Raw genomic sequence first — 144,179 nt, forward strand, 5'->3', positions numbered from 1 at the left:
TCCCGAGAAAATCGACTTTCACAAGCCGAAGTTCTGCTCGATTTTCATCTCGCTTTCTCCGATCTTTCAAGTGAGTTCATACCCCTTAATCATTGTTTTAAATGATTTTAAATACTTTAATGGGGGGGGGGGGGGGATACAAGTAGAAAACAACATGTAATTAAATCAATCATATGTATTTATAATTGTGTTTTCATTCAGTGGATTTCACATACTACAAAATGTGATGCATGAAATGGTTTCCTATCTTAAAAATACTTTGTTATCAAATGTATTACTTTTGAAATGTTTATTTAAAATGACATCAATTCACTCTTTATTATTGTTCAAAACTCTTGGATGTCTTACAAAATCATTTTTACATTCTAGAATAAAACTATACTTATACACATATGTTCTTATATATGTATTGAGGTTATAGTTTTCATCCTTCATTTAGTTTCCCACACTCTTGGGTAACAAGGGTGTATTAACCAACTTGAACAACCAGTTACCTTCCATTTAATTATCACAGGGATATTTAGAAGATACAAAACATTATTCCTATTCCTATTACAAGGAATCACACAAGAGTAAGTTCATTCATGAGTCTATACCAGTACATTACATGATACATGAGTACGTTTACATATGCTTACATGATACATGAGTATGTTACATATGCTTACATATTACATGAATACCTTACATCAATACCTTACATGAATACTTGTATCGTGATTCACGAGGATGATTTATTAGTACCTTCTGTGTAAATTATCCTGCTTATCCCAGTTCAACGGGATATCTAGACGGGACTAACCATTCCGAATTAGGGATGTCAACGGGACCAAACAGGAGCGGGAATAGCTGCCCCCACTCCCGCCCCCAAAATCAATTGTTGCCCCCGCTCCCGGTCCCGCCCCCGGCACCCCCGTTTACATAGCCCCCGGTCCCGCCCCCGTTCCCCCGGTTCCCCCGCTTAAAATTCGTTTTTTTTGCTAAACGACTACTTTGTGTTAGGCTAAAAAGCTTGTTTTTAATAACTTTAAAAGTTTAAAACATAATCTTTTAGAAACTAAACAAATAAAAATTCAACATTACGAATTCAATATTACAAAACGACAATTCCATCAATCTTAAAAATATAAAATATGACAAATCCAATATTACAAATATAAAATACTTACATATCCAAAAATATATGATTAATTCACTACCTCTTCAATATCTATTAATTGAAAACGGGAAAGTGAAACCTAACCTACACTTAAAATTAGAAAATCTATTTTGTATATGTATTTTATATTAAATATATATTTTTTACATAAATGTACAACCGGGGCCCCACGGGAGTACGGGACGGGAATACCAACTCCCGCTCCCGGTCCCGAAAATAAGCGGGGTTTAATTTTGCCCCCGCTCCCGCTCCCGCTCCCGGTTTTTTTAAAAATTTAGTCCCATACGGGATCGGGATCCCACGGGAGCGGGGTTCCACGGGGGTTTTTGACATCCCTATTCCGAATCCCAGCTGATTAGCACCAGTGGTTGATGAATATCTACGGATGCCTACGGTTACTACTTATATTAGGAGTCAATTACGGGCCTAACCAGTCCTCGAGCCTACTGTTTGCTACAGAGGTTGATGAACATCTACGGATGCCTACGGTTAATACTTATATTAGGATTCATTTACGGAACTAACCCTTCCTCCACCCTGCTGCTGCTACAGAGGACAATTGGACAATCTTCAGATGTTCATTAGGTTATACATTTCCCTTTACGCGATGGCGTGTTAGCCCTAGTACCTCGGGACAACACTTACATTAGTACATTTTCCTATTTACTTTATTTTGTGATATATTCACATAAACGAAGCGTTAGAATAAGTACTCTTAGTACTAGTCAATGGAAAGGAAAAACTATCATTTTACTTACAAAACATTTGGGTCTTGGTAGAAGACTACATCTCATACTAATAGGAAATAGGGGATTTTCTAGGGTTTTCATACTTATATCAAAATCTTCATTTAAAGATTTACATGGAATTCATAACAGCTTTTCAAAACAAGGAAATGACACTTAAATACTTATGAATTCACCAGCTTTAAGGTAATACTCACTTTCAAAATAACTCATATTCTCAGGTCATCAGTAGACAGGTACGGTGGCCAGGTTTTAAGAAGACGGAGCACATACAAGACTCGTCTTTTATTTTGAATTGTATATTTTGGTGTCTTATTACAATGAAAGAACACATATGTATTAAAACTTTACTTTTAATGCAATGGATGATGTTGTTGCTTGTTTACTACTTTACACTGTTGTGATACTGTACATGATGTCCTCCACCCCAGAACGTTTCCGCCATTCTTCGTTTTGGGGTGTGACAGATTGATATCAGAGCTTTGTTTATAGTGAATATAGTATATCAACCCATAAAAGATATACTAACTATAAATACATTGGGATTAAAAACACTCTGTCTAAGATTTATACTTTTAAATAATAAAATATTTAAGTAAGTATACGTGCCTGCATTCATACTAAAATCAGTGTCGCAATGACAAGAACAAAAGTATTACGATTGTTGAATATCACAAGTAAGCCTCGGGATATATGGTCAGTATTAGGAATGGCATAGCCTTATCAACTATGCTGGTCCAAAGGAGTGATTAGCATATGCCCAAGAATGGTTGTGATGTGGCAACAAGTCTAAAAACTTACCAACACAACCATAAAGAAATACCATAGGGGTATTTGGTCTTACTGTAATTATCTTAGTTAGTTCGCCTATTTAGCTATTTCTTATATCATTTTTCTCGCGTAGATTAAAATGGTTGGGTTTCAACATGGCGATCTGTACTTCCCAAACCAAGGCAATGCTGGATGGCTAGTGGCAGCACCAGAAGGTGATCACCAAATCCCTTTAGATGATCACCATGCTGAGGGTTTTTCCGATATTTCTGACTTAGAGCCTGAAGTCAACAACATACCCCTAGCTGCTCAAAACCTAAACCTGAACCCCCGTCCCGCATTTCAAGGACCCACACCTCTGTGGGCCACGAACTTGAATACATGGAGCCAGGAACAAGGTCAACCCATTCCTTACAATGGAGACCGAAGTTTCTACAACCTCACTGAAGGAGGTTCTGCTGACAGAGTCCTACCAATCATGGTTCGTAGGATTTCTCGAAACACAATAATGGCTCAAGCAACTATCAACCAAGTCATGGAGGTTGACGCCAACTCTGGCGTTAACACTGTCTGCATTCGCCAACTAGAGTCTACTCATGAAAGAACTCTAGTCCGTAGTATATCTCTGCAGAGGGAACTTACTGAAACTCGAGCTGAAGTTAGGGAACTTCGAGCTCAGCAAGCAAGAGCTGATAGGCGTATGAGGGACATGGAACGTCTACTATCAGGATCAAGGACTCATGTTAGCAGTTCTCGTCGCCAATAGAATCTCGTCGACTCATCTTTTGGATATAACCTAGTTTATCAAAAAAAAAAAAACTTTGGTCTAATTTCCTATCTTTGTAAATCTTAGACGTGTTAGGTCTTGATCTAGTCATAGTTCTGTCAAAAATTTTCCTATCTTGGTTGATGTAAGGCCTACTTGTAGACAATTTTCCTGAACTTGTTACATCTGTAATCCCAATATTATCGACAGGTATCTAACCATATGGAAATTATTATCCAAATGTTGTCATCTTCATTTAGTCATACTATTCATTTTTTTTGTTGGACTATGGGGAGTTAGTCCATGAGACACATTCATTATTCATTTATTCTTATCCATATCGTCATATTTTAAGATAGTTAAAGATGTCGCCATGCAGGAATCCCAGGCATAACCCTAACAACGAAACACCGATACCACCACCTCAACCTCCTCAACCACCTTTTCCTTTCGATGCCACTATTTTCCAGGCAGCCTTCACAACAACTGTAGCAACTGTTGTGTCAGTCATCAATACTCCTGTCCCTAGTGGATCGGGAACAGCTGCACTTCCCTCAAACCAAGGAAAAAGCCATGGACACCCTTGCGAATGCACCTACAATGACTTCACGAACGCCAAACCCCGCAGCTTCAATGGAACTGAGGGTGTTATGGTGTTGAGACAATGGATCGAAAAGATGGAATCTGTCTTTGAAATTTGCGTTTGCCAGGAGGGAAACAAGGTCAAGTTTGCAGCTTGTACCTTCTCTAACAGAGCACTAACATGGTGGAACGACCATGTTAAATATCTGACTCTGGTGGTGGCATATTCCATCAGCTGGGAACACTTGAAGGACATGATAATGAGAGAGTACTGTCCTCGGGAAGAAATAAAAAAACTCGAGCAGGAACTCTGGAGCTTGCAAATGGTTGGATCCGACATAGGAACTTACACGAATAGGTTCTGTGATCTGGCAATCCTATGCCCTGATATGGTTGCTCTCGAAAGCAAGAAGATAGAAAGATATATCTGGGGACTGTCTCCCTAGATCTAGTCAAGTATGTTAGCTTCCAAGCCTGTCACTTTTGATAGTGCCAAGGAGCTGGCACAATCTCTCATAGATCACAGGAAACCTCAAAACCGAACAATCCCTACATCCGTACCACCAAAGTCCAACCCCGACAACAACAAGAAGGGGTGGAACAAGAGGAAAAGAGGGGCTTCACAAGAATCATCCAAGAGACAATAACTCGTGGCAATCAATGCCGCCACGGTAACTCCTGTTGTCCCTGCGAACCCCTTATCAGCAAAAACTTATGCTGGAACTCTCCCGAAGTGCACCAAGTGCAGCTTCCACCACCACGGACCTTGCCAGGAGATGCAGTGCTCTAACTGCAACATGAAGGGGCATACAGTCGGTTTCTGCAAGACTCCAACAGCTCAGGCCGCCCAGGTTCCTAACGCCGGTATGGGCCAAGCTTGCTATGGTTGTGGCGAAGTGGGCCACTACAAGAGGAACTGCCCTAAAGCGGGGATGGCTGGAGGAGTAGGAAGAGTTATGGACCTGGGCCACGAGGAAGCGGTATCTAATCCTACGATAGTTACTGGTACGTTTCTCCTCGATAAGTCATATGCTTGCATACTTTTCGACAGTGGAGCAGAGAAAAGTTTCGTAAGTAACAAGTTTGCGCACCTGCTTAAACAAAAACCATGTGCATTAGATAACACATTCATGGTGGAAATGGCTAACGGGAAAACAGAGAGTACTAACTGCATTTACGTAGGTTGTACCTTAAATTTAGATGGCCATACTTTTAAGATAAACCTCATGCCGGTCCCAATTAAATGTTTCGACGTTATCGTCGGCATGGATTGGTTGAGTCTTCTTCGCGTCGACATCATGTGCTTTGAAAAAGCAGTTCGTCTTAACCTTCCTAACAACGAAACATTAGTTATCTACAACGAAAAACCTAGTACGAGTCTTCGCATCATTTCGTGCATTCAAGCCCAGAAGTGCTTGCGAAAGGAATATCATGCATTCCTTGCACACGTAGTCGATACGAGTCAAGAGTTGAAAGACATTCAGAAAATCCCCGAAGTACGCGACTTTCCCGACATTTTCCCAGAAGAACTTCCTGGTTTACCACCACAATGCCAAGTGGAATTCAGAATCGACTTAGTGCCAGGAGCTACTCTAGTAGCCAAATCTCCTTATCGTCTGGCACCGGCCGAGATGCATGAACTTTTCAGTCAACTTAATGAACTTCTCAAGAAGGGATTCATTAGGCCAAACTTCTCACCATGGGCAGCACCAGTATTGTTTGTCAAGAAGAAATATGGATCATTTCGTATGTGCATCCACTACAGAGAACTCATTAAGCTTACCATTAAAAATCGTTATCCTTTGCCCCGTATTGATGATTTATTTGATCAACTTCAGGGAGCCAACTACTTCTCAAAGATAGATCTACGATCCGAATATCACCAGCTACGAGTGTTAGAGGAGGATGTTCCCAAGACAGTCTTCCGAACTCGTTATGGACACTACAAGTTTGTAGTGATGCCGTTCGGATTAACTAACGCACCCTCAATATTCATGGATCTGATAAATAAGGTGTGTCGTCCTTACTTGGATCAGTTCGTCATCGTCTTCATTGGTGACATACTCTTCTACTCTCGAAGTAAGGAGGAACATAGTCAACATCTCCGTAGAATCTTAGAAACATTGCGAGCGGAGAAGCTCTATGCGAAGTTCTCCAAGTGCGAATTTTGGATTCGACGAGTCGAATTTTTGGGCCATGTTGTTAGCGAAGAAGGAATACACGTGGAACCTTCCAAAATCAAGGCCATTGAGAACTGGTCAGCACCGAAGACACCTACAGAAATTCATCAATTTCTAGGTCTCGCTAGCTACTATCGCAGGTTCATTCAAAACTTCTCCAGCATAGCGAAACCTCTTACCACCCTGACCCAGAAAGGTGTGGCCTTTGACTGGGAGGAAAAACAAGAAAGAGCGTTCCAAACGCTCAAACGAGCCTTGTGCACCGCACCAATACTATCCCTTCCTGAAGGAATAGAAGACTTCGTAGTCTATTGTGATGCATCAAATCAAGGACTCAGATGTGTTCTGATGCAGCGAGGTAAAGTCATAGCCTATGCCTTGAGACAGCTGAAGACACATGAGGTTAACTACACCACTCATGATCTCAACTAGGAGCAGTTGTGTTTGCTCTGAAGATTTGGAGACACTACCTGTATGGTACAAAAAGCACGATCATTACAGACCACAAGAGTCTACAACACATTTTCGACCAGAAAGAACTCAACATGAGATAACGACGGTGGGTTGAGCTACTCAGTGACTACGAGTGCGAAATTCGTTATCATCCGGGTAAAGCCAATATAGTAGCTGATGCCCTAAGTCAGAAAGAATATGCTTGTCATAGAGTCAAATCTTTGACCCTAACTATCCCTTCACATTTGTCCATGCAAATTAAGGAGTCTCAGCTCGACACTTTGAAACCTGAAAATGTGGCAGGTGAATCCCTTAGAGGGATGGATAAGAACTTGGAAGTCAAGGGTGGCAGAGCCTTATATCTCATGGATCGGATCTGGACACCAAAACACGACGGCTTCAGAAACTTGGTCATGACCGAAGCTCACAACACTCGTTATTCTGTCCACCCAGGTTCAGATAAGATGTATTTGGATCTTAAAAAGTTATACTAGTGGCCTAACAAGAAAACATATATTGCTACCTTCGTGAGTAAATGCCTTACTTGCGCAAAGGTCAAGGTCGAATACCAGAAACCCTCCGGCCTTCTACGGCAACCGGAGATACCATAATGGAAGTGGGAGCGGATCAATATGGACTTCATAACCAAGTTTCCTAAGACAACAGGTGGACTTGATTCCATATGGGTCATCGTCGATAGACTGACCAAGTCTGCACACTTCCTGCCGATCAAAGAAACAAACAAGATGGAGAAACTTACAAGAACTTACATTAGGGAAATTGTAAGACTGCACGATGTTCCTTTATCTATCATCTCAGACAGAGATAGTAGATTCACTTCGAGGTTCTAGCAGTCGTTACAAAGTTCCCTAGGAACTAGGCTGGACATGAGTACGACCTACCATCCACAGATCGACGAGCAAAGTGAGAGAACTATCCAGACCTTAGAAGATATGTTGCGTGCCTGTGTGATTAACTTTGGAAAATCTTGGGATACCCATTTACCCCTCGTCAATTTTTCCTACAACAATAACTATCACACGAGCATAAAGGCAGCTCCATTCGAGGCCCTCTATACCCGAAAGTGCAGATTCCGTCGGTGCTGGGCTAAGGTGGGTGATACTCAGTTAGCTAAGGGGCGAGTTCCCGAGAGCACTCTCACGGGTCTAGAGATCATTCGGGAAACGAAAGAGAAGATCGTTCAAATTCGTGAACGATTGAAAGCCTCTAGAGACCGACAGAAAAGCTACGCTGACAGGCGAAGGAAACCGTTGGAATTCCAGGTGGGCGACTGAGTTCTACTGAAGGTCTCACCCTGGAAGGGCTAGATACGCTTTGGAAAGTGTGGGAAGCTCAATCCAAGATACATAGGGCCTTTCGAGATTCTCACGAGAATTGGCCCTGTATCTTACAAACTCAATCTACCACGCGAACTCAGTAACGTACATCCAACATTCCACGTATCGAACTTGAAAAAGTGTCTGTCCGATCAGACTCTTGTTATCCCACTCGACGAGATTGAGATCAACGAGACCCTCAACTTCGTGGAAGAACCGGTAGAAATCATGGACCGAGAGGTCAAACAAACAAAACAAAGTCGCATACCCATCGTGAAAGTCCATTGGAACGCCAAACGAGGACCTGAATTCACATGGGAACACGAAGATCAGATGAAACAAAAGTACCCACATCTTTTTCTCTGATTCACAAGTATCTTTCTTACATTAAATTTCGGGACGAAATTCCCTCTAACGGGGGGATGATGTGACAACCCGATATTTTGACTCTATGTAATGACCTAAAAAGTCAAGTATTGTAGCTACTTTTGAAATAACGAAATTAACTTCAAAAATAAAATGTGCAAAAGCTTCTATAGGAATGACTGTTATGCTAGATAATGTGTCAAGGTTTATACAAATACTAAGAGCACTAAAATCCAAGTTATAACAAAGAAGTTATGACCATTCTAAGATTTCCGACAAAACCGGTAACACTGATTAAACGAAAAACACGAAGTTTCAATACAATAGTTTTTACGCTTAAGTATCTATATGAAAGTTGTAGATAACATTAAACTTTGAGCGTACATAAAAAGAACGTCCAAATCTGACTTAGTATGAGGAAGTTATGATTTTTCCAAGATTCGAGTATAGCAGTAGACAGCTAAAAACTCGAAATAGAGCTCGAGAGACTTTTGACCAAAACAACCTAAATGATAATCGAAGGACTCAACATTATTAGCACAACGGCGAAAAGTCTGACAAAAACGGACATCGGATGAAGTAGTTATAGATTTTTAACGGAGTTTTCGTGTCCCGACCCGTTAAAAATAAATAATAAAAAATAAAGTCAAAATTTTCTGAAAAAGTCTAAACGAGAGTTGTAGATCATATCTTCATCTACGTGTGCATATAAAGAACGTCGAAAATGGAGCTCGTACACGAAAGTGATGGATTTTACAAGTTTGGTGTCCAAAATCCGAGACTGTCAGGCTTGCCACAACGTGGCACAGTCTTGTCGCGACCCGACAAGTGACTGAGGGCGTCCAATCAATGGAGGAGGATAGAATTGCTCCTCACGATGTGGCACACCCTTTGCCACGACGTTGCACTGAAAAATCCCCCGATAAATAGAACTCTTGGGGGGCTGGGTTTAGGTGCTCCATTCTTCCATCTCTCGTGTCGAAACTCTGCGGTTAAGCTCCCGAAGCCCTCCCGAAGCCCCAGTTTTCACACTCAAGTTCCAAAGGAAGGATTCTACGATCCCGAGACTCCCGAGATTCCCGAGAATCCTGAGAAAATCGACTTTCACAAGCCGAAGTTCTGCTCGATTGTCATCTCGCTTTCTCTGATCTTTCAAGTGAGTTCATACCCCTTAATCAATGTTTAAATGATTTTTAATGCTTTAATGGGGGGGGGGGAATATAAGTAGAAAACAACATGTTATTAAATCAATCATATGTATTTATAACTGTGTTTTCATTCAGCGGATTTCACATAATACAAAATGTGATGCATGAAATGGTTTCCTATCCTAAAAATACTTTGTTATCAAATGTATTACTTTTGAAACGTTTATTTAAAATGACATCAATTCACTCTTTATTATTTTTCAAAACTCTTGGATATCTTTCAAAAACCATTTTTACATTCTCGAATAAAACTATACTTATACACGTATGTTCTTATATATGTATTGAGGTTGTAGTTTTCATCCTTCATTTAGTTTCTCACACTCTTGGGTAACAAGGGTGTATTAACCAAATTGAACAACCAATTACCTTCCAATTAATTATCACAGGGATTGTTAGAAGATACAAAACATATTCCTATACAAGGAATCACACAAGAGTCAGTTCATTCATGAGTCTATACCAGTACATTACATGATATTTGAGTACATTTACATATGCTTACATGATACATGAGTACATTACATATGCTTAAATGATACATGAATACCTTACATCAATACCTTACATGAATACTTGTATCGTGATTCACGAGGATGATTTATTAGTACCTTCTGTGTAAATTATCCTGCTTATCCCAGTTCAACGGGATATCTAGACGGGACTTACCATTCCGAATCCCAGCTGATTAGCACCATTGGTTGATGAACATCTACGGATGCCTACAGTTACTACTTATATTAGGAGTCAATTACGGGCCTAACTAGTCCTCTAGCCTACTGTTCGCTACAGAGGTTGATGAACATCTATGGATGCCTACGGTTAATACTTATATTATGATTCGTTTACGGGACTAACCCTTCCTCCACCCTGCTGCTGCTACAGAGGACAATTGGACAATATTCGGATGTTCATTAGGTTATACATTTCGCTTTACGCGATGGCGTGTTAGCCCTAGTACCTCGGGATAACACTTACATTAGTACATTTTCCTATTTACTTTATTTTGTGATATATTCACATAAACGAAGACTTAGACTAAGTACTCTAAGTACTAGTCAATGGAAAGGAAAAACTATCATTTTACTAACAAAACATTTGGGTCTTGGCAGAAGACTACATCTCATACTAATAGGAAATAAGGGATTTTCTAGGGCTTTCATACTTATATCAAAATCTTCATTTAAAGATTTACATGGCATTCATAACAACTTTTCAAAACAAGGCAATGACACTTAAATACTTATGAATTCACTAGCTTTAAGCTAATACTCGCTTTCAAAATAACTTGTATTCTCAGGTCATCAGTAGACAGGTACGGTGGCCAGGTTTTGAGAAGACGGAGCACATACAAGACTCGTCTTTTATTTTGAATTGTATATTTTGGTGTCTTATTACAATGAAAGAACACATATGTATTAAAACTTTACTTTTAATGCAATGGATGATGTTGTTGCTTGTTTACTACTTTACACGGTTGTGATATTGTACATGACGTCCTCCACCCCGGAACGTTTCCGCCATTATTGGTTTTGGGGTGTGACATTTTTTCACGTCACGGCGATGGGTTGGTTGTGTTAGGTACTTGGGAAGAATAACCACTTCTATTAAGTGCTTTATCAGTTAATTCATAGGCTATAACTTTCTAGAGACCATCTTGGGTGATGTCTAATGGATAAATATCCAAACTTTACCAACATGCATGCCTCTAACTTGTTAAACACTAAAACTAGATAAAAATGCCAAAAGGCTAAGGCCTCATTATATGGTTGAAAGAGAGCTTAACATGCACTTTTACACCTCATTAAGTCCAAAACAGTCATTCAAACAACTCACAAACTTGGAGTTTTCCAAATTCCAAAGAAAAAGGGTCCAACCGTGTAACATCATGATTTTTCACCTAAAATTTTATTTTTATTTTAAACCATCTTAACCAGAGTATGTTAGCATAATTCTTATTTTAGTTATTAAAAAAATCACTAACGTTACTTTATTAACACAAACAATCTCCATCAAAGTTAAAGTTCATAAAACCAACACAAAAACAATTTTTAAAACCAATGTTAATGAAAACTCAATGATATGTCAAAAGTGGTATCATCACTAAGGGTGTGTTCGACTTAAGTTTTTAAAGGCCAAAAGTCATTTTCGGAAAAGTTGCAAAAAGTCAGGTTTTCCTGACTTTTCCAAAAAATTGATTATTCTTCTATTCAAAATCCAAAAGTAGCTTTTAAAAGTCTTTTGCCAAACATCTTTTACCTTTGATCTTTTCCTAAAAGGACTTTTGGCCTTTCAAAAGCTAAGCCAAACACTCCCTAAATGTAACTACCCAAAAGTTCATATCCTCACCGAACCATCAAATCATGATACGAGTACCAAAGAAAGGCAATAACAACAAGAAAAGAAACAAGTGTCAGCATACACTAAGTGAGTCAGTCATAAGTACGTTGTTATGGAACGTATACATTGCAAATGTGTCAAACGAAACATTATATAAATATAAATTTAACATCATTATAAGATAATATTAATATTCTTTTTCATCTTTAATGATTACTATCCTCTAATCACCTTTGCAATTATTCATCATTTTACTTCCTTATTATGGGTGTGTGTGTGTGTGTGTGTATATATATATATATATATATATATATATATATATATATATATATATTTGTTTCTAACCCATGGTAAGTATTCCATTCACTACTAATGTGTCTTTGACCTTTAACTTTGCACCAAGTGAGGCGTAACTCTCAACCGTAACATTGCCCCTAATTTACTATGTTCTCTACTACGACATTACATATACTATTAGGCAGGTTTTCATTAAGGATTGGTACAAGCGGTGTAAATACCATCAACTTATACCTACCATATCTCACGTGAAGTTTGCACCGATGTTCCATCAATTGTCAACACCACACTAGTACCGATAATCCCCAACCATGCTCTGAGTGGTTTTCAATAAAAACCATCTGACGTCCTTTTGGCTTAAGGTCTTATCTTATATGTGTTTTCCAACCTACTACGACATCATATACGGGAATCATACAATGTAGATAGGATACACACCTATATCTTTTGATTTCTACCTATACCCTACTAAGTGTATTCCATTTTTAATTAATATGTTATTATTTCATCATCCAAGGTGTTAGGGATAAAATCCTCAACCCTATTTAGGATCCTAGATCTTCTTAGGATCCCGAACATATCTTAGGATCCTGACCATTATTGTATTTATTTCCTAATATTTCTATCGGATATATTTCTGGTATCTTTCTTGTATGTGCCGAATTAGTCTACATATGAGCCATTATCAATGAAGAAACACTTCAATCAAGTAAAAGACCTAGGAAATACAAAGTTAAACCAATGTGCTCATTTTTCTTCGAGAGCATCCTAAGAATATCAGACTTATTGTTACTTATACTAGACTATAAATACACATGTATTTCGCACACAACACACACCTAGACTCACTACAATACATGTACTCGTATCTTCATCATCTTTATCTATAACAGATCTTTTAATCAATACAAGTTAACAAAGCTGGTGATCATTATCACCTCCTAATGTTTTATGCTAGAGATCCTAGTAAGGATCACGTGCTTTCCTTGTAAATCACTTTTGCAATCTTATTCTAATTTTGAAAAACACTTTACGAATAAATACCATATCCTCTCTTTCAATTTGGTTAATATCCACTTAGTTAATTTTTGACAAAAACAATTTGTACCCATCGTGGGCCATGGTGTTTGTAATACTTGAAAATCATGTCTATACAACAAACGTTTTCTTCTCCTCTATTCTCTCTATTCATCCAATAAATCTTCCACATCCTCCAAGCAAGCTACCTAATCAAAGGAAACTTTTGATGTTCCAAAGAAGAATACTACTTCGGTTACTCTAGTATCACTAGGATCCTAGGATCCTCCTACCTCGATGTCCAATAACAAACTCTTCTCCATCATAAAGACATTGACACAATAGGTGCTCAGCAACATGTAGACAAACTAATGCTACTCACGGAAGAACCGAGGATCCTAAATTTTGACAATGCAGGATCCATAGGGAAACGCCTGGAATATTCAGTTCCAACATTGGTTGCTACCATAACTAGGATAACAATCCCAAACATCCAAACTCCTATGACCCAGGATCTTGTTGAGACCTAAAATACTCCTAATAGCAGATATACTAGTAGCTTCTTTAATAGTAACACATTCAATACGAACTCTATGGATCTTGACGCACGAATAAGTCTAATCATGGCCAAAGAACTCCAAAAACTAATACAAATGATCTAAATCGTACCAGGGGTGGTCAAAACTATACTGAAGGCATCCCCCACTAGTCACAGAATCTCAAGATTTATCCCCTCGATAGCCGATACCGAATTTCCTAAGCGTTTCCACACACCCGACATGAAACCGTATGATGGAACCATCGATTCTAAAGAACATGTCACATAGAGAGATAATGGAGATCATTCCCATTCCCCTACACTTGAAAGAGGCATGTCTATGCAACGGCTTCAGATCAAATCTTACAAGATCTGCCTTAAAATGGCTTCTTAATCTTCGTCCGTATTCTATCATCTCTTTTCCTCATTTAGTTAAGATTTTCAATAATCAGTTTTCTTATAGCAGAATATTTGAAAGGATCACTAAATCTTTATCGGGTGGTTCAGGATCCTAAAGAATCCTTAAGACATTTTGTAAGCAGGTTAGGCAGGGAAGCTCTATATATACCAAACATTGAGACGGCCACTGCCATGGAGGCCTTTAAAATGGGATTGAAGAAGGATTCCCCATTCTACGAAGAGCTTGTGATAACCCCATGAAAACATATGGATGAAGTTAGAAACCATGTTCTAAGGTCCATCATATTGGAAAAAGACAAACAAATACAAAAGAGGGCCAACACACCAAGTTCCTATGACAATACTAACAGGAAGGCTGAGTCCTCAACCTAGAGATCCTATAAGTCAAAATCATGTTCCAAACCCAATGAACACATGGTTAATACCCTCGATGATGATGAAGAAGAAGATAAATTTACTAAAATTACTTATTATTTCTTTTCTATTGATGTTTCAGGTCTAATATTCTCCATGCAGGATATTAGTGACGAAGAAAGACGGTCAAGAAAGGGAGAAAAGTTGAATAGTTGGAAAGACAAATCCAAGTGGTATGCGTATCATGAGGAATTTGGTCACAACACTAAGGACTATATATCCTTCAGGAGGGAGATTAGTTATCTCCTAAGAGAGGTTTATCTCAAAGTGATCATAGGAAGGAAAAAAGAAAGCTGTAAGGAAGAAAAGCAAGACCCTGTAAGATCCTGGAAAATCCAGGATCCCTTGATCGGATGCCAAAGTAGTCAATTTTATGTTCAGAGGATCTAACATATATGGAAATTCTTCTTTTAAAGCTAAAAGGCACGCCAAGGTGTCCAAGTTGGAAAAGGAAGAATGACCATGAAAAACACGTTGATAACAAGCAATAAGAAGATCATCTTTGATGAACAGGATAGAGAAAATATCTAGGATCCACACCATGATGGATTGGTGATTACTCTTTATATCGCTAAAAACTTCATTAGAAGGATCCTGGTAGATGGAGGATCCTTAGTGAACATCATACTTTTAGATGCGCTAACCAGGATGAACTTCCCAGAAGCTGACATAATCAAGAGATCCTCGGTCCTAATAGGATTCAGTGGTGAAGAAAAGCACACCATTGGATAAATCATGTTGTTCATCCACATCGAAAGAGGTAAATTCGATGCAACATTTTTTTTATTGATGCTTTTGTTAGATTATTGTCTAAGTCCATAACTATAATTGGTAAGATTTTACCCGACCCGGTATGGTCCATTTGGGTTGCATGGCATCATGCATTTGGATGGACTATAATGAGAGAAATAAAATTTAAGGTTGCTTAATATATTATAAGTTCTAATATATTGATAAGATTATTCATTTAGTATTGATCAAGAATTAATCTAGGATTAATTAAGTGATCAAAAGAAGACTAATTAAATATATGGGTTGATTGTATAAATCATCCATACTTATATAGTGGGCTAGTGCTCCATGGATTGTCAAGTTGGTCTAAAACCCATAAGATGCTCCATGGATGCTCCATGGTGTATTTGTACCCATGGATCATGGAAATGAAAAACCATGTCAATTAAGGATTACATGGTGTAACACTAACTGTATATGCATCTTATTCTTTACCAAAAATCGGCACTAGTATCATCTAGAGAAGGGCTAGCCGATTTTCATGAAGTCTGGAATTCTCTCAAGTCTTTCCAAGTGCATATGATGTTGTGTGAACCATTTGAGGTGTCACACTTAGGGCAACTAGGCACTCAAGCTTCATGATGATAATCTACATCAAAGAGGTATGTAATTCTAACTTGATATATTCATATGAATCATGTTATTATGCTAGTTAGTATGAATACCTTGGAAAGTTCATATTTGCATGTATAATAGAGAAAACATAGATCCAAGGTATTTAGGGTTGCATGTACACTTAGGAGTGTTAGAATGCTCAAAACCCAGCAGTAGTATCAGAGCCTAGGCTTGTTTTCTTGTTATACTTGCAAAACTACTTAAAAAATCGAAGTTGTTGTTGTCTGGGCATCAGGCTCGGCGAGTCCATCAGGAGACTCAGCGAGTCTATGCCTAAAAAGTGATCAAAACGATCCAACTCGCTGAGTTGGTTCATGCACTCGATGAGTTGGACCCCCAGACAGCATAAATTCGACTTTTTAGCTAGAATTGGACTAGGAACATTACCCTAAGATGTTCTTGAACTTATAAACTTGTTTTTGATGTGGTAATGTTCATGCAAATCCAATTTCAAAGATAATTGCCAATAGATTCATGTTTTGTATTAGTTTAAGGTTTAGACTAATTACATGAAAAAGTTTGATTTGAATTATCTTGTTCTTATGAGTTGCTTAGATTAATAGAAAGGTTGATTGACTGAGTGTCTTTGATCCGTTTTAATCTAAGATTTGAGTGTACAATGTGTTTGTGTAACTTGTCTTCAAGTTACATGAAGAGTCACATTAAAGTCTCTTAAAACTCATAAATATTGGCAAAGGTTACAAAATGAAGAGTCTTGTTTTCATTGAATGCTTTTATGACTCAATAACTTGTCCTCAAGTTATGGAGGTTCAAGAGTCACTTCATTAACTCATTAAAATGTGTAACCTTAGTTAGTTCTATAAGTTACAAATAAAGAAAAGTTATATTCATTTATTACTTTAAAGTCTTCCATAACTTGTCCTCAAGTTATGGAACTTGAAGAGTTTTTGGATTAAAACTACTTTAAACACATAAGTTATGGAATTAATTAGTTTTGAATAGTTTCAAAATTGCCCTCAAGTTTTGGAATTTGAAAAATTTCTCTTATGAATACTTTAATTCCAAGTTAGCCCTTTAGAATTTTAAAAGTTAAAATTCAACCCTTATACTTTATAATATTATAAGTTAATAATATATATATATATATATATATATATATATATATATATATATATATATATATATATATATATATATAAGAGTAAAATTAGTCTTACCGTTAGTAGGCCTCATTCACAAAGCCGGTCTATAAGGGTGGTATAAGGTTACTGCCTATAAAATGGCAGTTTAATGGGTGTCCACTCTCATCCACTGCTTCCCTGACTGGTGGAGGGTCATTAGCCGAACGGGTAGGACAAGGCCTATAATTCTCCCTTCATTAAAAGTATTAATAATAAATACTAAGTAACTAAACCTTTTTATAAATACCTAATCTTAGTTACATAGGAAAAAGTGAATAAGGTTCTAACCCATGAAATTACACTTTGCACTTTGCTTAAGTCGTTAGTGGAGCGTGCGTGGTTAACCGACACACTAACCTGGACATAACAAGGTAGGCAAAGGGTAACTCCATATTTATCATAGTATCCGTGGAGCGTCTGTGGTTAACTGGCACATCGATTAAGGGGTAAATATTAAGGGTACCTAGTATATTTGCATGGTTGCTTCACACCTTGTTTTGTGATCCTCGGCATCCCAGTCAAAAAACCTGAAGGGCACACTCGAGATTGAAACATGCCATTGAAAATTTCAATGAATCTCAAAGATCTAGGAGTTTCAAAACCAATTAAAACCTAATAATACATTTTGTTTATCTTGGTGGAAATTGGTGAATCGTCATTCACCTACCTTCAAATATTTTATAGCTTGGATTACAACATCCCTTTTCTAAGTTATAAAATAGTTTGTTGGGTCCTAGCCTTAATATTTCATATTGGGCGTTATATTAAGGACTTTAAATAAACTATCTTGAATATCTCCCAAAAAGATGTATGGTTTAGACATATATGATCTTCCCAAATCTCTTGAAACAAGCTTTCCTAAATAAAGATGATGACCCATGGATATCATACTTCTTTCACCTCCTCCAATTATTCTCCCTAACCCACAAGTTCCTAAAATGTTTAAGGTCACTCAAGCCCTATTGGAAAGCCAAGGTCTAGGTGTGATCGCATCTTGGAGATGTAGTCACATATTGACAAGCCGGGAGAGTTGGGTGTCAAAGTCTTGAGAAAGTTGGTGGCTCAACTACTTTCTAAGTCACATAGTAAGTTCCTTTGGGACTCCTATGAAACAGACTAAGAGAAGACCCTTAATGATCTTATCTATTTGCTAAGATCAACTTCCTAAAATGTTATGGACATTGACAATGATGACATTGGATATCTATTAAAGCTCTCTATTCCCAATGGAAAGGGATCGGCCATAGTCAAATTGGTTGACCAAATGGTAAAGAGAGAGACTAAGTCTGAGGTAGTCCTATTATCAAGGGTCCATAGGTAACTATTGCCAAAGGAAGAGGCATTGGTTGCGAAGCTGCCAAATTTACCTAAGGATGTTAAAGTCAATAAGGTTGGCTCTACTTCAGGTAAAGTCCATTGTCTAACTCTATTAAGTACATGCTGATTCTGATCGCGATGATGGATTTCAATCGCATGGTTCGGTGATCAGAATTTTGGGCTATTACTTAAGAGTTATGATATTTATATTGCTTAGGAATAGATAACAACAAGGTTTTGCATATGGATTGTAAGGATAAGTTTTTCCGCTAAGTTTTAAAGGTTTTGATTTTATTTATTTTAAGTATCCTTACAATGGAATTTGTGAAAAGTTGTTGCTTATAAGATTCCAATGATAACAATATTGGAAAAATGGATTTGATTCTTTCGGTTGTGGTAATGTCTAATATTACCAAATAAGGAAAGATTCTCATCACCCAAGGTTCAATTGGACCGAAACTTGGAATCATGCAAGTTGTATAGTATGATGAATGAGAACTCTCAGCTTGGAAAATTAAGACTAATTCCTTATGTGAATAAGGAAAGGACTGTAACAGCCCGTCATTTCAAGTCAGTAAAAATCGAGTCATGTAACCTCTTTGAGAAAGGAATTAGAATATCATCGAAAAATGAAGTATTCAAAAACTCTATTTGGAGTACACTATGTGGTAAGTATCGTCTTAAGGTTTCCAAACATATAAATAACACAAAAATCCGAGTTATACCGAAGAAGTTATGACCATTCTAAGTTTTCCGACAAAAACCGACAATACGAAGTTGCGTAAAAACACAAAGTTTCAATAAAACGCTTTCTGACCTTAGGTGTCTAAATGAAAGTCATGGATATCGTTAAACTACAAACATGCATAAAAAGAACGCCCAAATCGAACATCGTATGAATAAGTTATGAGTTTTTAAAGAAATTCCTTAATCACATCATTTTAATAAATAAATAATAAAAATAATTTCGGAATTTGCCAACGGAATCTAAATGAAAGTTGTAGATCGTAGTCTCACCTTCGCGAGGATATAAAGAACGTCAAAAACGGAGTTCGTATAAAGGAGATATGAAATTTTGAAGTTTAATAAATAATTTATATATAATTTTTATTAAAAATTCGGTATTATCCGAAGGGGAGTCAGCCTAGGGCCGTAGTATGCGCCGCGTACCCTCGTACGCCCCGCGTACTCGAGGCCACGGCCTCGGATTGTCCACGTCGCCCCTATGCGAGCTACCCCCTCCCCATCCCGTTCGAAGCGCTGCATCCGAGGATGCGGTCAGCAGTGACGTCCCGTACGCGCCGCGTACGGGAGTACGCCCCGCGTACGCATGCTTCTCAGCCCCTATAAAAGGGATGCGAGGGTTCCCGGGAAAAGGGCTCATTCTCTCTCCATTTTCTAACGTTTTACCTCGTTTTCCGTGCTCGCACTACCCCGAGGCCCTGGTCATTTTGTGCAAGTCCCGAAGGTCGATTTTACTCCCGAGGAATCTCGAGAATCCCGAGGAAAATCCATTTCCCGAGACGAAACTCTGCCCGGTTTTCCATCTTGCTATCTTCAAACTTTCAAGTGAGTTCATACCCCTTTCAAACACACTTTAAATACATTTTAAATGCTTTTATACTCTTTTAGGGGGGCAATACAAGTAAACATACGGTTATTATCGTGTATTTTATAAAGTTTCACTTCACTTGTTTTATCGAATAAATCACTTGGAATTCATTACTACTATGGTAAACTCTTGTCATACTTTGCGTGCATTAGACTTATACAAAGTATATAATTATTTCAAAGTACCTTTCATTGTTAAGTCGTTTTATACATTCTAAAAACTTATGATCTTGCTTTGTCAAACATTGTGAAAAAGGATAAACTTTGCATACAAAACTATCACTTTAATACAGGCTTAGTTGAGAATCCATGAGACGTGTATATCTTCAAACGTTACTTTTCTTTATTAGAAAGTAATGCTGCAAGTCATGTCTATAACCAGAGTCTTCCGTTCGGAGAACGTGTCAAATGTGTATAGATCTATACGGGAAGTCATGATCCCGCGCCCTGACTGTTAGCTACAGTCCGTCTTTTGGGGTGATAGTTGTCATAACGCTGCGACCACTGAAGAACGTCGTTACAGGCATATTATGTTTAGTATGGTTATAAAAGTCATCGGATATACAATTATTATCGTATTATGTTTTTTTTTTGAACAAGTGGCTATTAAAACTATTCTTCATCTAACAAACGCGATCTTCGTATAGCTTTATTATATAAAACTATGACACAACTTTTAAGAACGTCGTTTTCTTGCGGATTTCGGTCTTAGAGACTGCCAGTCATGTTAGGAAAATAAGGGTTTTTCCTGTATATAAACCAAACAACTAATTGGAAGATAAGGGATTTTCCTGGTGCAATTATTTACAACTTAAGACACGAACATTCATATGCATTCCATACTTTTATAAGAAAATAAGGGTTTTTATGGGAAGACACAACAAATCATATCTCAACCATTAAGGAAAATATGAGATTTTCTAGATCTAATACATTCATTTTTCAACACCACAAGTCATAACTCTTCACACTTGAAACACTGAGTTTTCTGGAAAATATACGCCAATTTTGGAATGGCATCAAAATTTTCTAATCTACTTATGAACTCACCAACTTAATTGTTGACACTTTTTCTTTGAATTAACTTGTATTCTCAGGAAACCGCTAAGCAGGTTTGGGAATCAACTTTTGGGATTAACGCACTGGCGTTAATTACTTCTTTTGAATGATGTTTATGTATTTAACTTTTGAACATGTAATGAATACAATTATGTAAACATTTTGGAAACTTTAATATATATATGGTGGTGTGTACTTTCCTTTCTATGAACTGTTATGATACTGAATATGACGTCCTCCGCCCCCAAACGTTTCCGCCGTTCTGGTTTGGGGGTGTCACAGATTGGTATCAGAGCTTTGTTTATAGGGAATTAAGTATATCAAAACCATTTCTTTTTGGTATACAACTATAAAATCAACTGGGCAAAAGCACTCTGAGAAAAGTCATACTTTTGAAAATTAAATTTATTTAGTTGTAAGGTAAGCACGCACTCATTTTATACTAACAACAGTTTCATAGTAAATAACTTTAGAAGTATTATAAATAAGTTGTGCAGTACAGGTACGCCGTGGGACATGTAATCGGAACTGGGAAGAATATAGCCTAATCAACTATATTTGTCCAAGAGCCGACTAACGTATGCCAAGGAGTGTCTGCAGTGGACAACGATTTTAAAAACTTACTAAAAGCACATCATTACATAATACTATGGGAGTGGTTGTGTTGCCGTCAAACTTAAGGGTAAGTTTCATGTGCTCTAGCTTATAGTAAATTTTTAACCCTATTCTCGTACAGTCTAAATGGCGGGATTCCATCACCCCAATGACCCCTACTACCCCAACCAAGGTAATGGAGGATGGATCGAAGAAGATCCTGAAGAAGACGAAGAGCCTATAGAGTTGGAGGGAGGGGATGACTCTGGCACGGATTCGGAGCCAGAAATTATAAATCCACTAATCCCACAACCTCTCGTCCACGTGAGGAACTTCCTGTGTGGGGAAGTCACCTCCATCATTGGAGCCAACAACAAAGCTTACGCCCTCCCTACGGCATGTGCCGAGACTTCTATGATGTGAGAGCCGGGGGATCAGCCGACCGAGCACTTCCGGTCATGGTTGGCAAACTCGCCAACCAGTGCTATCAATCCGGAGTGCAAGCCAACCGAATCCGAGAGGTCAATGTGTAAGTACAAATCCACACGGCCGATATCAACCGCCTAGAGATGTTGCAGAACGACATCCACATTCGCGCTGAAGCATTTCAAGCACAAGCAAATGCGGCCTTCGCAGAATTGAGAGAACAACAAGCTGCATTTGATAGACGCCTCATGGAGTCGAAGCAGTCCGACACGGAGTCAAGCTCCAAACGCAAAGCGCACCGCAAGTAGTACTTGCCCGAATCTCAAATTTTGTTATAAATTAGGACTTCGGATAAAAGTATTATTTTCTTTAAATTGTTCTGTAATCGGAGGCCTTTAGAAAGGCCAAGAACTTTTGTCTACACCCCGCTGTAACACAACTATATGTTTAATATATATAAGGGTATATCCCTTTTCTTTTTGTTGTTAATCATGCGCAATTCGTTCAATTCATTGGTACATCTATTCAAACTTTACTTTCAAGCTCAAAACATTGTGTCGGTCAAACCCAACTTCTTAGAACTATTAGAAGTTAACTCAATATCATTCAACTCTGAACTGCCAAAACTTAAAAATTTTCCATTTTTCTTTTGGCAGTGCGATGCCTCCTCGTCCAAACCTAAGGCCCAGGCCGGGCACGGCACCACCACCACCTCCACCACCAACTTATGATCCAGCCATGGTCCAGGCTGCTATCACAGCAGCAGTAACTGCAGCCCACTCGCAAATAAACTCCCACGAAAATGGAGGGGCGGGAAGCAGCACGAATCATCCAAATCATGGCACTGGTCATGGCCAAGTAAGAGAATGTACTTACAAGGAGTTCTCTAACGCTAAGCCAAAAACTTTTAATGGAACTGGGGGAGTCATTGCACTAATGCAATGGTTTGAGAAGACCGAAACAGTCTTCGAGATCTGCTCATGCCTGGAAGCAAGCAAAGTCAAGTTCACTGCTTGCACTTTTGTAGATCAAGCCCTCACTTGGTGGAAAAGCCATGTGAATTTGGTGACGCTCACTATCGCCAATGCCATGAGTTGGGACGATCTAAAGGTTCTACTACTGGAAGAATACTGCCCAAGGGGCGAAGTGCAAAAGCTTGAGCAGGAGCTCTGAAATCTGAAAATGACTGGGTCTAACCTAGTCACCTACACAGCTAGGTTCAACGACCTCGCTGCACTGTGCCCTACCATGGTCAATTCAGAATCAAAGAAGGTTGAAAGGTACATTTGGCGGTTGTCACCCCAGATTCAAGGGCATGTCCTAGCTTCCGGCCCTGTTACCTACAACAGGGCTAAACGCCTGGCTCAGCGACTCATCGACCACAGAGTAAAACACGGTATCATTTCAACAACTGCAAATCCACCTAGGGAGGCTCAGGGCCAGAGTAGGCCTTGGAACAAAAGAAGGGGACAAACCCTCCAGGAAAACCCCAAGAAACAACAAGTAATAGCGACCCACGCTATGACTGTACCTGCCAACCCTGCCCCCACAAGCTCATATAATGGGAAACTTCCTAAGTGCAACCGATGCAGCTTCCACCACCACGGTCCTTGCCATGATCTTCAATGCACCAAGTGTAATAAGAAGGGACATACAGCCCGCTATTGCAAAGAGCCAAACCAACCATCCATCCCCACTACTAATACTGGGGTAAGCCGTGCCTGCTTTGAGTGCGGAGACACGGGGCACTACCGCAGGTAGTGCCCAAAGGCAAACAACCGGAATATCGGCGGAAGGGGCCGAGTATTCGCAATGGGACAAGATGAAGCCATTGCGGACCCTACTGTTTTTACGGGTACGTTTCTTCTCGATAACTCGTATGCATGCATTTTGTTTGATAGTGGAACGGAAAGAAGTTTTGTGAGTCACGACTTTAAAGGCCTGCTAAAATCAATACCACAATCATTAAGTGAACCATTCATAGTAGAAATGGCCAACGGGAAAACCGAGGGCACTAAGGAGATATACTTAAAGTGCACCCTAACTTTAAACGAAAATCCCTTTTCAATCAACCTCATGCCAGTCTCGATTAACAGTTTCGATGTCATCGTTGGCATGGATTGGCTGAGTTCTCATCATGCAGATATTCTATGTTACGATAAGGCCGTTCGCCTTAATCTGCCAACCGGCGAAACTTTCATTCTCTTGGGCGACAAACCCAGTACCACTCTTCGTATCATCTCAAGTATCCAAGCTCGGAAATGCCTAAGCAAGGAGTGTCACGCGTTCTTGGCACATGTTGTAGATGTGAAACGCAAAGTCCATGACATCAAGAGTGTGCCCGACGTATGCGATTTTCCCGACGTTTTTCCCGAGGACCTTCCGGGAATACCTGCCGCGAGAAAAGTGGAGTTCAGAATCGATCTGGTTCCCGGAGCTACCCCAGTAGCCAAAGCACCCTAACGATTAGCCCCGACAAAGATGCAAGAGCAGTCCAGCCAACTGAATGAACTACTTGGAAAAGGATTCATCAGGCCGAGCTTCTCGCCATGGGGAGCACCCGTACTGTTCATGAAAAAGAAGGATGGATCATTCAGAATGTGCATCGACTACCGAGAACTCAACAAACTTACCATTAAGAACCGATACCCCCTACCGCGAATCGATGACTTATTCGACCAACTCCAAGGAGCCAACTACTTCTCCAAGATCGATCTGAGGTCGGGATATCACCAGCTGCGAGTCCTGGAGAGTGATGTTCCCAAGACGGCCTTCCGAACACGATATGGACATTACGAGTTCGTAGTGATGCCATTCGGACTAACCAATGCCCCAGCCGTATTCATGGATCTAATGAATCGGGTATGTCGTCCATTCTTGGATAAATTCGTGATTGTATTCATAGACGACATACTCATTTATTCAAGGAATAAAGTAGAGCATGGTTAACATCTGAGGCAAGTTTTAGAGACGTTACGGACTGAGAGACTATATGAAAAATTCTCAAAATGTGAGTTTTGGATTAGAAAGGTGGACTTCCTCGGTCACGTGGTCAGCAAAGAAGGAATCCACGTGGATCCATAAAAAATCAAGGCTATCAAAAACTGGTCTGCGCCAACTACACCAATAGAAATTCGCCAATTTATAGGTCTTGCTGGTTATTACCAAAGGTTCATTCAGAATTTCACCAACATCGCAAAGCCTCTTACCGCCTTAACCCAGAAAGGTGTGACCTACAATTGGGGAGAAAAGCAAGATGCTGCATTTCAGACTTTGAAACAGGCCCTTTGCAGTGCGCCCATCCTTTCTCTCCCAGAAGGGACCGAAGATTTTGTGGTGTATTGCGATGCTTCGAAGCAAGGGCTAGGCTGTGTACTAATGCAGAGGGGAAAGGTTATTGCATACGCCTCACGACAACTGAAAACGCATGAGGTCAACTACACCACGCATGATTTAGAACTTGGGGCGGTGGTCTTCGCTCTTAAAATCTAGAGACACTACCTATATGGTACCAAATGCACTATCTTTACAGACCACAAGAGCCTACAACACATCTTCGAACAGAAGGAGTTGAACATGAGACAGCGACGTTGGGTCGAATTGCTCAACAACTACGAATGTGAGATTTGCTATCATCCAGGAAAGGCTAACGTAGTGGCAGATGCCCTTAGTCGTAAGGAGTACTCTGGTCGAAGAGTGAAGTCATTAGCCATGTTGATCCATTCGCACCTGTCAACACAAGTCAAGGAAGCTCAAATAGAGGCCTTGAAACCCGAAAACGTGACAGGTGACACCCTTAGGGGAATGGACAAGAATTTAGAAATCAAGAGTGACGGAGCACGCTACCTCATGAACCGAATATGGACACCCAAGTTTGGTGGACTTAGAGAGGTAGTTATGAGCGAGGCACACAAGACTCCATACTCCGTACACCCCGGGTCAGACAAGATGTATCAAGATCTCAAACAACTCTACTGGTGGCCAAACATGAAAGCAGAGATCGCTAGATATGTGAGCAAGTGTTTGACTTGCGCCAAGATCAAAATAGAACACCAGAAACCCTTAGGACTACTCCAACAACCTGAAATTCCTGAGTGGAAATGGGAGCAGATTTCCATGGACTTCATAACGAAACTGCCCAAAACTCAGGGTGGCCAAGATACTATTTGGGTAATCGTCGATAGATTAACCAAGTCCGCTCATTTCCTACCGATCAAGGAAACTGATAAAATGGAAAAGCTATCGAGAATCTACATCCGAGAGATCGTACGACTCCATGGAGTGCCAATGTCTATCATCTCGGATAGAGACAGCAGATTCACGTCTAGATTCTGGAAATCATTGCAAAAATCCATGGGAACAAGATTGGACATGAGTACAACCTATCACCCCCAAACTGACGGACAGAGTGAAAGGACGATCCAAACCTTGGAAGAAATGTTACTATCATGTGTAATCAACTTTGGTAAAGCATGGGATGTTCACTTACCTTTGGTTGAGTTCTCTTATAACAATAGTTATAATACTAGTATCAATACTGCTCCATTTGAAGCCCTTTACGGCCGTAAGTGCAGATCACCTCTGTGCTGGACGGAAGTGGGCGACACACAATTAGCAAAAGGTCTAGTCCCTGATAGCACCCTCACTGGTCCAGAGATAATCAGAGAAACTACTGAAAAGATCGTGCAAATACGAGAACGACTGAAATCCTCGAGGGATAGGCAAAAGAGCTATACCGACAAAAGACGTAAACCCTTGGAATTTCAGATTGGCGATCGGGTACTACTGAAGGTCTCACCCTGGAAGGGCATGATACATTTTGGAAAACGTGGGAAGCTAAATCCTAGGTACATTGGACCCTTTAAAATCATTTCAAGAGTTGGTCCAGTAGCCTACAAACTCCGACTTCCAATCGAGCTCAACAAAGTACATCCAGTATTCCATGTATCAAACTTGAAGAAGTGTTTGTCCGACGAAACACTCGTAATTCCACTCGATGAGATCGAACTAAATGAAAATCTTAACTTTGTGGAAGAACCCGTCGAGATCATGGATAGAGAAGTTAAACGAAGTAAACAGAGTCGCATTCCAATAGTAAAGGTCCGATGGAATGCTAAGAGGGGACCTGAGTTCACGTGGGAACGAGAATATCAAATGCAACAAAAGTATCCACATCTCTTCCTCAGCCCCTAAGACTCTTCTTTTGTATTAAAATTTCGGGACGAAATTCCCTCTAACGGGGGGATGATGTAACAGCCCGTCATTTCAAGTCAGTAAAAATTGAGTCCTGTAACCTCTTTAAGAAAGGATCTAGAATATCATTGAAAAATGAAGTATTCAAAAATTCTATTTGGAGTACACTATGTGGTAAGTGTCGTCTTAAGGTTTCCAAACATATAAATAAGACAAAAATCCGAGTTATAACGAAGAAGTTATGACCAATCTAAGTTTTCTGACAAAAACCGGCAATACGAAGTTGGGTAAAAACACAAAGTTTCAATAAAACCCTTTCTGACCTTAGGTGTCTAAATGAAAGTCATAGATATCGTTAAACTACAAACATGCATAAAAAGAACGCCCAAATCGGACATCGTATGAATAAGTTATGAATTTTTAAAGAAATTCCTTAATCACGTCATTTTAATAAATAAATAATAAAAATAATTTCGGAATTTTCCAACGGAATCTAAATGAAAGTTGTAGATCGTAGAGTCACCTTCGCGGGGATATAAAGAACGTCAAAAACGGAGTTCGTATGAAGGAAATATGAATTTTTGAAGTTTGATAAATAATTTATATATAATTTTTATTAAAAATTCGGTATTATCCGAAGGGGAGTCAGCCTAGGGCCGTAGTACGCGCCGCGTACCCTCGTACGCCCCGTGTACTCGAGGCCACGGCCTCGGATCGTCTACGTCGCCCCTATGCGAGCTACCCCCTCCCCATCCCGTCCGAAGCGCTGCAGCCGAGGATGCGGTCAGTAGTGACATCCCGTACGCCCCGTGTACGCATGCTTCTCAGCCCCCTATAAAAGGGATGCGAGGGTTCCCGGGAAAAGGGCTCATTCTCTCTCCATTTTCTAACGTTTTACCTCGTTTTCCGTGCTCGCACTACCCCGAGGCCCTGGTCATTTTGTGCAAGTCCCGAAGGTCGATTTTACTCCCGAGGAATCCCGAGAATCCCGAGGAAAATCCATTTCCCGAGACGAAACTCTGCCCGGTTTTCGATCTTGCTATCTTCAAACTTTCAAGTGAGTTCATACCCCTTTCAAACACACTTTAAATACATTTTAAATGCTTTTATACTCTTTTAGGGGGGGGGGGGGAATACAAGTAAACATACGGTTATTATCGTGTATTTTATAAAGTTTCACTTCACTTGTTTTATCGAATAAATCACTTGGAATTCATTACTACTATGGAAAACTCTTGTCATACTTTGCGTGCATTTGACTTATACAAAGTATATAATTATTTCAAAGTACCTTTCATTGTTAAGTCGTTTTATACATTCTAAAAACTTATGATCTTGCTTTGTCAAACATTGTGAAAAAGGATAAACTTTGCATACAAAACTATCACTTTAATACAGGCTTAGTTGAGAATCCATGAGACGTGTATATCTTCAAACGTTACTTTTCTTTATTAGAAAGTAATGCTGCAAGTCTTGTCTATACCCAGAGTCTTCCGTTCGGAGAACGTGTCAAATGTGTATAGATCTATATGGGAAGTCATGATCCCGCACCCTGACTGTTAGCTACAGTCCGTCTTTTGGGGTGACAGTTGTCATAACGCTGCAACGCCTGAAGAACGTCGTTACAGGCATATTATGTTTAGTATGGTTATAAAACTCATCGGATATACAATTATTATCGTATTATGCTTTTTTTTGAACGAGTGGCTATTAAAACTATTCTTCATCTAACAAACGCGATCTTCGTATAGCTTTATTATATAAAACTATGACACAACTTTTAAGAACGTCGTTTTCTTGCGGATTTAGGTCTTAGAGACTGCCAGTCATGTTTGGAAAATAAGGGTTTTTCCTGTATACAAACCAAACAACTAATAGGAAGATAAGGGATTTTCCTGGTGCAATTATTTACAACTTAAAACACGAACATTCATATGCATTCCATACTTTTATAAGAAAATAAGGGTTTTTATGGGAAGACACAACAAATCATATCTCAACCATTAGGGAAAATATGGGATTTTCTGGATCTAATACATTCATTTTTCAACACCACAAGTCATAACTCTTCACACTTGAAACACTGAGTTTTCTGGAAAATATACGCCCATTTTGGAATGGCATCAAATTTTTCTAAACTACTTATGAACTCACCAACTTAATTGTTGACACTTTTTCTTTGAATTAACTTGTATTCTCAGGAAACCGCTAAGCAGGTTTGGGAATCAACTTTTGGGATTAACGCACTGGCGTTAATTACTTCTTTTGAATGATGTTTATGTATTTAACTTTTGAACATGTAATGAATACAATTATGTAAACATCTTGGAAACTTTAATATATATATATGGTGGTGTGTACTTTCCTTTCTATGAACTGTTATGATACTGAATATGACGTCCTCCGCCCCCGAACGTTTCCGCCGTTCTGGTTTGGGGGTGTGACAAGGACTAAGGGATCGAGTACACATTCTTGTGCACTGGTCAAGTCCACCACAAAAGATCAAGAAGACTATTCGTCATGATTTGCGTAATTTCAGTAAATATGGTTATACTTATAAGTTTAAGTATAAGTCTGTAGCATTGGAGAAGTTTCAATGTGAGACAGAACGAATAAGAAGAATCAAAGTATGGCAGAAAGATAAAAGTTTCTCAAATCTGAAAAGATGGGAGAGTACTTTAGTATCATGTTATATGATCATCTTAATGATTTAGAGACCTTATCACAATTCATCCTCTATGTGAATTTTGATAGCTAAGAAGAGGAGCTATGAATTCCTGAAGTGGTTAAATCAAGAAGATGATTCATACATCGTTCCAAAACAATTCTTAGAGTTATACTCTAAGAATGTAACTTGAGTGACATGTCTTAAAGAAGGTTTAAAAAACACTTGTCAAATGTAAGAGTAAAAGTTTTCTACTCTTGTACATTTGAAATTAGTAAGTTGTGATGTTTTGGATAAAACAAAGACCAACTAAGGCCAATTGTGTGAAGTGTTTGCCTCGATTAGAATCCACACTATCTCTTGAATATCTGACAAGGAAATCTTATATGTCAAGAGGACAGTAGAAGTCTTAAAGGTATTGAAAGTCTCTAGAATTAATCATGAATAAACCTGAAGTTCTTCACTAGCACACGACTTGAGGTTCATAACCTATCGTGTTGATATATTATGTGCCGATTCAAATTAAAGTTGGCTTTGCATATGAGTTCTTAGAGTTCTCAATTGGTTGCACAACAACTTGGAAGCAATGGCAGGCCCTTGAGCTGCCAGGTGTCAAGAAATTAAGATTGAGTTCAGTCCATATGAGTTTGGATTTGTCATTAACCTTTTCTTGTGACTATGGTTTTGACAATTCACATGGATAAGAACACATACACCATTAAATCTAAGTGTCATAAGGTTTATCTCCGATTCATGAAAATGATGGCGAGGAAACACTTTCACTAAGTAGATTTTAGCTAGTTAGCAATTGTGATATTTGCATTCTCAAAGTCGTTAGTGGACCATGTGTGGTTAATGGGCACACTAACATGGACTTGTGAGAAGTGGAAAAGGTCTAACCAATCGAGACTATGATTACGACATCCGTTTTCATTGTTCTTAAAATTGTTTAGACACACTTGTGAGCTATCTAAGATAAGGTGTATGATATTGATAAAGTGTTATAAAAGCAATCTAGTATCAGAAATCTGAACTTTGGTAAGAAAGTCAATAAAGTATTGATTTCTAGAAGCCCAGCTAATTTCTGAGTACATGTCAAAGCTAGTGGGAGCATAAGTGTTATGCTAATTATCATCATGTTAGTGGGAGCATGATAATTATGATAAGTATTGCAAGTTAGCAATGTTAGTTATAGAAAAACAAAAGGTTTCAATTGGGAAAAAGTTGGTTTGCTATAATTAAGGGAGAGGAAATTATACTTCACCTCAAATCTAAAAGCTTAGATTAAGGTTTTAATCGTATTTAGTCAAGGATATATATATATATATATATATATATATATATATATATATATATATATATATATATATATATATATATATATATATATATATATATGAATATCATGTTGGAGTGGCTCAACATAAGGAAATTCTGTATATGGGTCCATTATTTGCGTTCTAAAATTCGTTTATGATTACGACATCCCTTTTTATAATCTAAATTATGAGAACTTGGCAAATAGAAATGGAAATGTTATAGTAAAAGACTGGTTTAGTCTTTATGTAAGACATCATGAATCGTGTTCCATATGCTTCGGATATAGGATCGATTACATGTTCTATATTCATCCTTTCTAAAATTTTCCAAATTCCTGGGGCATTAAGAAGGGAAAAGGTCTAGAATTGGTTATGACTAAAAGGATTGAACAATTTTCGAGGACAATATAAGGTTTACCGAATATTGGTTACTCACGGACAATTGGAAGTATACTGATAATTATGGAAGGACCATATTGACATAATCTATAAGGAGGCAACTCTTGTTCAGAAGTGATAGTTAAAATAGAATATGGAACTGTTTCAAAGTTAGAAATTATTCAATCTGTGTAAGATTAGGAAACTTAATGCAAGAAGGATGTTTCCAAGGAGTTAATCTCTTTTGGAATGGTTTGTAATGTTTATTGTCAAGTCCTTGCCATTTTGTGCATAATCATTACAAGAGGATCAATGCATATAAGTTTAAAATCTAACCGATTTTAGTAAATGACATGAATTTGGAATTCTTGCGTTTGTAGTAAGGATTTGGGACTATGAAAAGAGGATCATTGGAGTTATGTTCAATTGATCTAATTCACAAAGAAAAGATCATAGACAAACATAGTATGCATACTTGGTGTATGGCATGACTAGTGTTTAGAAAACATAGTGTACATGCTTGCAGCATGGGACAACTATTGTTTTAAATTCAAGAATAAAGTTGATAGCTGAAACAGTAGACAATGAATAATGTGTAATCATATGGTGATAAATAAAAGGTGTTTTATTTATGTTCATAGGTTTTGATACCATATTGGATTCAATTATTATTGTGTTTCATTTTGCATGTTTTAACTTCCGGAGTAACTAGGTCATTGTTCTGGATGACTAAGTTATTCAAACCATCCACAATCGGTTATATGTTGGAAGTAGATATGAATTAAGATTGTCATAGGTTGGCTTGTAGAGGTCTAAGATGTTGGACAAAGGGCTACAACACTCATGAGTGCTCATAAGTTCTGCGTATTGGATTCAACCTACGCTCATTGGAATCACTTCATGGATTTTATCACGAGTGATCATGAGACGATAATATCTTATATTCTTCAAACCTAGAGATATGAGTTGTTACTATGAGTTGGTTTTACATTGATTGCACGAAAACACATACGATAACTCGGTGTGATAAAACGTGCCTTTTTATATGATTCAACAAGTAGTAGAACAAGCCATATGTGTCGAAGTTTATCCATTCCTTTTACCCTTGGGATAAAAGCGATAGCTGTGGGCCCCTCAATGATTTGATGATGACAAATGGAAGTGCTCGGCCGGGCCAGGACTGATTTGATTTGTTCAATTAGTCAGTCATCATAAATCGGAAATCGGGAAACAACAAATGGACAGAGAGAATGATTATAATCCATGTCTCATTCCATATGATATCTAGAGTGTAGGAATATATGATCCCTTATCTAATGGACAAGTCATTGACAAGGTCAGAGTTCATCTACAAGGTCAAAGTTCGACAGAAGCTTTTGAGAGCTACGATTGCCAGTCGGTTCTTGAAGTCATACACAATCATAGTTTTAGACTTATCCAAGTAGGATACTATTGGATTATTATCTAAGTCCATAACTATAATTGGTAAGATTTGACCCGACCCGACATGGTCCATTTGGGTTGCATGGCATCATGCTTTTGGATAGACTATAATGAGAGAAATAACACTTAAGGTTGGTTAATATATTATAAGTTCTAATATATTAATAAGATTATTTAATTAGTATTGATCAAGAATTAATTAAGTGATCAAAAGAAGACTAATTAAATATATGGGTTGATTGTATAAATCATCCATACTTATATAGTGGGCTAATGCTCCATGGATTGTCAAGTTAGGCTAAAACTCATAAGATGCTTCATGGATGCTCCATGGTGTATTTGTACCCATGGATCATGGAAATGAAAGGCCATGTCAATTAAATTTTACATGGTGTAACCCTAACTATATATGCATCTTATTCTTTACCAAAATCGGCACTTGTATCATCTAGAGAAGGGCTAGCCGATTTTCATGAAGTGTGGAATTCTCTCAAGTCTTTTCAAGTGCATATGATGTTGTGTGAACCATTTGAGGTATCACACTTGGGGCACTAGGAACTCAAGCTTCATGAAGATAATCTACATCAAAGAGGTATGTAACTCTAACTTGATATATTCATATGAATCATGTTATTATGCTAGTTAGGATGAATACCTTGGAAAGTTCATATTTGCATGTATAATAGAGAAAACATAGATCCAAGGTATTTAGGGTTGCATGTACACTTAGGAGTTTTAGAATGCTCAAAACCCAACAAATTTATCCTCCTATAATGTTATATTTGGTAGACGATGGACCGACGATAGGAAAGTAGCCCCATTGACATACCACCAGTGCATCAAGATGCCCACCCCATGGGGGCCAATGAAGATCATCGAGGATCATCAAGAATCTCAATAATTCTACAAAACCTCGATTATATCTTCAACAGTATCATGACACGCATATAAATTAAAGCAAGGGGCATGAGGTGTGCGAGAAAAAAGAACTAATGAAGTTCATAAAGGATAGAAACAAGACCTTCGTTTAAAAGCAAGATGATATGATAGGCATAGATAATAAAATTATAACTCGTAAACTCATTATAGATACTTCTTTCAAGAAAATACACCAAAAAAGAAGGAAACTTGCACCTAATTGGCACCAAATCATTCAAGAAGAAGTTGAAAATTTTCTCAAGACAGGGATGATTAATTAAGTGAAGTTCCCAATATGGCTAGCCAACATAGTGGTGGTCCAAAAGAAGAATGGAAAATAAGGAGTGTGTGTGAATTACACGGATCTCAATAAGTCTAGACCTAAGGATCCTTTCACTTATAACACATTGACTCGATGATAGAGGCCATGGCAGGACATGAGCTACTAACTTTCATGGACACTTCGGAATGATTCCAACGAATACAGATGGAACTGTCTTTTGGTCTTAAAAATACCTGAGTGACATAACTAAGGATATTGAATCGAATGTTCAAGGAAAAACTAGGGAACACCATGGAAGTGTATGTTGATGACATGGTGGTCTAATCCAAGAGAGCTAAAGATCACCTCAAGGATCTTCAAGGAGCCTTCGATATTTTAAACAATATACAGAATGAAGCTGAACCCTTCCAAATGAAACTTTAGGATCAAGGCATGAAATTTTCTTAGATATACAGTCACCAAGAGAGGGATAGAGCCCAACCCTGAACATATCAAATCCATAATTGATCTAAGATTCCCAAAAACAACAGAAGATATCTAATGACTGACTGCAACAGTATCGACTCTTACCAGGTTCATTTCATAATCCTCAAAGAGGTTTCAACCTTACTATGATATCCTAAAGAAGAATAAGAAGTTCAAATGGAACAAGGATCATGAAAAAGCCTTCCAAGGACTCAAAAAGTATTTAAATTCAACACCCCTACTACTGAAACCACTAGATGGAGAGCTAATCCTCCTATACCTTACAATATCCTCAAATGTCGTAAGTACAATCCTAGCCAAGGATCTCGATGGGGACCAACATCACATGTACTATATAAGTAACGGTCTCCTAGATTCTAAGACCATGTATTCTCATCTTGAAAAACTAATACTTACACTGTTTATAGTCTATACTAAGTTAAGACACTACTTTGAAACTCTTACCATACATGTAAAAACTAATTATCCAATTAAGAATGTTAGGAGAAAGGAAACGGTGTCAGAAAGAGCGGTCGAGTGGTCGGTAAAGATCAGAGCATTCGATATATAGTTTGAGCCAACATTTGCGATATAGTCACAAGCACTAGTGATGATCTACAAACCAAATTGGAAATAAAGACAAGACAACTCCTGTATGAAGAAAACATGGGAATATGGACTTTCTTCACGAACATAGCATCCAACCAATGAGGAACCAATTTTGGGATCATACTAAAATCATCATAGGGGACATACTACCCCAATTCGTTAGCTACAAGTTCCATGAAACTAAAAACGAATACGAAGCACTGATTATGAAACTGCAACTAGACAAGGATCTTCAAGTCAAGGATTTTTCATGTATTTGTAGATTCGTTATTAATTACTAACCACTTTAATGGAACCTATGAAGTCAAAGGTGAAAGGCTAGCATCATATCTTCAAATTCTTAAAAAATTATCCTCTGAATTCAAAACCTTTTACTTAAACCAAGTTACCAGGGAAGATAATGTTGAAGCAAATGGATTGGCCAACCTAGGATCTTCCCTTAGAATCCCACCAGAAACAAGGATTCCAATAATCCATGTAATGATCCTAGCGATTAAGAACCCTGCCAAAAGATTATAAGATCTCTACAACCATGATCATACAACCAACATCGCAACAATCCAAGATCTTAACCCTCAATCCACTCATCAAGGTACTAGTAGACAAAATAATCAGGATCCTCCAAGAGCGTAGATAAAAGCCATCATAAAATACATCTGATATGGCATAATCCCAAAAGAAGAGAAAGGCGACAAAGATTTCAAGATGAGAGTCTCATGTTTTGTAATTGTCCAAGGGAAATTATACAGTAAATTCATGGTAGGTCCATACCTTAGGTGTTAGGAAGAAAACAAATCTATAAAATTTCTAAAATACATACATGGAGGAAACTATGAAAACCACACTAGGGGCAGATCCCTATACTCTAAGGTATGAAGGACATGGTACTACTGGTCAACAATGAAAAATGATGCTCTCGTACATGCATAAAGTGTGGTGCTTGTTAAATACATAGCAATATCCTCCAACAAACGATAGAACCCTTACATCCTATCTGTTGGGTTTTGAGCAATTTAACACTTCCTAAGTGTGCATGCAACCCTAATAAACCTTGGATCTATGTTTGTCTAAATACATGCAAAATAATAAATTTTCCAAGGTTTATAACCTATCTAACATGGCATGGGGAACATTTCAACATAAAAGAGTTAGAAGAGATTACATACCTTTTGATGAGTTTGGTTCTAAGGAGTTTGAGGGCCAAGCACCAATAGTTTGAATGCCTCAAATGGAATCACAAAACACCACAAACTCTTGGAAAACTTTGAGAGAGTATACACCCTTGTATAAAATCGGCCACACACAAGCACACACACACACTAGTTCACTAGTTTCCTCATAGGCTCCATTTCATGCTCCATAAGCATGCTTATATAGTGTGCATGGTTAGGGTGAAACCCTAATAACCCATGTCTTTTCCTTTCCAAGGATCCATGGGTTAAAAGCTCCATGGATCATCCATGGACTTCCACATAAGCCTAGCCCATTAACAAATGAGTATTAGCCCACACTATATAAAACAAATAGCCAATAATCTAATTAGTCTTCCTTTTAATCTCTAAATTAATTCATAATTAATTTAACACTAAAACTAATTAAATAACGTAACTTCATATTAATATATTATAACTCATAATATATTAATAAACATATGTGTATAACTCTCATAAAATTATCCATAATAGTTTGGATGAGATGCAACCCAAATGGACCATGTCGGTCGGGTCAAGTATATACCAAATAAGTTATGGACTTAGACACCTTATCCAACAGACTCCCACTTGGATAAGTCTGATAAATGTATTTGCCTATAACTTCAGGAACCAACTAGCAATCGTAGCTCTCGAAAACTCCCTCGAACTATGAAGACTCTGTTGAACTATGAAGCGCCATTTTAGATAAGTGATCACATAATCCTCTGTTCTCATGATATCAGCCGGACAAACACATGGAACTATGTCTTGCTTATTGTCTAGCAGTTGTTTCTCTATTTTCCGATTTGTTTGACGAAGAACTTCACTGAACACATCGGTTTAGTTCTGACCAAGCCTGGTACATGGGTCAACACAAAATCATCGAGGGGCCCATATATCGCTTCTATTTCTAGAAGGAAAAGATAAGCTCCGAATGATATGCTTGTTCTACTACTTATTGAATTGTACACAAAGGCACGTTTTATAACATCAAGTTACTGATGCATTTACGTGCAATCAATGCACAACCAACTCATATGTAACAACTCATATCTCTAGGTTTGAAAATTTATATGATATTATCGTCTCACGATCACTCGAGATAAATTCCATGAAGTGATACAAGTGAGCGTGAGTTTATACCAATCACTACTAGAAAAAAAGCCTTTTACGACGCTCATTGCGCGTCGTAAAACGCTCAGACGACGCGCAAATGCGCGTCAAGGAAGGCCCTGTCATAAAGAGAGACGACGCGCTTTTACGACGCGCATTTACGACGCGCGGTTATGACACGCAATGCGTATCAAGGAAGGCCCTGTCATAAAGGAAGACGACACGCATTTGCGTGTCTTAACCTTACGACGCGCGTGTTTATGACACGCAATGCGTATCAAGGAAGCCCCTGTCAAGAAAGGCCATGTCATAAATGAAGACGACACACATTTTTGCGTATCGTAATTATAATTTTTTTTTAAAAAAAATTTATTTATAGATTTACTGGTTTTCAAATTAAATTTGAATTTCATGTCTCATAATAGAAAATAAAAATCCATATACAAAAAATACAGTACATTGCACAAAAGTTAATGTCATACAAATAATCATTCTAATAGCATCAAATAATCATTCCAATAGTAGACAAATGTAACATTTCAACATTTTTTATATAATTAACTAAATTATTAGCCAAATTTCCTAAAATACCAAGCATACTTTTCTATGAAGAGCATTAACATTATTCTTTTCCATGAAAAATTTCAAAACCTGCATAATTAAATTAATGTGTAATCAGCTACAGGTCAACATATAAGGTAGGTTTAAGAGAAAAAGTTACAAAGCCCTACAACATCAAATATTCATCACACACATCAAATCTAAGTTGGATTTCTCAAAAAGTTAAAGAAGATTGTTTAGGAGAAAAAAAAAATACTAACCTAAACACTTGGGGAGATCCCACACATCTATAGATGTTGGTGTACATTCGGTTTGACAAAGTTGATGATTTTCGTCGTAGTTGACATTCATTGCAAGCATCCATGCACCGATAGTAACATCCTCATTGCTGAACATCCGGAAACTGATAGATAGAATATTTTAATAAAACAGTAACACAAAGATATCTTATACTACAAATATGAATATGGTAAGTGAAAATGTGAATAAATTGCCTGTTGTTTCTAAGAGCAACCAAGCTCGCAACATCTGCAGAGAGAGCATAAATTGGACCATAAGCGTGCAACATATGAAGAAATATTCTGACCCAAGCATATACCCTAGAGGCTCATACCTACAAATATCAATAATTCAGTATCTTTGTCACAACACATATTGCATCGTCTAACATAAAACAAATATAATAAACAAATACTCTTTTAATTAAATTAAACACAATTCAAATGAAATACTTACAGCTAATAATTTCATAGTGTGCAACAGCACAACTCTGTCATCATGATCAATTGTTAACAATAAAGTTGGAGGGTATTGTCAGGAATTATAGAAGATTGCTCCCATGGTCTTTTCACATTATGCAGTGGCGAATACCTAATGAAAATGTTTTTTTAAAGTTATTATTAGTAAATAACTAATTAATATTTTGAATAAAAATTGAGAATTTAATCAGGATAAGATAATGTTAGTCTCACTTGATCAACCATTGGAACTCTTCTTCTTTGTCTGAACAACCATAGTCAAAAGTCCACGCATGACCTACCAAAAAAAGAAATGAAAAACCATGTCACAAGGGTACAATTGTAATTTTAACTAAATTAGTTAAAAAAAAAAAGATTACTCGCCGATTATGAACTCGTGAAACCTGAGCATGTCCATTACGCCAACATGAGCAAGTGCACACCCAAATAAATCAGGCCTCTGTCATAATAAAAAAAAAATCAACTTTTAGGAATAACTTTTTAAAGATTTTAATATTATTGAATTAGCATAATACCTGATTAATGCAAGCTCCAACAAGTAGGCCACCATTGCTTCCACCTTCAATTATCAATATTTTAGGGTTTGTATAGCCTGAAGAAACTTTTGAAAATAATAATTATTATTGCTTCTACCTTCAATTGGGTCTGATACAGGATCAGTTGGAGCCTCATCAGTGGATTTCCGAAGAATAACATTAAATGAGATGGGACAAACTACTCCTATATATCTTTTAATAGAAAGAAATAAGAACTATAATACCCATCTTGTTTGACTTTAGCCACTTAACATCTGCAAAACCTGATTCTAAATAAGGATTATTGAAACATACCATATATACACTGATAAAGAATAATAACCCACACAAAAGAAATAAAGTTATGTTACAGTATTAGAGAGGAAAGATCACACCTCTACTTTCATTCAACGACTATAATCTGATGACCAGACACATTTTAGGAGACCAAAGCTTTACACTTTTGGCATCTTTGATCAAAAGAGATGTCACATCGTCTTCTGACAAAGATTTAAAAAAAGCAATAGTTGCAAAAATCTTTTAACATGGAAAACTAAACAATAGACGACACCTTTTTTTGCTCTAAATGATTTTCAATCAGTTTATGACCATTGCAAATGAGTTGTTAGCAAAACAGAAAAAGATTTAAAGTTGGAGGTAAAAGTCAGACTGACTATATGAAGGGCAATTAAGTCATTTTACTTGGGACTACGATAGAGACTAAAATTGTTATGAAAATCAAAAGTATAAACTGATTCCTTTAAGAACTTATTGGATGGAAGGCCAAAAAAAAGCTTTAGTTAGATATAGATAAAAAGGATTATTTGTTTACTATTTTGTATCTCATAAAGTAACTAGTTAGATATAGATAAAAAAGGATTATTTGTTTGTTTAATAAGAGTTTTATGTGGAATCGTGATTTCTTAATCAAACGATAAATTTGACCAAAAAAAGAACATTATATCTTCTGATACTGGCCAGTAGTAATAGTTGTCACATGACAACAATAGAGACATTGAGTTTATCTCACACCACATTCTTGTACACAGCAACCACACTGGATTTAAGTTTTGGCTTTGTCTTCTTCATGAGCTCGGTTACAAGGGCAACATGTCCCAAACAATCATCTACCTCTTCATCCTTTAAAGAAGATGATGTCTCGCAAAAACATTGGAATATAACACATACACAACCCCCTTCCTCTCAAAAGGAAGATGTGGGTGTCGAAAAAAGTCATGAGCAGCTCCCAGGGACACACTCACATATCCCAGGCCAAGAATCTGATGCTCCAATGAGGGAAACACGAGATGACCAGGAGAGGCAAAGTCAAAGAGAGGAGAAAGAGGAAATGTTAAAAGAGAAGAGACTGAGAGATGAGAAGACAAAAGAAGAATTGATGAAATTGAAAGCTGTGGAACAGGAAGAAGGGAGAAGGGTTAGAAAAGAGCTTATTCAGAGGGTTGTGAAAGAGAGTAAAAGGAAAGAGAATGAGCTAAAGGTTGAGAAGAAGAGAGAGAAAAAGGAAAGAGAGAAAAACAAATCTCTAATAAACAATGATGAAATTATACAAGGGCTGGAGAAGAACGCTTCTGAGAATGAACAAATTGCCACCAAGCAATTGCAACTGGTTCTTAGTGAATTAAGAGAGGCTGAGGAAAAGAAAGAAGAGGAGCGAAAGGAATTAGTGGGAATGTTGCATGAGGAGCAACAAAAAAGGGAAGAGGAAGAGAGGGTCCAGACCACGGATAAACTCATTGAGCTTGCCATCCATTGTGAGAAGTCTTTGGACCAATTCACAAAGACTGGTATGGAATCTGCTCAAGACATGGAAAAGGACTTTGTGTTTGCTGCTGACGATAGACTCATCCAAGACTCTTATTAACATTCCATTATGGAGACACTCAAACCCTCTAAATCTACTATTTTTTGGGAACTTCAGAAACAAAAATTCAGGAAGTTCCCAAAGGAGAGACCAACACTCTTCCAACCACCACTGCCAGACACACTAACTGGAAGAAGAATTCCAAATATGTCTCCACTGGCTATGAAAACAGCAACCACACTGGATTTAAGTTTTGGCTTTGTCTTCTTCATGAGCTCAGTTACAAGGGCAACATGTCCCTAACAATCTGTTGTCCCAAACCCTATATCAGATAACTTATCACAATCAATTATTGAAGCAATCTTTTCAGCTTCTTCCGCTAATACCCCTGTTACAATTATTAAAAAAGAAAAATGAAAAACTATATTTTAACTCTATGTCTCTATCAACAATTGAAAATGAGAAGGATAACGAACCAGGGGTAAGTACATTGCGAGGTGCATTTAAAAGATCTTTTCCCAAAATTACCCCTGAGCAAACATGCTCTGTGTATGTTGAGCCATTGGCTTGTTGAACATTGTGATTTGAGTTGTTAGAAGATGAAGGCATCTCAGGAGTAGACTTATTAACAGAAGCTTGTGCTGTTGTATAAGGATTTTTGGAGGTAAAATCCTTCAAATGACTATCTTTGCTATTTCTAAAGGCATCTTCAAGCCTTATTAACAGAAGCTTGTGCTGCTGTATAAGCACTGTTGCAACCGAACAATTAAAAAAAAGATAAGACTATAATTCTCTAGAAAAAAAAGATTGGTGCTAACTTCTTTAATAACCTTAATATGACCAAAAAAAACTATTTTATATCTCACCATAACATCTTAGTATAGTATGAATCTGTAAGCAATACTTAGATCAAAATTTGAGCATTCAGGTAGTTATTTCTTGAATGGAATATTGAATGGAATATACCAGTTACTATTGTTGAGGCAGTTGTAAGCTTCAATTCAAGAGTTAAGTCTTGTGAAGAAGCAAGAGCAACAACGACATTGTTAGCTTGAGAAGTTTTAGCAGATGAAGCAACAGATTCACCAAGACTTCGATAAGCAGAAATGGAAGAAGATGAAGTTATTGGGGCTTTTCCAAGCCCAATTAAGCTGGCCCGTTTGGTTCCAAGACCTGAAAGAGATCTTTCGTGTTTCAGAAAGTAGAGAGATTATCAGATTAGGATAGGAAATCAGTCAAAGTTATGAAATTAGGATAGTGTCTAATTGTGTATGCGTATTTTTTAATTTCTTAGACAGATAGACGCACACAAAATGATAAGCAATTTGTCGAACAATTTAAGGGAATTAATAATTTCTCATCAATCTGGCCCCTCAGCCAAGAAGAAATCCGATACTGATAAGAAGAAATGAGGCGTCACCCATGAAAAGAAACGAGACCCTAGTACTGATAAGAAGAAACGCAACCTCACCGATGATAAGAAGTGAAACCCTAAGGTTTTTCGAATGTTTCTTGATTTTCCAGAACAAGATAATAACAAGTGTGGTGTGGACTTACATGTAAGGCTGTAGAGGAATGAATAGGAGGCTGAGATCGATCCCAATCGATGATAGAAGTTCAGCTACCCGGGAAGATGCTAAGACCGGAGAAGAACTCTTTTATGAAGTTCAACATCACGAGCGAACCCGAATATTACCTGATGGAAAACCGAGAAGATGAAGGAAGATGAGACGATCATCGAAGCGAAGAATAAAGAAAGGGCAAAGATAGTTAGAGACAGCGAGGGAGGGCGGCATACGACAACGACAAACTTCATCATCTTCTTCTACTGCCTGGCGGTGAGTGATTCTCGGCGACGACGTGATTAGGGAATAGGGAAACAACCATCGAAATCGACAATGCCATCTCCGAAATTGAACGGAAAGCACCTTCATTCATCATCACCGGCAGATCCATCCTAGTCTCCCTTCTTTTTGTCACTTCTCACATAGAGAAACAAAAAGGGGAGAGTCGATTGTGAAGATGAAGAAAAGAAGGTAGAAAAAAATGGCGGGTTTTCAAAATTTTAGGGTTTCGTTTTCCCCCTTTATCTTTTCAAGGCGTGTTTCACTAAAATTATAAAGCGACACCTACAGAAGACGCACGTTTAAGACAAAGCGCCCTTCGTGTTTTTTTTTTCTTTTTCTTGAGACACTAATTTAAGGGCACGCAAAAATGCGTGTCCACTATCCTTCAAATTTTGGAAGTCTGACATTATTTTTTAGGTCGCTGAACAATGCGTAACGTGAATCAGCGAGTGTCATTGTTTGCGCGTCATTAAAGGCTATTTTTCTTGTAGTGAATACTCATAACTTAGGAGTACTCATGAATGTTGCAACAACCATTTCTATGTCTAAACACCTTTAGCCATCTACAAACCCAATTCATGACAATCTTGATTCATACCTACTTCCGACGTATGATCGATTGTGGAGGTTTGAATAAATTAATTATTCTGGAAGTCAAAACATGCAAAACTGAAACAATAGTAAATAATTGACAATGATAGTAACACTTTACTCATAAATAAATAACAAATTTTTTTCATCATCAAACGTCGATTAAATTTTACAAGTTTTAGGAAACTATCTAAACTATAAAACTAATATCATCCCTCAACCCGCGTCAGTCCCTTCGTAAGGGGATCTGCAGGATTCTCATCCGATGATATCCTCCTTGTCACAAGGAGTCCTTCTTCAATCTTGTGTCTTATGAAGTGATATTTTCTGTCAATGTGTCGAGATCTGCCATGATCTCTTGGTTCCTTGGCTAAGGTAATTGCATTATTGTTGTCACATAAAATCTCTATAGGTTCCTTAATAGCTGGTACAACTCCAAGGTCTCCGATGAAGTTCTTTAGCCATATCGCCTCCTTCGCTGCTTCACTCGCTGCTATATACTCTGATTCACAAGTCGAATCAGCCACCGTCTCCTGTTTGGAACTCTTTCAAGAAATTGCCCCTCCATTTAAGGTAAAGATCCAGCCCGACTGAGAGCGGAAATTATCCCTATCAGTCTAAAAACCAACATCACTATACCCTAATACTCTCAAGTCATCACTGCCACCAAGGGTAAGGATCCAATCCTTAGTCCTCCGCAGGTACTTGAGAATGTTCTTTACCGCTGTCCAATGAGCCTTGCCAGGGTTCCCCGGATACCTGCTGACCATACTCAAAGAAAACACCACATCAGGACGGGTACTAGTCAAAGCATACATGATCGAGCCAACTGCAGAAGCATACGGTAATTGGCTCATCTCAGCTATCTCTGCCTTTGTACTTGGACTCTGAGTCTTACTCAGTTTGGTATTGCTTTGGATCGGTAAATCTCCTTTCTTGGAATTCTCCATGTTGAACCTTTTTAACACCTTATCCAAGTAGATACTCTGACTAAGTCCAATTAGTCTTATACTCCTTTCTCTTAATATCCTTATCCCTAGGATATAGGTAGCCTCCCCTAGGTCCTTCATAGCAAAGCAATTCCCAAGCCAGGACTTAACCTCCTGCAAGGTTGGGATGTCATTTCCTATGAGTAGTATGTCATCCACATACAGTACCAAGAAGCTAACTATACTCCCACTAGCTCTGACATACACGCAAGACTCATCTTCGCTTCTCGAGAAGCCAAACTCTTTTACCTTTTCATCAAAACAAAGATTCCAGCTACGGGATGCTTGTTTAAATCCATAAATGGATTTCTCAAGCTTGCATACTCTATTAGGGTACTCTGCACTGACAAAACCCTCCGACTAATTCATGTACACATCCTCAGCCAACTTTCCGTTAAGGAAAGCGGTTTTGACATCCATTTGCCATATTTCATAATCATGAAATGCTGCAATGGCTAACATAACCCTAATAGACTTAATCTTTGCTACCGGCGAGAAGGTTTCATCATAATCAATACCTTGAGTTTGAGTAAAACCCTTCGCAACCAGTCGAGCCTTATAAGGATGCACTTTTCCTTCCATGTCTATCTTCTTCTTGAAGATCCATTTGCACCCGACTGTTTTACGGCCTGGTACATGGTTAACCAAGTTCCAAACTTGATTGTCATAAATGGACTCTATCTCGTTGTCCATAGCCTCCTTCCATTTAGCAGACTCTGGGCCTGCCATGGCTTCCTTTACACTGCTAGGTTCATCCAAATTTACCAGTGTACTATCACTGATGAACGTATCACCTTCCGTAGTAATATGAAAACCATAATAAAATGAAGGTGTGTTACTAACCCGTGTAGAATGCCTTGGAGGTACAGACTCGTCAGCTGGATCAACAGGAGTTTCCTCCTCAGGTTGATTGCTAGTGTCTGAGGTTCCTTCACCAAGTGATTCTTGAATTTCTTCAAGATCAATCTGCCTCCCACTGTCTCCTTGGCTTATAAATTCTTTCTCGCGAAAGATCCCTCTTCGTGCTACAAAGACCACATTCTCACTGGGTCTGTAGAAGAGGTAACCGAAGGATTTCTATGGGTAGCCGATGAAAATACACCTTTCACTTCGGGGTTCAAGCTTATGATGAGTTTCACGCCTCACGAAAGCTTCGCAACCCCAAATTTTGATGTGGTCCAAATTGGGAACCTTCCCAGTCCACATCTCATCAGGTTTTTTGGTAACCTTCTTTGTAGGGACTAGATTAAGGATATGGGCGGCAGTCTCTAAGGCATACCCCCAAAAAGAGATTGGTAACGAAACTCGACTCATCATAGAGCGAACCATGTCCAACAAAGTTCGATTACGCCTCTCAGCTACACCATTCAGCTGTGGTGTCCTGGGAGGAGTGAATTGTGAGACAATCCCACACTCCTTAAGATAGTCAAGGAACTCGGTACTAAGATACTCACCACCTCGATCGGATCGAAGCATCTTAATGTTCCTGCCTAATTGATTTTCTACTTCCTGTTTGAATTCCTTAAACCTTTCAAAGGTTTCTGACTTATGTTTGATTAAGTAGACATACCCATATCTACTAAAATCATCAATAAAAGTCACATAATACCGATTAGCATCCCTTGTGGCGGTTTTGAATGGCCCACATACATCAGTATGTATTAGGTCCAACAAACCCTCACCCCTCTCACAAGTTCCAGTGAAGGGTGATTTTGTCATCTTTCCAAGTAGACAAGATTCATAATTATCATCCGATTTAAGGTCAAATGATTCCAAGACTCCACTCTTTTGGAGTTGGCCTATGTGTTTCTTGTTTACATGTCCAAGACGACAATGCCACAATGATGCTTTATCTAAGCTAGTAGAAGAATCAATATACAACACATTATTTCCTAAGTTGTCTACAATCGACATAGTTTCATACACACCATCACAAAGTAATGCTTTAAAATAAAACACATTTTTAAAGAAAGCATTAATACCACCACATTCATTATCAAACAAAAAGGTAAAACCTTGTTTGTACACAACATGAAAAGAAATAATATTCCTCGCCATTTCAGACGAGTACACACATTTATTCAAATCTAATTTCAACCCATTATTAAGCAACAAGGTATAAACTCCAATCTTGGAAACAGGTGAAGCCATCCTATTCCCCATGATTAAGTTTATCTTCCCGTGCTCCACATCCTTACTTCTTCTTAGGCCCTGCAAATCAGAACATATGTGAATACCACATCCTGTATCAAGCACCCAAGAGTTAGAATATGTTGAGTAATTAGACAATATAGTGTAAATACCTACATGGGTGGGTTTCACTTTCCCATCCTTTAGATCCTGCAAGTACTTAGGGCAGTTTTGCTTCCAGTGTGCCTTTTCATGGCAATAAAAGCATTCAGCATCCTTGGGAATGGCAGAAGGAGTGATAGAACCGCTCTTGGTCTTTGATGAGGAGCCTTCAAGAGACTTTCCCTTGGTACCCTTCGAAGGGTGCTTCCTCTTCTTCCCTTTTCCTTGCCCAATAGCCAAAACAGGGGTAGATGTTGGAGTAGGAGTAGTAGAGGTAACAACCGCCTTACCCTTAAAACCGGATTCCGCGGTCTTCAAGAGTCCTTGAAGCTTGCTGAGGGTAACTTCCTCCTTGTTCATATGATATTTCATTCGAAAATGATCATAACAAGAAGGCAAGGAGTGCAAAATGATGTCAATTGCCAACTCCTCGGGGATGTTAACATTCAGCTTCAGCAAATGGTCCACATACCTTTGCATCTTTTGCATGTGGCCCATGACGAATTCACCGTCCTTCATGCAGGTAGTTATTATGGAGGAGATTATTTCATACCTCTCCTGACGAGCACTCTGATGGTACCTTTCCATCAGGTCTTGGTGCATCTCAAAAGGGTAGAAATCTTCATACGAATTTTGGAGCTCGGCTGTCATCGTGGCCATCATGATACATGCCACCTTAGTAGCATCTCTCTCATGAGTCCTGAATTCAGCGATCTCCTCAGGAGTAGCAGTAGACTCATCAAGTTCTTTTAACTCCTTATCGAGGACATATTCTTTGTCCTCATAACGAGTAACCATCCTGATGTTCCTAATCCAATCCATGAAGTTGGAACCATCAAAGATGACCCTCCCACAAAGATTCATGAGAGAGAAAGAACCAATTGGGTTAGAGCCTGAAGCATTAGTGTTGGAAGACATCTGAAAGAAGATAGTAAGTTTTGATTAGATATTTAGGATCCTTAATAAGACACCCAAATGTAATATTAAGGCTAGGATCCAATCACAATATATTACACTTAGAAGAGGGATGCCGTAATCTAAGTAATAATATATTTGAAAGGTAGGTGAATGACGATTCACCAATTTCCACCATGAAAACAAAATGATTTATTAGGTTTAATTGGATTTGAAATTCCTAGATTCTTTTGAGATTCATTGAACTTTTCAATGGCATGTTTCATTCTCGATTGTGCCTTCAAGTTTTGTGTCTGGGATGCCGAGGATCACAAAACAAGGTGTGAATAACCATGCTAATTCAATCTCGATTGTTCCTTCAAGTTTTGTGACTGGGATGCCGAGGATCACAAAACAAGGTGTGAATAACCATGCTAATTCACTTGGTACCCTTAATATTATCACCTAATCAATGTGCCGGTTAACCACACACGCTCCATTGATCTATGACAAACATTAAGTCACCCTTCGTGATCCTTACTAGTCCTAGTTAGTGTGCCGGTTAACCACACACGCTCCACCAACGACTTGGTAAGGTACAACATTTGAATTCCATGGACTAGCACCATGTTCACATTTTTCCTAAAATAACTAAGATTGGGAATTAAAAGAGTTTAGTTACTTTATAATATTCATTATACTTTTAATGAGGATTTAAAGTCATTGTTCTACCCGTTCGGCTAACGACCCTCCAGCAATCAAGCAAGCGGTGGGTGAGAGTATACACCCATTAAGTCGCCATTTTATAGGCAACAACCTTATACCCACCTTATAGACCGGCTTCGTGAATGAGGTCTACTAACGGTAAAACGACTTATTCTTATACATATATATAATAATTAACCATTAATGTTATAAATAGTATAAGGGTTGAATTTTAACTATTAAAACTCTAAGGGTTGGATTTAAAGTTTATTAAAGTGTGTGAAACATTACAAATTCCAAAACTTGAGGGCAAGTTTTGTAACTTTGCAAAACTCTTCATTTCATAACTTATGAATTAAAGGTTCATAAAAATGAAGACTCTTCATTTTCATGTAACTTATGTATTTAAGTGTGTGTTAAATAAGAGTGACCTTTGGAAATCCATAACTTGAGGACAAATTATGGACTCCATTAAAACACATAAATGATCAAGAATTAATTCTAAACAATTCAGCAAATAATTCCTATCATTTTCTAAATTCATAAGAACATGAACATGATCATCAAAAATTCAAGAATTATATGAACACATAAAATCATGGAATTTTGATATATGCTATTGCAAATGGATTAGAACAACCATTACACCAACTAAAATAAGTTTTATAACACCAAAACAGTTTAGGGTAATGTTTCTAGTCCATTTCCAGCAGCAAAAGTCGAAAAACTGCACTCTTTCGATCCTACTCGTCGAGTGCATGAACTTACTCGTCGAGTAGGTTGAAGTTTTCCTTGGACTCGTTGAGTCCCCCCAATGGACTCGGCGAGTCCACCATGCAGACAGCAACGATTTCGACTTTTTTCACTATTTTGCATCAAGTATCAAACAAGCAAGCCTAGGCTCTGATACCACTATTGGGTTTTGAGCAATCTAACACTTCCTAAGTGTGCATGCAACCCTAATAAACCTTGGATCTATGTTTGTCTAAATACATGCAAAATAATAAATTTTCCAAGGTTTATAACCTATCTAACATGGCATGGGGAACATTTCAACATAAAAGAGTTAGAAGAGATTACATACCTTTTGATGAGTTTGGTTCTAAGGAGTTTGAGGGCCAAGCACCAATAGTGTGAATGCCTCAAATGGAATCACAAAACACCACAAACTCTTGGAAAACTTTGAGAGAGTATACACCCTTGTATAAAATCGGCCACACACAAGCACACACACACACACTAGTTCACTAGTTTCCTCTTAGGCTCCATTTCATGCTCCATAAGCATGCTTATATAGTGTGCATGGTTAGGGTGAAACCCTAATAACCCATGTCTTTTCCTTTCCAAGGATCCATGGGTTAAAAGCTCCATGGATCATCCATGGACTTCCACATAAGCCTAGCCCATTAACAAATGAGTATTAGCCCACACTATATAAAACAAATAGCCCATAATCTAATTAGTCTTCCTTTTAATCTCTAAATTAATTCATAATTAATTTAAGACTAAAACTAATTAAATAACGTAACTTCATATTAATATATTATAACTCATAATATATTAATAAACATATGTGTATAACTCTCATAAAATTATCCACAATAGTTTGGATGAGATGCAACCCAAAAGGACCATGCCGGTCGGGTCAAGTATATACCAAATAAGTTATGGACTTAGACACCTTATCTAACATTATCATCTCCCCTTAGCCATTCATGAAGTGGGGGATGGACATAGTAGGAAAGTTACCTAAGGAACCAAGAAGAAAAGTCTTCATGCTAGTAATAATAGACTATTTCTCGAAAAGGATCGAGGTTGAGGCTTTTATCTAAGTAAGAGACAAAGAGGTGGTCTCCTTTATCAAACGTAATATGTTGACTAGATTCAGGATCCTGACAGAAATCATATGTGATAACGGATCCCAATTGATAAATAAAAGAACTAGTGACTCTTAGACAACTTAGGGAATTAAACTTATAACATCCACTTCTGTTCATTCTCAATTCAATAGTAAACCAGAATCTAGCAACAAAATCATAGTAAAAAAAATTAACGAAAAGGCTAGATGTAACAAAAGGAAGACGGGATGAAGAACTTCCTTTTGTCCTACTTGCAGATAGGACAACATCAAAGACACCCATATGTCAGACTCCATATTACTTGGTATTTGGAATAGAAGTCATGATCCTGAGTAAAATGGTGGTCCCAATGGGAAGTATCAATTCCAAAATCAGGAGACCAATAATGGGATCCTTGCTCAAGATATCGACACCATTGATGAAATCAGGTATGCTTCCAGGATCCACATTGTTGCTTTTTTTAGTTAAAAAATGGACAAGCAAAGATCGACCAGTGTTTATGAGAGGCTGTGATGTTTAGAACAATGCAAGTACAAAATGTTGATCAAAGTGACACCAGTTGTTTACAAGGAAAGCCCTTGATCCTTGCTAGGATCTCCAGCATAATACCTTGGGAGGTGACAATGATCACTTGCATTGATGATTTTATTGATTGAAAATGTTGATTAAAGAGAAAATGTAAATAGTAAAAGTACAAGTGATATTGTTCTATTAAATCCCGTGTGTGACAACCCGTTATTTTCTATCTTGTAAAAGTCAAAAATATTAAATAAATGTCAAACTTATTGATTAATTAATTTAAGGAAGTTAAATTAATGTTTTTGATACATATAAACACTTAGTAAAATTGTTGTTAAATTAAAAGTTGAAAAACCTAAGAAAAACTGAAGATTTTTGCTTGGACCGAGAACACTCGTAGAATTCTTTGCTTTTCTTCTCTCTGACCGAAAGCTCGCACCACAAACTGTTTATAGCCAAGAACTCTCGGGTCGCAAATGTGCGAGGCTGGTTCTAAAAGTCTTATCTCCTCGTGGAAAAGCCCTTATCTTCACGGAAAGAGTTCCCAAGAATTTTAACCGAAAACTCTCATCTCTCCTCAAGAACATGTGAAATCAATCCTCTCTCATGAATACCATGCGAAAATCACTTGATTCTTCCTAGAATCTTGCAAGTATTATTCCTTGATCTTGTTATCACTTCAAAAAAAACCTTCCAATCAACATATATTGGGATGAAAACACCAACCTATACTAGTTTTCATGAAGAACACGAAGAACGCGATGAACACGAAGAACAAGAAAAACACCCACACATTATTCTAAGAGTTATTGTGAGTCTTTTTACAATAATTAAGTGTTATTTAACACTTTAAACTTAATTAGATTATGTAATTTATATTTAATTTTAAATTAATATAAATTAGGATTCGGTCTTTATCACGAGTTTTAACTTGTGGATTTAACTCTACTACACCGTATCTGCAACCGAAAATTTACAAAAAGTAAGTTCATACCCCTGCATTTTTACTATTTTTCACTGTTTTAGAGGTGGAATATGTGACAACCGTCAATTTTCGATCCAATCAAATTCAACCAGTCAAACCGGTCTACTCATCCAACCTTTGTATACTAGGGTTCACTTTATGTAATTACTGTACAACTCACTATTTTAATAAGAAATCATTACTTGAAAAGTTGTATTTTTAGATTTCTTAAACCCAAATCGGTGTAAGTCAGGTAGCAAAGTGATAAAACACTGTTGTGTACCCTTTCGGGGGTGTGTAAGACTCTGAAACATGGCTAAACGGGGTTTGCGGACATTGCATTGCAAAACTAAGCACTTAAAAAGGTCACAAACTAAGTCTCTCTCAATCCCTCTTTATCAATCTCTATCTCTCCTAAACCTCTCCAAGTATGTGAAACCTCTCCCAAATCTCTTCAAGTATGTGAAACTTCTCCCAAATCTCTTCAAGTATGTGAAATCTCTCCCAAATCTCTCCAAGTATAAGAAATATCTCCCAAATCTCTCTCAAAATCTCTCTCAACGTTTGAAAGTCATTCGGGTCATCCCGACCCTTAACTTGGTCAAAAATCACTCAAAAATGAAAGTTTACACGAAAAGTATCTCTAAGGAGCCGAACCCTCTTAGGAGTCGAACCTCCTTAGGAGCTGAACTCCCCTGAACCTAACCCTCCTGAATCGAGAAGCAGCTGAAGCCGAACCTCACAGGGAGCATTGAGACTGAGCCTCGCCTTCTGATCCCTCGCTTCCTTCGCACCTTCAATTCTTCTTTCCCTTCTCTCGATTCCTCTTCAACTTTCGTTTCTAAGGGATGGGACCGAACCTCCGACCCAAAGTTTCGGAAGTTGGCAATTTTTGCCCCGTTTTCAATATTTTTAGCGTTTTAAGCTTGTTTTAGTGATTTTAATGCGGGATTTTCTCCAAAAATCATATTTTAACATATAAGACCCTAAATATTCATAATTTAAACACATTTTTAGGGAAATCTTTATCTAGGAATAAAATCTAGTGGGTAAGATATTTGAGGTGGAGTGTTGACTTTACCTTAGTGTGTAACAAAAGCAACCTCCCATACCCACTCCTTGACCATCCCCAGTCACTATTCCACCATACCTAGTCAATCATTGTCCTCTTTCCATCACTTTCTTCCAGCCATACATTTGAAAAAAAGGAAGAATCATTATCTCTCCTCTCTCATTTCTCTTATTTTCCACCAAAGAACAAACACCTTTCTCTCACTTCTCTCTCTCTCTCTCTCTCTCTCTCTCTCTCTCTCTCAAAATTGAGATTCAAGGGCTGATCATCAAGTTTTCTTATACTTTTCGGTAATTATTATCATCTTCCATATGATTATTTCACTTCCTTCTACTCAAATCATGGATATCTTACACAAACATCATCACATTTGTGGTAGATCTTCGAATCTTCAAGGCATCTTCTAAGGGTTCTTGAGTAGAACACTTCTTTTCTTAAATATCCATCCATTACACTACTAGAAAAATAGCCTTTTACGACGCGCAAATTACGACACTCATTAATTTATGTTACGCAAACGAGAGTGACATTAAAAAAGGGTCATCTCTTCAGAAAATTTAAGGATTTAGGTCACTTATTATTGCGCACCTTTAAATTAGTGTCAAAAGAAAAAAAATTAAAAACACGGAGGGCGCTGTACCTTAAATGCGCGCCCTCTATATGTGTCGCTTTATAATTTTAATGAACGCGCGTTCCTTAGTTACAAGCAGGAAAAGAAAAGCCAAAAAATTAGAAAAGCCCGCTACCCTCCCTGCCCTAAGCATTTTCACGCATCTTTCATTCTCCTCACACTGTTGTGCAACTTCTCAATCAAAGATCAAAGGTTACGATTTCATCTCCATCTCTCGACTTCATCATCTCAATCAAGAAAAAGGGCTTCTGATTTCCATTCATCTACTTCATCGTTGCTGTAATTTCACCTTCTTCATCTCTCTGCTGTTCTTGAGAATACACGCCAACAGTTTTCTTGCACTATTCCTTGACTTGCTTCCTTCTAGATACGCTTCTTCAAATAACTCCAACAACAACAAACCCCAATCCTACACCCCTCATCCTCTTCCATGGCATCATCAATTACCGACGATGTCATATACCACCATCTCTCCGATGAATTCTAATTTTTCGGCTTTAATTTGTAAATATATCCCACGTACGATCTTCAAAAAGCTTCCGGTGGTAGATCTAGCATGGTCAGCGTGTGTGTGCAGGTTGAGGAGTTCAGTAGCTTCTGATCAAGAGATTCAGGTTAGGGCTTTCAAGGCGCCATGGAAACTGTAATGGTGTTCATTGTGGCGGAGGGATTAGGGTTTCTAGAGTGAGAGACGAAAGGGGAAATTGGTGTAAATGTCTGCAGAAGGAAGCATGTAATGTTGTTCTCTATTAACCGACAACTTAAGGTTTTAACTTTCACCACTGCTCCTGCTTCGCCACCTAAGCGAATCGAAACTCATAATGCACCTTCCACTGTGACGAAGCACTAGGATGCTTTATGATTGGCCTCGCATCAAGGTTCCACAGAGCCCAAATCATTCGAACTAGAAACCTTCAGGTACTATCACTACAAGATCTCACCTCCTCTCCCCTTGCCGACAACATCAGGTCCGACGACCTTATGATTACTTCTTCTATTGCTCTAATTTAGAAGCCCTATGTCTTATTAAGGTGTGTTTCGGTTTATTTTTTTCTCTATGTTTTCATTCTTCTACCAGAACCCTATCTTGCTAAATCCTTTTGTTTTCGCAGCTAATTTTTTTCTAGACCAAGATTTTGTAGACAGGAAGCAGGTGGAAGAGAAGCCCTAGACCAAGATTTTGTAGAAAATTTTGGTGTTGAATCAACAATTATTTGTTAACAGGTTTTCCATTTTTAGTCATTCATTTGTTCTTCCCACCATTTTTATTAGGTTCTCAATTTACTTAACAAACTTTAGTCCAGTTCTTCTCAGGAACTCATGCCATTACATGTGCCCTGTTTGCTTTCTTGAGGCCTAGTGATGAGGCACTTAATCTATTCATTTAGAAAGCATAAAATTTATTCATTAACTTTTATTAGCTTTTGGCTGTTGGGTCATCACTGACCAGCTGTACAGTTTTACAATGAAATAATATAATATATATTTGACTGATTACTGATATCATCATCTACTATAGTGAAAATGGTTGATGCAGTTTGATCGTCAAACCTTATCCATTGTAATGCGTTTCTTGATGGCCAAAATTCCAGAGCAAAGGGCAGCTGTTGATCTGGACACTCATTACACACAGCTTAGGTTTCATTCTTTTATACCATATGATATGATGATGATGCTTATATTATCCATTATCCAATCCTACATATAGTTTGAACCTCACCCCATGCATCTATGCAGGAATGTCAGTTCACCTCATTTTCATTTTCATTTTGTTATTGATTCAATAGTAAACCCACCTGCAGTTGATTGGTGACCGATTCGATTTTTGATTTTTCAGTTTTTCATAATTGTGTTCTTATTGATGTGTTCAGGCTAGGGCTTCCAGTTTAGTTTTGGGCTTTATCTCTACATTTCTATTTAACAGTTTCAAGCACAAGCACAAGAAACATAGCATCTTTCCTATCACTTTTAAGGTATCTTAGAACTTCTAATTTTCAAGATTTGTTCTTATTCATTCAGGATTTATGAAATTAGATAATATGTTGTGTCAAATAATTGGAAAATTTACAGGTGTACAATGTTGGAAAGGAGGCAACAGTTGTATTGCAGCTTAAAGGTGATTGTTCTCTTAGTTACCTCCATATCGTGTAAGCCTTTAACCGTCTTCTACTATTTTCTATTACCCATCTCCCTTTTCTCTGTATCCTTTTATCATTCTTGAGAAATTGACACCTTGTCTGGCTTCAGACCTGGAGTTTAAACAATTATTTCATCAAACTACTTACCCTCGATCTGTGTTTGACAAGATTACTAAACTAAAGGAAATAGACATCAAATATTAGGTATTCGATTTTGCTTTTGTTTTGCATTTTTTTTTTGTGAATTTCGCTTCAGGCCCGGATTCCATAAACCCGCCGTCATCAGCATGACGTCTAATTGATCAAAAACCGTGTTTGATATGGGATCCAACAAATTGATTTTTGTATTTTACTCTGCAGCTTCTCACCAAAGAAGAAGGTTTAGAAGTATACGAGGACATGATATTGGGGAGAGATTTCGAGGACATGTGTGCTCAGATGTATTACAGGGGGAAAATGTTTGGTTTTGTCTATTTATACAACGGGCAAGAAGTTGTTTCTCAGGGTTCATCAATCTGTTGAAGAAAGAGGATAGTATTGTGAGCACCTACCGTGATCATGTTCATGCTCTAAGAAAGGGGGTGCCTGCTCGTGCTATGATGAGCGAGTTGTTTGGGAAGAAAACAGGGTGTTACTGTGGTCAGGGTGGATCCATGCACATGTTCTCTACTGAACACAATGTTCTTGGAGGGCTTGCCTTTATAGGAGAAGGCATCCTTGTTGCCACAGGTGCAGCATTCAGTAGCAAGTACAGGAGAGAAGTGTTGAAAGAAGCAGATTGTGATCATGTGACATTGGCATTCTTTGGAGATAGGACCTGTAATGATGGATAGTTCTTTGAGTGTTTGAACATGGCAGCTCTATGGAAATTGCCTATCATATTTGTGGTGGAGAACAATCTGTGGGCAATTGGGATGTCCCATCTGCGTTCAACTTCAGATCTAGAAATCTAGAAGAAGGGTCCATCTTTTGGGATGCCAGGTGTCCATGTTGATGGCATGGATGTGTTGAAGGTGAGGGAGGTAGCAAAGGAGGCTATTGGGAGAGATAGGGAGGAGAAGGCCCAACTTTGGTTGAATGTGAGACTTACAGATTCAGAGGACACTCTTTGGCTGATCCTGATAAGCTTCGTGACCCAAGTGAGTTGCTTTTAGTCTTTTACTCTTGTATATACATAACATTGAGAACACTCAAGGTGAGTTCATACCCCTATGTTTTCATGTTTTCTCAAGTTTTAGGGGGGGGGGGGGGGAATACAACTTGAAACACCAAGAACACAACTAAACTTTTCCAACAGCTTTCCTCATGAAAGTTTAACTCCATTCACGGACTGTTTTGGACAACTTAAACATTTTAGTTTTCAAAACTGTACAAGGTGCAAATATTTCAGGTTTATGCCTTTAAAATGACTACCTGTACATGTCTATACGATTTTCTACAATTTATGGTGATTTTTACAAAACTGCCTATCACTGTAGCTACAGTTTATGAACACACTAGATACATTTTCTAAACTTGCAGAGTTTATGGATTCAGTTTTCGACTTCGTATGATTTTTCTGTGATTTTTCCAAAACAGTGCAAAAATGTTGAAAACAAGTTAACAGCTTACAACTTTCATCACACTTTGTAACGTGTTGAGCAAAGTGTTAATCTTTGATGATTTCATATTTTACCTGTTTTTTCCGTTGTGGTATAATTATATAAGAGAAAATACTCACTAATTGGTAAAGTCCTTTCACATTACAAAAAAAAAAAATACAAGATAAGGCATGATAGACATGTTTATGTTTTTGCTATACATTCGACTCACATAAAATGGGGTTCATTTGCATTACAAACATTTTGGATAAACTATAATAGGTATAGTTTATTCATCAATTATATTTCAAGCTCATAACCAAAGGTTTTCAGTTCAGTTCATGTAAATCTGTTAATGAATAAATTTGTAAGACATTCGTTTCGTGTTACATCCAAAGTAACGAAATCAAAAGTCCTGTAAATTTTAACCAGAGTCTCTTGTACGGAGAACGTGATAGTTGTGTATAGATCTATATTGGGTTTGACAAACCCAAACCTGAGCTGCATATGGTTATAGTAACTTACATGGGGTAGTAACAAAACATAAGATTTACGGGTTTTACGTCTAAATTTAACGAGTTTATGTCGATTCAAACTTTCATAAATTTCTTTAAGTGTGGTAAAATACTTGTACACTTCTGTCTTGACTTTTAAGACTACGATGCACTACATAAGGAAAATATTGTATTTTTCTCTAACAAACATCATTTTTACAAGAAGAGGATTTTAGTATCACTTTCAAAGCTTATGAAATCACCAACTTAATTGTTGACACTTTTTCAAAACTACTTTTATTCTCATGGAATAAATAAACATGTATTCAGCCGCTTTTGAAGATGGAACGCTAAGGCGTCAAACGTTTCATTTCTTATTGTCAACATAATGTAATTGATTTGGAAACATGTAAACATATACTATGATGTAATTTTTTCAATTATATTTATGTTGGTTGTCTATAATTTGAGCACTATTGTAATTGTTGTTATGATACTACACATGAAGTCCTCCACCCCGGACGTTTCCCCCATCCTTGGTTTGGGGTGTGACAGATTGGTATCAGAGCAATGTTTATAGTGTACTAAGCATATCGAACCACATAAGATATACAAACTATAAATGCATTTGGGACTAAAAGTATCTAATTAAACACTTTCTTGTTAAAGTATAAGTACATGCATACATGCTCGCGTAGTGTCATAACTAGGAAAAACATAAAACAAAAGAGGATGAGTTGTGCATTAAGAGTATGCCTTGGGATATGTGGTCAAGTCTGGGATGGATATAGCCTGGTCAACTATATATGTCCGAGAAGTGACTTGCATATATCGGAGGATAGTCTTAATGGGAAACAAATCTAACAACCTAACATTCACCCAATCTTTCCACATCCATAGCAGGTGGGGCTTGGTCCTGCATTGTTGCGGCTATTACTGGTGTTGTTGTTGTTGTTGCGGTTCTTGTTGTTGTTGTTTCCGTGCTGCTGATTTTGGGGAGGATAGGTCCTGCAATATTTTGTTATGTGACCCTTTCGATAGCAGCTGGTGCAATGCATCTCTCTGCATTCTCCATTATGATGGAGACTCCACTTGTTGCACTTTGGAAGAGTTCCAGAATACTGCCTAAGAGCACTTGGGCCAGCTGATACTGGAGCATGTGGTGTGGATGGAACTTGGGTGGTTGTAGCATTGACTGTCACTGTTTGTTGCTTCTTGTACCATTCCGAGCCCTAATGTCCTTTCCTCTTGTTGTTCTTTCCTTTCTTGTTGTCACTTTCCTTCTTTCCTTCAGCCTCCACCGGCTTCTCACCCTTCTTGTTGTTGTGGTCCTACAGTTTCTTGGCCAATCTCTTGGCACTATCGAAGGTTTCAGGATTTGCAACTATCACATTTCCTTGGATTAGGGAGGTTAGTCCCCCGATGAAACATTCGATTTTCTTTCCTTCCGAAGTAATCATACCAGGGCGCAACAGAGACATTTCGTTAAACCTCGGTATGTATGCATCAATGTCGGAATTTCCGACGGTGAGATTCCATAACTCTTGTTACATATTCTGGATTTCACCTCGCGGGTAGTACTCGGCCATCACCATTTCTTTCATCTATGCCCATGGCATAGAGTTGGCTACGGGAAGAGTCATGGCTTCTATGTGTCGGTTCTACCAAGTGAGAGCTTGATTAACGAAAGTGCATGCGACAAACTTCACCTTCATTTCCTAAGGGCATTCGCATATCTCGAACACCTATTCCATCTTTCCAATCCATCTTTTCAGAGTTAACATTCCTCCAGTGCCATTAAAGGTTTGTGGCTTGGCGTTGGTGAAGTCTTTATAGGAGCATGCCTTGGTAGGTCCTTGATTCATCCCGTTGTTTGAACTTCCAGCCCCTTGTCCATTGACTCCTCCATTGTTCCCTTGGTCAATTTGCGCCATCGTTGTAGTGACTGCAGCAGATACAACTCCCTGGAATGCGACTGAGTTAACTTCCGGTGGGGGTGACCCAGGGTTTCCGCGGGTTGGTCGTTGAGGCATCTTTCTGTCATGGAACGGAAAGATGTTGAGTGCCTATGGTTTTTGTGTAAAAACCCGGGTCGGCGAGTTGGAGCCTGAACTTGCCGAGTAGGATCGCGGTTCTGGACGCGGGTTCGTGCCTGGACTCGGCGAGTCTGCGCTGTTTAATTAAACCCTAATTTCCCGGTCCTAAGCCCCATTTAAAGGACCTTATGGCACTTCATTGCGGCTACCTTGATCCTTGAGAGCACCAAAGCAGCTAAGGGTTCCTGTGAGTGAGATAAGAGGCCGTTGTTCACCAAATTTGTGTGTATTTGCAAGAAAGGAAGGGGAAAGTCAAGCTAGAAGAGTAGGGGAGCTTGGATCTACTTCCATTTCGCCAGGGGAAGCTTCTTGAGGGACCATTCAGAGCTTATTTCCGTATTTTTGTTGATATGGTCAAATCTAGGGTTTCTTCTTGCCTTGTTTGCTTTGTAATTGAAGTGTGAGAGGTCCCATGGGGATATGGTACGTAGATCTGGACCTTAACAGGTCCAGAAAGTTCCTAATGATATGCTTTATGTCCTTCCTTTTGGGTTGGAGACTAGGGTTGCCATCTTAGAGGTCATTTCTCCAAAAAAGAACCTTGTAGGTGTTGCATGGTAGCCAAGACTGTGACTTTACGTGATGAATGAGCTTAGGAGGGCCAGATCTATGAGTGGATGGAGCGGATCTGACCTCAGAAGCGAGATTGAGTTGATGCATGTCATGGACTCGCCGAGTCTGAAGAACAGACTCGGCGAGTAGCATCAAGATTGTCCTTAACCACTCAGTGAATGGTCCTGCCGAGTTATGGTTGACTCAGTGAGTCATGGAGAGTTAGAGAGGGTTGACAGGTGGACTTAGTCGAGCTGGAACTCGCCGAGTTGTCCTGGTGACTCGGCGAGTTGAGTCGTGGTGGCCCCGCGATTCATGCCAGGTGGAACTCGTCGAGTCAGGGGAGTACTCGATGTGTCAAAAGAGAATCCTAGAGAGTTGGTGAAAACGCTTAGACTCGCCGAGTCCGATTAAGTTGACCGTTGACCAGAGTTGACCAGTGTTGACTTGATAGGGGTAGTCAAACTTAGTGGTAAAAGTATTAATTATAGATATATGATGTTATAGGAGGATTATAGCTCGGGGAATCGAGCACGAGTGATTTCCAGGATTCGCGAGTTATCGAGATAAACGAGGTGAGTCTTCTCACTATACTGTACCCGAAAGGGTTTGACTGTGTGACCGGAAGGTCGGATATGATATGAGATATATGCATTATGTGTGATAAGTTAATCGTTATATGTGGCATGTATGATATGCTTGATATGGGCCGGAAGGCATTATGTTATGGGCCGGAAGGTGAATATGTTATGGGCCGGAAGGCGTTGTAATGTGGACCGTAAGGTCAACGTGGGTAGGACCGGAAGGTTTACCCAGTTAGGATGGAAGTCCCCTGAGACACATGGACCGGAAGGTCAGGACCTGGAAAGGCGTATGTGCGTAGGTTGTATTTTGGGGAACTCACTAAGCAATTATGCTTACAGTTGTTGTGTTATTTGTTTCAGGTACTAGCGAGGACTGTGGGAAGGCGCCGGCGTGATCGTAAACATTATCGGGGAAAACTATTTTTATGATCTTTGTGATGTATTCGGTTGTGAATTTAAAATATTAATCGATGTTTTGATGTTAGCAAAAATGAAAAATTGGTTTTAAAATTTACGTCGTTACAAGTTGGTATCAGAGCCTTGGTTTGAGGGATTCGGATACACCTTCGGGCGTAACTGAACTCAAAGCGGGGATTTGAGAAATTTTTAATTAATAAAATCGATAAAAATTTGATAAGAGATTTTGAAACAATCAAGGAAGGGTAAGTGTGTACGGTCAGCCAGCGCCCGAACGGTAAAATCCCCAATATACTCTTACAATATGTGTTATGAGATATGATATGATATGATACGCATGCTAGTAGACTAGGTATTCATATTAGGACTAGAGTGGCTTGATTTGTGATGCCTTAGTCTAGGGAAATCTGCAGCTATGAGGTGCTTTGAGAGCGAGTGGGTAGCTAGTGCATGGCAAGAATAGAGTACTCAGGATCCGGGGTTTGGGGGAGGAGGACTTGGGGTGAATGTTGATGCGGTGTAGTTGGTAGTATTGGGCCCGTACTACTGAAGACACCGGGTCAGTGGGCAACCCAAGTAAGAATCCCTGGGTATCGGAGACTGAGTAGGGTTGCGTTATCGAGAACGATTTTGCTCGATAGAGTCTCTGATATTTCTATGTTGTATTTCAGAGGCATCATGGTTGGACCACACCACAGACCTGGTACGAGCAGTGTGAGTGACAAGGAGCTTCGTCAGATGATTCATGAGGAGGTGGCTGCAGCGATCCGGGATGAGATTCTGGAGATGTTTGGGTCTATTAAGACCACACTGATGGAGACATTTGATGAGCGGTACGCCATGTTGACTGAGGCCGCAGCCGCTGCAGCTACCGCAGCTGTAGCCGCTGCCAGACCACAGGGAAGTGACTCATTGCTGTTCCAGGAGTTCAGGAACACGAAGCCACCTGAGTTTGATGGGACATACGATCCGATCACTGCGATGAGATGGATTGCTGATATCGAGGGATGCTTCTACACTTGTTCATGTCCGGAGCATCTGAGGGTACGGTTCGCCTTGAACCAGCTCCGCTTGGGAGCAAAGGATTGGTGGAAGTTCGTGACGGCGAACTTCACTCTAGCAGAGGTTTCAGCTGTGACTTGGGAGAGGTTTACTACTATGTTCAGAGACGAGTACATTCCCCCGGTGGAGAGGGAACGGTTGGTTCAGGAGTTCTTAACCCTGAAGTAGGGTAATGATTCTATCACGGTGATCACGTGGAAGTTTCATGAGAGGGTGATGTTTTGCCCCGAGCAGGTTTCCACGGAGCAGGCTCGGATGAGCCGGTATTTGGGTGTGCTGAGGAGGTATATTCGGGAGTTCGTATCGAACTCGTCATACTAGACTTTTGTTGAGCTTCAGGCGAAAGCCAGGAAGCATGAGATCGAGTTGGAGACCCAGGACAGGGAGGAGGCCAAGTCTCAACGGGTGGATCGGCGACCGACTCAGTCTCAGTCGGCAGCCATGCGGACCAAGTCCACCGATTCGAGATCGGGAGGTTAGAAGGGCCGCACTTGCGGAAAGTGCGGCAAGGGTCACGAGGGGGCATGTCGATCGGGTGCTTGCTACAAGTGTGGCAAGGAGGGGCACATTGCTAGGGATTGCCCCAAGGGATTCATGGTTTGCTTTCATTGCAACCAGACCGGCCATCGGAAGGCCGAGTGCCCCCAGCTTCGCCAGGGATCTACGCCTGCTGCCAGGGTTACCGAGACTCGTCTAGTGAAGGCCGAGGCTCCGAAGGCTCGTGGAAGAGCTTTCCATTTGACTGCGCAGGAGGTCCGCGAGGCGCCTGATGTCGTAGCCGGTATGTATTATTTCGTGTATTTACTTTTATGCTAAGATATTGTGCTTATATTATGATATGCGTAGGTACTTTTCTTGTGAATTCTGTACCTGCTTTGGTATTATTTGACTCGGGTGCGAGTCGGTCTTTTGTATCGTTGGCTTTTAGAAAGCACATCAGTATTGATCGGGAGGTGATGAGTCGACCCCTACGAGTTTCTATAGCAGATGAGAAAGCGGTATACGCCACTGATGTGATTCGAGGATGTGTGCTTGAGATTTTTATGGTCGAGTTCCCTATAGACTTGGTTCCTATAGCGATGGGGGATGTCTGCGTCATCGTGGGCATGGACTGGTTGAGCAAGTTTGGGGCAGTCATTGACTGCGAGAGACAGCTAGTGACGATTCGAGACCCTAGTGGGGGAGTCCTTACGGTGTATGGCGAGGGGACCCGGTGTGGGTCGGCGTTTTGTTCGGCTGCCAGAGCAAGGCAGAGTTTGCAGCAGGGCTGCAATGGATTCATAGCCTACATGAGGGATCCTCAAGTGGCCGTGGGGAGGCCCAATTCGGTTGATGACGTTCCTGTTGTATGCAAGTTTTCGGATGTGTTCCACGAAGAGTTACCAGGTGTGCCTCCGGAAAGGCAAGTGGAGTTCCGTATATATTTGGTTCCGGGAGTGACGCCCATCGCCAAGGCGCCTTATCGTCTCGCTCCACCGGAAATGCAAGAGTTATCCTCGCAGCTTCAAGAGCTGTTGGGGAAGGGGTTTATTCAACCGAGTAGCTCACCTTGGGGAGCGCCAATTTTGTTCGTCGAGAAAAAGAATGGTTCACACCGGATGTCTATCGATTACGGGGAGTTAAACAAGTTGACGGTTAAGAACCGGTATCCGTTACCTAGGATCGACGATCTATTCGATCAGTTGCAGGGGGCATCTTGGTTCTCCAAGATAGACTTGAGGTCGGGTTATCAGCAGATGAGGGTTCGGGATGAAGATATCCAGAAGACTGATTTCAGAACTCGTTATGGACATTATGAGTTTGTGGTGATGCCTTTTGGGCTCACCAATGCCCCGGTTGCATTCATGGATCTTATGAACCGGGTGTGCCGGCCGATGCTGGATTGGTTGGTGATCGTATTCATTGATGATATTTTGGTGTATTCGAGGTCTAGGCAGCAGCATGAGGAACATTTGAGGGAAATTCTCGGGGTATTGAGATCGGAGAGGCTGTATGCCAAATTCTCCAAGTGTGATTTCTGGTTATGAGAGGTCCAGTTCCTCGGGCATCTTGTTAACCAGAAAGGGATATTGGTCTACCCGGCCAAGATTGAGGCGGTGTTGAGGTGGGAGGTGCCGAGATCGGCCACTGAGATCAGGAGTTTTCTGGGTTTGGCTGGATATTATCGTAGGTTTATCAAGGATTTCTCCAAGATTGTCGTGCCACTTACTAGGATGACCCTGAAGGGTGCTGCGTTTTCATGGGACTGGAGCAGCAGTCATCATTCGAGATGCTTCGTCAGAAATTGTGCGAGGCTCTGGTGTTTGCCCTCCCGGAAGGGATGGAGGATTTTGTGGTGTACTGTGATGCATCTATATCGGGTTTGGGGGTGGTGCTTACGCAGAGGGGTCATGTGATAGTGTATGCTTCGAGGCAGTTGAAGCCTTATGAGTCGAGATATCCCACCTATGACCTGGAATTGGGGGCTGTGGTGTTTGCCCTCAAGATCTGGCGGGATTATCTTTATGGGGTTCGGTGTACCATCTACACGGACCACAAGGGCCTGAAGTACTTGATGGATCAACCAAATCTGAATATGCGACAGAGGATGTGGTTGGATGTGGTGAAGGATTACGATTGTGAGATCCTGTACCACCCAGGCAAGGCTAATGTGGTAGCTGACGCGTTGAGCCATAGGGCGGAAAGCGTCCCGATCCGAGATATTTTTTTGAGGTTGACGGTAGTGACCCCGATTTTGGATACTATTCAAGGAGCTCAGGCTGAGGCTGCGAAAGCAGAAAACCAGAAGAGGGAGCGGGTTGTAGTTCAGGTATCAGGATTCGTCACGGATGGTCGAGGGCTTATGACTTTTCAGGATCGGATTTGGGTACCGTTTGTGGGCGGTGTGCGTGCTATTTTGATGGAGGAAGCACATCGATCGAAATTCTCGATTCATCACGGGGCTACAAAAATGTATTTGGATCTAAGGAAGGAGTATTGGTGGCCCTGTATGAAAAGAGATGTTGCATGGTTTGTTGACAGATGCTTGGCTTGTCGGCAGGTTAAGGTCGAGCACCAGCGACCGCACGGTAAATTGCAGCCGCTAGATATTCCCGAATGGAAGTGGGAACAGATTACCATGGATTTTATCACCAAATTGTCGCGGACTGTGAGGGGAGTCGATGCGATTTGGGTGATTGTGGATAGATTGACGAAGAGCGCTCATTTTCTAGCCATCAACGAGAGCTCTTCTGCGAAGAAGTTGGCGAAATTATACGTGAGGGAGGTGGTATCGCGGCATGGGGTGCCGATCTCGATTGTTTCAGACTGTGATGTGCATTTCACTTCCAGGTTCTGGAAGAAGTTTCATGAGGAGTTGGGTACTAGAATGCATTTTAGTACCGCATATCATCCCCAGACAGACGATCAGAGTTAGCGGACGATTCAGACGCTCGAGGACATGCTCCGGGCACGTGTGTTGGATTTAGGGGGTAGTTGGGATGCATATTTACCCTTGGTAGAGTTTTCCTACAACAATAGCCATCATTCGAGCATTGGTATGCCACCCTTTGAGCTGTTGTATGGGAGGAGGTGTCGGACCCCCATTTGTTGTGGAGAGGTTGGACAGAGGGTGATGGGCAGTACAGAGATAGTGCTTCAGACGACATAGTAGATCCAACTGGTCAAACAGAGGTTGTTGACCGCCCAGAGCCGATAGAAGAGTTATGCAGACAGACGTCGGTCCGAGCTTGAGTTTCAGGTCGGCGACCTTGTACTCCTGAAGGTCTCTCCTTGGAAAGGAGTGATTCGATTCAGGAAGAGGGGCAAGTTGGGGCCCCGATATATTGGTCCTTTTCGTGTGATCGCGAGGGTAGGCCGGGTAGCCTATCATTTGGATTTGCCAACCGAGTTGGGGCAGATTCACGACACTTTTCATGTGTCACAGCTGAGGAAGTGTATAGCCGACGAATCGGCAGTGGTTCCATTAGAGAATATTCAGGTAGATGCGAGCCTGAATTACGCCGAGAGACTAGTGGCCATCAGAGATCGGTATATCAAGGTTTTGAGGAACAAGGAGGTACCCCTGGTGTTGGTTTAGTGGCAGCATCGGAAGGGATCAGAGATGACCTGGGAGCCGGAGCGTGAGATGCGTGAGCAACAGCCGGAGCTATTTGCAGAGCAAGACTTCGAGGGCGAAGTCTAGTTCTAGTGGGGAAGAATTGTGACAGCCTGGATTTCCAGGTATCTTTTATTCATATATTTTTGGTGTTTTGTGATGGGACTCGGCGAGTTGGAGCCTAAACTCGCCGAGTAGGATCGCGGTTCTGGACGCGGGTTCGCGCCTGGACTCGGCGAGTCCAAGGAATGGACTCGGCGAGTCGGCGCTATTTAATGAAACCCTAATTTCCCGGTCCTAAGACCTATTTAAAGGACCTTATGGCCCTTCATTGCGGCTACCTTGATCCTTGAGAGCACCAAAGCAACTAAGGGTTCCTGTGAGTGAGATAAGAGGCCATTGTTCACCAAATTTGTGTGTATTTGCAAGAAAGGAAGGGGAAAGTCAAGCTAGAAGAGTTGGGGAGCTTGGATCTACTTCCATTTCGCCAGGGGAAGCTTCTTGAGGTATCATTCAGAGCTTATTTCCGTATTTTTGTTGATATGGTCAAATCTAGGGTTTTTTCTTGCCTTGTTTGCTTTGTAATTGAAAAGTGAGAGGTCCCATGGGGATATGGTACCTAGATTTGGACCTTAGCAGGTCCAGAAAGTCCCTAATGCTATGCTTTATGTCCTTCCTTTTGGGTTGGAGACTAGGGTTTCCATCTTAGAGGTCATTTCTCCAAAAAAGAGCCTTGTAGGTGTTGCATGGTAGCCAAGACTATGACTTTACGTGATGAATGAGCTTAGAAGGGCCAGATCAATGAGTGGATGGAGCGGATCTGACCTCAGAAGCGAGATTGAGTTGATGCATGGCATGGACTCGCCGAGTCTGAAGAACAGACTCGGCGAGTAGCATCAAGATTGTCCTTAACCACTCAGTGAGTGGTCCTGCCGTCTTATGGTTGACTCAGTGAGTCATGGAGAGTTAGAGAGGGTTGACAGGTGGACTGAGTCGAGCTGGAACTCGCCGAGTTGTCCTTGTGACTCGGCGAGTTGAGTCATGGTGGCCCCGCGATTCATGCCAGGTGGAACTCGTCGAGTCAGGGGAGTACTCGATGTGTTAAAAGAGAATCCTAGAGAGTCGGAGAAAATGCTTAGACTCGCTGAGTCGCTCTAGTGCACTCGCCGAGTCCGGTCAAGTTGACCGTTAACCAGAGTTGACCAGTGTTGACTTGATAGGAGTAGTCAACCTTAGTGGTAAAAGTATTAATTATAGATATATGATGTTATAGGAGGATTATAGCTCGGGGGATCGAGCACGAGTGATTTCTAGGATTCGCGAGTTATCGAGATAAACGAGGTGAGTCTTCTCACTATACTGTACCCGGAAGGGTTTGACTGTGTGACCGGAAGGTCGAATATGATATGAGATATATGCATTATGTGTGATAAGTTAATCGTTATATGTGCCATGTATGATATGCTTGATATGGGCCAGAAGGTATTATGTTATGGGATGGAAGGAGAATATGTTATGGGCCGGAAGGCGTTGTAATGTGGACCGTAAGGTCAACGTGGGTAGGACTGGAAGGTTTACCTAGTCGAGATGGAAGTCCCCTGAGACACATGGACCGGAAGGTCAGGGCCTAGAAAGGGGTAATGTTCGTAGATTGTATTTTGGGGAACTCACTAAGCAATTATGCTTATAGTTGTTGTGTTATGTGTTTCAGGTACTAGCGAGGACCGTGGGAAGGCGCCGGCGTGATCATACACATTATCGGGGAAAACTATTTTTATGATCTTTGTGATGTATTCGGTTGTGACAATACTGTTTACGTTTGAATTTAAAATATTAATCGATGTTTTGATGTTAGCAAAAATGAAAATTTGGTTTTAAAATTTACGTCGTTACATTTTGTGAGATCGAGGTCCTATAAACTAGGTGTGTGGCACGAACTTAAGTAATTTCACAAATTAGCATACAATCATGGATATATAAAACATAGCAAATTACAACATCATAGTAGAACACATAAAATTTTCCATTAATATTATCCGCACTTTGATACATGAAACTTTTGCTCGAAAGAGCATACATAAGTGGTGCAAGTTTGGCAGCATAGCGACTCTATGAGTAGTGTAATCACTTAAACATAGAGTCGATAGTACATAACGTAGATCATAGTACTAGTAAGGTAAGTATACTCCTAACACTCTATAGGCACCCTATGACTGCAGGGAGGTCATATACTGAAGTGTTGTGCCAACAACTAGGCCATCTCAGTCATTTCTCCAATGACTTCATCCCTCTCCTGCTCAGCTTGCACTACTCGTGCTTCCATGGCGAATAGTTGTTGCCGCAGAGCACCAATCTTAGCTTCTAGAGAGCGATTCTCCCTTGCGGGATTTCCTGGTGGGGCGAGGTGATCTTGATGTGCCACTCTGACAGATGATGTGGCAGAGTCCTCACGTGAGTCTTGTCCTTCCTCCATGTCACCATCGGTCTCATCAAACTCGTAGTCAGTGTCTGTGTACTCGTCAGGCCCAACCCTGTGTGCTTCTCCCTCGGGCTCGTCCTCAATCATCCCGTGGGCCAATAGGGCCTGATAGAACTGAATGCCCTGCTGCTCTCCTTCCATAGCGACTGAGAGGAGGTATATGAATAAACTATTAACACTCCTAAGATGTTTTATCTATTGCATAAATGGAGATGATGTTCTCTTCTTGGGAAAAAAGGGGTATGTTTTTAGGTTTACCTACCATCGCGATTTCCTCGGGGCATGTGATAGTTATACCTTAGAGGAAATGTAGTTGATCAGGCTACATTCACTCCTTAATATGACTATGAATAGTCCCGACTTAACCGAGATGCTAGCATTATCTGATTTGATTTGGTGTTATGTTATTCTTCCTGTGTCTTATGAGTAGGAGTGTTTTTATCGTTGTGTTTTACTTGTTTTGTTTTATTCAGAGTTGTTTTGTCTCTTTTTGGTTCATAGTTGCATATCAATGTGTGGTTAGATATGCTAGTTCACTATCAACAGAGCACTGATACCAACCCGTCACACCCCCAAACCAGACGGTGGAAACGTCCGAGGGCTCGCGTGACTTAAATTGAATATTATCACAATAAATATATACATGAATCATAACATAAACATCACCATGCATAAATATATTACAACTGACACTGTACACATCAAGTACATTGTTTTAACATTACAATTCCATACATAAATTGTTTGATAGTTTTTAAAAGAAAAAACACACTAATATACTTGACACTTATTCCTCAGCTTACCTGTTACCTGAGAATACAAGTTATTTTGAAAACGGTCAACATATGGAATGTTGGTGAGTTAATAAGCATGTTTGGTATGAAAATGTTTTTTGTAGTTTGAACGAAAACAACCCAGAAAATCCGATATTTTCTGAAAAGACCATTGTTTAAAAAAAGATGTGAAGATCCATAAATATATGCATGATGATTTCAAAACATGTATAACTGAAAAACTTTGCATTAACGTACAAATGAAAATGTTGAACTTTCCTGGAAAACCCGATGTTTTCCAAAATAAAACATATCATATAATGGTTTGAATGGTTACTCATCACGTGAATGACTTTGAATTACCCTGTTTACTTGGTTTACATTGGATTTACTTATGTGAGTCGTTATAACCATGCATGATAATGACTAGTTCGTCTTTCTTGGCACTCTGGTGAATGCCGGAATTGATCTTAAGATTTAGTCACCCTAGACTGGCCGAGTCTAACTGTAGCGAATAGCTGAGGTGTGAGGGAGTTACCCCCGTATAGATCTATACACAAACTCTCGCTCTCCCTCTAGGAGACTTTGATTATAACTACAGACTACGACCGACACACGTTGGTACCACCCGTCATTATTCACTAAATTCCAAATAGACTTTGATTACTATTTTTTATCGACCTGTATTTGTTTACTTTGATTACGCATAAGCCTAACAAACGAGAAGAAGAGGAAAGTACAAAGCCCTGCTACTTTCGTGAGTTATTTTGGATTATTGGGTATCCGAAGGACATGTTGGCACAATTCGCATTTGATTACTTGGACGTTACTAGCAATGCTAATGGGCCACTAAGGCCCAATAGCACTTAGAAGCCATTAAGGGTCCCTTCAATATGAAATCGGGTCATAGAAGGTCCAATAACATTTATAATTACCCCTTGGGCCCAAAAATCATGTTAATGTGTCACAAAGGCCCAAAAAGCATGTTTGGAACTTTCAAGCCCAAATAATTTATTGTTTAGTTGTTTTTGGTACAGTATAGTTGTCGGAATGTTTAATTGAATTATTGTTAAATTTGTATCGATACGAGACCGATATTCGGAATTTATGTATATTCATCTTGCCATTTTTCATAAGTTGTGGTTTATTATTTTTGACCCAAATATCTTAATAATAAAATAATTCACTCAAAATATTGGTTTGACCATTTCAGCCCTTCTTGGATAAAAATGAGACTTTTAGCCCCTCATATATATAAAAATACATTTTAAGCCCTAAAACCATTTTCTTATCATTTTTGACCCATAGACTTTGTTTAAGTCGTGGTTTTAGCTCAAAATTTACTTTTATTATTTTTAGCCCTTCCAAAAATGTATTTTACGACTAAGTGCAATCTTTTTGCAGCTCTTACAATCTTGACCCAAAATAAAAAAACTTTACATTTTTTATCCCTTTTTGGTAAAGAAAAGCATTTTAACCCCTGAAATGATTTTGTTTACCTTTTTATCCCCTATTTTGAGAAAATTTTCATTTTAGCCCTTTGAAAATCAGATTTTTCGCAACCTTGGGCTTAATGGGCCGAAAAGCCCAAAAATTGTCCCATTGAGCTATTATTTACATCTCAAGTCCTTTGAAGAGCATTATTGTCACAAAAACATTTATTTTAACTGTTTTGAGTCTTTTGACCCTCAAGGAAACCACGAATAGCAACTTTTCACCCAACTTTTGTTTATTTGACAATTTAAGCCTAAAAATGAGTTTTATGTAGCAATGTTTTTATAATAATCTTATAGATTAATATTTTTACATGTTTAGTGTAATATAACTAGCATCATGTTTTATTTTCTTCTTGTAGCATAGATCTCAAGATTTCTCCCCCTTTTGGTCACATATTTTCCACAAAAACACACACAATCACACATACATGCATAAAATCATACATGACACACATATACACATAGATCTACACATCTTACTTGTATTCTCCCCCATGAAACTAGTAAAAACCGAAAAAGAGGGGTATGAAATCACCTTAAGTTTGTGGTTTTGGTTTTGATGAAGAATAGAAGAAGTTTGATGCTATTCTTGACCTAGAAAGCTTCTTGGAGGATTTTCTACTTAGATGTGTTCTAAAATGTAAGATCACAAGTTTGAATAGATTAGGAGGAGATTTTTCATGAAATGAAGTAGTTAGATCATAAATTTAAGCACCAACTTACCTTAGATGATGATTTTTGTGAAACAATCTCCTTGAAAAGCTCCTAAATCTAGAAAATTTGATGAAGAAGAGTAAGGGATATTCTTGAGTGAGTTTGTTTCTAAAAGTTGGATGAAATTTGTGTGTGGGTGTGTTTCTTCGACCGAGAGAAAAAAAGAGAGGAGAAAGAGAGAGAGTTGAAAGGATGTGCATGGGAACATGAGATGAGTGCATGGAAGTCCAAAAGTTAATAAAGAGGTGGCAAGTGGAAGTCAACTCTTCCTCCTTTTGAGTGGTTGATCCGAGAATGGGCTAAAGAGAAGAATGTGTTGGGCCTTTTTGAGTTTGAGTCCATAATATGGGCCTAATTTGATGGTTTTAGGACCATTGGCTCTTTTAGAGAAATTCACGACCCAAAACTCATCAAGTATGAGTTTTATCGCCCATTAGGGCTAACTAGGTTAGTTATGGCCCAATAAGGTCCATTAGGGTATTTTATTTCATTCTAGGCCCATTATGGCCCAAAACGTTGAAATAAATGGAAGTGAGTCCAATTAGAGCCCATTTAAGAGTTCTAAGCCCAAAATCGTCAAATTGGAAGCTTATTGGCCCATTAGGCCCAATAAGGAGATCCTAGTCCATAATGGACTTAAACTCGGATTTCTAGGGTTTCTAATTATTTGTTGACTATTTGAAGTGCTTGCATGAGCATTTGATGGAAGATTCGTTGTTATTGAATAAGCATCATATATGCTTTCACATTTTTGGTTCACAAAGGTTGTCATTGTTCTTGTTACAGGCATCCAAATTCCTAGTGGTGACACTATCTTTAGTGGTGACACTATCTTTAGTATAAGGTTGTCATTGTTCTTGTTTCAATATTGTAAAGTTACTATGAACTTATAATAAATATTTAGACTATTATTATGAGTTATATAAGTGTCGTTATAATGTCTTTTTACCCACTCGCGGTACGGGGGGTCCGGTTTGGAGGGCCGCTTGGGTTGCTGGATTCAGAAGTGCTTTTATGCCGAAATGATCCTACCCTCCGGTGTTCCATGACTGGCCTTGTCTGTATATAGTGGGTGAAAAGTATTGTGTTAATGCTTATATAATACTAATAATGGCTAGACTATCAATTAGTCGCGATTAACGTCAGACTAAACCCTAGTGATATTGATACTAGGTTTTGTTGAGAAAATTGTTTTAAGAGTAACGAAGTGCTGTCCGAGTGCAGAGTCACCACCTTACCACGTGAGTGCATGGTCCCTTTCATCTTACACATAGATATGAAGTATTTAAATATAAAGTACATGCTATGTGTGCATATTATCCGTATACTTGCTATATGTGTCGGATGAACAATTTTATACAAGTTTTATATGATTTAAAATGTATATGTATTTTTATCTACATAATATGTTGGGTAAAACATGGGTAGATGAAATACGAGTTGGATGATGAGTTGAGAGGTGATATAGACCATGAGGTAAGGGTGAGAGGTGGATGATGTGACAATCATTGTTCCCACATGTTGGCCCCGTCATCTTGCAGAGTATAGATGACAACCATGAACTATTCTAGATAGTCCAGTGGAACAGTAGTAGCTCCTAACCTGTAGGTATTATGAACGATGTGTTCACTGGTGTACTCTAAAAACCCGTTAACATGTATGCTTGTGGACTCTCTAAAACGATACTGTTAATAAACGAGATAACCCTAGCAGCTATGCTCGAAGCACAATACTAGCAACTGCGCCTCATATAGAATGTCACAATTCTGGCAGCTGCACCTACGTGATAGAACTAGCAGTTGTGCTTGACAGCTGTGTCATTGATAACAACGGACTTCGTACCTATTCCCTAGGATAATCCTTACGATTGAATGAATGAGAAATAGATGATTCTTAGGGTAGATCCTTAAGAGTAAAAAAATAATGGGGATGGCTAATTGGGTTAACTGTTTGATGATTAAACATAATAATTATATTATTGTGCGTTGAAAACGCTATGTACTCACCAGGTTTCCCAACCTGAATCACTCAGTTTATTTATATCATAGGTGTTGATATGAAGTATATGAAGTCACATTACACTAAGATATTAAGGAGATATAAATCACTAGTGATAATGAATGTAAGTTCTGTTTATGCTTATGTTTTTGTATTGACGATGACATCCCAAATGTTTTAAAATGCATAAAAATACTTTTCTTTGGAAATGCTTTCCTAACGTATTAATCATGTTTTACTGCAAACAAATTTTGCAACATTTGTATTAAAAGAGGTACATTGATTTTTATATAGCATAAACAAAATTGGTCTTTTCTGGCCGTGAAAATAAGGATGTCACAGTGTTTTGGAATGTTTTCCTTAATACCAAGTCTCCAATTTGGAATCTTCTGAGTCTTATGTTCTTATTGTAAGTCTTGGTGATTCTTTGTTGATGAGCAATAATGGTTATCTTTGTTAGATCCCTGAGTTCAACAATAGTGTGGAGATCCTAGGCTAGGATCATGTCATTATTTTCTTGATTTTGGATCAAGTATCTTGCCTTCGGGATCACTACTTCGGTAAGGATCATTGCTTCTATCCCAAACACCAAAGAGTGGAGGGATTGACCTATGGCTACTTTGGGAGTGGTCCTATCTGCCCACATGATGAAAGGAAGCTCTTCTTCCCATCTTCCTTTCTTCTTATCCAACTTTCTCTTCAAGTTGTTTACTATGATCTTATTGCTAGATTTTGCTTGAGCATTAGCTTGGGGATGAACAGGAGTAGACACCATCATTTTGATTTCCCAACTTATGAATTAGGATACATTGTTGCATATGACTTCAACAGGGATCCCAAACCTGGTCAAGGTATTACTTTTAATAAATGAGACTACCTCTTTCTCTCTTACCTGAACGAAGGCTTCAGCTTCGATCCACTTCGAGAAGTAATCAATCATCACCAGCATGAATAATTTTCCTCCAGGAGCTATTGTTAATGGGTTCAGCTTCAAGATCTTCCAAGCATCTAAGATATGTACCTTCCATATATTTTTTTTATAAAGTTTACCATGGATTATTATGAATATTGAGACTCTTGTTCTGAAGGCTCTTTCGCTTTTTTTTCCCTCTGTTGAGATCGTGCCAATTTGGAGATATTCCATAATGGGTTGGATCCATGATCATGGACTTTTACGAGGATCCTGTTCATCAAGATCCCTTCGAGGAGGGATCTGAGGGATAGGATCTTCGATGGCCACTATGCTTATTGGTTGTTCATGATCATCAGATTTGTCGGAAATGGATTCTATAGTTGGAGTTATTATGTGGGTTATAGGGATCTTCGTTTCTAGTTGGATCCTTAGGGAGGATCCTAAGTTGGCTAATGCATCTGCTTTTGTGTGTTCTTCTCTGGGAACTAGGGTTAGGCTAAATTTCTCAAAATCATAGGCTAATTTTTGGAGGATCTCTATGTATAAAGCTAATCTTTCACATTTCATTACATAAGATCCATTGAAGTGATTAGTTAATAATAAAGAATAAAAAAACACCTGAAGATCCTTGATTTGAATATCCATAGCCAATTGTAGTCCCATGATGAATGCTACATATTCTGCTTCGTTTTTGGTTTTCTTGAATTTGCAACTAACTATGTTGGGTAGGATGTCCCCCTGTGGCCATTTTAGTATGATCCCTATGTTGGGTTTTGAGCATTCCAACACTCCTAAGTGTACACGCAAGCCTAAATACCTTGGATCTATGTTTTCTCTATTATACATGCAAATAAGAATATCCAAGGTATTATCCTAATCTAGCATTCAAAACAATGAGTGTAACAAGATAGAAAACATACCTCTTTGATGTAGAAAGTCTTCATGAAGCTTGAGTGCCTAGCCCCAATAGTGTGGAAGCCTCAAATGGAATCACAATCATCAAAACACTTAGAATAACTTGAGAGAGTTCTACACTTCATGAAATCGGCTAGCCCTCTTCTTCACTTTCTAATGTGATACTAGTGGCTTATTTTGTCAAGAATAATATCTTTATATAGTGTTACAATTAGGGTAAATCCTTAATTGTCATGGCTTTCCATTTCCTTGGATCCATGGGTTCAAATACACCATGGAGCATCCATGGACCATCCTATGGGTTTTAGCCCAACTTGATTATACATGGAGCATTAGCCCACTATATAAGTATGGATGATTTACACAATCAACCCATATATTTAATTAGTCTTCTTTTGATCACTTATTTAATCCTAGATTAACTATTGATCAATACTAATTAAATAATCTTATTTTTCTTATTATTAATATACTAGAACTTATAATATATTAATAACCATAAGTGTCTTATTTCTCTCATTATAGTCTATCCAAGTGCATGATGGTATGCAACCCAAATGGACCATGCCGGGTCGGGTCAAGTCTTACCAATTATAGTTATGGACTTAGACATTAATCCAACAGTCTCCCACTTGGATAAGTCTAAAACTATTATTGAGTATGACTTTAGGAACCAACTGGCAATCGTAGCTCTCAAACGCTTTTGTCGAACTCTGACCTTGTAGATGAACTCTGACCTTGTCAATGACTTGTCCATTAGATAAGGGATCATATAATCCTCTGTTCTTATGATATCAGCCAGACAAATACATGGAACAACGTCGTACTTATTGTCCAGCAGTTTGTTTCCCGATTTTCGATTTGTTTGACAAAGAACTTAATCGAACACATCAATTCAGTTCTGACCGGCTGGTACATAGGTCACAACAAAATCATCGAGGGGCCCAGATATCGCTTCTATTTCTAGAAGGAACAAATAAACTTCGACTCATATACTTGCTCTACTACTTGTTGAATTGTACACAAAGGCACGTTTTATAACATCAAGTTACTGATGCGTTTACGTGCAATCAATGCACAACCAACTCATAGGTAACAACTCATATCTCTAGGTTTGAAAATTTATATGATATTACCGTCTCACGATCACTCGAGATAAATTCCATGAAGTGATACAAGTGAGTGTGGGTTTATTCCAATACTCATAACTTATGAGCACTCATGAATGTTGTAGCAACCATTGCTATGACTAAACCTATTTACCCATCTACAAACCTAATTCATGACAGCCTTGATTCATACCTACTTCCAACATATGAACGACTGTGGAGTGTTTAAATAACTTAGTCATTCAAAAAGAATAACCTAGCTATTTTGGAAGTCAAAACATGCAAAGTGAAACACAATAATAATCGAATCTAATATGGTCTCAGAACCCTTTTGAATATAAATAGAACCACCTTTTATTTATCACCATATTGATTACACATTATTCATTGTATAATGTTTCAAACAATCAACTTAAGACTTGAATAAAAACAACAGTCGTCCCATGCTCCTAGCATGTACACTTTGTTTTCTAAACAATAGTTATGCCATACCCCAAGTATGCACACTATGTTTGTCTATGATCCTTACATTGTGATGTAGATCAATTGAACATAATTCCAATGATACTCATTTCACAATCCCAAATCCTTATTGTAAATGCAAGAATTCCAAATTCATGTCATTTACTGAAATTTGTTAGATTCTAAACTTATATGCATTGATCCTCTTGTAATGATTATGCACGAAGTCAGAAAGACTCGACAACAACCATTACAGAGCATTCCAAAGGAGATCAACTCCTTGGGAACATCCTTCTTGCATTAAGTTTCCTAATCTTACATAGATTGAATAATTTCTAACTTTGAAACATTTCCAGATCCCATTTTGACTATCACTTCTGAACAAGAGTTGCCTCCTTACAGATTATGTCAATATGGTCCTTCCAGAATTTATCACTATACTTCCAACTGTTCTTGAGAAACCAATCTTTGGTAAACCTTAGATTGTCCTCGACAATTGTTTAATCATTTTAGTCATATCCAGTTCTAGACTTTTCCCTTCTAAATGCCCTGAGCATTTGGAAAATTTAGAAAGGATGAATATTATAGCACATGAAATCGATCCTATATCCGAAGCATATGGGATACGATTCATGATGTTTGACATAAAGGCATGATACTAGACCCGTCTTTTGCTACAATATTTTTATTTGCCATGTTTTTCAGAATTTAACTATGAAGAGGGATGCCGTAATCATAATCGAATTTGAAAACGCAATATATATAGAATTTCTTCAAGTTGAACCATTCCAACACAAAATTCATATATATTCTTGACTAAAGATGATTAAAATCTCAATCTAAGATTTAGAATTGAAATGAAGTATAATTTCCTCTCCCTTAATTATAGCAAAACAACTTTTCAACCCTTGCAACTTCACGGATTGAAACTTTGTTTTCTATAATTAACATTGCTAGCTTGCAATACTAATCATCATAATCATGCTCCCACTAACATGATGATTATCAACATAACACTTATGCTCTCACTAGCTCTGACATATTTTTAGAAATCTGTTGGACTTCTGAAATTTAGATTCATACACCTTTCCGTAGATAGCTCACCTGTGTGTCTAAGCAATTTCAAGAACTATGAAAAGGGATGCCGTAATCATAGTCTCAATTGCTTAGGCATTTGCCATTTCTCACAAGTCCATGTTAGCGTGCCGTTTAACCACACGCGCTCCACTAACGACTTTTGAAAATTCAAATAACACAATTGCTATCTACGTAAAATCTACTTAGTGAAAGCGTTTCCTCACCATCATTTTCATGAATCAGAGAGAAACCTTATGACACTTAGATTTTATAGTTTATGAGTTCCTATCCATGCGAATTTGTCAAAACCATAATCACAAGATAAGGTTAGTGACAAATTCAGCCTTACATGGATTAAACTTATTCAATCTTACTTTCTTGTCACCTTGGTAGCACAAGGCCCACCAATGCTTCCAAGTTGAACTCTGATAACTCGCATGCAAATCCAACTTATTTGAAGTAGGTATAGAAATGAGAATTATGTCTGATGGGTTTTGAGCATTCTAACACTTCCTAAGTGTACATGCAACCCTAATAACCTTGGATCTATGTTTGTCTAATTATCATGCAAAGTTGAATTCCAAGGTTATATTCCTATCTAGCATACATGGGGAACAATTTTAACTTAAAGTATAGATAGAATAACTTACCTTATTGTTGTTTGTGTTCCTTGAAACCTTGTGAGCCTAGCACCCCAAGTGTGATGCCTCAAATGTTTCACACAACACCAAATGCTCTTGGAAGAACTTATGAGAGAACACACACTTCTAAAAATCGGCCAAGCCCTCTTGTTTCTTAGTGTAACCGATTTTAGGTGGAGAACATGTTACTTATATAGTGTTGACACATCTAGGGTTACACCCTAATGTGTCATGACTCTTCATTTCCATGACCCATGGGTTTGTAACTCCCATGGAGCATTCATGGAGCATCCTATGGGTGGAACCCAACTTGATAGTCCATGGAGCCTTTTAGCCCACTATACAAGATATGGATGATTTACATAATCAACCCATATATTTAATTAGTTATCTTTTGATCACATAATTAATTCTAAATTAATTCTTGATCAAACTAATCAAATAATATTATTAATATATTAGAACTTATAATATATTAATAATCTCCAAGTGTTATTTCTCTCATTTAGTCTATCCAATTGCATGATGCCATGCAACCCAAATGGACCATGCCGGGTCGGGTCAAGTACATACCAGAAATAGTTATGGACTTAGACACCTTATCCAACAGTCTCCCACTTGGATAAGTCTAATAACTATTACTGCAAGTATAACTTCAGGAACCGATCGGCAATCGTAGCTCTTTACAAGGTTTCTCGAAACTGAGAAGATGATGGTACGCCATTTAAGATAAGTGATCATATAATCCTCTGTTCTAGATATCAGTCGGACAAATACATGGAACAATGTCTTACTTATTGTCCAACAGTTTGTTTCCCGATTTCCGATTTGTTTGACAAAGAACTTCATTGAACACATCAATTTAGTTCTGACCGGGCCCGGTACATAGGTCAAAACAAAATCATCGAGGGGCCCAGATATCAGCTTCTAATCCAAGAAGGAACAGATAAACTTCGACTCATATGTTTGTTCTACTACTCATTGAATTACACACAAGAGCACGATTTATAACATCGAGTTACCAATGCATTTTTCGTACAATCAATGCATAGCCAACTTTTAAGTAACAAATCATATCTCTAGGTTTAAAGACTTATATGATATTACCGTCTCACGATCACTCGAGATAGAATTCCATGAAGTGATTCTAGTGAGCGTGGATTGAGTCCAATGCTCAGAACTTATGAGCACTCATGATTGTTGTAGCCTTGTCCAAGACCTCTACAACCAAACATGACAGTCTTGATTCATATCTACTTCCGACATATGACCGACTGTGGAGGTTTGAATAATATGTTATACCAAACAAAAATTATTCTGGAAGTCAAAACATGCAAAAGAAATATAGTAAACGATCGACAAGAGATAGCAACACTTTACTCATAAATAAAACACTTTTATTCATCATCAAATGTCAATTACACTTTACAAATTTCGAGGTTATCTAACTACTAAATCTAATATCATCCTTCAGCCCTATGCTCCGAGCATGCTGGAGATGCTTAACCCGAGTCAGTCCCTTCGTGAGGGGATCTGCCGGATTCTCATCTGATGATACCCTCTTTGCCACGAGGAGTCCTTCTTCGATCTGATGTCTGATGAAATGGTATTTTCTGTCGATGTGTCTGGATCTCCCGTGATCCCTTGGTTCCTTGGCTAAGGCAACAGCACTTTCACTATCACAGAAAATTTCCATTAGCACTTTAATAGCTGGTACAACTCCAAGGTCTCCAATGAAGTTCCTCAGCTATAACGCCTCCTTTGCCGCCTCGCTAGCTGCAATATACTCTGATTCACAAGTAGAATCTGCCACTGTCTCTTGCTTGGAACTCTTCCAAGAAATTGCTCCTCCATTTAGGGTAAAGACCCATCCCGACTGAGAGCGGAAGTTATCCCTATCAGTCTGGAAGCTAGCATCACTATACCCTATAACTCTCAAGTCATCACTCCCACCGAGGGTAAGGACCCAGTCCTTAGTCCTTCGTAGGTACTTGAGAATATTCTTTACCGCAGTCCAGTGTGCCTTGCCAGGGTTCCCCTGAAACCTGCTAACCATGCTCAGGGCAAAAGCTACATCAGGTCGAGTACACGTCATAGCATACATGATCGATCCTACAGCCGAAGCATAAGGTACTCGACTCATTTGTGCTATCTCAGCCTCAGTGCTAGGGCTTTGTGTCTTACTCAGTTTGGCGTTACTCTGGATGGGCAATTCGCCTTTCTTGGAGTCTTGCATTCTGAATCTCTTCAGCACCTTATCCAAGTAGGTACTTTGACTAAGTCCAATTAGTCTTTTACTCCGATCTCTCAAGATCCTTATCCCCAAAATATAGGCAGCTTCACCAAGGTCCTTCATAGCGAAACACTTTCCAAGCCAGGACTTTACTTCCTGCAGGGTTGGAATGTCGTTTCCTATGAGTAGTATGTCATCCACATACAATACCAAAAAGCTAACTATACTCCCACTAGCCTTGACACACACACACAAGATTCATCTTCACTCCTAGAGAAGCCAAATTCCTTGACCTTTTCATCAAAGCAAAGATTCCATCTGCGAGGTGCTTCCTTTAATCCATAAATGGACTTCTCAAGCTTACACACTCTATTAGGGTACTCGTTGCTGACAAAACCCTCTAGCTGACTCATGTAAACATCTTCAGCTAGCTTTCCATTAAGGAAAGCGGTTTTGACATCCATTTGCCAAATTTCATAGTCATGAAATGCGGTTATGGCTAACAGAACCCGAATAGACTTAATCTTGGCTACCGGAGAAAAGGTCTCATCATAATCCACTCCAGGAATCTGAGAGAAGCCCTTTGCAACCAGTCTAGCCTTATAAGTGTGTACTTTACCATCCATGTCGGTCTTCTTCTTGAAGACCCATTTGCACCCTACAGTCTTTCGACCTGGTACATTCTCAACCAAGTTCCAAACTTGATTGTCATACATGGATTGTATCTCGCTATCCATAGCCTCTTTCCATTTAGCAGACTCGGGGCCTGCCATGGCTTCCTCGTAGCTGTTAGGGTCATCTTGACTTACTAGTGTCCCATCACTAATAAGTGTCTCACCTTCTGCAGTAATATGGAATCCATAGTAATGCTTAGGTGCACTCCTAACTCTCGTGGAACGCCTCAGAGGTACAGATTCGTCAATTGGCTCAACAGGAGTTTCCTCCTCAAGTTGAGGGCTAGAGTTTGATGTTCCTTCACCACTTGACTCTTGAATTTCTTCAAGATCAATTTGCCTCCCACTGTCTCCTTGGCTTATAAACTCTCTTTCTCGAAAGACTCATCTTCTTGCTACAAAGACCACATTGTCAGTAGGTCTGTAGAAGAGGTAACCAAAGGATTGCTGTGGGTAGCCGATGAAAATACACCTCTCGCTTCGGGGTTCGAGCTTATCATGAGTCTCGCGTCTCACGAAAGCCTCGCAACCCCAAATCTTGATGTGGTCTAGTTTAGGTACTTTACCAGTCCACATCTCGTGAGGAGTTTTTGTAACTTTCTTTGTAGGGACTAGATTAAGGATATGGGCGGCAGTCTCTAAGGCATACCCCCAGAATGAGATTGGTAGCGAAGCTCGACTCATCATGGAACGAACCATGTCCAACAAGGTTCGATTACGCCTCTCAGCCACACCATTCAACTGTGGTGTCCTGGGAGGTGTCAATTGTGAGACAATCCCACATTCCCTTAGATAGTCAAGGAACTCTGAACTAAGATACTCACCACCCCGATCGGATCGAAGCATCTTAATGTTCCTGCCCAATTGATTCTCGACTTCCTGTTTAAATTCCTTAAACTTCTCGAAAGTCTCTGACTTATGCTTGATTAAGTAAACATATCCATATCTACTGTAATCATCAGTAAAAGTCAAATAATAACGATTAGCATCCCTTGTGGCATGTTTGAATGGTCCACACACATCCATGTGTATAAGGTCCAACAAACCTTCACCCCTTTCACACGAGCCTGTGAAGGGTGACTTTGTCATTTTTCCAAGTAAGCACGATTCGCAACTATCATTTAACTTTAGGTCAAACGACTCCAAGACTCCATCTTTTTGGAGTTGGCCTATGCGTTTCTTGCTTATATGTCCAAGACGACAATGCCATAATGATGCTTTATCCAAGTTATTATTATTAGTAGAATCAATACACAAAACATTATTTCCTAAGTTATCTACAACAGATACAGCTTCATACACACCATCACAAGGTAATGCTTTAAAATAAAGAACATTATTAAAGAAAGCATTAATTGAACCAACTTCATTATCAAACGAAAAGGTGAAACCTTGTTTGTACAATGCATGAAAGGAAATAATATTTCTTGCCATTCCTGGCGAGTAACAACACTTATTCAAATCTAAACTAAACCCACTACTTAGCGATAAAGTATAAACTCCAATCTTGGTGACAGGTGAAGCTTTCCTATTCCCCATGATCAAGTTTATTCTTCCTTGCTCCACATTCTCACTTCTTCTTAGTCCCTGCAAGTCACAACAAATATGAATACCACAACCGGTATCAAGGACCCAAGATTTAGAATGGGGTGAGTTATTAGAAATGATAGTGTAAATACCTGCATGGTTGGGTTTGACTTTCCCATCCTTCACATCCTGCTGGTACTTTGGGCAGTTTCGCTTCCAATGAGCTTTTTCATGGCAATAGAAGCATTCAGCCTCTTTTGGGTCAGAAGAAGGAGTAATGAAACCTTTCTTGGTTCCACTTGAAGAAGATCCATCAAGGGTCCGAGCCTTGGTACCCTTCGAAGATCTCTTTCTCTTCCTCCCTCGACTTTGCCCGATTGCCAAAACTGGAGTTGAGTTTGGAGTAGGAGTGATAGCAACCGACTTCCCCTTAAGACCTGTTTCTGCGGTCTTGAGAAGTCCCTGAAGTTTGCTGAGGGTGACCTCTTCCTTGTTCATGTGATATGTCATGCGGAATTGATCATAGCACGATGGTAAGGAGTGCAAAATGATATCTATTGCAAGCTCCTCAGGAAAGTTCAAATTAAGCTTCAGCAAACAATCCACATACCTTTGCATTTTCTGCATGTGGCTCGTGACGGAATCTCCGTCCTTCATCATGGTTGTTATCATGGAGCAGATGACTTCGTACCTCTCTTATCTTGCACTTTGATGGTATCTTTCCATCAAATCTTGGTGCATTTCATAAGGGTAGAAATCCTCATAAGACTTTTGGAGTTCAGCTGTCATTGTGGCCAACATGATGCAAGCCACCTTGGTTGCATCTCTTTCATGAGTATGAAAGTCAGCGATCTCCTTGGGAGTTGCAGTGGACTCATCAATTTCCTTAAGCTCCTTGTCAAGGACATATTCTTTGTCCTCGTAGCGGGTAATCATCCTGATGTTTCTGATCCATTTATTGAAGTTGGATCCATCAACGGTGACTTTCCCACACAAACTCATAAGAGTAAAGGAGCCATTAGGATTCGAGCCAGAAGCATTATTTGAAGACATCTGAAAGAGAAGAACAAGTTTAGTATAGATTTAAGAGAGTCCTTAATAAAATACCCAAATGTAATATTAAGGCTAGGATCCAATCACAATATAATATAACTTAGAAGAGGTATGCCGTAATCTAAGCTATACCATATTTGAAAGGTAGGTGAATGACGATTCACCAATTTCCACCATGAAAACCGAAATATTAGATATTAGGTTTTATTGGATTTTTAGAAATTCCTAGATTCTTTGAGATTCAATGAACTTTTCAAAGGCATGTTTCAATCACAAAACGAGGTGTGAAGTAACCATGCAAATCACTTGGTACCCTTAAAGTTTATCACTCAATCGATGTGCCGGTAAACCACACACGCTCCACCGATACTATAATAAACCTTAAGTCACCCTTTACCTACCTTGTTAAGTCCAAGTTAGTGAGCCGGTTAACCACACACGCTCCACCAACGACTTAGACAAAGTGTAAAGTGTAATTTCATGGATTAGCACATTATTCACATTTTCCTAAAGTAACTAAGATTGGGAATTTAATAAACGTTTAGTTACTTTATTATATTCATCATACTTTGAATGAGAATTTATAAGTCCTTGTCTTACCCGTTCGGCTAACGACCCTCCACCAGTCAAGCAAGCAGTGGGTGAGAGTAGACACCCATTAAGTCACCATTTTATAGGCAACAACCTTATACCCACCTTATAGACCGGCTTCGTGAATGAGGCGTACTAACGGTAAGACGACTTTATTCTTATACATATATATATATATATATATATATATATATATATATATATATATATATATATATATATATATATATATATATATATATATATAATTATTAAATCATCATAATATAAGTATAAGGGTTGAATTTTAACTTTTAAAATTCTAGGGGTTGGAACTTAAAGTTTTAACTTAACTTTTCTTGTTCCAAAACTTGAGGGCAAGTTTTGTAACTTTCAAAACTTTTCATTTCTTGTAATTTATGAGATTAATAGAGTAATAAAATGAAGACTCTTCATTTTTCTAACTCTTGTGTTTGTTTTTAATGGTTTTAACTCAAGTGTGACTCTTGGTTTTCCATAACTTGAGGACAAGTTATGGATTCCATTAAAACACATTATGATCAAGAATTAATCTACCACATAGGTTACAAATAATTCCTATGATCATCTAAAACATCATAAGAACAAGAACATGAATATGAACACAATCAAAAATTACATTTAAAACTTTGTAATTTTGATAACTAGTTGTTGTAAATGAATTAGCAAAGACATTACACCACCAAAAACAAGTTTTCAATTACCAAAACAGTTTAGGGTAATGTTTCTAATTCATTTCCAGCAACTGAATCGAAATTCTGCAATCAGTCGACCCTACTCGCCGAGTGCATGAACAGACTCGCCGAGTTGGTTGAAGATACTCATGAACTCGACGAGTCCCCCCTATAGACTCGACGAGTCCATTCGCAGACAGCAAGATTTTCGATTCTGTTTCAACTTTTTAGCACAAATAAGAGCAAACAAGCCTAGGATCTGATACCACTGATGGGTTTTGAGCATTCTAACACTTCCTAAGTGTACATGCAACCCTAATTACCTTGGATCTATGTTTGTCTAATTATCATGCAAAGTTGAATTCCAAGGTTATATTCCTATCTAGCATACATGGGGAACAATTTTAACTTAAAGTATAGATAGAATAACTTACCTTGTTGTTGTTTGTGTTCCTTGAAACCTTGTGAGCCTAGCACCCCAAGTGTGATGCCTCAAATGCTTCACACAACACCAAATGCTCTTGGAAGAACTTATGAGAGAACACACACTTCTAAAAATCGGCCAAGCCCTCTTGTTTCTTAGTGTAGCCGATTTTAGGTGGAGAACATGTTACTTATATAGTGTTGACACATCTAGGGTTACACCCTAATGTGTCATGACTCTTCATTTCCATGACCCATGGGTTTGTAACTCCCATGGAACATTCATGGAGCATCCTATGGGTGGAACCCAACTTGATAGTCCATGGAGCCTTTTAGCCCACTATATAAGATATGGATGATTTACATAATCAACCCATATATTTAATTAGTTATCTTTTGATCACATAATTAATTCTAAATTAATTCTTGATCAAACTAATCAAATAATATTATTAATATATTAGAACTTATAATATATTAATAATCTCCAAGTGTTATTTCTCTCATTTAGTCTATCCAATTGCATGATGCCATGCAACCCAAATGGACCATGCCGGGTCGGGTCAAGTACATACCAGAAATAGTTATGGACTTAGACACCTTATCCAACAATGTCAACACGATAGGTTGCAAACCTTAAGTCGTGTGCTAGTGATAAATTACATGTTTTACTCTTGATTAAATCTTGAAATTCTTTCAGGATCTTTAAGGCTCCCACTGTCCCCTTGACATATAATTTTTCCTAGTCAAGAACCATTCCTTGACAAAACAAATATACAAGGGATAGTGCAGATTCTTATCAAGACTAACACTTCACACAATTGGTCTTAGTTGGTCTTTATCTCATCCAAGACATCACAACTTACCAATCTCAAATGTACAAGAGTAGAAACATTTCACACTACATTTGATAAGTGTTTTAAACCTTACTTTATGTCACTCAATGTTACAATCTTGGAGTATGACTCTAAGAATTGTTTTGGAACGAAGTATGACTCATCTCCTTGATCTTAACCAATCGAACAATTCATGACCTCTCTTCTTAGCCATAACAATACACTAAGACGTCCTTAGAGTATGAATTTGTGATATGGTTTCTAAATCATTAAGATGATCATAAAACTGATACTAAAGTACTCTCCCATCTTTTCAGATTTGAGAAACTTTTATCCTTCTGCCTAATTTGATTCTTCTTATTCGCTCTGCCATACATTGTATCCTTTCCAATGTTACAGAATTATACTTAACCTTATAAGTAAAATCATATTTACTAATCTTTAGTAAATCATGACAAATCAATCTTTGTGGTGGACCTTGACCAGCGCACACCCAGTGTACCTAATTCCTTAGTCCTTCAATTGACTCACATATACATGTGATCAAAGAATTAGTCTTAATTTTTCAAAGATGAAAATTCTCATTCATCATACAATACAACTTGTATGATTCCAGGTTTCTATCCAATTGAAACTTGGGTGATGAAAAACTTTCTTCATTTGGTAAATTCAGACACTACCACAAATGAAAGAATCAAATCCACTTTCCAATATTGCTATTACTGGAAAACATATAAGCAACAATTTTCCACAGATGCCATTGTAAGGATATTTTTTTAAAATAAATAAAATTAAAACCCCTTTTTTTCCTTTTATTTTAAAACTTTGCGGAAAAACTTATCCTTAAAATCCACATGAAAACCTTGTTGTTATCTATTCACAAGCAATATATTATAATTCCTAAAAAGTAGCTCAAGAATTCGATCTTCAAACTACGCGATAGAAATCCATCTACGCGATCAGATTCAACATATTCTTTCTTTAAGTTTCTTTACCTTTTCTTTCATTCTTAAAAAATCACCATGTGACCCAGTCACATCATGTATCAAGAATCTCAGAATAGAAACTTAGCAGAGTTAGATAGTGGACTTTACCTGAAGTAGAGTCAAACTTATCGACTTTAACATCCTTAGGTAAATTATGGCAGCTTTGCAACCAATGCCCCTTTCTTTGGCAATATAAGCATATGGACCCTTTGATAATGGTACACGGGACTATCACAGACTTAGTTTTTCACTTTACCATTTGGTCAACCGAATTGACTATGGCCGGTCCCTTTCCATTGGGAAGAGAGTGCTTTTCTGGATTTCCTGTGTCACTATTGTCAATGTCCATCAAGTTTTGAGGAAGTTGATCTTAACAAATAGATAAAATCATTAAGGGTCTTGTCATAGTCTTTTTCATAGGTGTTCCAAAAGAACTCACTATACGACTTAGAAAGTGATTGAACCACCAACTTTCTCAAGACTTTGACACCCAACTCTCCCGGCTTGTCAATATGTGACTACATCTCCAAGATGTGACCACACCAAACCTTTACTTGCCAATAGGGCTCGAGTGACCTTAAACTTTTCAAGAACTTGTGGGGTAGGGAGAATAATTGGAGGAGGTGAAAGAAGTATGATTTCCATTGGAACATCATCTTCATTTAGGAAAGCTAGTTTCAAGAGATTTGAGAAGATCATAAATGTCAAAACCAGACATGTTTTGGGAGATATTCAAGATAGTTGATTTAAAGTCCTTAATATGACACCCAATATGAATATAAAGGCTAGGACCCAACAAACTATTTTATAACTTAGAAGAGGTATGCCGTAATCCAAGCTATAAAATATTTGAAGGTAGGTGAATGACGATTCACCAATTTCCACCAAGATAAATGAAATGATTTATTAGGTTTTAATTGGATTTGAAATTCCTAGATCATTTGAGATTCATTGAACTTTTCAATGGCATGTTTCAATCTTGAGTGTGCCCTCTCAAATTTTGTGACTGGGATGCCGAGGATCACAAAACAAGGTGTTAATAACCATACCAATTCACTTGGTACCCTTAATATTATCACCTAATCAATGTGCCGGTTAACCACACACGCTCCATTGATCTATGACAAACATTAAGTCACCCTTCGTGGTCCTTACTAGTCCAAGTTAGTGTGCCGGTTAACCACAGACGCTCCACCAACGACTTGGTAAGGTACAAAGTGTGAATTCCATGGGCTAGCACCAAATTCACATTTTTCCTAAAGTAACTAAGATTGGGAATTAAATAAAATATTTAGTTACTTTATAATATTCATTATACTTTTAATGAGAATTTAAAGTCATTGTCCTACCCGTTCGACTAACGACCCTCCACCGATCAAGCAAGCGGTGGGTGAGAGTGGACACCCATTAAGTCGCCATTTCATAGGCAACAACCTTATACCCACCTTATAGACCGGTTTTGTGAATGAGGCCTACTAACGATAAAACGACTTGTTCTTATACATATATATAATTAACCATTAATGTTATAAATAGTATAAGTGTTGAATTTTAACTCTTTAGAATTCTAAGGGCTAACTTGGAATTAAAGTATTCATAAGAGAAAACTTTTCAAATTCCAAAACTTGAGGGCAAGTTTTGAAACTATTCAAAACTAATTAATTCCATAACTTATGTGTTTAAAGTAGTTTTAATCCAAAAAACTCTTTAAGTTCCATAACTTATGGAAGACTTTAAACTAATAAGAGAATTAACTTTTCTTTATTTTTATAACTTATGGAATTAATTAAGGTTACACTTTATTTATTTATTTATTTATTAATGAAGTGACTCTTGAATTTCCTTAACTTGAGGACAAGTTATGGAGTCATAAAAAAAATCAATGACACAAGACCTTCATTTTGTAACCATTACCAACTTTTATGAGTTTTATGAGTCTTTAATGTGACTCTTCATGTAACTTGAGGACAAGTTACACAAACACATTTTATACTCAACTCTTAGATTAAAATGGATTGAAAACAACTATTTCAATTAACTTTTCTATTAATCTAAGCAACTCATAAGAACAAGATAATTCAAATCAAACATTCTCATGTAATTAGTCTAAACCTTAAACTAATACAAAACATGAATCTATTGACAATTATCTTTGAAAATGGATTAGCATGAACATTACCACATTAAAAACAGGTTTATAAGTTCAAAAACAACTTAGGGTAGTGTTCCTAGTCCATTTCTAGCCAAAAACCTCGAAAATATGCTGTCTGGGGGTCCAACTCGTCGAGTGCATGAACCGACTCGGCGAGTTGGATCGTTTTGATCAATTTTTAGGCATGGACTCGCCGAGTCCCTTGATAGACTCGCCGAGTCTGATGATCAAACAGCAACACTTTCAATTTTTTAAGCAGTTTTGCAGGTATAACAAGAAAACAAGCCTTGTCTCTGATACCATTGTTGGGTTTTGAGAATTCCAACACTCCTAAGTGTACATGCAACCCTAAATACCTTGGATCTATGTTTTCTCTATTATACATGCAAATAAGAATATCCAAGGTATTATCCTAATCTAGCATTCAAAACAATGAGTGTAACAAGATAGAACACATACCTCTTTGATGTAGAAAGTCTTCATGAAGCTTGAGTGCCTAGCCCCAATAGTGTGGAAGCCTCAAATGGAATCACAATCATCAAAACACTTAGAATAACTTGAGAGAGTTCTACACTTCATGAAATCGGCTAGCCCTCTTCTTCACTTTCTAATGTGATACTAGTGGCTTATTTTGTCAAGAATAATATCTTTATATAGTGTTACAATTAGGGTAAATCCTTAATTGTCATGGCTTTCCATTTCCTTGGTTTCATGGGTTCAAATACACCATGGAGCATCCATGGACCATCCTATGGGTTTTAGCCCAACTTGATTATCCATGGAGCATTAGCCCACTATATAAGTATGGATGATTTACACAATCAACCCATATATTTAATTAGTCTTCTTTTGATCACTTAATTAATCCTAGATTAACTCTTGATCAATACTAATTAAATAATCTTATTATTCTTATTATTAATATACTAGAACTTATAATATATTAATAACCATAACTGTCTTATTTCTCTCATTATAGTCTATCCAAGTGCATGATGGTATGCAACCCAAATGGACCATGCCGGGTCGGGTCAAGTCTTACCAATTATAGTTATGGACTTAGACATTAATCCAACACCCTAGTCATGTTCCATTTTGGTTTGAAGCTCCATATGTGAACAATGTCAATTTTCCCATGTGTTCATCTTCTAGGAGTTGTTTAGCTTCATTATTTACTTCGTTTTGTACACCATCACTAAAGTCAGCCACAAAGTCTGATAATGCTTGTGACTTTATGGCAGATCTTGGCTCATATTTGATGTCAAAAGTGCTTAACTTCACTGACCATTTTTTCATCCTTCCTGAAATCTTTGGTTTTCTCATCACATTCTTAATAGGATAATTAGTTTTCACATGCATAGTATATGTCTCGAAATAATGTCTTAATTTAGTAAATGCATTTACCAATGCTAGAATTAAATTTTCGAGATGAAAATACATGGGCTCAGGATCTAGAACACTTTTACTTACATAGTAGATATGATGTTGGTCTTCGTTAAGATCCTTGGCTAAGACAACGCTTACAGTATTTGAGGATATCGAGAGGTAGAGGAGAAGAGGTTTTCCATCTATATGTTTTACCAAGAGCGGTGTGGAACTTAGGTATCTTTTTAATTATTGGAAATCTTCTTCGTGTTCTTCATTCCATTCAAACTTCTTTTTCTTCTTCAAGATATCATAGAAGGGCTTACACCTTTCTAAGGATCTTGAAATAAACATATTGAGTGCCGCTACACTTCTGGTTATCCTTCGGTTCTCTTCTGTTGAAGATGGAGATTTCATCTCGATGATTTCTTTGATCAGCTCCGAGCTTGCTTCTATTACTTTCTTGGAATATCTAAGGAACTTTCCCGACTTCATACTAAAGTGGCATTTAAGTGGATTCAACTTCATGTTTTATTCGTCTAGAATTTCAAAGGCTTCCTTGAGATCTCTGAGATGATATTCAGCTTTCATTGACTTCACCACCATGTCATCAATATAGACCTCCATGGTGTCCTCTAAATTGTCTTTAAACATCCGATTCATCGATCTTTGATATGTTGCACCTGCATTTTTAAGACCAAAAGGCATTGCAGTGTAACAATACATACCTTTAGATGTTATAAATGGTGTACCTTCTTGATCGGATGATTTCATCTGTATTTGTTCGGATCATGCTGAAGCATCCATGAAGGTTAAGAGTTTGTTGATAACCGTTGCATCAATCATCAAGGATCCTTCGGACAAGCCTTGTTAATGTCCGTGTAGTCTACTCATACTCGCCATTTTCTGATCTTCTTCTGTTCAACAACCACATTAGGTAGCTATCTTGGGAATTTTATTTCCTTGATCATCCCTATCTTAAGGAGCTTTTCCTCTTCTTCTTGTATGATATGATTCCTTTCGGGTGAAAACTTCCTTCTCTTTTTGTCTATTGGTCTGAAAGAAGGGTCAATATTAAGTTTGTGAGTGATAATACTAATTTCTATACATTTCATATCTTCATGTTTCCATGCGAATGTCTTGCTTCTGGTTCAAAGGAAGTTTAACAGATCTTTCTCGATTTTCTCAGGTATTGAGGATCATATGAGGACTTTGGATTTAGGATCTTCTGTTCTTAGGGGCACTTCCTTCACATCTTTATCCTTTGTTTCTAGAACATTTCATTCCCCTGCCTTAATTTCTATGCTTGATGCGGTTTTCTCGTAGGATTTATAGCGGTTTTATAACATTCCTTTGATTGTTGTTGATCTCCCATGATCTTCACTATTCCACATGGAGTAGGCATCTTTAGACACATATGATATGGTGATGGAACCAGTTTCATCTCGTAGATCCACGATCTACCTAGTATCACATTATAAGAAGATAAAGTGCCAATAAGATAGAAATTTTGTATAGAGTTTACCCACTCTATGTATATTGGTAGCTTAGTCTCCCTAATAGTATGTTTCGTTTCATTGCTAAATACTACGAGGATCTTTTGATTATCTCTAATTCTGGGATGTTCATTCTTTTTAGTGCGTCTAAGAGTACAATGTTGACTAAGGATCCTTCGTCCACAAGGATCCTTTTGACGAACTGGTTGGCAATGTATAGTGTTATCACGAGTCCGTCATGGTGAGGATCCTGGATCCCTTCCCTCTCAGTCTCATCAAATGTGATTTCCTTTTCATTCCTAATCGTGGTATGCTTCTATGGACTATCCTCCTTTTCTTTTTTAGAGACATTGGTGTGTATTTTATCTTAAGAGTAAGAAGTGCCACAAATGTTAGATCCGCCTGAGATAACGTTAATTATCTTGGCGTTTGGAGTTGGATAACCTGGTTTCTCTGGGATCTTGTGACCATACTCGTTGTTCTCCTTGGACTTTTCTTTCATTCTCCCAAGGAATTCTTTGAGATGCCCCTTACTAAAGAGGTAGCTAATCTCCTTTCTTAGGGATACAGAATCCTCCGTGATGTGATTGAAATCTTCATGGTAAGCACACCATTTGGACTTGTCTTTCCAACTGGTTGACTTGGTATCCTTCTTTGGCCACCTTGCTTTGTCTTCGAGATCTTGCATAGCATGGATTACACCTGAAACATTAACATAAAAACAATAGTCAGTAATCTTAGGAAGTTTATATTCCTCTCATTCATCTTCGAGGGCCTTAACCCTGTGATGATTCGGTTTGGAGTAGTGCTTTGATTTGTAGGTTCTTGAGGATGAGGATTCAGCCTTACTAGTGGGATTCTCGTTTTTACTTGAAGGGTTGCTCCTCTTCTGGATTTATTTATCCTCCTCAAGTCTTATGAACCTCAATGCTCAGCACCTAACTTCATCTAATCTCTTGTATGGGTTCATCACAAGATCTTCATAGAAGGGTGAGTCCTTCCTTAGACCCATCTTGAAGGCCTCGTGTAACGTCCCAATTTTCAAAAGAAAATTTTCATTTTTGGATAACCAAACACTATCCACAATCCATGAAATTCCTAAATACAATTGCTTTCAAAATTCATATCATGTACAATTTTATTTCAATTCATCAGAGTGCCCCATAGAAAACACCAGAGAGAGTGCATGTTGTGCCATCAAGCCTAGCCCTTGCCCTTGGGCTCAGATGTACTTGAAACAAATCCACAAACTATAAGCTAATGCTTAGTGAGCTCCGAAGATCATACCACACATACAATCCACATAACACATATTATATTAGCCATAAAGCTACATATATTACATAGGCCTTGCATACAACATATAAGGAAGCCATGGAAACCCTCCAGGGTCTTACACCTAGTGCCACTAGAACCCCCACATGGTCTTACTACTTGCCATGTGAACCTGCACATGGCCTTCTTGCCATGGGAACCCCCATATGGTCTTCCTACCAAGGGAACCCTCACACGGTCTTCCTACCAAGAAAATATTATACAAACTAATCATTCAATTATATTAGGATGTCATGGAAACCCTCCAAGGTCTTACACCTAAATGCCACGGGAACCCCCACGTGGTCTTATTATACTGCCACGGGAACCCCCACATGGTCTTTCATGAAATCTCATACTAACATAACGAATAATTAACTGACAAACCACATATCATAAAATGGGCCAGCCTTGGTGCCTTAGATACATTGATATGGTGAGAATACCCACCTCTCGAATGTTGAACTGGTAAGCTGAGATTAGATATATCCCACACACAGCTCCTCCTCAACTGCATGTAGTCATCATGTGATTAGCTTGTCACAGTCCCATAAATACCCTCAAAGTCAATCATGGTCAACCCTGCTCAAAGTCAGGGTCAATAGTCAAGGTGAACAGTCCATGCTGACCTCAACTCACCGAGTGCATCCAACGACTCGTCAAGTTCCTCCCAAGTTCATTCCAATGAATCCCGATCTAACTCGCCAAGTCACCTTTGTGACTCATCGAGTTCATCAGATATCTAGAAAGCCTAAACACTATTTGGACCAAACCCTAATCATTCACTGCACTCAATCAGAATGTAAAAAAGGAGAAAGCCCCACCCCGACTCGTCAAGTCATCTAACGGACTTGATGAGTTCCTTCAATCCCTTTCATGTTCATCCCTTTCTAGCGGGATCTAAGGTCCCAAACATCAGATCTAACTTCCCATAGTGCAGATACCACACAAAGTTGAAAACATTACGTGCATTCAAGGCCCTTCAAGGCGCTAACATCGAAACTAGGTTTCTTACAAGGTTTTTGTGCATGCAAAGGGGCTAGACTATATAAAGTGAGTAACTTTATGCCATTGGGGACCTAGAGAGGTCTAGATCTAGAACCATATCCTTGTGATAGGTCCAGATCCGAGTTTGAATCAATTTTTCCCTAGAAATTGTCATTTACTTGCAAGAGAAGGGATCTAATAAATTAGAGATCAAATTGACTACTTTATACCTCAAGATAATGGCTAATATAGAGTAGATGTTGAATCCACTGCTTCTCTCCCTTCTCCTTCCTCTTCAAGCTCTAGAATCCTTCACAAATATCCCAAAAATTGCTAAAAAAGCTCTTACTCTCACTCATGAAGGTACAAGGCCAAATTAGGGTTTACTCTAGCTGCTAGGGTGATAAGGGTGGCCATAAGAGGCGGGTTGTGTCATTTAAATAGGGTGCAAAATCTAAAAATTAGGATTTCCCTTTACAGCTCCTACTCGTGGAGTCGGGGCCTTCCGAATTGTCGAATAGGTCCCAAATCCAGCGTCCTCATATCAGTCTCTACTCGATGAGTTTGAGCATTTCAAGTTGCCGAGTCCATACATAAAACCCGAAAAACATATAAATTAATCAACAATCAGAACAGGTGTTACAAGTCTCCCCCAATTGAAGTAGACTCCATCCTTGAAGTCTGTTGACTCAAACAAAACTGGGTAGTCGTCTCGCATCTCGTCCTTCGTCTCCTAAGTCCATTCGGAGCCCCTGCAGCGCTGCTATTGCACCTTCACCAGTTTCACTTCCTTGTTCTGAAGAACCTTGGCCGTCCTATCTAAGATTGCAACCGACCTCTCAATGTAGTTCAGGCTCTCATCCACCTAAACGTCGTCCAGTGAAATGACTGCAGCCTTGTCATTGAGACACTTATGAAGTTGTGACACATGGAAGGTGTTGTGAATCTGGCTAAGCTCATTTGGCAGATCCAAACAATATGCCACCTAGCCCATCGGGGTCGTAATCCTGAACAGTCCTATATATCAGTGTCCTAGCATGCCCCTCTTTCGAAACATGATTACTCAATTCCATAGTGACACTTTCAGTAACACAAAGTCCCCCACCCGAAACTCAAGATTCGATCTCTGACGATCAGCGTATCTTTTCTGACAGCTTTGCGCGACCCGCAGTCGATCGCGCACCTGCTTAATCAGCCTGATAGTCTTGAGCACTACCTCAGTGCTCCCCATGATCTGGTGCCTAACCTCACTCTAATAAACTGAGGACCTGCATCTCCTACCATATAACATCTCGAATGGAGGTCGGTCGTTCTAGCGTGGTAACAATTATTGTATGAAAACTCTGCCAGTGGGACGTATGTATCCCAACTCCCTCCAAAATCCAACACACATGCCTACAACATATCCTCAAGTGTCTGGATCGTCTTGTCGCTCTGGCAGTCTATCTAGCGGTGGTACAACATACTAAAATGCAACTGATTGCCCAGTTCCACGTGGAACTTATTCCAGAACCTAGATGCAAAATGAACATCTCTTTCAGAGACTACTGATATTGTCACCCCGTGTCTGGCCACCAGCTCTCTCACATAAATGTCCACCAACTTTTCAGTGGCTATACTTTCAAAGATCGGGGTAAAGTGGGCACTTTTCGTCAGTCTATGCACAATCACCCATATGGCCTCTACACCCCTCACCGTCCTCGGTAACCTTGTGATGATGTCCATAGTGATTTCCTCCCACTTCCACATAATAATGGGTAGCCGTTGAACCTTGCCATGAGGCCACTGATACTCGACCTTGACCTTTTTATAGGTCAGGCACCGCTCCACATACCAGGTGATCTCCCACTTCATCTAGGGCCACAAGTAACCCAGTCTCAAACCTCTATACATTTTCGTAGTCCCTGGATGTATAGAGAATTTGGACTAGTGTACATCCTCCAATATCTTCTGTCTCACTCCTCCTGTCACCGGTACCCATACTCGACCACACTGTGTCAGAAGGCCCCAACTACCCTTAACTAACAAAGATATTTTCCCCGAATCCGCTAAATCTTCCAATTTTCCTTCTTTACACCCTCGACCTAGGCCTCCTTGATCATATCCAACAATGGAGAGATCACCTTCATCCTCAAACAAACGTTCCCAAACGGGGAACCTACCGCCTTGCGGCTAAAAGCATCGGCCACCACATTGGCCTTCTCGGGATGGTAAAAGATCTCACAGTCATAATCTTTCAGCACATCCAACCACCTCCTCTGCCGCATGTTGAGGTTCTGTTAATCCATCAAGTACTTAAGAATCTTATGATCAATGTAAATAGTGCACCGTACCCCATACAAATATTGCCTCCAAATCTTAAGGGAAAACACTACTTCCCTAAATTCCAAGTCGTGAGTGGGGTAGTTTTCCTCATGTGGCTTCAACTGCCTCGAGGCGTAAGCTATCACATGCCTCCTTTACATCGGTACTGCACCTAACCCTGAAATAGATGCATCACAGTACACTACCAAATGTCACATTCTTCTTGGTCAAGCGGGTCAAATGCACAACACTCTTGGAGAAATCCTAAATGAATCTCCGATAGTACCCTGCTAAATCTAAGAAGCTATGAATCTTTGATGCGTTCTTTAGTACTTCACACGGTATCACAGCCTCAACCTTGGCTGGATCAACTGAAATGCCCTCTTGATTGATGATGTGCCCCAGAAATTGTACCTCTCGCAGCCAAAAATCACACTTTGAGAACTTTGCAAAAGCTACTACGCCCTCGGAGTCTCTAATACCTCCCTCAGATGCTTCTCATGCTACTCTTTGGTCTTAGAATAGACCAATATATCATCAATAAAAACGATCACTGGCCGATCTACCAGCAGTCTACATACTCTATTCATGAGTTCCATGAATGTTATGGGAGCATTGATGAGACCAAACGGCATCACGACAAACTTATAGTGCCCATACCGAGTCCTGAAGGATGCCTTCAGTATATCCTCATCTGATGGTATCCCGACCGAAGATCAATCATGGGAAACCAAGACGCACCCTGCAACTAATCGAACGAATCTTCGATCCTCGGTAATGGATAACGGTTCTTCACCGTTATTTTGTTCAACTCTCGGTAATCATTACACATCCGGTGTGATCCATCTTTATTTTTCATGAATAGGATCAGAGCTCCCCATGGGGACCTGCTCAGACGCATAAACCCTCAGTCTAATAGTCAGTACAGTACCTTCACTATCGGAGTCGCACTTGGCAAATCAATGTGAAACTCCACTTTCCTCTCCGGAGGAACTCCGGGTGACTCCTCGGGAAAGGCATCCCGAAACTCCTGTACGACCGACACAATGCCCACATCCGTCATGGTCTCAACCCTCATATCCGATATATATGCTAGAAATCCCGTACAACCCTGCTGCAGAAATCTCCTAACTCTCGCAACCAAACAAAGGGTTGGCCCCTGTGAGCCCTCTCACCATGAATAACCAATTCTCCTACACTTGGGTTTCGAACACTCAATATCTAGTGCTCGCATTCGATCATGGCCCCACTAGCCCCAACTAGTCCATCCCGATAATTACCTTCAACCCTCGCAACGGTATCAGGTATCGATCGACATGGAACCTCTCCCCAAGCATTCAGGACACAATCCCGATACACCCTTGCTGTACTCACAATGCGATCATCTACAAACTGAAACTTCTTGCTAAGTGCAAGAGACATGGATGATTGGGTAGCCTCTGAATCGAACAATACGTGAGCAGACATACCATTAACCACAAAGGTCCCTATATATAAGAACAATGTACACATAAGCAATGCAAATCAATAAATAAAGAGCAGGTAGATAAGTACATACCATCCACAATGTATGGCACTACCCGAGCCTCCTTGGTGGTCAACTGAAATGCACAAATCCGTCTTAGCAAGGTAGCCATTAGTAATCCTCATTGTGGAGGGCGTAGGTGCTGCCACTGCTCCTCCACCTCCCTGTAACCTCGGACAATCGACCTTTTTATGGCCAATATGGTTACAGTGGAAACAAATGAAGCCTTTCTTGGGGAAATCTCTGCTCACGTGGCCTTGTTGATTACATGTATAACATGTCGGTCCCGTCGCCCGAAACTCCACCATGTGATCTCCACACTTGGCACCCCGGCCACGACACAGCTTGGCCCCTACTAGATGAATCCAAGGTCTTAGGCTTTTTAGCGTGACCTACTACTTTCTGGGCCTGCTCAGGCATCTGCTTCCTACGGAAGTCCAACTCCATCTCCCACTCATGGGCCTTCTTTACCATCTCATTCAGGTTTTTGCACCATGTGAAGCTCACAAACTCCCGGATATCATCTCTTAACATGGAATGATACTGCGTCCTCCTCATGTCCTCATTGGTATCATAATGTTGGTCCAACAATGTTCATTCCCGAAACATGGCAGTGATCTCCGCCACAGTCTCGGTGGTCTACTGGAGCTCCTGAAACACCCTCACTAGTTGTGGTACCTCAATGGTTGGTGCAAACTCCAAATCAAATTGCCGAACAAACTCGACCCACGTCATCTCTGTCACACCGGCTAGTTCCACCTGAATAGTCAGCTCGTCCCACCAGTCCCGAGCTCTATCTTTCAGCATACATGAAGAAAAACCCACCTTTTCCTCATTCGGGTAAGAACTCATGCGTTGGACGTTCTAAATATCTGACACCCAGCGTTACCTAACATGGGGTCCCTAACCTCGAAGAATTCCAGTTCACCACACGCCTTGAAATACCGGAATGAGGGAGTTCGGGCCCCAACCTGGCCCGTAGCAATCTCAGCTCTGAATGCTCAGAGCCTCTCCTCCATAATCTCCATCATGCCGTCCTTGAATTTCCAAAAGATAATTAGGGTAGTGTTAAGGATACCCCTGGTAACCTATGCTGGAATAAGTTCACACAACCTCTCATCCATGGCCACGGTAGTGTCACCTGACCCACCCCTGGATCCGGATCCCGTTCCTGATGCCCCTGCTCCAAATCTTCTCACAACCATAGTAAACTACAAAGCCACAAATCTAAATGATCAGGATTCCCATATAGGGGATCTATTCGCACCGGTCCTCCTAAGAGCTTCCAGGTCTAACATTAGTTTGGGTACATGTCCTCTTCTTTAAGTAGTACAGGCCGAATACTACCTTCCACACCTACATGTACCTTCCCCAGGGCTCTACCTGATAGCTCTAATTCGTCCCAAAACAAATCATATCCTACATACTATCGCATATATTAAACCCTAGACGACCCTAACATTTTCTATACTCATATCAATCAAACTAATCATACACGGTTGCCTTTGTGCATGCAAATTATGTAACATCCCGGAATATCAAGAGTAGATTTGAAGGACTAAAAGTGTAAATTTAGAAGGGCAACTCGGCGAGTCCATGGGTGGACTCGGCGAGTAGGGTCGCGACTTTGGTCGCGTGTCAAGTGGCCTACTCGGCGAGTCCAAATATGGACTCGGCAAGTAGGTGCTGAGTGGACAAACCCCTAAATCCGGGGAATGAGCCCTATTTAATGAACATTATACCCTCTCCCCAGCCTATTTGATCCCCCTTGAAGTCCAGAAACCCTAGAAAGCGTGATTGTGGAATATTGGAGTGCATTTGGAGCTTGAGGAGGTGTTGGTTGAAGAAATCTTGAAGGAGAAGAGGCTTGGATCAAAGGGCTTTGTTTAGGTTCGACTCTCTTGCTGTTGGAGGCTTCATTTTGAGGTAATATCTCGTTCTTAGGTTGTGTTCTTCTAGATTCTTCATTTTGGGGTTGTGTGGGAAGCTTAGATTTGTGGCATCTTGAGTTTGAAGGATAGATCTGAGGTTGCTACCTCAGATCCAGAGTGGAGAAGGTCTTAAGAGCATTAAAGTCCCTGTTCTTGTGTTGTTGATGGAGCTATCTTGTCCCAAACCCCAAACCCTAGAGTAAAAGTGCTTAGATCTTCTTGGATTCACGTAAAGATTGCCACTTTACGTGATGGATGGCCTTAGGAGAAGTAGATCTATGGTTTGGATCATCTGCTTGGCTTGGAAAGCTTCTGTATGGATTCAGACCCGGTGGTACTCGGCGAGTCACATGGGTGGACTCGACGAGTTGCTTGAAGATGAGCTGGAACTCGATGAGTTGGATGAACAACTCGGCGAGTATGTTGAAGATAGCCTTAGATTCGGCGAGTCTGTTCTTGGACTTGGCGAGTCTTGTCGAAGAGTCCCAATATTTTCTGGTTGAGTCGAGAATCGGTGAGTCAAGGGATGACTCGGTGAGATGGGTGCGAGTGGACTCAGAGTTGCTGGACTCGGGGTGACTCGACGAGTTAAGTCGCGGATTGAGGGAAGTTCTGAGTTTGGGGACTCGGCGAGTAGAGTCAGTCAGGGGTTGACTTTGAATTTGTCCAAAGGTTGACCAGTTGTCTTCCAGGGGTATTTTGGTAATTAAGGGTATTCATTGAGTTGAGTGTTTTGGTGTTCAGTGGAGGAGTTCGTGTCGGTGTTTGGAGCAGCGGGATCTTATCCATTGAGTCGGCAGTTTCGAGGTGAGTTATCCTCATTATATCAAAAGCGTCTAAGGCACCAAGGCCGGCCCTTTATCGGATTGAGATCCGGGTATCTGTTGTTATATATTTTCTTGATATGTTTGCATCCGGGTAGTTAGGATGGTATTCATTAGAGACATGGTTAAGTTCGGTATCATGGTATGTTGGGTGAGGCTATGCTAGTGACCGGTTAGGTCGGTATCCTGTTAGAGTATGTTGTGTTATGTGATCTGCTAGATCGGTTTACCTAAATATGAATTGTTTTGTGATTGTATGTTTATGTGCACATGATTGTTTGGACTGGAGTTGGGGTGAGGCGGGTCCTGCTTCGTGCTGTAGGCCAAGATACCCAGGGCGGATTGGTTATTCCGAAGGCCCAACGAGCGGTCCGGATAGGCTGTAGGCCCCATGAGGGCAGACCAGACGTGCCGAGGCTCGGAGAGTGGACCAGGCCGACTGAAGGCCCGGGCGCGGGCGGACCAGTCATACTGTAGACTCAGAGAGTGGACCAGGTGGGTTGAAGACTCGGTGCGGGCGGACCAACCACACTTCAGACTCGAAGAACATTATTGGACTCAGAGAGTGGACCAGGTGAGTTGAAGGCCCAGTGCGGGCAGACCAACCATACTGTAGACTCGAGGGACATGATTGGACTCAAAGAGTGGACCAGGTGAGTTGAAGGCCCAGTGCAGGGGGACCAACCACACTGTAGACTCGAGGGATATGATTGCACTCGAAGGGTGGACCCGGTGGACTGAAGGCCCGACAAGGCGGACCAATCCCACAGTAGACCCGATATGCATGGCTGTTCAGTAATTCTTTATGAGATAGCATGATATGTGTATGGTATATGTGGTTGGTATTTTAGGGGTATCTCACTAAGCTTTCGGGCTTACAGTTTTGGTTTAATGTTTTTTAGGTTCTTCAGGAGACCGTGGCAAGGCAAAGGCGTGATCGTACCGCGCCTCATGATTTTGTAGTAATGTGATTCTGGGAATACTCTAAATGATTTGTATTGAAAACCTTTTTGTAATAATTTAATGGAATCGGGTTGTTTTTGAAAAATTTAAATTGGTTGGATTTTTCGATCGTTACAAGTTGGTATCAGAGCCTTGGGTTGAGTGAATTGGAGGAACACTTGTGTGACTCCAGTCTCAAATCGAGGAGCATTTTCAAAAGAGAATTTAAAATGGTTTTCAAAATAAGTAAAGGAGAATGCGGAGGTACGATCAGCCGGAGCCAGTAAGTAACCCCAAATACCATACATGATATTTGTTTTATTGAGGTTTGATAGAACAACATGCTAGAGTTAGGCTAGGGATCTTCAGGATTTCGTGATGTGTTGCCTGATTTATGATGCCTGCTAACCTAGGGTTTCCTTGTGAGAGATTTCTAGTGTTCCTCTAGTAGTGAGGATAGAGCGTTGTTATGCGTGTTTTCTCTAGGGTGTTGTGGTAGTACTTTATACAAATATGGGTAGGTGTAGAAGGTAGTATGGGCCCGTACTACTGAAAGCACAGGACACATACGCATATCAGGGAAACCATGACCTCTGGGGTTGGGTTGAGAGTTGGTTCTCGGAATAGTGGGAAGTGTATGAGATTTTGGTGGTTTATTTTCAGTAAGGAGATTTCAGGGATGCTGGGAGCGGATCCGGGTCAGGATCAGGAGCAGGAGAGGGAGTTTCGGGTGGGTCCGTACCGCCTGAGGTTGTCGGTCAGATGAGTATGTGTGAGTTGGATGCAAGGATTCGTGAGATCCTGCATGATGAGGTTGCTGCATTGTTCCGGGCCAAGCTGCCGGAACTGTTTGGGTCGATCAAGACCGCCATGGTGGAGTATTTTGATGAGCGTTATGTGGCTCTCATGGAGATGGCTGTCGTGGCAGCTACAGCGGCTGTAGCAGCGGCAGGGGGAGGATCTAGTAGAGGTTTTCAGTATCGGGACTTCGATAATACAAAGCCTCCCACCTTTGATGGAGTTCAGGATCCGATCGTTTCTATGAGATGGTTATCAGACGTGGAGGGGTGTTTCTTCACGTGTTCTGCCCTGCTGATCAGAGGGTGAGGTGCGCTCTGAACCTGTTAAGGCTCGGGGCAAAGGATTGGTGGAGATTGACCACGGGGTCATACTCGGATGCGTAGAGGGCTACGATTTCATGGGATCAGTTCAGAGAGATGTTCAGCACTCGTTATGTTCCGCAGGTCGAGAGGGAGAGGTTGGCTCAGGAGTTCCTTGAGCTGAAGCACGATTCGGAGTCGGTGATGGAAATCACCAGGATGTTTACTGAGAGGGCGATGTTTTTCCCTGAGTTCGCTTCGGAGCAGGCTCAGATGTCCTGATATCTGAGTATGCTAAAGAGAGACATCAGATAGTTTGTGTCCGCGCAGAGGTGCGAGACCTTGTTGGTGTTGCAAGAGGCCGCCAAGCGGCGTGAGTTAGAGATTGAGTTGCAGTTACGTGAGCTGAGGCAAGCTCCGGTTCAGTCGCAGCTGGTGACGAAACGGTCTAAGACAGTTGATTCCAGGATGGGAGATCAGGGCAGCCACATTTGTGGAAAGTGTACGAGGGGTCACGCCGGAGTTTGTCGGTCCGGTGGTACATGCCGCAAGTGCGGAAAGGAGGGGCACTATGCGAGGGATTGTCGGCAGTCAGTGCCGGTTCGGGATTTGAGGATATGTTATCATTGTCATCAGGTTGGACACTTGAGGGTCAACTGTCCACAGCTTGCTGCAGGACCAGTGCAGGCTCCAGCACCGGCCACGTTGAGGATCACAGGTGGAGGTCAGGGTGGAGCGGATCCCCCAAGGGCTTAGGGTCGTGCTTTTCAGCTTACAGCGGAGGAGGTTAGAGCAGTGTCGGATGCATCTACGGGTATGTTTCTTTCTTGTTGTCTTGTTTATTATGATTATTGTGGAGTATCGTTTATCTGCTAGTCTCGTTGGGTGGTTTTCGTTTTGGTATCCGTTTTTCCTTGAGGGTTTGGCATGGGTATGGGTTAGTATTTCGGGTTTTCGCTGGTTATCTTTTGTGAGGATTATTGGTGGATGCGGCGTTGGTTTGAATGTCGGGTAGCTTCTGCAGTCTGAGGAATGGATATTTGAAGATTGGGTTCCTTTCGAGCGGGATGATCGGTGTGGAAATGTGTTTTTGCGAAGGTTGCTAGTGCTAGTGGGAATCAGTCTGCGTGTAATTGTTGGGTTTTTTGCAAGGTTATCTTGGGAGGTCGGTGATAGCGACCGGTGGTTGGTAGTCAGTGCCTTAAGTGGGGGGGAATTGGAGAATTCTCCGGAGGATCGACGAGTATGAAAGGTTGTTTACCTGCATGGGATTCAGTGGTGTCTCGGTCAGCCAAGGGCATTGGTTGGTATGAGTAAATGGTAAGCGCACGGGGCGGGATACAGACCAAGAGATTGATTGTGCAGGGCCTGGGAGCACACCGGGATCGATTATGTATGACGGAGATAGAGTTCGGAACCCCCTAGGGGGGCTAGAACAGTATGCATGGGAGGATTTCCCGGAGAGGTAACTCGGAATGTTGATTGCTAGTTGAGCGGTCTGGGTAGACTAAAGGCTAATAGGCATACCAGTCAGGCCGAAGGCTCGGTGAACGGTCTAGCTAGACTGAAGGCCTTGGAGGGCGGTCCAGGTCTGCTGAAGGTTGTGAGAGTGGTCCAGTTAGCTGAAGGCCTGGTAAGGCGGTCCAGTCACGCTGAAGACTCTGTGGGTGTCGTTAGATCCGTGCGAGGTAATGAATTGAGTATGCTGCGATGTGTTAGCATCAGAAGGTCTCGCCCTGGGTATTGATCTTGATTAATGGAGATGGTGCATGGACTCGAGAGTCCTTGCGAGCAGATTCAGGGCATGTGTGTTGCATGGATAGCGATTATGCTATAAAGGGGTGATGCAGCGTTGGGAGAGCACCGTCGCACTTGTTGTGGTGACAAGGCAGCCAAGTGGATTTCCTTAGGTAAGGAAAGAGGAAGAGAGGAGTGTAGCTCCGAGAGGAAGAGTAAATTCGTGGAAGTGGAAGCGGCAGTGTAGAGTTATGATCGGAGTGGTCCGATGGTGGTCATTGAGCAGCGTGTGCGGCGGCGGTATGGGATGACATCATGAGGGGATGTCTGCTGAGGTTGCAGAAGGAAATTCCGAGGTTGTAAAGTCAAGAGGCTCGTAAGGGATGCAGGTATGGAGTTTTGGATTCCCAGCTTGTTTTCGGTGAAGAAATTGTGTAGCACTGGTTCATCCTGAGGGATGTTTTGAAGGTCATCAGTGTGATGGCTTTTCCTAACCCGAGGGTGCTAGAGCTAGTTCAGCATGTGCACGTGATTGCAAGAAGAGAACTCATGGGAGTTGCTCTGAAGAGTGTGTCTTTCTGTCAGCATGGAATGGATAGAGTGCGATTCAAATCAGGGATCTGGTGGTTCATGGTTTTCTAGCTCATATGGGTCGAGTGATTGTTGAGAATTGGAGCAGTGATGCATCATGGGAAGTACTCGGTTGTTGAGTACGATTATCAGAGGCTACAACCGGTGCCCGGTTTGAGACGGTGGTAAGGACACCGCAAGGAAAGAGAATACGAGTTCGAGTTTCGATGGGTATGCCTTGAGGGACCTGGTCCGGTTAAGGCCAGGTGGCGTGTCGTGGGAGTATTTTTGGAGTCGAGTTCCCGTAGGCTTCGAGGACGAAGCCTAATTTAAGTTGGGGAGAATTGTAACATCCCGGAATATCAAGAGTAGAGTTGAAGGACTAAAAGTGTAAATTTTGAAGGGCAACTCGGCGAGTCCATGGATGGACTCGGCGAGTAGGGTCGCGACTTTGGTCGCATGTCAAATGTCCTACTCGGCGAGTCCTAATATGGACTCGGCAAGTAGGTGCTGAGTGGAGAAAAACCTAAATCCGGGGAATGAGCCCTATTTAAAGAACATTATACCCTCTCCCCAGCCTCTTTGATCCCCCTTGAAGTCCAGAAACCCTAGAAAGCGTGATTGTGGAAGATTGGAGTGCATTTGGAGCTTGGGGAGGTGTTGGTTGAAGAAATCTTGAAGGAGAAGAGGCTTGGATCAAAGGGCTTTGTTTAGGTTCGGCTCTCTTGCTGTTGGAGGCTTCATTTTGAGGTAATATCTCGTTCTTAGGTTGCGTTCTTCTAGATTCTTCATTTTAGGGTTGTGTGGGAAGCTTAGATTTGTGGCATCTTGAGTTTGAAGGATAGATCTGAGGTTGCTACCTCAGATCTGGAGTGGAGAAGGTCTTAAGAGCATTAAAGTCCCTGTTCTTGTGTTGTTGATGGAGCTATCTTGTCCCAAACCCCAAACCCTAGAGTAAAAGTGCCTAGATCTTCTTAGATTCACGTAAAGATTGCCACTTTACGTGATGGATGGCCTTAGGAGAAGTAGATCTATGGTTTGGATCATCTGCATGGTTTGGAAAGCTTCTGTATGGATTCAGACCTGGTGGTACTCGGTGAGTCACATGGGTGGACTCGACGAGTGGCTTGAAGATGAGCTGGAACTCGACGAGTTGGATGAACAACTCGGCGAGTAGGTTGAAGATAGCCTTAGACTCGGCGAGTCTGTTCTTGGACTCGGTGAGTCTTGTCGAAGAGTCCCAATATTTTCTGGTTGAGTCGAGAATCGATGAGTCAAGGGATGACTCGGTGAGATGGGTGCGAGTGGACTCAGAGTTGCTGGACTCGGCGAGTCAACTTGGTATGTAGGGTGAGGCTATGCTAGTGACCGGTTAGGTCGGTGTCCTATTAGAGTATGTTGTGTTATGTGATCTGCTAGATCGGTTTTCCTGAATATGAATTGTTATGTGATTGTATGTTTATGTGCACATGATGGGTTGGACTGGAGTTGGGTTGAGGCGGGTCCTGCTTCGTGTTGTATGCCAAGATACCCAGGGCGGACCGGTTATTCTGAAGGCCCAGCGAGCTGTCCGGATAGGCTGTAGGCCCCACGAGGGTGGACCAGATGTGCCGAGGCTCGGAGAGTGGACCAGGCCGACTGAAGGCCCGGGCGCGGGCGGACCAGTCATATTGTAGACTCAAAGAGTGGACCAGGTAGGTTGAAGGCCCGGTACGGGCGGACCAACCACACTGCAGACTCGAAGAACATTATTGGACTCAGAGAGTGGACCAGGTGAGTTGAAGGCCCAGTGCGGGTGGACCAACCACACTGTAGACTCGAGGGACATGATTGGACTCAGAGAGTGGACCAGGTGACTTGAAGGCCCAGTGTGGGTGGACCAACCACACTGTAGACTCGAGGGACATGATTGGACTCGGAGGGTGGACCCGGTGGTCTGAAGACCCGACAAGGCGGACCAGTCCCACAGTAGACCCAATATGCATGGCTGTTCTGTGATTCGTTATGAGATAGCATGATATGTGTATGGTATATGTGGTTGGTATTTTGGGGGTATTTCACTAAGCTTTCGGGCTTACAGTTGTGGTTTAATGTTTTTCAGGTTCTTCAGGAGACCGTGGCAAGGCAAAGGCGTGATCGTACCGCTCCTCATGATTTTGTAGTAATGTGATTCTGGGAATACTCTAATGGATTTGTATTGAAAACCTTTTTGTAATAATTTAATGGAATCGGGTTGTTTTTGAAAAATTTAAATTGGTTGGATTTTTCGGTCATTACAAATTATACCTAGAAAATGATCAAATAGACTTTCGAATAATAGATTCTACACTGGGACCACAACCAAACAAGGAACATGAAATAAGGCCAAATCAATCATTCTAAGGCTATAAGCTCCTAACCGTATATAATTTTAAAGCATACACATCTAGTTCCATACGATTATCATAACTCAAATATCAGTAAAACATGGGTAACACATTGGGGAAACACTTACTTGGCTCGGCCGATCACACGCGTTGCACTCTCTTCTTTTCCATACTTTAAAAGTTCAACCTTTTATTTATTATTTTTGAAAACGATTTTACTATTTCCTTAGTTTTAATCCCGACACACCCGAGGGTGTGCCCGAATCCCTCAAACCAAGGCTTTGATACCAACTTCTGACGACCAAATTTTCAAAAGTATTTTTTGATTTTTGATTAACCAAACACTGTCCACAATCCATGAAATTCCCAAATAAAATTGTTTTCAAAATTCATATTAAGTACAATCTTATTTCAATTCATCAGAGTGCCCCATAGAAAATGACTTAGAGAGTGCATGTCGCACCATGAAGCCTTGCCCTTGCCCTTGGGCTCATATGTACCTGAAACAAATCCACAAACTATAAGCTAATTCTAAGTCAGTTCCTCAGAGCATACCTCACATACACATAACACATATCATTTTAGCCATAAAGCTACATATATATCACATAAGCCATGCATACAACATATAATGAAACCCTGGAAACTTTGTAGGGTCTTACACCTAGTGCCACTGGAACCCCCACGAGGTCTTACTACCTACCATGGGAACCCCCACATGGTCTTCATTCCATGGGAACCCCCACATGGTCTTCGTTCCATGGGAACCCCCACATGGTCTTCATCCCATGGGAACCCCCACATGGTCTTCATAAATACCCTTAAAGTCAACCCTGGTCAAAATCAAGGTCAACAGTCCATGTTGACCTCAACTCGCCAAGTGTGTCGAGCAACTCGTCGAGTTCCTCCCGTGTTCCTTCCAATGAATCCCTATCTAACTTACCGAGTCACCTATATGGCACGTTGAGTTCATCAGATGTCCATAAAGCCTAAATTCCATTCAGACCAAACCCTAATCTGTCACTACAATCTATAAGAAACTCAAAAACGGGCAAACCCCACCCCGAATGGTCGAGTAAACTAAGGGACTTGACGAGTTCCATCATTCCCTTTCATGTTCACCCCTTTCCATTAGGATCTAAGGTCCTAAACTTCAAATCTAACTTCCCATAATCCAGTTACCATGTAAAGTTGCTAATTTTACATGAATGCAAGGCCCTAACATCGAAACTAGGCTTCTTACAAGGTTTTTATGCATAAAAAGGGGCTAGATTATATAAAGTGATTAACTTTATGTCATTGGGGACCTAGAGAGGTCCATAACTGGAACCATATCCTTATGATAGGTCTAGATCCGAGTTTCACTCTGTTTTTCAACAAAAATGGCCATTTACTTGCAAGAGAAAGGATCTAATAAACTAGAGATCAATGTGACAACTTTATACATCAAGATGATGGCTAATATAGAGTAGATGTCGGATCCAATACTTCTCTCCTTCCCCCGTCCTCTTCAAGCTCTATAATCCTTCACAAATACCCCAAAAATTGCTAACAAAGCTCTTACTCTCACTCAAAAAGGTACAAGGCCGAATTAGAGTTTACTCTGGCTACTAGGGTGATAAGGGAGACCATAAGAGGCGGGTTGTGTCCTTTAAATAGGGTGCAAACCCTAAAAATTAGGGTTTCTCTTTACAGCTCCTACTCATCGAGTCGGTGCCTTCCGAATTGTCGAATACGTCCCAAATCCTGCGTCCTCATACCAGTCTCTACTCGACGATTGTGAGCATCCTAACTCGTCGAGTCCATACACAAAACCTGAAAACATATAAATTAATCAATACCTGGAATAGATGTTACACCTCTACAACAGTCACCATGTTGATGTTGGTTATGCTTAGAGCTTCCCTACCAAACTTGTTAAAAAAATCTCTAAGTCTTTCGTTACGATCATGAACCACCCAATATGGATCAGTAGTTATGTTCTAAAAGGTTGTGCTACAAGAAAACTGGTTATTGAAAATATTTACTAACTGTACAAATCAAGTAATAGAATAGGGAGGAACGTTTAGCATCCATTTAAGAGCTGATCACATAAGGGTTGAACCAAAGCCTTGGCATAGGCAAGCTTCCTTCAAGTGCACTGGGATGGGAATTTTCTCCTTTTTTTTCTCGGTATTGTGCTACATGCTATTTAGGATTCGTAGTTCCATCTTAAGGCTTCATGCTAGGAGTTTGGAATCACTTAGGAGCTTCGATATTGGCTATCGCATAAGCAAATATCGAGATCCTGTGACTTGTTGGAGGTGGTTCTGGTATGGGTTGAACTACCCCGGGTACGCCTGAGATCATCTGTCTCAACTGCTTAAGTTCCCTAGCCATGTTTTGACTTATTCCTACATCAACATTTATAGAGTTAGTATTGATAGTATTGGAGGTTAAGAAGTTACTAGAATCAAGATTTCTAGGAGTAATGAAATGCTCATTGGGATCATTGATCGTAGATGCTTGATTGTTCATAGTTGTTTCCCAGGGTGACATGAAAGTAATAGGAGTTGTGTTCCCCTGGTGATTTCCTGAGGATCCTGCATTATCGAAGTGTCGGATCCTTGGTTGTACAACTGTGGGCATCATTACTTGGGAACTCTGAAATTCCACCATCATCCTCTTCACTTCTCTAAGTAGTGTTCTATTCTCCTCTTGCTGTTGGATCATCTGTTGCATCATTTTCCTTATCATAGCAAAGAGTTCTACAGTAGTGACCGGAGCAGTTGGATCCTCAAGTCCTAAAGATCCCAAACTTCCTTGGTTAGTGACCAAATAGGTGTTTTTCTTGGAAGTGACAGATGCTTTCCTCTAACCAGGGGGTCTACTTGAAGGTGGTGGTAGGTTTTTGGTTGGAATGGAAGGAGCGGATGATGAAGAAAGGATTGGTTATGTTGGCATCATCGAACACCACGGCCCGACAGTGGGCGCAAAATTGTTTTGGTCAAAAATTACACAAGTATTGATCAACCAAATTGAATGAGAGGCTATGATGTTAGAACTGTGCAATAGAAAAAGGTAAAGAGACTGAAACAATTGTTTACAAGGAAATCCCGTGATCCTTGCTAGGATCTCCGACACAAAACCTTAGGATGTGATAATTATCACCAGCATTGATTATTTTGTTAATATAAAATGATGATTACAGAAAATATTTCAGTAAGATAACTTAAAGCATGCATGAGACCATAAACATCATAAATCTTGCACCTCTAAGCTTAAAAATCTCATAATATACCCATATCGAAAAGAATAACCCCCTCAAAGAACTTAACCCATTAAACCAACCCAAAAGGGACCAAAAGCATATCAAATGATAATATGAAGAGATCTAAGCAAAGAGAAGACAATGTATGAGCTTGATGCCTCAAAATACTTGCAAAAAGGTGATCATTGTAGATCAATAAACTTCACACCAATAAAAACACATTCAATCTTCTTTACTTCCATCAAAAAGAGAAAAATAACCACCAAATTCTTCTCAAGAGCTCAAAGACGCAACAATGGAGGTTAAGGGTCGAGATTTAGGGTTTTGGGGCAATAGAGGCTGGTAAAGAGGCCAACCCTAGGCACTTAAGGACTTTATATAGGGTGCAACACCCTAAAGTTAGGGTTTCTTAATCTCCGAGTATGCTAAGCATAACCCTCGTACACCCAACGTACGAGGCATCACATCCAAAACCAGAATCACCTTAGTATGCTAAGCATACCATGTGGTACGTCTGCATGCTAGCTTCTCAGCTAGTACACTAAGCATACTATGTGGTATGCCCAATGTACTACTCCAAGGACCATTATTTCTATAAGCTAAACATAAAGGGAAATTAAGGAACATACCAAAATCCAAGTGTTATACATTAGAAGCCTAGTAGTTTTACCCATTAATATGATAAGACTTATTATTGAAGCCTGGTTGAATTAAATTTGATATTGAGTAGTCCAATTTCGAAAATATGTGTAATTTAGGAACAGAGGGTAGAGCTTTGTTCCATGACATTTTCAGGTGTCGATGGTACAAAATACCTACCGGAGTACAAATTGTATTCCTTTTTGGATGACCACAAATAGTGGGTCTAGATCAAACAACTATAATGGCATGTTTCGTCATCTCTTAGTGTAATGTAAGAACACTTGATCATGCTAGACGGTTTTGTGAATCACATTGCTAGTGTGGGTTCATAACCCACTGACATAGATGATATGGGATGCCATATTCATCATATTCAATGATGGTTTAAGCGCCTTTATGACTTTCACCGTCCAAGGAAGCCCCTAGTTGTGTATCAAACCCTTACTTTAAAACGATTTATCTTCTTTATTATCGTGGACTAGGATATGTAAGGACGAGTTGGAATGGATATGATTGGTTTATACGTATCTAAGGTTGAGATACATTGTTTCGTAACAGTTGGTATTGCAGGATTAAGATATATATATATATATATATATATATATATATATATATATATATATATATATATATGACTACCAGACATCCTAGCTTATTTATAGATTATCGAACAGACATGCACACAATGGTGCACCATGTGTCACTACTAGCATATTAAGTGCCATGATGATATATCAGTTGCCATGATGGCACATCATGTGCCATTGAGTAGCACACCTTGTCATTTGGTGGCACAACCTTTGCATAAAACTTCTTCTTGTACTTTAGTTTTCCGTTAGATGCTTTATTTCAAATAATCATGATATTCGAAGGAGTCTCATTATATTCACATAGTGTCATCATATCCAAAGATTGTTATCATATCCAAATAGTCTCATCATATTGAAAATGATCCATTGGATTGTCAAATGCTCTAACTCTCATTTCACATCCTCAATTCGCAAGTCACATTTAACAGACTCCCTTATTCGAGTTTTGTGTGTTTGATGTTGATTTTCATCATCAAGTTTATATCATTCAAACGGTCAAGGTTACTTGATCAACGATGATTTTTACATCCATGTTTTCTATAATCAGCTAAATAATATGTGATCTCAATCAAAAGTTGAATGTAATATTTATTTAAATATTATATTTATCATTCAAAGTTTTAAAATTACTAAGTAGCTGTTTTTTATTTTAATTCATCTGTGTTTGTTAATCTAATATTTTATTTAAACTATTATTTGTTTAATGTAACCGTAAGACGACTTGCTCTTGAGTCGTACGCAAACCTTCAAAACATTGTGTAAGACGTTGGGTATAAATACAGTTTAAATGGCAGACTTAAAATATATTAGTATTATTGTTATGATTATGTAACCTAAAACTAACTCAAAATTAGTCCACTTTAGTAGAATACATTTTTAGAATTATAAACATAGTAAAAACCTTTTTGTTTTTGAACATTGTGAGGATCGAAGGCACGACTGATAGTGTTTTCGTCGTCCGCTCTGGTTTTGTGGTGGCTTCCCAGTTTTAGCCTTTCAACCGGATTGTTTGATCGTGGTCACCTGTTGTCCACCGTTGTTATGTTCCAATCAGGTTGGAACTAATTACCGTTCTTTCTAAATACTAAATACATATTTGTTTGAATAAAGTTTACGAATTTTTCACCAATTGATTATAGTTTATTTTTAGTAATATTTATTTTCACTGTAGTGGAATTACGATGCAAACGCAAGCTTATTACTCTACATTAGTAGACTTAATGTATTTTGTATCGCATCAACAACTATGATCATTGAGCAATACCTACCAGAAAATCCAAGTTACAAATTAAAGCTCAACAACGTACCATTTACCACCAGATATAGCTATGGTATCATATTGTTGTTGTATCGGTCCCATACAATGCGTTTCCAGGCTACTACAAGAAATGGTTCATGGATCTCCTGGCAGTGGCACACAGTATCCTGCTATTCTACCAAGATCCCAGCATAGTTGTTCGTGGTTTGTGTGTGTCTCATCAAGAAATAAATAATCATTGATTAGTCATCTTGTGCAATTTGTTGATAACTTATTCCTAATTGTGGTTTTCCTTCTACTAGAACACAATAACTTCCATTAAAGTCGATATCCATCAAAATGGATGTTATAAAGCGGTTGGAGTTGATTTTAAGCATTTGATGTTTGCCTTGACGACCTACACTTCATTGGTTGTCCACCAACACTTGCGCGCGCCTCAAGGACCAGTCTTCAAGATCTTTCCCTCAACTGCACGTAGGCATTCAACACAACTACTACTACAAGTCAGTTGGTCACGTGCCTCAGTTGCATGCCTTCAACACTCGTATTCTTGTCTTTGCACTACAAATTAGGTGCTTTTTATAGAACCATCCAGTCGATTATAATCTTGTTTTGCAAATTTGTATGAACTTTTAAGTTTACATCAACACTCCCTTCTTTAATTATAGGATTGAATAAAACATTGCTTCATTATGAACTCAATGAATGGTTTGTAAATTCTTTTATAATTCTACAAACCTTATATACACCTTTTTTGGAGCTGATCAATTACAAATAACTTATATGGGAAAAGAGGAGCATGCTTGGGTGATTGGTCATACCAATATCCTAAGGATGTGGTTGGCCACATGATAATGTTGATAAGTTGTTTATATAAACCTTCAATCCATAAAATAACTAGACAAACTTTAGAGTTATCCCGGCGGAGGACTCCATACTGATCACTTTGTTGTTCTTGTTAATATTGTTATATATAACATGGATGAAAGAGAGCCAGTATTAGAAATCATGAAGAGATATTATGAATATTCACTACTTTTTCTTATTTCTTAAAGCTATTTACATGTTGCATTTGATATCATTACATTGTAAGATGGATCTAATTTTCTCAAAGTCAAGAGTAATAGAAGTCATACCACAGAGACCGTGTGTGAGTAAGTGAATGCTTTCCACTTTAATTTTAGGAGACGAAGATGACTTCATATATAGATTGCATTCTTTAATATATTTATTAGTTTGCATAAAACCCAGTTATTTAAATTTCTTCAAGAGTTTATCCTCTTTTTCTTTCTCTTTTGCTTGTTTGGATAATTAAGACAAACTTATGACGATAAACATGGAATCATTTGGCCCTGTGCATCTTAATAATTGGATGATGGGTATACTGTATTGCGTCCCCTCTTATTGCAAATGATACCTATGGCACTTGTCCGATATATTTTGTTCCCATCCTCAAGTGGTAGGGAAGAAAATGAGATAGAGAGAGAGAGAGAGCCAAGTGTTGCCATCAACACACATAATCCAAAAGCTAGTGTTCCAAAGAGCATATATGTCTGTGACCCTTGATGGAATCCAACGGATGTCTGTCTTTAGACACATTAAATCCAAATACATCCATATGAGGACAAGGGAAATATATAGCATTTGTTTGTTTTAGGAACAATTGATGGATTTTCATATTTTTTTTCTGGTGAAGGCAGGAAGGAGCTGCCATGTAGAACATGGTTGTCTGGTGACTGTAAACGCCAACTTGTCTACTATATTTTTTTGTTTGTGAGATATGATAACAATGTAAATGTATGTGAAAGACTAAGCTCGGGACTCCAACATATATAGTCACTTATAAGAACCGTGTCGCACCGATGTAGAATACACTAACACTCAGCTCCTCAAAGTTGGAGGCTCGATGAGGATTGCCAAGGAAGTGTCGAGCCACAGGTACGAGACGCCGACTCTGATACCCTTTAATTATACATGAAGCCTGAGATAGTCTCTCCAAAAGATCCCTATCTAGAGATAATGGGACTCCAATATATTTATAGCACATATAAGACGAGGTTGCACGAATATAAGATACATGCACTATCAAAGAATGGAGATAGCTTAACAAAGATATAAAGATAATATATGTTCAATCCTTTCACTTATGTATAAACCATTTATATATTTCTTGTTTTCCACATATGGTTTTCGTCTTCAATATAGGAAAGTTTCGTATAGAGGAGACTCCATTCATATAAAATACAGTAAAATTTAGAATTCTATCATAATGAACAAAACCATAAATAAGGTGAAAGTGTATGGTGTAATTTTACAAATGATAAAAAATGTGACACGCTGGCGTCACATAAGTTTTTACCAATTTTACCGTGTCTTACCTATAGGTTTGGTGTGGTCGTATTTTTGTCTACCAACCTTTTTTTAATTCATGCTTGAAGAGCTGTATAATGTGCATTATGAAAATACACATGAATTTACTAAGTAAAAGTAACACATGTCATGATGTCAAACATTTATGCATTTGTTTGTTGTACCATTAGTTAATCAAAAAGTAGATTAGAGTAAGAAGAAATGGTATACGTTAGGTAAATTGTTTTAATGAGCGGTGAATTGGACTATGAATTCTCACCGCTAAAAATTGTCGCCGGCAAAAATTAGGATAATCGCGCAATGTTTACCGTCGATAAATATGTTGCGTCTGCATATCGATGATAAGATTATCACGACATCCCACAGCCTAAGTAAATAAAAATACTCTCAAATAAGTCATTAATATTACTTTTTTTGCCCATGAGGCTACTATAATTTTTGGATCTTTCCACTCCTAATTTTTATGGGTGGGGTTGTACATCAAATCATATAAAGAAGCAAACCGCATCACATAATATGGTTTCCAACGTTTACGGTGCGATTTGTAGTTTTTATTTTTGGTATACAACAATATATAGTGTGGTGTATGTTTTAAAGTTACAAAATCACAATTCAAACTATATATATATATATATATATATATATATATATATATATATATATATATATATATATATATATATATAAAGAGAGAGAAATGTTTATAACAAATATTGTGTTTTTGAATACATCCATCCCAAATTAGAAAATAATTAAATAATTTATTAAATAATGATAGTTTGGACCTTTTATACTTTTAATTAATGAGATCATTTAATTGATTTTCTTCAATTAAGTAAAAAAAATAAAAAATGTTTGACCCGGTCTCTCTTATATACGATGCATTTTCTTCTGTGAACATGACGCTTCATTGACTCTATAGTTAATCATGCTTCTATAATCATAGAAAAACTCTTGATGTTGGCCATCCATACGCCACCAAAATTTATCCGGGTTATTTTTTACTCTTTTGTTGTTCATACTTTCGCAATCTTTAATCACAACCGATTAGTTGTTCCTACTTTCGCAATCTTTAATCACAACCGATTAGTTGTTTGATTTAATATTCAAATTTATTCAATTTGTCACTTTTTTATTAAAATAATCAAATGATGTTTTGTTTTTTGTGTTCGGTTCAAACACAATTGCAAGCTTTTATTCGATTTTTTATTTTGTGTATAGGTTGGAATTATTCTACAGAATCACCAAGTATATTTTCTTATTTTTTTTTCTTATTGCTTTCCAACCATCTCAAGTTTATAGGATATCATAGGAGCTTTAAGAAGCCATTCGTACCATTGTAACAAAGTTGGACTATCGGATTTTTTACATTTACGTCGGTTAATATTTTTGATTCAAACTTTATGCGGAGAACATATTCGATTAAACATATTTAATCGCATATGAGTAAAACATATCCGAGGCCAATTATTAAATCGAAATGAAAAAAATAAATCTCATCCACATAAATTATATGCGATTAAATACATATAATCAAATGGGATTAAATACATGATAACAATTATTGAATAAATGAATCTTTTCCATACACATTATATGTGATTAGATATATATAATCACAAACTTCAAAACAAATATATTTTTAAATTATATGTAATTAGATACATATAATCATATGTAATTATATACACGGTAACAACTGTTTAATAAAGAAAGTGAAAAAAAAAATTTTGTATATAAATCATATGTGATTAAACACATGAGACCAGCTATTAAGTCGAAAATCCTAAAATAAATATTTTCCAAATAAATCGTATGTGATTACATATATATAATAACACATGATTATATGTGGACAAGATTTAATTTTGCTTTCTCGATTCAGTAGTTGTTCTCACTATTTAATCACATGTAATTATACGTATATATATATATATATATATATATATATATATATATATATATATATATATATATATATAATAACATATGATTAAATATGTACAAGATTCGTTATAAGGTTCTTCATTTGATGGTTGTTACCGTGCATTTGATCAATGTCATTATATGTATTTAATCAAATATAATTTAAGTGCATATTTTTTTTGCATTATTGATTTATATTTTTTTTTCTTTGTCCATAATAGTCATATGTTATTAAATACATATAATCACATGTGATTAGATGTATCTAATCACATATGATTTATATTGACAAATCCATTTTCGATTCTCTTGATTCGATATTTGTTGTGTATTTAATCATATGTGATTATATGCATCTAATCGCATATGATTTATGTTGACAAAATCAAATCTTGTTCAAATAAATCATATGTGATTAGATACATGTAATCGCATGCGATAATATACATGAAAACAACTATTGAATCAAAGGACACGAAAACAAGTCTGATCTATACAAATCATATGTAATTAGATAAATATATTCACATATGATTATATGTATTTAATCATATATATTTTATTTGATTAAATACATAGAATCAAACATGAATTATGTGATTATATGTATTCAATCAAATTTGGTTGTAGATAGTAGGTGGTGGTAGTATGGTGTAGATGGTTGGTGGTGAAGGTTGGAGGAGGGGGCAGTGGCGGTGGTGGTGACGAGTGGTAATGGTAGGTGTTGGTTATGGGTGGTGGGTGATATTTGGTTTAAGGTGGTGTAAGTTGGTGTTGGTGGTAGTGGTGAAGGGTGGTAGGGGTGATGTAGGTTGCTCTTGATGTTGATTTTAGGTGATAAAGGTTGATAGGTGGTGTTGATGGGTGGTGGCGGCATGTAGTAATGTTAGTGGTGGTTGTAGGTGGGTGGTAGAGGATATGTGGTCGAGGTGAGTGTGGTGGTGGGTGGCAGGTGGGGTGATAGTACCGGGTGGTGCATGCAGTTGATGGTAATTGGTGGTGGTGGCGGGTGATAGTTAGTGGTAGTTTTAGATAGTGGTGGTGATGGTAGGTTGTGTTGGGTGGTGGGTATGGTGGTAGTAGCTGGTAGTTGATGATAGTGTCAGGTACTGGTGATAATAGGTGGTGGTGGTGGTGGCGGGTGGTGTTAAATGGTTAGTGGTGTGCGGTGGCAGGTTATAGAGATGGCTGGTGGTGTTGGTTTGTGATGATGGTCGGGTGAGTAGTGGCGGATGGTAGTGATGGGTGGTTGAGGCAGGTGGACGTGATGATTGGTGATTGTTTGTGGTGGCAGCGAGTGGTGGTGATGGTGGTGGGTAATCGTGTGGGTGGTAGTGATCGGTGGGTGGTTGTGGTGGGTGGGTGGTAGTGATAGGTGGTGGTTGGTGGTGATAACGACTTGTGGTGGTTATGGTGGGAGTAGTTTATGGTAATGGATGGGTAGTAGTGGTGGTGGTAGTGGTGACAGGTTGTTGTGGTGGTTGGTAGTTTATGGTGATGGATAGTTGGTAGTGGTGGTGGGTGGTCGTGCGCAGATGGTAGTTGGTGGGTGGTGGCGGTTGTTGGTTAGTGGGTGGTGGGTTGTAATTAGAGGTGATGGGTGGTGAAGGTGGTAGGCGGTGATGGTCTTGGTGGGTTGAGTGGTTGTGACATGTGGTGGAGGGGGATAGTGGTGATGGGTGGTGGTCGTGGGTAGGTGAGGTGGTTGGTGGTGATGCGTGGTGGGTGGTGGTTGGTGGTTGTAGCATGTGGTGGTCATAATGGTAGGTATGGTAGGTGGTGGTCATAATGGTTGGTAGTGGGTGGTGGTCATAATAGTGGATGTTGGGTGGGTGGTAGTGATGGGTGGTCGAGGTGGGTGCTGATGATAGTTGGTGGTGGTGGTAGATGGCTAGTGGGGTTGATAATGATGGGTGGTAGGTGGAGTTAGTAGTGACGAGTGGTGGTCGGTGGTCGTAGTGGTGGTTGATGGTGGTCGTGGTTGGCGGTGGCGGGTGGTGGTGATGGTGGTGCATAGTGGTTTTCGAGGGTGGTGGTTGGGAGGTGGAGGTGTGTGGCGGTGGTAGAGTGTGGTGGTCGTTTTGGGTGGTGAGTAGTGTCAGTTGGATGAACTTTTTAACTTTTTACTTATTTTTTGACTTATATCAATATTATTTGATGTTTTATTTAAAAAAAATTATGTGATCCAAATTTTTTCTCAAATGTTCTCGCAAGAAGAAATGTTCTCGATTGAACACTACTATATATATATATATATATATATATATATATATATATATGTATATATATGTGTGTCACACCCCAAACCAGAATGGCGGAATCGTTCGACAGTGGATGACTTCATGTAGTATCGTAACAATTGAATACATAGTAAAGAAAGCAATACAACCATCACATATATAATTTAAAAGTTTACATTGTTGAAAGGTACTTGTTTCAAAAGAAATTACAATATGATGTTTAAAATGAAATTAAATTAACACCGTAGCGTCCCTTCTTCAAAAGCTGCAGTTTACATGTATTATTGAATCCCTGAGAAATACAAGTGGTTTTGAAAGAGTAGGTCAGCATTTAAGCTGGTGAGTTCATAAGACTTTAGTGCCAATGTATATATGAAAAAGAATGAAAATGGTTTGTTCACGTTAAATGATCCAAGAAAATCCCATATTTTCTACATACTAGATGGTAGTTTGATTTGTTCAAAAACTGTAATGCAATAGTGCTTTTCATACCTAAAATAGTAGTTTTATGTATAAATCATTAAGGCATTTGAAAAACCCCGTAAACCAATGTACTTTTAATACTCCATGTGAGTCTTATAACCATGTTATTTGACCAGGATGCCTATATCAACGTTCTTCATACGTTGGAAAGTTATGACGTTTGTCACCCCAAGCCTGCCGGCCTAGCTGTAGCTAACAGCTTAGGTGTGGGATTGTCAATCCCGTATAGATCTATACACAAGTATCACGCTCCCCCTTACAAGGGATTATGGTATATAATACAGGACTTAAAATGTATACTCGAAAGTACGTGAAATGTCTCACAAAATTTAGTATAAACAGATTTACGTATGAAAATGTCCATTTGTTCTTGTATATGAAAATATCTTCTTTGATGTAGTGTACCTAGTATGTAAATGTTCATGATTTCCTCGTAAACTATACCTATTATAGTTTTTCAAGTGTGTTTCGTTCATATAGTAAACCCTAGTGTAATGCTCACTCCTTATGAAAAGTATAACACGTAAAGTGACTTAACTGTTCACATATACCTAATGTGAAATGGAGCATTTGATTTGTATATATATATATATATATATATATATATATATATATATATATATAAACACGTTTTTTACAAGACAAGGTGTTATTGAAAATATATATTTCATAAGAGAATACTCATGTAGTAGTTTATGAATCACATATGATTACTTAGATAAAAAGTTTATATAGTGAATCGTTAAGTTACACACGATAATAATTGCGTGTTTTACTTGCATCCCCCCCCCCCCCCCTTAATATTGTATAAAAATCACTTATAAAACATTTAAAAACGTAGTTTATAAGGGTATGAACTCACTTGAAAGATCGAAGAAAGTGAGATGAAAACCGAGCAGAACTTTGACTTGAGAAAGCGGATTTTCTCGGGATTCTCGGGAATCTCGGGAGCACAAACGACCCTCGGAGCTTGAGTATGGAAACCGGGGCTTCGGGATATCACATGCACAGAAAACGAGGCAAAAAGGCAAGAAAGTTGAGAGAAAATGAGTAATTTCCCTGAAACCCTAGCATCCCTTTTAGGGGTCAAAGCCCAACAAATGACCCAATTTTCCAAATTGTGCCCAAGTCTCTACATGGGCTTCCCTTAAGGCCCAATTGTCCAGTCCAGTCCAACATGTCCCATTCTAAGGGCCCAATATCATATAACCCTCTAGGCCCAAACTATGGCCCAATTTTCCAAATTGGGCCCAATCTTCCATTTGGGCCTTACCCTAAAGTCCAATTAATTACCCTAGTCTATTTGATTATTCTTGGATGGCCACCCAATAATAACCCAATCATTAAGACCTAATAGTATACCCAAGTAAAATTAGGGTTTGTTATAAAATGACGATTAGGGTTAAGTGTTTCTCACTTAACCCATTAAGGGCTTAACCCACTAAGGACTTAATCCATTAAATCCATTATTGCTTAGATAAATTTCTATCAATGATTATTATTTAATATTTCAATTATTAAAGAATTCTCGTCTGTCCTGATAAATTCTCAAATATTATGATTTTCTCAATTAGTCCATTAAGGACTTGATCCATTAATTCATTTACTCTACTGATAAATGGCATGAATAATTTGGGCTTAATTCACAATCCAATCCCAATGGCCCAAAAGTGGGTCCAAATCAGTCCAAGGCCCAAATACTCAAAATTAGGGTTTTCCACCCAAACATGGTCCAATAGGCCCAACATCGATCTCTAAGCCTATTAGGGCTTGCTAGTGGGGCACCATCCACTACCACCTCGGGTAGTGGTGGTCTATGGCGGTTTATGGTGGCGGCTACCACCTTACGGTGGTGGTTTTGATTCTTTTCATTAATCCAAAATTCTACTTACATTTTATAAAGCTAATCTGAATTAACCATACACACAAAATAAACTAATCACACACACACCATGGTGGCCAGTAGCAGTGCTTGGCGGCAGCCACCACCTCACGGTGGTGGCAGTGGCTGGTTTTGGAAATTACGGCGAAACAAAACACACTCTAACAAATGAAACAAAGCCACAAAATATGCCTCCTACTCGGGAATGAAAACAATCACCCACTTCACGGTAGCTTGCGGAGATCCAATAGCAACAGCAGCGACACTGCGGCGATAGCTACGATTTCCAATGGTGGTGGTGGTTCCTGCCCAAAAACACACATACTTATTCACAATTAATAATAAACACACACAAAGCCACCTCCTACAGTGGCTGGTGGTGGAAATGGGCGGCAAAACACGGTGGCAGCCACCATCGTGACGTGGTGGCGATGGGTTTCTAGGTCCGATCTTACACATACAACATGTGGCAACAACACATACATGAAACAAATCAAGATCAAGCCCCCAACAGCCGACTAGGAGGTTGTTATCATGGAGAAGTCGCACACAGCGGCCCCATGACCACCGACGTCGTCAATGACGCTTCTGGCATCGTACCCACTGAAAACAATGAAAGAGAGAGAAGAAGGTGGTTTGCAGAGGACTAACCAATAGTTTCTGGTGGCTCACGACCCATCCATGATGAGCAATGGGTTTATCTCTGGTTCTCGACGGTTGTCTAGCGGCCCCTGACATTTCTAGCAGCAGACGTCGCAAGACGACCTTCATCGGAAGTGTAGCAGTCGGCGATCGGACCTGAGATGTAAGTCACGGTTGATTAACACTTCGTCGATTACTGAACGGGAGGGAAGCGGGAGTGGCGGCCGATGGCTGGAACATTTTTTTTATAGGTTTAGGGTTTCATGTCTCCTAAATAACAGGAGGATCAAAGTGACGGGTTCATCCCGTATCCATTTCAAACTTGTGATCGGATTATTCAACTTCAGCCCCTCCACCCTTATTTGTTTACCTTTTCAACCCTGACTTTCAAAACTCTTTACAATGAAGTCCAAAATTACCATTTAACCCTTGCTTCTCATAATCTATCCATCTTAAGTCTCGATAATTTACCACGTGGTCCTTACCTTCATAAACACTTACAAGACTAATCCGGAACTGACAATTTTAATCTTCGACTTCTAAAATTCTTCACAAATTAGTCTGAAACTTATATTTATTAATTTATTTAAATAAATGGTGCGTTACTGATGGGTTTTGGTCATAAGACATCCTATGTGTTCATACAAACCCTAATGCTTGGATCTAGGTTTCTCTATTGTACATGCTTTGAATCCAAGACTATAAACCCTAATTCTAGCATACAAGTAATCATATTATTATGTAATTAGGTTTAAGATCATACCTCGATTGTTATGTAGCAATAACAATCCCAATTCCACCTTGGATTGACTTTGGAATGCTTAGAGTCACAAGTGTCACTCCTCTAATGGTTTACAAACACCATAAGCAAATGGAGAAGGTATAAAGAGAGAGGTGAGAGGTTAGAATTCGTATCTAGGACCTCTTGGGAAGGGATACCCGAATTCATGACCCTAGGGGTGTTTATATAGGTGTAGAGATAGGGTTTCAGTCATTATCCTTATCTAGTTGATTATCCATTAAGCAACCAATAAGATAATCCTTGAATCCTTATCATACTCGAATTCTAAGGCTTTCCAACCTTAAATTCGTCCACCATATAAATAAGATAATCCTTACCTTATTTTGTAACTATCACATAATTACAAATCAGCCCCTCTAGTTTAATTAATTACATTTGATCACAAAACTAATTCTTAATTAATTATTGACCAATATTAATTAAACAAATATGATTTCTCCTTTAATATATTATTCTTATAACATATTAATAAATCATATTATCCTCTCTCTCTTTATTCATTTCTCCAATCAAGTTGCTTTGGTGAAGGCAACCCAAAAGGACCATGCACCATCGGGTCAAGTACATACCAAAATAGTTATGGACTTAGACACTAATCCAACAGTCTCCCACTTGGATAAGTCTAACAACTATTATGCGTATGACTTCAGATCCTTATCTGCAATCGTAGCTTTCCAAAGCCGCTGTCAACTCTGATCATATCAGATACGTATGTCCTTAGATAAGGGATCATATCTTCCTCCATTCTAGATATCGTATGAGATATGATTTCAAATCATTCTGTTTGTACTATATCTCGATTTCCGATTTATGACAACAGACTAATTGAACAAATCAAATTAGCCCTAGCCCGGCCGAGCATTTACGTATGTCATCACTAAACCATCAAGGGGCCCAAAGATATCGCTTCTATCCTACCTTGGATAAAAGGAACGGATAAACTTTGATACAATGCTTGCTTGCACTCACTAACCAAATTACACACAACAATATGTTTTATAACACCAAGTTACTGGTGCGTTTACATATTATCAATGTGCAACTGATTCGCAAGATACAACTCACACATCTCGGTTTCAAGAATATAAGATGTTATCGTCTCACTAATCACTCGTAATACAATTCATGGAGTGATCCAAGTGAGCGTGGGTTTAATCCAATGCTCAAATCATATTCATAAGCACTCATGAACGTTGCAGCAAACATTTGCTTATGTCTAATACTCTTCTAGACAATCCACACACCAATTCACGACAGTCTTCATTCATATCTACTTCTAACATATGAACGACTGTGGCCCGTTTGAATAATTCGATTATTCTTAATAAACTCAATTATTCTGGAAGTCAAAACATGCAAAGTGAAACACAAGAATAATACTAATCCCATATGGCCTCAAACCTTTGAGTATAAACAAAACACGTTTTATTTATCACCATATCGATTACTCATTATTTGTCGTTTCGGGTAATCAACTTCTTACTTGAATTCCAACACTTGTCCCATGCTCCTAGCATGCACACAATGTTTACCTATGGTTCTTACTTTTGTAAAATAGACAAATTGAACACGTTTCCAATCATTCTCATTTTACAACTCCAAATCCATTTTCTTAAGTGTAAGAATATCAAATTCTTGTTACTTATAGAATATACTAGATTCTAACACTTTATGCAACGATCCTTTTGTAATGTCACTGCACCAAAGTCTCCAAGACCATTGCCAACGATATTACAAAGTCCTCTAACGGAGATTGTTACAAGACAATTCCTTAGATACGATGTCTCTCACTCAAAGTACATTCCTTTGAACATCCTTTTGCATAAAGGTTTCTAATCTAGACATAGATTTTCAATATTTACTTCCTAATATGGACACGCTTCCATATTTTCCATATGACAACTAATTTCTTAATAGAATCTTATCTATTCGTAATGATGTCGATATTTTCCATCCAATATGGAAACATTTCCATAATTTCCAATACTATACTTCCAACTACTCACAAGCGACCAATCCTCGTCGAACTTTGGATTGTCCTTTGATAGTTGTTTAATTATTTTAGTCAAAACCGATTCTAGTACCTTTTCCCTATAAATGCACTACACATTTGGAAAATTTTAGAATGGTCAAACATTAAAGCATTTGTAATCGATCCTATACTCGAAGCGTATGGGACACGACGCATAATGTTTTATTTGCTATGTTCTCAAAATTCGAATTGTGAAGAGGAATTCCGTAATCATAATCGAAACTTTAAGAACACACTATGTACCCTTGACTAAATTTATTAACATTCCATAACCTAATCCTTTAGATTTGAAATGAAGCATAATATTCTCTCCCTTAATTATAGCAAAACAACCTTTCAACTCTTACAACTTTGCAAAGTATGACTCTTGTTTTCTATAATTAATATTGCCAACTTTGAAATACTTGCCTTAATAATCATACAATCATAACATTTATGCTCCCACTATCATGATGATTATTATAAAACATACCACTTATGCTCCCACTAGCTTCGACATGTATTCATAAACATCTTAACTTTCAGGAAAACAATACTTATTGAATTTCTTAAGTTCATGTTTCTAATACTTATTGCTTTGATAATCTTTTATCAAGGCTTCTTGAACTTATACACTTTTGCCTTAGATAGTTCATATGTGTGTCTTAACAATTAAGACTAACTGCCAAACCTCACAATTCAAATTATGGAAAGGGATGTCGTAACCATGATCGAATTCGAGAATGCAATTTTACAATCACTATCTTTTAAAATCTTTCTTAGTGAAAGCATTTTCTCACAATCATTTTCATGAAGGAGGAAATCTTATGACACTTAGATTTAAACAGTGTATGTGTTCCTATCCATGTGAATTTGTTAAAAACCAAGGTTTATGACAAATTCAAACTCATATGGATCGAACTTCCTTAATCTTGATTTCTTGCCTTATGGTAGCACAGCTGCCCACCACGTTTTCCAAGTAGTTAAGCAGCTCACCTTTTCCTATCAATGTACTTTCCATTGATCAAGGTCCTTGCCTTTTATGCATTCAAATGAGAACTCACAGGACTCACATACATAATTAACTCGATTGGATTGGCACATAAATAAAATAATGTCTTCACGATAGGTTGTAAACCTCAACTCGTGTGCTAGTGACGATCGATAAGGCTTATTTGATTTGTTCTTGAAACTTTTCAAAACTATTAAGACTCCCACTGACTCCTTGACATATACGATTCTCTTATCAAAACATTTTTTGATAAACAAATATTCAAGAGTTAGTGTAGCTTATATCAAAACAAAACACTTTTGGTCTTAGTTGGTCTTTGTCTTATCACAACTTTCCACAATTGATGAATGTTATAAACCTTCTTAATACTTTTCACTCATTGTCACAATCTTAACTTTAAGACTTGTTATTGGAACAAAGTATGATAGACTTCTTGATTTAACCATTTCTACAATCCTTGATTCCTCTTCTTAAACATACAATTGTACTAAGACTCACTTAGAGGATCAATGGTTCTAAATCATTAAGACTTATCATAAAGCATAAAAGCTACTCTCCCTTCTTCTTAGAATGGAGAAACTCTTATCTTTCTGCCTACTTGATTCTTCTTATTCGTTTTGCTATTGATCTAAACCCTTTAATCAATTCAAAATTACACTTAATCTTATAAATATAATCATATTTACCAAACCTTTAGTAAATCATGACGAATATATTTGTTACTCTTATGGTGAACTTGATCAAGACACAACTTTGTGTACTCGATCTCCTAGTCCTTCACTTGACACTTTGTCAATGAATTAGTCCAATTTCCAAATACGAAATTTCTCATTCATCGTGCATCCACGTTGCATGATTCACAGTTTCTGTCCAATTGAAACTTGGGCGATGAGAAACTCTCCCTATTTGTAAATTCTTGACATTTCCATAAATAACATAACTAAGAATCATATCCATTCGTTGTAGAAATATGCAAACATCAATTTTCACATAACGATTTCATTGCAAGGAAGTAAACAAATAAATAAATAAGTCAAACAAAATTTATTTTATTTATAAAAGCAGCGGAAAAGCATTTGTCCTTACAACGCACAATCTATTGAAAACTATGTAAAAGGAAAATTTCTAACAACTCTATCATAACTATCTAAGCTCAAAATCCAATCTTCAAGTACTTGTGATTAGATTCATCTTGCTCTCTTATCAAGCTTCCTTTCTTTTCACCGATCCTTCAAAACATTCAAATGCAATCTTATCACATCATGTATTAAGAATCAATGAATAGGAACTTGATGGAGTTAGATAGTGGATTCTTACCTAAAGCGTAGTCATACTTTTGACTCTCCCATCTCTTAGATCTCTTAGGTAAATAGGGCAACTTCGTCTCCAATGCCCCTTCTCTTGGCAACAAAAGTAAATTGACTCCTTTGGAACAACACATGGAACTACTTCAGACATCGCCTTTCTCTTATGATCAAACTTTTCGATCATTGCATGTCTTTCATTGCCATTGTCTATATCCATAGAGGTCTTGAAGGCAGATTCACCAATCAACTTTGCTTTTCTATTGCGCCAAACCATTGTTGATTCAGCAGCAATAAGCATGTAGGTGAGATCTATAAGGGTCACGTCGTGGTTCATCATATAGTACTCTCTTACGAACTTACTATATGAGTTGGGAAGTGACTGAAGAACCCAATCAACAGCCATCTCTTCACTGACAACGGATCCCATCATTCTTAACCTATCAATGTGTGACTTCATCCCTAAGACGTGTGCACACACCGACTTGCCCTCTTTATGTTTACTTACCAAAAGGGCTTGAGTGATATTGAACCTTTCAATTTTACAATCTTGTGGGTTAGGGAGAATAATTGGAGGAGGAGGAGGAAGTGAAGCATGATTTCTTGTTCCTCGATCGAATCATGGAATATCATCTTCATGTGGAATGCTTGTTCCACGGGATTTGAGAAGACCATAGTTGTCGAACTTTGACATCGGGAGAAAAAAAATGAATTCAAGTTAGTTGATTGATTGAGTCCTTGGTAAATCACCCAAATGAAATTCCAAGGCTAGGACCCAACACAATATCCTACAACTCGGGAGAGGGATGCCGTAACCCAAATTGCAGAACATTTGAAGGTAAGTGAATGACGATTCACTAGTTTCCACCATGAAAAACGAAAAAGAAATTTAAGTTTTAAATCTATGAAAACTCCTAGATCCGTTGAGATTCATTGAACATTTCAATGGCATGTTTAAATCTCGATATGCCCCTCTTGTTTGTGACTGGGATGCCGAGGATCACAAAGTGGGTGTGAATAACCATGCAAACTACATGGTGCCCTCACATGTTACAATCACCTATTCGATGTGCCGGTAAACCACACACGCTCCACCGAACTATGACAAACATTGAGTCACCCTTTGCTACCTTTGCTTAGAACCATTTAGTGTGCCGGTAAACCACACACGCTCCACTAACGTCTTCACAAGGGCACAAAGTGTAATTTCATGGAATTGCATCAATTCACTTTTGCCTAAGTAACTAAGATTAGGAATTTGAAAAACATTTAGTTACTTTGTATTTCATTATACTTATAATGGAAGGTTTCGTCCTATCCTACCCGTTCGGCTAACGACCCTCCACTAGTCAAGAGTGCGGTGGGTAAGAGTGGATACCCATTCAATCGCCATTTTATAGGCAATTTCCTTAAACACCCCTTATAGACCAGCTTCGTGAATGAGGCCTACTAACGGTAAGACTGACTTTTACTCATACATATATATAATGTTAGACCTTTAATGTTATATATATAGTATAGGGTGTATTTTACACTTTTAAAATACTATATGGTTAACTTTAACAATTACACTTTTAATTCAATTAAATGGTTAACCTAAACTTTTATGGATTTATTAAACCTCTTTTAATTATACTCCTTAATTAATTAATAAAACCATAAGGGTGTGATTTGAACTTTTCAAAACTTTACTGGGGTTTTAGAATTTAACATTCTTAATTAAACTTTTAATGAACTTTTAAATTCCAAAACTTGAAGGCAAGTTTTGAAACATTTCAAAACATTAGAGTTTTAACTATTTAAATTTCAAAACTCCAAAACTTTTGGGTTCAAATTTAAACTATAAAACCTAAAGGGGAAAATATGAAACTTTTCATAACAACAAGGATCGAATAACAATAATCTAAACTAACATTTAGTTACATAAATATCCATATTTTATTTGTTTAATGATTTCTTGCAAAACAATTTATCAATTTACTCAAAATAATTAATCAATTATCTTATAAGGAAACAATTATCTTGTTAATTGATAATTATCTTTAATTAGATCAAGAATATAGTCATATATATCATAAAATCGGATTTATATTGATCTAACATGATAAGGTAACTATCCAAATGCAAAAACAGCAAGAAATCCCAAGATAAGCATTATCTGACGCTCGAACTCGCCGAGTACCACACTGTACTCGCCGAGTTGAGGTCTACTCGCCGAGTACACTGTGGTACTCACCGAGTTCCTCAGCCATAAAGCCCAAAAAACGATTTTCCAGTTATACAATGCATCAATACAATTGAAACCAAACCAGTCTCTGATACCACTGATGGGTTTTCGTCATAAGACATCCTATGTGCTCATACAAACCCTAATGCTTGGATCTAGGTTTCTCTATTGTACATGCTTTGAATCCAAGACTATAAACCCTAATTGTAGCATACAAGTAATCATATTATTATGTAATTAGGTTTAATATCATACCTTGATTGTTATGTAGCAATAACAATCCCAATTCCACCTTGGATTGACTTTGGAATGCTTAGAGTCACAAGTGTCACTCCTCTAATGGTTTACAAACACCATAAGCAAATGGAGAAGGTATAAAGAGAGAGGTGAGAGGTTAGAATTCGTATCTAGGACCTCTTGGGAAGGGATACCCAAATTCATGACCCTAGGGGTGTTTATATAGGTGTAAAGATAGGGTTTCAGTCATTATCCTTATCTAGTTGATTATCCATTAAGCAACCAATAAGATAATCCTTGAATCCTTATCATACTCGAATTCTAAGGCTTTCCAACCTTAAATTCGTCCACCATATAAATAAGATAATCCTTACCTTATTTTGTAACTATCACATAATTACAAATCAACCCCTCTAGTTTAATTAATTACATTTGATCACAAAACTAATTCTTAATTAATTATTGACCAATATTAATTAAACAAATATGATTTCTCCTTTAATATATTATTCTTATAACATATTAATAAATCATATTATCCTCTCTCTCTTTATTCATTTCTCCAATCAAGTTGCTTTGGTAAAGTCAACCCAAAAGGACCATGCACCATCGGGTCAAGTACATACCAAAATAGTTATGGACTTAGACACTAATCCAACAGTTACAACTTCGATGAATTCTCTTACAGGTTTTGATCATGGAGATCTCTCTTTAGAACACAACTTGTTCTAATCTTAGATCTTGTTCTTCGATTGCCTACTAATGCTCTACGCCCATCAATTCTCACATTACAAGTAGTGGATAGTGTTGGTTCATCGAAAGATGGAGGCAAAGACAAGGGAAAAGTAGTTGGGAAGGTATTTTGCACACAAATCCCAGTTTCAGTTCCAGTGAAACCTATTTTGAAAACTTCAACAACAAATGCAACTCCTAATATCAAAGTTGACATTTCAAAGCTTAAATGGAAGAAGGGGCTGAACATAAGCGAAGGATGCTCAGGTTCTTCAACAATAAAAAAAAGTGAACTACATAACCAAAAGGGAAGGTAAAAGGTGTTAAAGTAGAGCCTAAAGAAATAGAGAAAAATAGATTTCAAGAGCTTGAAATTGAAATAATAAAGCTGCTTTACAACATTATGAGAATGAGAGAAAATAGCCCACCTGGTCTTGATAAGGCAGATCCATATAAGGTATGCTATTTTGAAATAATTGAGATTATGGTTTGTTTAAAATTTGATGCTTTTTGACAATTTTCCTGATATCTTGTTGAAAGGAGACATTCAAAATTATCAATATAAAGTTGCTAGAGGCACCAACAATATTTTTTACTTCACCATATTCTACTTTCCTCAGATGAACTTGTATGATCCCATCACTATTATGAAGATTAAGGGAGATTTGAATACTGATCAAGTTAAAGATAAAGCTTCCTACATCATTGGGTATAGTCACATCAAAAGCTTCATAGATTGTTATTTTGCTCATCTAACATTAACATACATCGAGGTTTCTACTTCATTTAACAAAAATCTAAAGGTTCCCAAGACGATATTAAAAGGGAAGTTGAACATTGATGACTATGAAGATGGTGAAATTTTTAATCAATCTCAGGGTGTTGTCTTTCAAGGAAAGAACATGAAGGGAGGGAAAAAGCAATACTTCTTCCATACTAATGACAAAGAAAGATATTCAAATCAAAATCTTTCCAGTGTCCTTCTCCATATCAACAAGTGTAACAAGAATTCAAAAGAAGACAGAGTGGAGATAAGGAAGATTATCATTTGCTACATGTATATAAGAAGGATTTTGTTAGAAGCGATCAAGACACTGCCCACAGTTTGAAGATTCGATATTGATCGCAAAGGGAGAGATTGTAGAGTCAAATATGTTGTGATATATCGAATTCTTAGGTAGTGGTCATCGTGTCGAAGAGTTTTTCAATATCAAAGGTCCTCGTGACTTTCTATATTGTATGTATTTTATTAGGCACATATGTAATTTCTCTTTAACTATCGAAGTCCTGATATACCTTTTGTATTCGTCGAGTACTCTATAAATATTGTAGGTACCTAAGTCATTTCTAACTTTTCCAACTTGTGTATCATACTTTCTCGTTCACAAATGTTCTTGTACTACCTCTGAATTTATGAGCTGAATCAAGATCTTATTTACATCTAGTGTTCATTTTAACTCTATTTGATATACGATTGACTAAACATCATTTCACTCACTCGGACAAGTGGGAAAATGTTGGAAAATAACACATTAGTTGTGTCTTATGACTATTTTGTAATTATAGTTACATGTTAGTTACATATATATATATATATATATATATATATATATATATATATATATATATATATCATATATTGTGAGATTCTCTATAATGACATATCAAATCCATAGACTTTAACTTATGTAGTATGATGGATATGAAATGTGTCTATAAATTAAGGTACGAACCTTTAATGCTTCTATAACTTACCCATAAGGTGTAATAATGAGAATTAAACACGTAAATAAATTAGAAAAACTTATTGAGAGACATGGAACTATTCTCTTCTACTTTTCACATTTCAATATTTCCTTTATTAAACACCAATATGATTATGGGTAATGTTCTTCCATCAAGAACTCAATGAATCACCTTTATGGGAAGTGAAAAGAATCAAATTAGCATCGCCATCTTCAACTCCGTTAAAATTATCATTCCTTTCAAGTAAGTGTTCTTCATTTAATTTAAGGCTCCTCTTGTTTATTAATAAAATGATATTGGATATACCTTCATTGCTACATTGGAAGCTTGACTTCATTCTAGTCTCCTTTATTTTCCAAATGTCTTCCTTTTTTATATCGATTTTGTAGACTAGAGTACCTATACGATGAGATATGGGATAGAGAAACAAACTGAATAATCATAAGCCAATCCTCGGAAACAGTGCCAATAATTGCTAGTTGTCAAGACCAACAAATAAATAACCCTAAAAATTACACACTAGATAGTATATAATGACAAGGGATCGAATCCATTGGGATTATTTTAATTTGTGACTCTATCAAATCTATTTGTAAAATCACTCATAAAATGGCAATAGACATAAAAAATGGGGGTTTCAATCTTCTGGTTATTTTATAGAAACTAAGTTTTACTAAAAAATGGGGGTTTCAATCTCAGGCTTTGAAAACTGCTCTCTACAAGGTGATTGCCCAACCTGGCTCGATTGATGCATGGATATGTTTGTTACTTCTGTGACAACCTAAAATTTCTATATTGTACAACCATTCAATTCAATCAAAGTCAGACTTGTTTCTGCTAACTTTTAGCACTGTTTAGAGTCTGTTTGAGCATTTTGAGCCTAGTACACCAAAGGATTAAGTGTTTGGATGTGTCAACTAAAGTACCAAACCATCAAACAAGCCATAAACCCTCAAATGAGGAGTTTACGGCTAGGATCCCATGAGTTTACGCCCATAAACTCTTGGTGGCCGTAAACTCCAGCCCATAAGTATGATGCTTGGCCATTTTTCTTCACTTTTACCACTTCCTAGCCAAGAATTCGGTTTCCTCTCAACTATCATCAAGGATTCTTCATTTTTCTTCAAAAATGTAAGTGATCTACTTCCTTTGTGAGATTATACTTCTCTTATCCATTAATCCCCATTGATTTCATACATGGATTTCATCTTTGAGTCTAGATCATCAAAGATTCTGAAGAACATCAAGAACACTTAGGTGTTTTGGGCCGAAAACACCCTCCTTTGTCTTCAAATCGTAAGCATCTACCTCCTATACTTGTTATTTAGTTAGGGTATTGGATTAAGGCCTTGAAAACAAGCGTTTCCCAAGAACAAAAGGTGTTTACGACCAAGAGCATCTCCCTTGGTCGTAAACCCTAATTAGTGGTGCTTATAGACCATAACTTCCTCCCAAGGCTGGATAAGAGACTAGAACACTTCCTTATGATTGTAAGACCTTCCATCCACTCTTTGGCACTAAACTGTATGAGTTTACGGCCGTAAACTCATAGGGCCAAAAACCTTATGGCAGTAAACTCAAATAAAGCATACCACTTGGTCGTAAACACTAGTGAGGGGCCATACACCCCTTAGATGCAACCCTTTTTAGTTCTAGCACTAGATTCTTAGTGTTTTCCATGTCCTAGGGTGTCTTTACTTGCATGATTAGTTTTTTAAACACTAATTGTATACATATATGTATCATTATATGATAAATAGGATTAGCGTGTGTGCTCAGGTCTTCATTTGGCACTTATCATCCTATACCACTCGTTCATCCAAACCACTCACTATAGGTGAGTTTATACCCCTTAATCTACCTTTTTAAATGACTTTAAATGCTTTAATGGGGGGGGGGGGGGGGGAATACAAGTTGAAACATTATAGTTATTATATCAATCACATATGATTAATAACTATCAAACAAATGGATTTACTATACTTTTAACTGTTTTATCCAGCAAACCACTTCAAAATGTTTATCAAACTCTTTTACATACTAAACTCTTTATGAAAGTTGTTTTTATATGCCAAAACTTTTATTTTAACTCTTTTAAACTTATAAATTTTCAAAATCATGTCTAATGCATATATAGTTATATAACTAAGGTTGGAAGGACTTAGGACTGATAACTCACTTTATTTCATGTTCCTTGTTTGGCTGTGGACTTAGAGTACCCTGTTGTTTGTCCGAGTGTCGTTTGATCCTTAGTTAAATATTATGTATATATGTATAGACATAAAAGCTTTTATCTCAGTTCAATACCTTTGGATAGCAAAGGTATACAAACATGTTCATTTATACAAACAACTCTACTAGTAAACTATAATAGGTATAGTTTAGGAAGTCACTACTCACTATTTCTAGTACAACGAAGCATACAATGAGTCAGTTCATACATGATTCAATACATACTATAAAGAAGAGCAGATAGAGAATACTATAACGAGAAATAATGCATACTATAAGGAGAAACATATAGAGAATACTATAACGAGAAACAATACATACTATACACTATACAAGAGAACATACTATGATGAGAAACAAAGAGAACATAGTACATACTAGACAGAGATTACATACATTACACTAGTACATACAATACATATACAAGAATACTATAACATAAATGTGAGTCACTACTTCGGGGCATGGCATCACTGCTATGGCTCGTTTTGTAACCAGACTCTCCTGGAGCGAGAGCGTAAATTTATGTATAGATCTATACAGGACTGACCGTTCTACACCTTGTTGCTAGCTACAGTGAGACTTGTAGGTCTATAGGTGACAAATATCATACCATTTTGAATTCTTCGAGCGTCGTGTTTTACTAAATCGATCAAGTATGGTTACAATCAAATCACATTATACCTGAATTAACAACTGGTTTAAGGTAGTTAGTACAGTAGTAGTTGCTATAATACAACACTACAGTACTTTATTATTTCCCATTGCATTCACATTGTGGTCTTCTCACATAAATGGTAATGTAAAAAAAAAACCTATATTTTGTTAATGATAGTCACACTTGGGAAAAATACACACTTTTACAAGAAACAAACATACAGAACATTTGATGCCTTGGTAGAAGGCTACTTTTAGTTGAAAATATAGGATTTTCTAGGAGATACAAACACTTACTACAAACTTTTACAAACTTATACTTCAAACACTTACAAACATTTTCATACAAACAATGACACTAAAATGCTTATGAACTCACCAGCTTTAAAGCTGATAAACTCTTTCAAAATAACTTCAATTCTAATCAGTAGACAGGTACCGATGTCAGGATTTGAGAAGACGAAGCTTTCAAGACTCGTCTCTTATTTTTTATTCATATTTTTGGTGCCTTATAACTATACAGAACACACTTGTGTTAAATTATATTATTAATACAATGGATGATGTTGATGCTTGTTTTCTATTATGCTTTGTTGTGATACTATACATGACGTCCTCCGCCCCATAATGTTTCCGCCGTTCAGGTTTCGGGGTGTGACAGATTGGTATCAGAACATCGTTTATAGTGAATCGAGTATATCAACCCATAAAAGATATACAAACTATAAACACAACGGGATTAAAATACTCTGACCAAGAGTTTATACTTTTAAAAATAAAATATTAACTAAGTATACATACCTACATTCATACTAAAATCAATGTCACTAGGACAAAACAAAAGTATTACGATTGTTAAACAACACAATTAGGCTTAGAGACATATAGTCAAATCTGGGAGTGATATAGCCTGATCGACTATATCTTCAAAGGAGTGACTAGCATGTGCCTAAGAATGGTTGTGAGTTTACAAATAGTCTAAAAACTTACCAACACTACTACAATGAGAACATTAGAACAGAACCTAAACCTAAAATACTATAGGAGTACTTTGTGTTACTATAACTACTTATTTGAGAACCAAAAAGGTCTTACTATTCGGTCCATAGTTGCTAAGTAGGTACACTAAGGTTATATGTGATTAAGGTATCATAGAATTAGAATTTGTGATCTTTGCTTTACTTCATGTTCCTTGTTTGGTTGTGAATTTGGAATTAGGATTACTTATAAGAAGGTCTATTCTATTTTGATTTCATATAACTGGTATGCATTATGCAAGTATTAAAGTAACTGATAAGGATCATCTTATAATTATCTTAAGTAGTACGTCTATTCATAGTAGATTCTTATACCCCTTTTCTCGCGTAGATATCATGGCTGGATTCCATCCTCCTGGCGACCGGTACTTCCCAAACGAAGGCAATCTTGGATGGCTTGAAGTAGAGCCAGAAGAGGATCATCCAATCCCTTTGGATGATCACCTCGCAGAAGGATTTTTAGATGGTTGTGACTCCAAACCAGAAGTCAACAACCTACCTCAAGAGGCTCTAATCCCAAACCTCAACCCCTGACCAGTATTTCAAGGCCCCACACCCTTGTGGGTGTCAAACCTAGACCAATGGAGCCACGAAGAGGATCAACCTTTGCCCTTAAATGGACATCGAACCTTCTACAATGTAAGCGAAGGAGGTTCAGTTGACCGAGTCCTGCCCATCATGGTTCACAGGATTTCTTGGAATGTTGAACAAGGTCGAGCATCTATCGACCGAGTCATGGAAATTGATGCCAATTCAGGCATTAACATTGTCTGCATTATCCATCTTGAAGAGGCTATGGAAAGGAATAGGAGAGCCAATGAGGCTCTGCAGCTAGAACTAGCTGCATCCCGAGCTAAAGTCTTAGAATTTCGTGTGCATCAGAGAGCTATTGAGTGACATCTTTAGGACATAGTTCGTCAACTGGCAGATCTGAGGGTTCTCCTGATGAATACCTGTCACCAGTAGAAGATTTCTAACTCATCTTTTCTTTTGGGTTAAGGAATAACCTTTCTTATCTGTGCTCTAAGTAGCATTGTTTTCTAATATACTCCTGTCTTTCAAATACTATAACTAGACATCTAAGTTGTCAACATTTTCCCTTATGGATTGATGTAAGACCTACTGTTAGGTAAGTTTCCTAAACTTGTTACATCAATAATACTAGTAATATTGACAGTTATCTAATTTGTTGGAAAAATCTTTGCTCTTGTCTTTCCTACTCTACTCTTGTATGTCTATTGAAATCATACATTTATTCAATTGTTGGACTATGGAAATTTAGCCCATGGATCACTCCCATTTTACTTACAATTGATTCTGACTATCATCATCAATATTTGTAAACTTTTAGACAAACAATGCCTCCTCGAAGAGTAACAAGGCGTAATCCTTCGATAACTCCTATGCAACCTCCACCTGCTCTTCAATACAACCCAGCAGCTATTCAAGTTGTTGTGAATGCGGCTGTTACCATAGCTTTAGCACAATTGACCTCGACTGGTACTAGTGGTAGTGGAACTTATGTGCCTCCTACTGTTGTCGAAGCTCCAGTGTGCTCTAAAGAGTGCTCATACAAGGACTTCACCAGTTTCAAACCTAGGTCCTTCAATGGTACTGGCGAAATCATTGCCCTCACGTAATGGTACTGGCGAAATCATTGCCCTCACGTAATGGTTCAAGAAAACAGAGTAAAATTTGTCGATTGTACCTTCGTGAACCGAGCTCTGGCATGGTGGAATAGCCATGTCAAGTCACTATCTCTTCTAGTGGAAAATGTTATGGGATGGGAAGCTCTTATGAAGCTCATAATAGAAGAGTACTTTCCGAGGGGCGAAGTTCAGAAGCTGGAGCAGGAGCTCTAGTGCCTAACCATGAAAGGCTCCAACAATGTCTCCTACACTGCCAGATTCAGCGATCTTGTAGCGCTATGTTTGGGAATGGTCCCTTCTAGTGGGATATCAATCCCACCAAGAAAATTACACGCTTTGATTGCTAAATAAACTTAATATAATGGCAAAAAAGGGGTATCGATCCTCGGGGAAATAGTTGTATTCAATCACCAATGCAATTCAATAGAACTAGTGAAATTAAACTAACTAACTACAATTAAAATAAAAGGGGGGGTGATTACTTGAAAACTAAAATACTTAAATAACTAAAAACCTTGCAATTAAGCAAGTTGATGAGATGTTCAAAGGTTTAGAATAATTGGTTAACTAATGCAATTCAACACATTTTACATTTGTGTGTTTATCATGAGGATCTAATACAAAGCTTATCCTTCATCCCAAATTGGTTATAGCAATCATGAACCATGATATGCCAAGATTCCTCATAGGTAGTATGCAGGTTGGGGAAGCCAACAACACACCTTCTTAATTATGATCAAGGGTCAATTGAAGCAATTAATCCCAAAAAATCAATTAGCCTTAAGAATGAAGGAATCCCCAATTTCTAGAGGATGTCAAATGCTTACACATCCATAAAGGAGCTATGATTCATAAGCTAGAGATGATTTCTACCATCATAAAGCCTTTGTTCTAGATAAATTGAATGATCCAATACAAAATCAATGAAACAAATCAACCATTGCTCAATCAAATACTAAGCTCATTATCAAAGCATCAAATAAGCATAAGAATTGTAACCTAGAATCATAAACATGGAATAAATTGTTAATCAACATAAATCCTTCAAAACCCACAAACATTCATTGGTTTTCAGCTAGAGTCAACCAAATAAGAGTATTAGTCACTCATGGCAACAAAGTAACAAGAACAAAAATCTAACTGCATAAAGAAACTACCTAAGATTTGGAAAGATGAAAGGAAATGGTTTCTAGCTCCCAAGATCGCCTCTTGCAGGCCTCCAATGGTGAAAATCGTGAATAAGCCTCTAAATCTGATTCCCTAAGGTTATAGTGTGCTAAATGACCAAAATGCCCAAACTGGGCAGTTGCGCGGGTACCCGAGCGACGAAAATTCTACCCGCACAAATGTTGTTGTAATGCTATTGGTTCTTCATTCCACCACTCCATCCTTCTACTACCAAAGATTCCTTTGGTCCCCCCTTGTCCAGGTAATTTGAATCCACCAATCATCATTTAGCCACCAAATGGATGCTCCAAGTCCAAAATTAGAAATTTATGATGCATCTTCACAAACCCAAATAATCCATGACATCAACTTTAAAAACCCAATTCTTTTTCTTTGATTCCGCCAAGCTCAATAATGCCTCGAGAGCCCACTAAGTCCGACTTCAATCAACCCAAAACTGCAACGAACACCGAAAACCTGCAAAATACCTTATGCAAAATAAAAAGCACTCAGTACGATCCATAATAAAGAAAATAAAGAATATACAATGCAAAACTAATTAACAAGAGCTAAATATCTAAAATAAACTAATAAATATAAGGAAATAAAATAAGCTATCAAATCACCCAAGCTTAAACCTAACTTGTCCTCAAGTTAGAACAAGACTAAAATGAACTCAGGATGAACTAAACATAAAATAGAAAAAGAAAGATACCATAGAACTTGGTCAACATCAGTCAACATGGTCAGAATTAGTCTTTCAATGGACCCTACACATCTTCAAAATGTTCCCCACTTTAGAACCATAAACTACATTCTTAACCACTTGATGGGCGAATAGATCACGGCTGGATGCGGTTGCAGTGTGCAAGACAAAGGAAACAGAGATGCACCCAGTGGGGGCACTTTAAATCACCAATGCATATCATAATGCATGAAGGAAAGGCGCCTCTTCACACACGATGATTCCTACATTTTTCAGGCTAAAGTGTATAAAACGAAATAGGGTTTTGCAGCACGGCCTCCAGGCAAACATCCGGTTTCAGAGGCTTCTCCATTGTACTATCCTTTACAGTCTCCGTCTCATTTTCGGGGCTTTTACTCACCAAAAATAAAAAATAAATAAAATAAAATGATAAAAATTCTACTTAACCTAAATCTAAACCTAATAACCTAAGTCTTCAATCTTGAACTTCTTTTATTTGGTCTTCAATCTCATTTTGATGCTTGATATTCAACTTTCTCATCGTTTTTTTTTCAGATAAATGATTGAACTTGGAGTCTTGTTCTTCTTTTGCGTTACTCTTTTTCTTCAATTTTCTTCTTTGTTTTTGTTGATCTTCTTGAATCATCTTTTATCGTTTCTTATTGTCTTCACTTTTTCCAATTATTCTTCTTTTTGTGTTTTCTTCTTGTCTTTCTTCTTGGAAGGTCTAAGGAATTTCACCATGTAACATAATACTCTAATAGTGAAGATGGAGCAATAGATAGAGGCTTAATCATTAACACCTATTAATCGTTGAAAATATGCCAAGATCACCTAAAAAGAGTGGGATATGACTCAAAAATGGGTGTTATCGAAAAAACTTGGTCCCAAAAGATGTAAATTGGGGGACCCACTTCAATGTTCATCAAGCACCTCAATGCAAGGCGTGATAAACAAAAATCTATCTAACTATCTACTCTAGACCCCTAGAAAAATGATGACCTATCTTAAAAAGGTGGTGAGAATCTAACTAAGTAAGGCTCGGACGAGACTCGGGAGTACTAAGGGGTAATCCCCCCAAAACCAAGATGCGAGTCTTCAATATCTTCAATGTCTTCAAAATACCTTACTGGGCTAATCTTTGCTCGCACATATTGGCATGACCAACCACATCCCTCCACACCTAGACCCAATCAAGCTACCTGCATCTGACCCCCACACAAGCGGTCTCAAAGTGGTATGTGAGGCTCAAAACGTGTCCCATTTATCAAATACAAGGAATTCCATATCAAGACCCGGAACCAATCTATGATTCAATACTTATGACTCGGTGCTCTGGTACCTGTGGGGATGAGAAGACAAGAGAGAACAAAAATGCATGAACTTAAACTAGAATGCAACTAAAAAGTATGAAAATTAGAAAAGAAAGAAACAAAATATGCAAAATTTTTGGGATTTTTATGCAATTTTTATGAATGACCTAAATAACTTACTCTAAATGCAACTATATACAACCTAAATGCAATAAAACAAAAAAAGATAAAGAATACCTCACCCCAAGATTAAAATGAAGCATTGTCCTCAATGCTTAGGATGATAGTAAGGAAGGATCGTACCGGGATCAAGGTGGAGGAGGCCCGCAAGGACGGTATGGAAGCAACACATGGGTCGCATAATGATGCTTGGATGGAGTTCTTAGCCGCCTAAATACACATGGGTGAAAGCTTGGTCGCGTAAAGGAGCATATGAAATGGCTCGAATTTTTCTTATGAAGTGGCACATTTGCATGAGTACCCTCGCAAACCTTGCACGAGTGATAGTTGGGTCGTGCAAATAAAGAATTAGCATCATTGGTCTCGCAAAGAAGACGAAGGATTTGGTCATGGCCGCACAAAAATCTGCGAGGGTGGAAGGCATTCACGCAAGTAGGTTGCGAGAGTGGCAGTCAGTCGCGCAAAGATCTGTGCGGGTGAGGAACCGGCCACGCGCAACAATCAGATTGCAACTCGTGTTGGGGGAGTTTTGGAGCACAGATTTGTGCGACTGGGGCTCGGCCGTGCAACGGCTACGCGGGTACCCACGCAAGTTGCAGATTTTAGGCATTTTTTTGTCAAACTTTACCAAGATCATTGCTAGACTTCAATACGCTTATCTTTAGACCAACTTCAAGCTTAGAAACACCCAAAACTTCAAGCGGAGATTATTTATTTACAATGCATTTATTTAACGTCTTTGCCAAGACATAGTCCTGCTGCCGTCAACCTTTGTAAATCAGTGTTTCCAATGTTACGTTGTCGAATTCTCTCATGTCAAAGCCTTCATAAAATAGTTTCAAATTTTGCCCATTCACTTTGAAGATTTGGTTTGTTTCCGAACTCTTGATTTCAACCACACCAGGATCAAAC

The sequence above is a fragment of the Lactuca saligna genome, chromosome 8 (assembly GCF_052625555.1).
Source record: "Lactuca saligna cultivar CGN05327 chromosome 8, ASM5262555v1, whole genome shotgun sequence".
Classification (NCBI taxonomy): Eukaryota; Viridiplantae; Streptophyta; class Magnoliopsida; order Asterales; family Asteraceae; genus Lactuca; species Lactuca saligna.